The sequence below is a fragment of the Phasianus colchicus genome, chromosome 2 (assembly GCF_987193195.1).
Source record: "Phasianus colchicus chromosome 2, bPhaCol1.hap1.1, whole genome shotgun sequence".
In the NCBI taxonomy this organism is placed as follows: domain Eukaryota; kingdom Metazoa; phylum Chordata; class Aves; order Galliformes; family Phasianidae; genus Phasianus; species Phasianus colchicus.
The window spans coordinates 54,195,218-54,305,406 of record NC_143437.1 but is presented as its reverse complement, the minus strand read 5'-3'; the positions used below and the strand labels follow the sequence as shown (position 1 = coordinate 54,305,406).

The following is a 110,189-nucleotide window of genomic DNA, read 5'->3' as shown; positions in this document are numbered from 1 at the left end:
AATGAGAAGGTTGGTTTGATGAAGTAGTGGCTAGCACTGGGTTTGCAATCTGTATAAAGATAGAGGGAAAGTTCTTTGCTATCAGTATGTGTAGTACAGGGTTACTTATGGGCCATGCATAATGTGAGGTTAGAAATGAGAAGGTTTCTAGTTGCAAGAAAAGCTGCACCTCTCACTAAAAATACTAGGTGAGTATTTCATCTTTGTCTTCCTACTGACAGTCCTAGATCAATGTACAAAAGCTATTTGTCAGTTTTGGTTACAAAGAACAAGCTGACCACGTGTCATTTTTATTTTTTTCCCTTTTGCACCATAACATACTTAAAGCATTTGGTGTTCCTCCTGAAGCTTTTGGCTTAGCCAAGAGTTCTCTATGCCAGGTGTGTCTGATGAAAGCACACGTGCATTTTGCAGAGCATACTCAAGCTTATTTGACTGGGAAATGTTATTGTTGCCTCCTGGATAGATATGGTCTTTCAAAGCCAACAGTTCATAGGTTTTGGAGTTCACACTAAGAGAAGAAAAGAATGACTGTTTTCTTGAGTTCATGAGATGAATTCATGAAACAGAAACAACGCTGAGTTTTTACACCTATCAATTAAAGCAGTTTTAATTAAGCCACCACAGTTGAAAGGAATGGCACATACGTTAGTATCACTTTAGTTGCATCTGAATTGCACAATGTGCTTCCACCCACTATATTGAACCAAGTTTATTTTATGCTTGTGTTTTTTTTTTTTATGAGATATGACAATGCTCTTTAAAAAACATACAGAAAGCTGAAATTATGGTAAGCCATATTTCCATATAATTGTCCTTCTCATTAGGGTCCATTTCCTTACCTCTTTTCTACTTCTCAGCTTCAGCTGTGCAAGGACTTTCCAGATTTGAGATTCTCTCCAGTATTTTGGATTCACTGGAAAGGTGCTATTATTATTTGTAACACAGACATCTATCCAGTATACCCCCTCCTGTACTTACAGAAAGAGCAGGGGGAGGGAAGGTTGGAGAGAACAAAAAGACATATTTCTTACAGGTTGTCTTGTTCAGCAGGAATTGCTAACACAGTTGATCCTGTGTGCCATGCATGACTGAGCATTTGACATAGTTCTAAAGCCTAAAGAAATTTATGCTCTGTAAAATTATAAAATACAGGCATGCAGGGGACCTTAAGACATACACACATACAAAATGCAGAGTTATGAAATCAGAAAAGTGTTATGAAGTGGAATATTAAACAAAGTGTAATACCAAGACATACAGAGCATTGAAAAAGCTTAGTTCTAAATGCCTTAGTTTTACAGGATGCTGATTAGCACTTTGTAAGTTCTATTTTGTATGTGTGTATGAATACATATACCCATACACTTTCTCTGAAGTACTGGGGTCACAAAAAGGGGAAAGCAGCCTTTTAACATATTTACCTTCCAGCACGCCTACAGCCTTTTCAGAAACCTATCTCTGCCCCCACAGCTGGCAGAGAAACTGCCACCTTCCCCAGCCTAGGAAAGCCCTGACAGAGATGACAGATCTCAATTACTTATGCCATAAGCTGCTGCCAGTCCATGGCAGATGCAGCCATGGCTCTGTCTCACTGGAAAATTTACTTGGAGTCACTGGCTCCAAAAGGACAAGCTGGGAGTGCAGCAGGTTACTCTCCAAAACGTGTCTGTATGAAGTTTTTGTACAGATATTGCTCACAGGCTGCTTTTCTATTTATATCAGTTATCTCTAGTAACTCGCAAAGCATTCCCAGGCTTACAAGTCCCCAGGCCCCTCAGTCAATTTTAGAAACTTCTGGAGGTTTTCAACAGCACATGCTAAGATTTCCTTCCAAGCCATGTCTGATAACTAAAACTCTGCAGTTCTAAAAGGTCAGACATAAAGAACAGAGTATGTTTCTACTGAAAAGTTTTTTTTTTTTTAAACAAGCATCTCCCAGATACCATATAATAATGCACACAGTTTAACATCTGAAGATTTATTTGTTCTCTCTGTGACAACGTATATTTAATTACATGTCTTTGTAGCATGTCTTGCAATGGCCACAAAAACTTCAATAAGTGTTATGTTAGCCACCATTATACACGTTGGCTCCATTTAACTGCAACAGATGGTGGAAAAAATAAATTTTATTTTCCCCTTAGTTCATACACTTAATAGTCAACAATGGTCCAGTAACAGGAACAAGAAGTGATTCTTAGGCAGCATATGACTGTAAAAGACTCAGCAAAGTTCCTTCCTTTGGACTAATTTTTGGCAGAAAAAAAGCTTTCTTTGGAAGGATTTTATTTTTTCCTAATTCTATGCAAAGCCATTTTATCACAGGTGAAAAAATAAAATAATTTGCAGGTCCCCCTGGTGGGGGTTGTTTAAAATCTCTCCTCCTTTCCAGCTTGAAAAGCTACATCTTTATTTGTAAGGATATATTTGAATAAAATAAGGATGACTCAGTTGGGAGAGAAAGGAGTAAGTAAACCACCAAAACAGAACTGACATGAGAATATGTAAATAATACTTTAGGTAAAAGTTATTTGGTTACAGATGCCAATGTTTTTTAATTTATTATTTTTTTTTAACCAGTGCTTGTAAGAAATATACTGAAGACATAAGGTAGGGTTTGGGTTTTTGTTTTTTTTTCCAGTCTCTTATAATTGCACCAACATTTGCAGCAAAGGTGCTCTTCTATTGCTTTGACAGTTGACTGCTGTTGGATTTAACTTTTCAATTTAAGTATGGTGCTCTGTCTGGGGAGGAGTAGTAGTATGTCGGCTTGATGTTTCCCAGGACTTCATCTTCCCAATTGGGGAGGCAGCAGAAGAAGAAAGCACAACCTATCACAACAACAGTGCTGGCCCAACCGAAACCATAGGCCCAGCTGAACATATTAGCTCCAATCAGAGGAATTTCTTCTGTGAATTTCACTGGATAGATGACCAACCCTATGATTTGGAATGCAGCTAAAGAAAGAAAGCAAAGAAAGCCAAGAGTAAATGACAGTGAATGTTATTACGTTCCCCACTGAAAAAAGATATATTGAGATAATTGCATTGCCCCTTCACATACATAAGGATTAGCTCCAGTCCCATTCTTGCAGCAGTGCATGATTCCTGGTCTGGGCAGGTCCCCAGCTGCTATGGCAGCTGCAGCTGGCACTGCTACCTCACTGAGGTACTCACCTGTGCTCAGAACAGCCCTATCCCACAGCCAGGTGTCTGTCCTGGTGGGGCAGTCACCTCTGGCTTCTACCATACCCACAGCTCCTCCCACCCTTGGGAAAGTGGGAGCCTGGGGCTCCCGGCTTCAAAACCTTAATACGTGACTTGCAGGGTCAAAGTTGTTGGTTGTCCCCATGCACTGTTTTTGGGAACTTGTTGATTCCTCTTGTGGCCTTGGTTAAATTTTTCATTTTTCATGAAAATGAGTCATAAATCAAAGAAATTGTTTCACAAGGGAAGCTCCATCTAGCATGTTTTTCTGCTTGTGCCTGTTTTAAATCTAATACAAGCTTATCTTTGCACCCAGCCTTACCAACAACAAAAAGCAAGCCTCCGATTCCTCGCACAAAGTTGAAGCGAAGTATTTCAATTGAGAATGCGATGACTGCGAGGGCGAAACAGATGACCAGGATCACAAAGCCAACGAGGTATGTGGCAGCTGCTGCTCTCCCCCATCCTTGAAAAGAAAAGAGGAAAGGTGTCACAGGCAGCAGTGCACTGAGCTGTAGGTCACTGCAGGTCTTCTGTTTCTTTTAGTCATTCTTTGTTGAAATGCTTTACTGTAAAAAGCACACACTATGTCAAAGCAACACTGAATGTCTCCAAGGTGCACAGCTGCAGAGAAATGATCATCAGAGAAGCAGCACTGAACTCTCTGGCTGCTAATTTGTCCTGCTGAAAAGAGAGACATAGCATAGCATGGCAGTGGCAATAACACCTCCAAACTCAGTATGTGTGGGAGACCCATTGATCTCTGAGCAGAAAGTGCACGCAACCTGTCAGAATGTGCTTTATCATCTTCACTCCATTTTGACATGCAAATTTACAAAACCACTTCCATGCACAGGAAAGTATGAGAGCAGATGAGGGTACAACTGTAGAGAGAATTGCTAGGAAATAATGTTGTCACCATACAGCTTCCTGTCTGCTTGCTTCTGACAAGAACTCTGTATGTGAATTAACATTAGCGCGACCAAAAGCAGACGTGGAGTAGTCGAGCTGAGACACGACGACAAAGAGAATGCTCTTAAAGACAAATATCTATTCACAGCCAAAACAACTTAGTAATAGGTAAAATATCATGGGTGGAGAAGTAGTGGAGTAAGAGGTAAAGTGAAAGAGTCCTCTGAATCATTACTTTGAGATTTGGTGGGGCTGAGCACTGCACAGAGTCCTTGGGAAACAGCCAGAAATTTAGATTTCATGGTGACACAGGCTTGTGAAAGGTTCCCACTGTGGCAGACCTCATTCTCTTTAAAAATGAGCTAGGAGTTTGAGTGTGAATGCCAAACTACACAGGTGTTTCCTGCCCTAGAGGCAGGACACTTACCCACAGGGGTAACCATATCCACCTCAGTCCTTGGGTTCCACTGAGCTGTCACCACAGCTCCCTTTTCCAAGTCTACATAACGTGGGTTCTGACTTTCACACATTCAGACATATGTAGGGCCAGATCCTGAAATCCCTTTAACATACAAATAAAGGGAACAATGAGATCTAGGCCAGAATATTTTCCCCCCCAAAAAAAGAGCTGAAGTCCTCCACCTTAGCCCAATCCAGTTAGCCCATTTGTTCTGCTGTTACATAAAAGAAAAAATAGTAATCTGAGGCAGAGAATCACAGATACCTCTATTCCATACAGTGGTTTCCTATTTGAAAGCAAAGCATTATTTTGCAGCTTTTTATGAGATCACTGATTTTGTTTCTCTTGCCCCCATTCAAAAATCAGAAGTGAAACAGCCACTCCCTACCAAAGTTTTCAGCCCCAAGCCCTCAGCCACCACCTCCTCCTGAATGAAGTCAAGCTGGAATGGAAAGGGTAAACAAAAGGCCTTTCTTGGAGCTACTTAAGACAGTAAAATCTTTTCAAACCAGTTCTTGTTAGCCTCCTGCAGCCAGTCCTGCATGTTTTGTCTCCCTTCCCCAGGAGAGTGCCGCAGGAGGAGGAGGGAGGGAGGACACCCCACTGGCCTTTGGAGATGACAGTGGTGTCAGTGGTCCTCTAACAGCTTTTCCTTCAAAATATTATCTGACGTGCCTAATGCAGGGACTGGGTATCATCTCCACAGAAAGATTTATTTAGGGATAAGGAATGCAAAGGAATATTTAACCACTACACCCAGCCAGCCCGGGAAAAGTAATTCAAACTAAAACTAGGAATGCTATTTATTGATATCTCCTCTATTAGGAGAAAAACAATAACAAGGGCAACAAGGAACTCTTAGTTATCAAAGTACTTTCCCCTACAGATGCATTACGTATGCTGGCACAGAGCAGAGAGCCAGGCGTGGCATCTGTCTCATGGAGGTTCGATTGCAAACCCAAAACTGCCAGCAAGTTGGATGCCTTGATATTTGCTGCAGCACAAACAGGACTGCAAGAGATACAGGCTGCAAAGCCCCCAGTGCTATCTCTGCTCTTTCCAGGCTCTGTGTGCTTAGTTTACAAGTATAACAAGCTTTGGGATACATCAGCCCTGACCTCACTCACAGTGACTCATTTGCTCATCTCTGGCAGTATGAAAATAATAACCCACATAGCTACAGGAGATATCTGGTCAGGAATATTATTCTCAAACCCAGCTTTTTTCAGATCTTCAGGAACAGAGCAGCAGCGAGTACCATCAGTGAAAAATGTGCAGTAGTTTTTGCGCTCACGTGCAACAAAATTCAGTGCTGGCGAGCACATACCTTTCCCCCTCCCACTGGGTTATCTGCTCCAGCAGCACTTATCAGCACATAATACTGATAAGGCCTGATAAGGTGAGCCTTTGGCGCTGGCCCCTGTGACGGATTGATCTGCTCAGGGCAAGACAAGATAACAGCTGCAGAACAGCCAGCCCACCACATTAGCACTGAAGAGAAGGAATTCCAGGAAGAGAAGGAACGTGTGGCTATATACAGTGGAAGGGAAATCTCAAAAAAGTTAACCCCATCATTCCCATGCCTATTAAGATAGGCTTTCTGGCTCTGTGTCCTCCAAAGAGCTGCTGAGCTTCTTCACCTGTGACACCCAACTGCCACGGGCAGAGATAGGTATTGTGTCTCTGCCTTAATTGTGGGAGAGATCTGCTCACAGTCCAAGAAGGACAGATCAGCCCCAACATTTGGATGGCTTGTGCTCAGAAAATTTTGTAACCTCAAGAGAGTTAGCCGGAATTTATATATGCCATAGAAATTAAAAAAATCTCTGGTTCCTTTATTTAATACAATTTCTAACTCAAAACAGGTATAAACATGACATCTGTCCATGATATCAAACAACAATACCAAAGTAATTTGGGGCTGCATAACTGGAGAGTCAGAAAAATGGGAGAACAGTAAAGCTGAACAGTTTGAGGTATTTCTGTTACCCAGGTCAGCATTACTTCAAGAAGAGTTCTTTGCATCCAAGCAACAGTGAAGTATTTAAAGAACTTTTTTTTGGGGGGGAATGGGGGGAGAAAAAAAAAAAGCCTATATGAGAGCTATAGTTGATGGAAAGGATTAAGAGTTTTATTATACAGCTTAATTAATAACTATGCAAAAGAACTAAGCTGCAAATGTTAGCATGCAAATAACTAGGAGGGCTCAGGACTACTTGAAGTTAATGGTGAGCACCATTAATAGGATGAAATTTAAAAAAAAACACAATGACATACAAACACAAAAGTCTCAGTTTTAGCTGTACTTCCTGATTTTATTTGGCTCAGCTTGAGTTGGGAAGAAATGGGAACTCTACAGGACATTTACATTGAGATTTCCCTGCAGAAATGAATAAAAGGACTGAGAAAATAATCTAGCAGGAAGATAAAGCACTACAGGATATGAAGTAACAAACCCTTCTCATCTTGGTTCATTTATTTACCAAATTGGAAGCTGGTTTATCAGCTTGTGGATAACTAGAATCTTCAGGTAGAAGTTTCTACTATGACATGCTTAGTTGAGAGTTTCATGCTGTAGTTGTAGTAGTTTTCTGTATATAGATGACAGTGGCAATTTTTCTTTGGTGTTGAGAGCTCATAACATGGGAAGTCCAGAAAATGTGTCTTTGTTGACAAAACAAAGGAGTAGCGGACTGCCAGCAAGAAAGCACTGCCAGCAATATTTTCTTGCTTTCATAACATTCAAATTTCCATGACGCCATAAGCAGTGAGGGAAAAGTATGTGCACACCCTCACAAGCCTAGGGCAGCCCAGAACTGAGGGACTGCCTGAAGAGCCTGCTAGGAATTAACACTAGGCATCCCAGCTCTCCCTTGGTTTTAGCAGTCTGGAAATTCCAGTCGCTATACTACCAAAATGCTAAATGAAAATCTGGTTGCAGCCCTTTGACTGCAAGCCAGGAGAAGCAAAATCCTGTTCGTTTCCAACCTTCTTTGCCTCACTGCTACTTGCAGTAAAGGTGTGCCTGCTCACTGGCAGGAGACAAGCCAGTCATGCTGGCTGGGCTCTTGTGCTGGGGAGTTTCAAGACATCTGCTGGGTGTAGCTAGGCATGCCAACTGCTGCTTCTCTGTTAGTCTCTTCTGAGTGCCTTCACCCTGCACATTTGTTTGCTAGGACATATCCTGCCACCATAAATCTGACTAAACTATGCTTGAACAGAGGCGAGGGCATAGTGAATGTGCCTGTAATGTTCCTCCTTTATTTACCTGGCCCCTTGGTGAAGGCGGCACATGCACACAGTTCCACTAATGACCTGTGGTATCGAAGTCCACTTCTTTGAGCCATGGGCACAGTGGCACAGCAGCAGGGAAACATGATTCACAGAGGCAGGCTCCTACTCCTAAGTCCCACCTCTTTTTGTGTTTTTTTTTTTTTCTCCTCCTTTTGGCACTTACTGAGGATGCAGATGAATGCCTCCATTTTTCTGAGTCAGCTATTGTGTACTTAATGAATACTAACCAGCTGTTAGGAACGTAAGACATCGTTAACCACTTTTACTGCACATGTACACACCCATCCCTCACTGTTGAGGACTCAAACCAAAGTCACTGGGAGCAGATGTTGAGGTCTTGGAAGACGCTGTCGCCCTCTAATGCTGTCCCTAAACATATAGGGTCATCACTGCTTAGACAAAGGTAACCGCCCTCTCCACGCTGCAAACAATCTTCCTCATATCTGATGGCTTACTGATATGTTTCAAACACAGTCACCAGTTTTATACTGCACTGGGCCAAACAAAGTCATTTTGAGTCATACATTATGTAGTATGGCAGCTCTGTGTTGCAACATATTAATAAATACGCAGATACTGCCAGGCAGATACTTGCCAGATGCAAACCAGTAGAGATATCAAATCAAAATCCATTCTCCACCTCCCTACTAAAGGATATTCTATTCTTATTTTTCTCTTTTTATTTCTTCTATCTTATGTGGACTGTAAAATATTCACTAAGAAGCAATTCAGTGTAGGAGACATTCTTATTTGCAAAACATAGTTTGTCTGTTCCTTCCCCTCTTTCCTATTTAAAGTAAGTGACCAAACTGCTTTTTCTCTCCCTCTCTCAGCATACATGCCACAGCTCAATTAAGAAAATGTCTAATGCGGCTTTCTACTAATGGGGACCACTCTGAAATTTTGTTTTCATCCAGAGGAGCAAGATGGTTAGTCTGGAGTAGTTATCATATGCAAAACACAAGTTGTGCATCTCAATTAATTTACTTTCCTGCAGCAGTGCTGTGAAGGCCTCCTAGGCATTCCTTCCTTTGCAAATGCCCTCACCTACTTGGAGACTAATTGCATTAGCATAGAAAAATGGAAACAAACCCAAACTCATATTTTACATCCTGTCTCTAGATGCAAATAAACACTAAGCAGACAGTGGCCCTGATTTCCTCAAAGCTAGAGAAGAGGGAAAGCCAAGTTAATCAGACTAAGCCAAGGATTTGAATGAGCCTTGGCTTGGTTAAATAAGCAAAGTCAGGGATACCATTCTCCTTTGACAGAAGGGTTGAAAACTTCATAAAGTCACTCTTGCCCTAGAAGACACAAGGCTGAAACGAGGTACACACCCATCACCACTCATAGACGAGAGGAAGGGACACTACAGGAGAAAGCAAACCTCAGCAGCTCTACTGCACAGACACTTCATGCAAAGCAGAGATTTCAGCCGCTCTCCTGCACTAGGCTACACTCCTCTTTGGCTTTGGGTAGTGGGACAAGCAGATTTCTGCCACCTACAGTAAAGCCTACAGCAATCACCAGGCTAGTAAATGACAGCAATGCTTTTGCAAAACATTCCAGATTTCACTGAGTTGCAATGGCAAGCACTGTGCTGGGAGGAAGCCTCCCTGCTGCCCTTGTGCAAGCTGGAACCCTCCCTTCCAGCTTCCACGTGAAGTCCCCAAAGTACTCTCATCCAGGACTATAGGGCGGGTCTGTTTGTCCCGAAACATTCTGTCTGTGAGAAAAGCAGATGCAAAACAGACCACAGCTAGAAAAAAAGATAAAAACAGAAAGTCCCTGAGAAAAACAAACTGGGACTATGTGGTAAGAATATTACGCTTGCAATGCCAGATATAAAGAAGTAAAGTAAGATAAAGCCAAGGCAGTTACTCCCTGATTTATGACTTAGTGCAATAGGGAGATATATACAGGAAGCTGCATGTTTTCCATTTGCAAACCTAAGCTGCAGGTCGGGAGGCATTCTCTAGCCAGGTAGGGTTAAGGGTCCCCCTCCCCTAACAGGAGGGGAGGCAGCTTTGCTGTTGCCCAGGTGCAGGGAAGCCCAGTGTGAACTCTCCTGCAGTGGGTCAGCGAGGGAGCTGCGTGCTGCAGGGTGAGGCTGCCTGCACTGCAACACACATAGAACTGCTGAAAGCAGACTTGTGGCCAATGACTCTCTTACTTCAGTTATAAAAGAAAATAAAAAGCAAGCCTTGTTCCTTACTCCTGATAGGAAAGATGCCTAAAGCAGTCTGAGGTCCTGTCTCTGTTCATTAAGGCTCAAAACAGCACCAGTTCTGTCTTGGAAAACTCCATCCCAGCCAGCAGCTACACCACCACAAAGAGCTGACAGCCTTTGCTTTGCCAGTGCGTGCTGGACAAATTTTTCCAGCCTTATCTCCCCTGAGGTGCAGCCACCAGAGGACAGGGTCCCAGAGGGGCAGGGACAGGTGGGCTACTCGCTTACCATAGTCCATGAGAGATTCACAGTTCCAGTTGAGGTCCTGCTCGCCCCGCGTGCAGCTCTCCCACAGCGACGCTTGGTGCACGTAGGGCTCCGACTCAGACTCCAGCCAGCCCCGGCCTGCCAGTGCGATGATACCCATGATGATGGCCAGGCCCAGCAGCAGGGGCAGGAGCCAACGGCACCGCCAGCAAGCGAGGGTGCACGCCACCATCCTGCCGGGCTGTTGGGGCACCTGTGAGCCCGAGTTGCTCGGGGAGGGAAAGGCGGGTGCCGCAAGGACGCTCCTCCAAGCAGAGTCTGTCTGTCGGAACTGAGCTTTAAAGCGCGCTGGGAGGAGGGAGTCCCACCCACATTCCTGGGAGTGAGCGTGGCAGCAGCAACCTGTGGGGCTGGCGGAATGGAGAGGAGAGTGCGGGGCTGGGTCCTGCTCCTCACCATGACCCTGCTCCCTCTGTGCCAAGTAAGTTCCAGTTACGTTCCTGTCCCACACTTAACTCCTTACTAGCTGCTGTCCTCCCGTCAAACTCCACTTCTTGGTCATGGTCATGGTGTATCCGTGTGTCCTTGCTTGTGACAGCTCTGTCATAGAGAAAAAGCCACAGCTGCCATGAAACCCCCAAACCACCTTGATGGACACCATGGGTGTATCACCATGCCTGATCCAAATGTCTCTGTCCTAAAATATGCAGTGCTGCATGTTGGCTAGGGGCATCCTCACAGTTCTGCCTGCCAGGTCTTCAGTACACATGAGCCTTCTTTTAACCTTCATTTGTTACATGACCTCTGCATGATACCCCTACATTAAACCCACAGATGCTCTCGAGTCTGTCTGACTTTCTCCCCACCTTTGCAGATGTTCTGTCAGCAAGTGTAGGAAAACACAGCAAAAACTTCTGGCTCTCACTGTGCTTCACAAGCCCTGCCTTTTCTCCTGGTGTTTGGCTCATCTTTCTCCTCTCCGTTCACCAGATAAAGAATGATCATTACCTAAAGTCAATAACACTAATTATGGCAGCCACTTTAGGCACTAAACACTTATAATATTATACGTTGTTTCATGATTGAAATAGTCAGTTCCTTGCCCAGTTTTTGGACAATTTTAATGCAAATGAGAAGAAGAAAGAAAGGTGTTATTTGAGGATGGGAATATGACATTATTCACAAGGAAACTGCATCATGGCATGAAGGATAGCATTAAACAAATGTGTGGTTTTGAAATGTTTGATGGCTCTTGTGCTGTCATTCAACCAGGCTGTGCCAGACACAGTACAGGAGTGGTACTCAGGACCTCTATGCCCATTCTCCATTCCATGCCTGGAAGTGCACCCCAAAAGTGAGCAAAATTAAGGTTTCCCCATTATATGACACGAATGCTCACCGAATATCACAGTCACAGGAGAAACACTACTCTACAGAAAGATTGACACACATTCTATTGTGTTATCCCCACATTATCCCATTGTCTAGTAACAGTGCAAACTCTATTCATATGGGTAGATGTGCTGATCACATGGGATGCATGCATGTTGGGCTTATAACACACACATTTGGTCAAGTCTTAAGAGCAGCTTCAAGGTTTCAACAAAGAGGTTAGTAGGACAGCAAATGTTTGAGGTCTGAAGGGCTGAAAGCAATTATTGGGTATGGTGAAATACATGGGATTCAAGGAGGATGTGGGGCTGTAAGTTCATACTGGACTGCACCAAATGGGATTTTGTCGCACGCAGTCATGTGGAATGTGTTCAAGCTGACTGATGTCACAGAATTGCAGAATATTCTGTGTTGGAAGGGACTCATGAGGATCACTGAATCCATCCCCTGGCTCCATACAGGACCACCCAACAATCAAACCCTATGTCTGAGAGTGCTATCTAAATGCTCCTTGAACTCCAGCAGATTGGGCCTGTGCCCACTGCCCTGGGCAGCCTGTTCCATTCCCACTGCCCTCTGGCGAAGAATATTTTCCTAACACCCAGCCTGATCCTCCCCTGATGCAGCTCCATGCTGTTCTAGGGAGGAGGTACAGTGAAATTCATTTGAGTGTTGTGGTACTAAAAACAGAACTACAAGATGGTATCACCATGAAGAAGTTGCAAAAATCTCAGGCAGGTTACCTCAAACCAGGTGAAGTTTCACCAGACCTCTCAGCATTCTGCTCAAAGTTCCCACCAGAAAAATCTATGAAGAAGGTATGTGTATCTGGATATGATGTGTTCTTATGTGCTTGTTTGAGAGAAAAAATGGGACAGTGTGAAGTTTCTGTTCTGTCAGTGATGTTTAAAGTACATAATACATATTAAAAAGTAGCTTTAAAAGATTATTTGCATATATTTTGTATAGTGTGTAAATGAAAAGCTATAGCAATGGACTATAGTAATACTTAGTGGAAACTGCAGAAGGCATTTTTAAATTGATGATTTTAAGATTATCAATTTCTGAATAGTGTGGAGGGACTAGTTACCACTGTCTCAAGGGCTTTTGCCTATCAAGCTCATATTGGCTGGAAAAATAATGAAGGGCTAATTTTAAATCTAATCTGTCTTTAAGTCACCTATCTGGAAGATTTAATGGCCTTTTGATTCTGGCATAATGAGATTGCAATATATATATATATGCTTATACGTATATATACATATATACATATACTTATATGTATGTACACATGTCTCTGCCTTTTCCTTATCCTCAGTGATCTCATTCCCAGCCTCATGCAGGAGATTCTCCTTAATCCTCCTCTTACTGTTGATATATTTGTAAAAGAGTTTCTTGTTCCTTTTTACCCCAGTGGCCAGGTTGAGCCTTACAAGGAGCAGCTAAAGGAGCTGGGTGGGATTGTTCAGCCTGGAGGAGGCTCAGGGGAGACCTTACTGTTCTCTATAACTACCTGAAGGGAGGTTGTAGTGAGCTGGGGGTTGGCCTCTTCTCTCGTGTAACTGGTGATAGGACTACAGGGAATGGCTTCAAGCTGCGCCAGGGGAGATTCAGGCTGGTTGTTAGGAAATACTACTTCTCTGAAAGAGCAGTCAGGGAGTTGGTGGAGTCACCGACCCTGGAGGTGTTCAAGGAACGTTTGGACTTTGTGTTGAGGAACATAGTTTAGTGAGTACTATTGGTGATAGGTGGATGGTTGGACTGGATGGTCTTGTAGGTCTTTTCCAGCCTTGGTGATTCTATGATTCTGTGATGTCTGTGCACATGTATATGTCTGTGTGTATACTTCTTTCTAACTCCTCTTCCACCCTTCAGTTCCCCACCCTTCTTTTATGATACCAATTTAAATTGTTACCATTTTTTTTTTTTTTATCATTTTTGAAGCCTTAACTACCACAACTTAGTCCTTTTCACATCCTATCAGATCATTGGCACCACACTGCAACCAAAATTGTCTTCCTCATTCATTTCTTATTTCCATGCTCGCTGTTCAGATTTCATTCCAAATTGATAATTTTTTGCTTGAACTACTAGCTTGCATGCTTGATATGTCAACACGTAATTTTTGTATAGAGGAGAGGGAAAAATTAAGTTTTTTGGCTCTAGAGAGGACTTTGTGTGCTCAGTGCTGAGAGATGTTTTTCCAGCAGCTCATTGCCAGTACTGAAGTCACCTCAGAAGTAGGTATAGAAGCTGTTTGCTTTAGCAGAAAACATAGGAGCTGTTTTCTATTGCTGGAAGAGAACTGAGGTTAAATTTCATCGATTTTGTGAGAAATATAGCAAGGACACACAGCTCAGAAAATTGCTCTCTTTGTTAGAAGGTCAGACATTAGAGAGTTTCTCCTGTTCAGAAAGGCACATACGTCTGGTTGCTGTTTGTTAATTGCATTAATGGGTTTCCTAAAACAGGGCATGCCCTGCAGTGATATCCAGAGAGGCAAGAAGCCCACTGGGGTGCTGGGGCAGTATAACCCCACAGTGTCACACCATACCAAGCCCACCAAAGCCCTTCTTTGGCATCAACAGTCCTCATGGCATGCTGAGCACTCCCTGGTGACTGCATGAGGAGGGAGACGAGTCCCCTCTTAGTTGTAAACATGGGGCTTTGTCAGTGGAGATCCAAGGATGTCCTACATAACTCCCAGTGCTTCACGTCTTGCCTTCTAGTGGCACTACCCTCTGTACAGCAGCAATACCTGTGGTTAAGCACAGCATTACATTTACAGAGCAGGAATAGCTTGAGGTGAAATTTCCCCTTACAATTCCTTGCATTTCTGGGTACTATTGATGAAAATGTCACTACCTATGAGGAGGCTCTATACCAACGTGCTATACAGATGACATGCAAGAAAAAGAAAAACCAACTGGGAAATCCATCTGAAGTAAAAAAGTAACACACTGAAGACTTCTTTTCGTATGACCAAGGACCTAAAGCACAGAGAAGTCATCTGCATTCAGTTCCAATGTTACTTTGATTTAATAGTGAGAAAAGCTAGAAAACCAATAAACCAGTGCCTCCTGCAAGCAAAATAGGCAGCTCCAGCAGCATATGTAGTTTCTGTCACCTCCAGCTTGTGTAGCCAGCACAAACACAGGGACCAGATGGTAGTAGTCTGGGGGCTGCAAAAATACGTGCATGAAAAGCACGTAGTGCTATGATCATGAGGAAAAGATGCCCAGTATTTAATTACATGAAAACCCAATTGGAAAACCCAACTGAAGGTTTGCTTTACTACATGACTGGAAATGCCTGATTCTATCTGGGCATTTTGGATCATGCTCCTCTGTCAAATGGATGTTACTTTCATCTGTGAACATAGTTACTGTGATTATTATGAAAATCTAAACCACTGCTTCAAATTCTTCTTTTACCACAGGAAAAAAGGAATTGTATACCTCTTTCACCACCTCTATCCTTACTTTTAGTTATTTATTATGCCAATAATTAGATTATTTAATAATCTTTTGGGCTCCGTAGCTGTATTTTTCTCTTCAGTATAACAAGGGATGTGCTTCTCCTACAGACGGTGCTGTGCATAGAGTAAATCATTTACCACTGCCAGCAATTACTCACCAAGATATCAGAGAGAGCAAGGCAGTGCTGAGTGAAGGTCAGCCATCAGTCCCAGCCCAGATGGGCACAGCAGGATTCTCACAAGCACAGCTTTGCAGAGGATAAGGGTGGGAACCTGCAGGCTTTTTGTTCCCAAGGGTGCGTCTGGGGGGCATAGTGAGCATCAGAGAGCCAAGATCACAGCTCAGCCCCCACACTGGAGGCCATGGGGCAGGGCAGGGCAGGGTTCTCCTTGGGATCCCCTCGGGACTAGAGCTCTTCTCCTTTTCCCATTTTACCTGAAGCCATTTTTTTTCTGTCCTGTTTACATCTTGTTTAAAGCCTTGAGGAAAAAAGCAATGTTCGCAGACTAAAACCTGTTGTAAATCCAATTATTTTTTAATTCATGGGTGTTGTCCTTCTGCAGCGTCTTATGCTCACTTTTCTCAATGTTCAAGTGCCCTAATTCTGCTTAATCTTTCTTCAGGCATCAGGGTAGTAAGATCTCTATTTAGACACTAACGAGCATCACCAAAACAAGGTAGTCACTCAAGCCATAAAACAGAATTGGGATGGGAGATAGTGCAGCCCCCATCGAACACTCCAGCAGTTTCCAAATCAAATTTCTGCTTCCTTATCTGTGCTAAGACTTTGCCATTATCTGAATTTAAAAGCAATCTGTTTTTTTCCTGACTAGCTTTAGTTGAATTTATCTTATGTTAAAAACTCATCAACCTCTGGATGTGCTCTTTGCAATGTTGATGTGCTGCTGAGACTGCTTCAAGAGCCGTGCAAAAATGCCAGGTTGGATGAGCAACACAAGAGCATGAGCACGGCCTAAGAGGCTGACTAATTGTTTCTCATCCCAGCATATCCTTGTATAAATACAAAGAGGGTGAAAAGCTCTTCTTCTTCTGCACACAGTGTGCCTATGGTGGCTGTGAAGAGAGGCATCAAGGTGCATGTGAGGGCACTGACTCAGCTACTGAAGTTTTCTGCATTTGAGTTGTGGAGAAGTCTCTTTTCTATCTTGGAAGTGCACTGTATGAAATTCTGCCTCTAATGAAGAAAATGACAGAATCCCTGGTGGAAGAGATTTTAACCTAGAGCTCTTTAGACACCTCAAAATCACTTAGATCATGATTGTACCATATCCGTGCTATGACCATCTTCATGCATGATGCTAAACGGTAGTAACAGAGTCCTCAGTATTGCCCAACTGACCCTGAAACTGCTTCTTCAGAGATGGGAGCTGGGTGCAGCGTGTAAATCTTATTTTGTCAAACTGAGAATATTTCTTTTTGATCCCCCCCCTCCTCCCTCAAAGAAAACCCAAGGTATGGTGTATTCTTATGCGTGAGAGTTTGTAGGTTTTCATGGATTGTAGTTTGTGTATTTGTTTGCTTTCCATTTTCTAGTTATTCACAGAGATCCAGGGAAGAGTTACTAATTCTTAGAGAGCAGCATGATCACATTTGTTCTAAATTATGTGTTCACTTCAGATAAGTTGAGAGAATCTGTATTTTGGAAAACTAGAAATGGAAATACTGAAGCTTGGCATGATCTGTGGAGATATCGTCCACTTCGTGTGCCATTCTGAGAACTCTCCTCAGATGTGTATAAACTAGACCTGAGGCTCCTGCTGCGGTTCCAGCACTCTGATAAAAGAGGCGATGTACCCACTGATGGTTGCACTGCTTGAAACCTGGAGGAGCCAGCGTTCCTGCCTCCGGCTCCAGGCGGCTTTCACCCCATGGAGCAGCGTCCCGGGGACGGCTGCTACCAGCAGGGGGCAGGAAACACCTCAGAAACTGGGGACGTTTACAGAAGCTTTCTTTTATACTTTATTTGCATTTCCTTGCTTCAATCCGTATTTCCTGTCTCGGTTCCACTTTCCCCTCTGTAAAGCCACCCACATCTCAAATCTGTTCACACAGCATTGCAGAAGATTGTCAGCTTTTTGCTCTTTTTAGCCCTTTTAAAATGATGCCTTGGTTCCCAGCAGTGGCACCAGGGAGGAGCTTTTGGGATACATTTATTCTCCACGTGCATACACAGAACCAGACACGGTGCGTTTTGCTGCACAGCTCTACATTAAAGACCCTGATTAGCTTTTATAAATGACTCATGCAATAGCTCAGTCCACTGAAGCCTGATTTCCAAGTGACAATCTGGTCTTTTAAGTACATGCTCAAATGAGGGATCACAAAATCAAATTAATAGTGCATGTGAACGTGGTACTGAATTCACTCAGCGTGCATGAACATCAGGACACTGAGTCATTATTTGAGGAGCAAGCCAGGGGGTCTGACTCTTATGCACCCTCTCCCAAGCCTTGTTACAGCAGGAGCTGCTTCTGTGTTCCTCTCTGGCATTAACCCATTTTGCTGTTCTACTATGCAAAACAGTGGTTATAAATAATGCTGTTTTCTCTCCCACAGCACTGGACAGACAGAAATCTCTATTTGTTCTGCTGCCAAATCTTCTTCAATTCAGCTTGGCCACACTTCCAGGATCATCTTTCCCTCACAGAAACAGCACTGTGCCTCTGATTTTAAAAGTTTCTTTCTTGAGCATCTTGCTGTGATAGAAACAGAAATAGCTGAATGCAGGTGAACAAAAAGGGACTTTGCAGAAGATAGTATCTGTAAATTTCCAAAAACTTAGATGAAAAATAAATTTTAAATTACACAGATATGCAGTTAGAACAACCATGTGCAAGCAAGAGTAACAGTTCTCAGAAGAAGGCTGAGAGATGGAAAACAAGGAGAAAAGGGAAACACTGTGCTCAGGGGGAAGGTTTCTGTCTTGGTAAGGTTGCGTTTCATTAGATCATAGAGTGGGACACTGTCTGCATATTACTCTCAAGTGTTAGCAAGCATATTCTGTAAACACTTCTGCTCTTTCAAGTAGTAAACAGTGAGCGGGAAGCAACAGATTTGAGTAGAAAAGAGTGTAGATGAGGGATTTAGTTTAAACGCTGTCACCAATAATAAGTAAGCACTGACGATGTATGCTTATAAAGGAAGAGAGGAATGGTAGACAGGGGAAAAATACTCTCATCTTTCTGTTCCTCTCTGTCTAGTTTATACATCATATGGTAGTTAGCAATTAAATTGAAATATAACCTGCAGTGCAGTTTGATCAGTTGGAAAAGTGAGACCACGAGAGATTTCAAGTGATCACACAATAACAGATGGAGTAATAAAACCTGGGACAATAAAGGATATTTGCGGAACAAATGAAAGATCAACTTCCCTTCTGTTACAGAAGCAAGAAAATAGGCAAGTGTTAAAAAACAATCTAAAAGGCAAATTGATGAGAAGAGGAACATATGGCCAAAATGTAAAGTGTTAAATACACACAGAGGAAAATGTATGCCTTCAAACCATCATTGCAGAATGCTTGTTTCTAGTTTTTGCATGCTTTTCCTTGCCCCCATTTTTGAAGAAACAGTTCCTTGGATCTCAGTAGTACAAAGTAGGAACCTAGTTCCAAAGTAGAACCTAGTTCCAAAGATGGAACTAGGACCAAAATGTAGGCTCATCAAAAGCTTAGACAAAAAGAAAACAGGCAGAGGAAAGAGGCTTTATTACAGCTGATCTGAATAAAAATGCTACCAAGATCTTTTTTTCTCCACACATGCTGCTGTAAAGAGAGTGGTGCCATGTAGAGAAAGTGAATGCAATCAGAAACTGGAGGGGAACCAGCTCTGTTTTGGGCTCCGTGCTATAATTTTCAGTGGCACCCAAACAATGACATCCAATGAATTCCATCATTCACATGGCTGGGAAAAAAAAAAAAAAAAAAAAAAGAAGAAACAATAATCGTGAGAAGCATCGATGAACTTCACTACTTCACTACTTCAGCTACCCAGAGTCTGATTTCAGATTTCAGTCAGAACAGCAGGCACTCCTCTCACACTCTGAGCCAAGCTCTTAGCTAGCCAGGCCCCACTGAGCAATGGGACTGCTCTGTGTGTTAGACCTGTGAGTTATCTGCCAGCTGCAGGGTCTGCAGAGTGTGGTAGAGCACCACCCACCCATGTAACAGGCTCAGTAACACAGATGGATGAATGTTCTCTGGGCCTCAGATTGTGCAGTTCTTTGCAATATCCAAACTAGAAATGAACACTATTGAGGTGAAAATCCTAAATTTAACAATAACAACATCTTTTCTATATTCCTGTGTCTGTTTTAATAAGTACCTATTTCTCTTTATGCTTTATTTCTGCTTTCTTCTGTCAGTATGGAAAAGACAAAAATAAGAAAATGAAATGGAGATGTCCCTACTTACAGCCTCATTTGAATAAATCACAGTGAATCTTGTCATTCCTGGTGGTATGAGACTGACAACATGAAGGCAACAACAGCGTGATTGTGCTTATCACCTGGGCAATGCTGCAAAGCACTATAATCTGCATTCCTGGCAGAAATTTTTTCTGGGTTATGACTCACGCAGAGCCCTGCTTTTCCACTCCAGTGCAACCTGCTCTGACAAACAAGAGATTTACAGGTAAATAAATAAACCAGCTCTCATCATCAACCAGAATTTAATAAAGAAATTCAAGATACTAGTACATCTGCTGTGTGCAGATACACCTGGATCCTGAATCCAACACCTCACCTGTGCAATGACCTGGAGCCTTGTCCCCCTTCTGCTCTGAAGACCTAGGCAGAGTTCTTTTTCAGATCTTCTCATTTATAGTCACCTGCCTCTAGCGAGAAAGGAATGAAGGTTTCTGGGGAAGAGTAGGTGGAGAGTTGAGGGGAAGAAATGAAAAGACCAGGTGATGCAAGCAGCAGGGCAATGCAAAGACAAGTCTGGGCAGTGGATGAGAGCTTGCTAACAGTAGCTCTATCATTGCACTTTGATTAAGATCTTTTTATGATAAAGATAGGGTTTGGAGTTTGGAAAGGTTTCACTTTTCTCCATTTGAAGGGTGGTACATCTGTCTCTCAGCACAATTAAAAGTAACCAAATGGAAAGAACGAGAGTGGGTGGAAGTGTATCCAGGCGAGGTGAGACTGCTCTTCACCTTACCTCAGTAGCAAAGTAGATATGCAGAGCTGTCAGCAGCTGAACACTTGGTAGTGGAGCAAGTGTCCAATACCATCTAGGTAACTTGGGCAAAGAGAATTAATACAGGGCGCATTCTACAGCTGTGAGTCATGCACAGGTGCCCACTTTGTGCTGCATGTTGTCTTTTGGGCAGTTTAGTGAAGGAGCAAAATCTTGACATGATCCTAAAATCCTGACTATGAGAAAGTCAGAACTGCCTTTATGAGGCTCACGGGAAAAGGTCCTCAGTGTGCTTCAGAGAACTAGGCACACTGATCACTACATGAATGTTTCTGTATGACACGTTAGGATGCAAACAGCTTGACAACCAAGTGACTTAATCCTTTATGAATATATTTTTATCGGGAGCCCATTAAAAAGCTGCCATAAATTCATCACTTTGGCTGAACTGATGTATTAGCACCTCAGAACATAGCAACAGCATTCCATTTTCTTGAGCATTAAGCTTTTGTGTTCATCTTTTTGAAACACTTAACAGACTCCCCGCAGTCATTTCGTGTTTGTTTTTGTTTTTTTTTGCCTTTTTTTTTTTTTTTCTTTAGTAGGAAAGACTTGTTTGTGTTCTAATACTACAGAAGTGAAGGTCTTCCCTCAGGCTGGTTTATTCTGAGGACATTAGTAACGTTTGGGTCCAGATTACATACTAGCAAGTAGGACAATGGCACTGCCATAATGAACCCGAGGCTAATTTATAGGCTTTGCAGCTGTGAATGCATTAGCATGCAAATCATGAGCAGCCTCCACCTGTAAATAAAAGAACTTACCTTCACAAAGAGATGGCTGTCCCCAAAATATAATAAGTATTATAAATTATAGATGGGTCAGATTTCAGCTTCCTTTGTATTCTTGTACATTTCTCTAAAGGAGAATTTAGTAACACAGTGCACAGCACAGGCAGTTATAATGTTTTCTGCCCAATGCTGTTATTACCTTTGACACTCCTTCATTTATAGGGAAAAGAGCCATTCTGATTTGTCAGTAGCTTTGAATAATATGTTCCTACATGCTAGTACTCTCAAAAGCTCAGGAGATCTCTGCCCACAGCTTTGCCTCAGACACAGCACTTCCTCAAATTATGTGTGGCTTTAGGCGAGTAATTTAACCAATCTATTCCTTAATTTCTTTAGAGAAGAAATAAACAAAACTGAACTTTGTTTAACCCGTGTTCTCTCTTTAAATAGAATTTCGGGCAAAACTGTTTACTGTCTGTGTACAAAGGATTGTGTATGTTGGTACACTGGGCACTTCTGGTAGCAGAAATAAAAAATCTCCATCGTCCCTAGGCTTTAGTTACATTTTTGTAAGACATTTAAAAATTACCTCAGATCCCAAGGGAATGGAAATCTAAGGTGTTTTGTTTGTTTGTGGGTTTGTGTGTATGTATGTGCTCTTTAAAGTTCTGGGAGTTTTTTGAAACTTGATGAGAAGAACTTAACGAGGCAGCACTTACATCATTGGCTCTGGCAAGTCCCGAACACACACAGTGCTGATGTCTGTATGACAGCTTCCTGCCACTCCACACATCTCAAACGCATTTTTAATGATAAAAGAGCAAAAGCAGCAAAACTGAGGAACTCCTACAAGTGTTCTCAGAACACATTACCTGGGGGATGAGAGAATCCCAAAGTAGCACTTTCCTAAGGGAGAAGCTCTATAGGAAACTCAAAGAGAACTGTTATTTCCTGCTGCTCCTTTCTGCCTACAGTCACAATTTCTTGAAGTTCATTCCAGCTAAGGAAAAATCCTTCTAAAAGTGAAATGAGCTTCTGACAGAGAGAAGGCTCGCTGACAGCTCTGTTTATTTTATGGACATATTACACCAAGCCCCTGGTATCTGCTCTGTCCCCAGTCGTAAATGCATTTAAAAAACAAAACAAAACAAAAAAACCAAACAACCCCAAACCAAATCAGAAGTGCAACCAGGAAATAAAAGTGATTTATCTGCCTGTACATGCTCCCCTGACAATGCAGCTTGCACTGAAGATGGTTGTTCTCATGATTCAGAAACAAATCATAAGAGAAACAGTTCACACATGACATAGTAAATTTCCTTCAGAGCTGGAGTTTTCTTGAAGCAAACCTCCACAAGACTGTTCAACTATACGTATATGAAATTATGTGCGTTTTATGTAAAGACTGTCCTTAAAAATCTTTTATGCAGCTTTCATGCAAAAAATATCTTTTATGTTGTTTGCAGCTCAGGTGGTAAGGCACGATGGAGGGTGAATTATTTAAGGGGCAATGCCCATGGTAGAGGAATGCATGAGGTGATAAATGTTTTTCATACGTAACTGAATACCACAGCAAGGCTGTGAGATGTCTGAGGAGCACAGAAGGTATTCACTGAAAGTGTCCCAGTGCCATTTTCAGGAGAAAGTTAAACAAATAAAAATGTGGCTTTCTGGTCTTGTGAGGATTTGAGAAACCCTTGCAACTACTCTTCTAGAGAATTATCATCGGAAAGCATTGAGTGCTGAGGTGAATAGATTCAGGGGGAAAGTAATTGGGAGTGGAAAATAACTGATGAGACACATGGAGGTGATGCACCATCCATAGGAAGCATACATCTTGCAATTTGAGACAAATCCTCATCTAGATGTGCAGCTTTGTCACATGGTATTTTTGCTTCTTTCTAAACATAAAGATAAAGGACATGAACCATCCATGCAACATAACCTGAATCACTATAATGCCTATAGAAGGGCTTTCCCTCACTAAATGAAATTATAATCTAATGTCTCGCATTCACGTGTGGAATGCAAATTACTGTAGAACTGGTTTCATTGCTAACTTAATGGGCAAAGATCATTAATGAAAAGATTAACAAGCATTATGTCTATTCCTTGAATTTCTCTTCAAGTTAATTAAGTTAATAAAATATAATTAGCATCAAGACATTTTATTTTCTCTTTGGATTATGAGACTAGAGACTTTAAATTGTGGCTTGTATATACTGCAGTATAAAGCAGAATAGACCTAGTTCTTCTGTTGGTGTAACTCTACTGGATTATCTTCTGTAACTTTAAATACTCTGTGTCAGATCATAGCATCTGAGAAATTGATTCCTTACGGTACATTTCAGGGATGTGCATTGAATTTCCTTCTCAGAAGTGCATTTTGATCAATTATGAGACACATACAGAAAATATACAGCCTTGCAAATACAGACACCAGCTATCCACATTCTGTGTAAAACAGCAGTCTTTGGGAATGAAGGCAGAGAATATAGGAATTACTGTTGCCCTCCCAAGAGAGTACGTGAACTGCAGCATCCAGCAGCTGCATATGTGAAATATGTGAAGTATGTTAACTCATGTTGCTGGGGAAGACTGTGATAAATGCCTCCATTGCTGAAGAGAAATCCTGTAATGGTGGTTGGACTTTGTCCTGATTCGTTGGCCAACATTTTGCACAAAGCTGAACCAAAACAAGTTTCATGTTGAATATTAGGAAAAAATTCATCTCAGAAAGGGTGATAATGCATTGGAACGGGTTGCCAAGGAAGGTGGTAGAGTCACTGTCCCTGGAGGTGTTTGAGAAATAAGTAGATGTGGCACTGAGGGACGTGGTTAGTGGGCATGGTGGGGATGAACTGCCAGTTGGACTAGGTGACCTTAGAGGTCTTTTCCAATCTTAATGCTTCTATGTTCTGTGGTTCTATGAAATGGAACCTAGGAACTAAATTAAAAGGAACTAAATTAAAAGAGATAGAAAGGATTATTTCATATATTATTTCATATATGCTGCATTTGTGTATCTGTAAACAACATGACTAAATCCTTTTATTCTGATATCTGCATTGCTGTTTGTAATGAGAATGCTCTGCTCTTCTAAACAATAAAGACCAGCTTTTCCTCGATGTGGGCAACCACAGGACTAATTTGTTCTTGAATGAAGAAATCATTGAAGTTAGGCACTTGGTATTTGTTATCATTCTACAAACAGGTCATAAATGCACCAGTAAATGAAATGAACGATATTGTTGTGGCTGTACGAAACAAAGATTGTGTTTGTAAAACATATGCGTGTCTCCAGCTGGCTGGTGTTCAGATGGGACAGTTTGAAGTTTACCTGGTAGCTGCCACAGTACGATCTCATTTTTATTAGCTTTGCCAAACACTAACCAGGGCTGAAGTCTTCCATCTGGATAGGAGTGAGGGTGACTACTCAAATTAGTTTCACTAGACAAAAGAAAGAAGGTGTTTTGCCAATGTCAACACAATGTGATAATCTGTCTATGAGAAGATGTGCTGCCACTGTTAGTTGGCATGAAAAATTAAAATAAAATTTACATGCAGCTTGTGCATTAGAGTTATGCTTCTTGCTGCATGTTTGAAATCTTGCCAAATTTTGTAGTATATGTCTACGCAAGTTTTTATCAGCTGAAACTCTGGAGAGTCTTTTTATGTTTAAATACATTGTAAGGGACTAAATACAAATTTCCTTGTATTTGTAAGCCTGCACACCTGTGGGCTGTCATGAGTATGTGATGAGCTGAGAGCAATCAGATTTGATTCTCTTGTACCCTAGTGGTGTCCAGGTCAAGACCGAAGACATAAATTGTCCCAAAAGGAGACTACTGAAGAAACATGCAATTCTGCCCAAGTTAATCTAACCTAATTCAGAGTAGAACTGTCCCAGTTACTGGAATATGTCATCTAACTTTAAGGATATATGAAGGTATAGATTTTTTTTTTTTCCCCTGAAAAAAGACAGAAGGGCTGTCTGAGATTAGGCATTGGCAAGGGGCAAGGCAGAGTGGTATTTATACAGGGTGAACTTTATCTGTTGTGGAGAGAAGCATGGGAAAGGAAGGCAATGAGGATAGCTGAAAGCATTTGCACATAGAGAGGAAGAAGAAGCCATGGCAAAAGTGGGAAGAAAGAACAAAGAGGCTGGAACTGTGTGGAGGTGTAAAACTGGATGAGTATCTAGACTTCATCAGGATGCACAAGATGTACCTAATGTTTTTTCAATAATTGTACTTTTGGATCTATATTCTAACTAAATACTAATACTAGACCATGAAGTAGTTGGACAGAATTGAAAAGAGATGAAAAAGAAAAGAGGGCAGACTCATCATTACCTTTTGTTTTACCAGTTGTCAAGAAATCATAGTGTTATTAATTGAGAATATCATGAACTCAAACTAGAACTCAAATATTATTGTACATAACCATACATTCATTGTTTTTTTAAATTTTAGACAGAATTTCCATGTTAATATCTAATATCTTCTCTTAAAATATGCCCTATACACAAAATTATTCTGAGGAATTCAACACTGAAAAGGCAAAAAGATGCCTTATCCTCAATTACAAGAGCAGTCCTCCTCAGTCCAATGTCTGACTTCTTTGTCTTTCCTATCTCTCTATTCCCAGGTGTCCAGGAGACAAAAAGGGCAAATCAGTAAGGCTTCTTTGTAGCAATCTAAGCTCTTACAGATCAAATGACAGAGAACATATTACAGAAGTAAAGGGCTAAGCCAGAAAAGGTCCTGTTTTTTTTGGTTTTTTTTTTTTTTTTTTTTTTTGTATCAGCAAGACTTTAAATCAGACAGTTCTGCTGGCTGCAATTGTGGCAGTAACCTGAGGTAAAAGAGTTACATAGGTCCAATCACATAACATTGCAATCAGAGAGACTTACAACAGTAGTGAAGCCAGGCTTCTGCTGTGTACAAATAATTTTAAGATCAAGCCAATTAAATAAATTCTGACTGTATCCCTTTAATTGTTCTTTAAAGGGCCATCATTCTAATAATGTCCCAGTCATCTGTTTTTATGTCTGGTTACCCTCAAGTACACCACAGATAGGAAAGAATCCAATTTGGCTTCTATAAACTGGAAACATCAGTAGCCTTGTTTATTAGATCCCTATTTCCTCAAGTTTTTTTCATTTGTATCTTGAGTGTAGCTGAGCTGTAAGCTACAGAAATTGCAGCACAGAAGTCTGCAATGACATTCTTTGAAATCCCCTTTCAAACTACATGTTAGTAAACTCTTTCTGCTACATTTTCCATTTAAATTAAGACCAATTTTCAAAAGCTTGTAGAAATGCACATTTGGATATCAGTAGTCTCCCTCAACCCTAAAAGACTGTGTGCTTACGTGCCTGTTGTTGTAACAAGAGATCTTGTCAATAGCCACTTAACATTGGATTTTCAGATCATGACTTCAAGGCAATTACTGTCTATTCTAGGGAAACTGGAAGCTAAATGCTATATTGCCTCGATTACAGTTCCAGAAAGGATATGCCAATAGTAATCAGAGCATTGACTTCATATTGGTTAATAGAAGTAGTGAAATATAAAAGGGCATCACTCAGTGTGCAAGATCATGGGTCAGTTTACAGCAGCCTGCTCTCCTGACTGTCCTACAAGAACCTCCAAGCCAGTCACTATACTACAGGTCTACTTAGAGATCAACCTTTCTGCTATCTGCAGATTTAAATGTCAAATTCAAGAATTCAGTCCTGAGCCCAGTCACACAGCAGAGACAGATGTATAAACAATTGATAGTCTTCTGATGTATGTTGGAAATATTGAACATGCTTTACTTTGAGATAACAAGAAATAATGTCTGTGAGGATGAAAGCATATGGGCTATAACAGATCATTTGGAAGAGATTTTGGAGCCCAAGGTTTACCTTCCTCGAGATAAATTTCTGTGAAGAAAGAAAGTATACTAAATAGGAACCAAAGATGTTCAGGAGCTAATCTATTCTTTTAAATCAGAACATTTTTGCTTTTAAATCTGCTAAGTTGGTCTTTAAAATTGGGCAAATAAGCACTGTTAAATAACAGAGCCAAACCACATCTCTGAGCTTTCTAGGATCAGCAAAGAGAAATAATGAACAAAATTATCATGTTTAATCTTTATATGTGAATAATAGATGAATGCATAAATAGAAGACTGATTTAAATTTTGTCACTGCTGCATTGTAAAACTGGCGACATTCCACTGAAAGTGGAGGATTCATTTCGAACCAATCTGTCTGTGGCAGAAGAGAATCAGTAAATCAACACTATCAAATAAATTTCTATTTAATCTATCTCTTTGTACTTCTGTTTACTTGTTTCTAAACGTAACAAACATGGGGATCTGTCTCAGAGGAGCCATATGTTAAAATTAAAAATAGTGACGTGAGAATCTACTTATCTATTTTTTAAAATCACATTAGATAGAGTCCTAACACAACTTGAGTTTTTCTGGGAATATTTCTACTACTTCAACACATTTATTTATAAGTTTAACACCAAGCAGAGTATGTAAATAACAACCCATTTCTGGCCTGGGAGATATACTTAGGTCTTACTGATCTTTCTCGACTGTGCTTCATAAGAAGAATGTAGATGTAGATGCTACAAAGTCCTTTTTTTCTTGGAGTGAGAGAGATCTTTCTCAATCAAATGCCTCAAATGTATATGACCCCAAATATGTTTAATGCATCTGTAATTTTCAGTGACTTACATTTCATACAACATCATGACAAATTATCAATTCAGTGTCCTTCTAGACACAGCTTCAGACAGTGGTTTTTTAACATTTTGAATATACCAAATATATGATGGTCAGATGGTACAATCCTTGCTTTTACATTCAACCAAAGAATGTACTGTTCTTACCATTTAGAATAGAATCATAGAGTATCCCAAGTTGGAAGGGACCTATAAGTATCATTGACTCCCATTTTTATTTCTCTTTCCATAGATGAAGACTATGGGAACCCTCTGGATTAAAGCAAGAATAGTGGGACACAGCAAGTCCTCTGAAAAGTATCCTTATGGCCACTTTTCTGGAACTTTTGTGATATTAAGTTTAACTCTATAGTTGCTTCCAATTTCCTTTCCTCTTGAAGCCTTTTAGTTTCCTTTCCCCTTTTCAGCAGAGTCTGACAAAGAAAGAGCTTTAGTTCAAATCTCCACGCTACCTTTTCCCTGTGTATTTACTCTTTTCTCCAAGCTCTTTCAGGGTTGAACAGAACTGGATATGGTACAGAGAAGGGCAATTATTATGACCAAAGATAATATATGAAACAATTAACAACAGTCTCCTGTGGATTGGAAAGAAAACGGCCAAGAAAGTATATGATCAATGCATAAGGAATAATAAATGGCATGGAGAAAGTGAATAGAGAATGCTAACACAGTATTTCTTACAGTACAAAAGTTTGGCAGCATTAGCAGAAAAAAGGAAAAAGCTAAAACTGTACAAAAATATTTCTTTTGCTTGTGTGCCACTCATCTACAGAACTGGCTGCCAAAAAATGGCTGTGAAGGTCAAAAGGTTCAAAAGGATTAGATACATTCACAAAGAAAAATCTGCCAGGTACTGCTGAATACATAAAGATAAAACCCCATCTCAGAAACTGCTTAGTCTGCAAATGAACAGAAACTGTGGGAGTTTACCAGAGGAAGAGGCAGTCTTTCCACCCTCTTCAATAATACTCAACAAAATCTGTCACAAATAAGTCTGTGGATAGTAAGGACATTGATCTGACCCAGAATGGCTGTTTTGCATTTCTGATACCTTGTTGATTGCCTTTGTAATTCTGTGGGGAGATGAGAAGATTATGGTAGATTGAAGGCAGTTAGGAGGATTTTTGCTTTTCATTTGTCTTTGCAGAAAGTACATCAGCAGGGCCAGAGTCTTGTCTCACATTTCCATCCTGATATGGGTCTCATGACTTTACTTTTGTTTCACGTGTTCTTTACAGAATAAACAGTGTATGGTTATATTGAACAGGCATTGCTGAATATATGCTAGCTTTGTTCACTCCCAATCCCTGCTCTCGGCAGCACCCTTTGTCACTGCACTTCACAGTGCTTTCCTTTGCTCTGCAAGGTCATGCTGTGGAGGGTGCAGGAAGCAGCACCTGCTCAGGAACAACTTGATTGAGCATTCAGACAGCCTCTAGTAACTCTGTGTAATCAAGCAAAAAATGATAGATGCCATCCTGTCATCAGTGACATAGTTACAATCTCTACAAGCAAAACTAAAAGCATATCCCTGCAAAGGTTTTGTTTGTCAAAGTCTTGCTGTCTTTCAGGAGAAGTAAGGAAGGATATCTTCGTCTGATGTCAGCTGTCTGGTATCTAGCTGGTGCTAGCAAGCCCATGTTGCAGCTACACCCATTTTACTGATAATTTTGAGCAATATGTTCAGCAAAAGTAAAGTTACATGTACAGAGAGTTTGCAGAGGAAAACTGAGCCCAAGGATTTTTTGCAAGTCTGGTCACTCCAGTCAGTGGAGGAGAGAGTAAGGCAGGACCTCTAGAAAAGTAATTTTGAGAAATTTGGTTCTATATCTTTTCAAAGCTATGGAACTAGGTGTTATTTTCATGTCATTGGAGGGTATTTCTTTGTATTTTCTAATCAGACTGGATTTTTAAGGGACACAGCCCACCTTGTTGGCCCACACTGCCCGATGTCTGTAGAGTGCAATGAGATCCTGACCAACGTTGTTGACCCTGACATTGTTAAAAAGGAAAGAACAGGTAATATGTGAATGATAATGACTAATAGCAAAAATATTACTATTTCACTGCTGTTTATCTTTCTCCACAGCTTCTGCTCTGAACAGTTTTTCTTGTATTCCCACATTTCACAGTCTAACAAACCTTTTATCCTGCTTTTCAACTGTATATTCTATTCATTTTTAGAATCTCAAACACTACAGTGACCGATCAGGTGTGTGCATGGACAATATGGACATATGCTATAGATTTAAACCAGCACCACATATCCTTCCTTGTCTACTGGAAGCAGCAGAGCTGTAGTAGCATCAAGGCAAGCATACGCTGTTCCATAATTCTGCTTACAAGCCTAACGGAGTTGTTCTAATATGATTCTAGTGCTTTGAATATGTTGAGTAGGTTGGTTTTGTTCACACACTTCTAAGCTTTTTTCTTCATTAATAAAAGGACATCTTCATTTTAACAGCACCCCATTCTTTTAATAGAGACCCAGTCACCTGGACTCACTGGGTGCTATGTAGGGCATGCAGAGGTCCAGGCTGGATGTGGCTCTGGGCATCCTGGTCTAGTGGTTGGTGACCCCGCGACCCAGGGGGGTTGAAACTAGGTGATCATTGTGGTCCTCTTCAACCTAGGCCATTCTATGATTCTATGATAATCTGCATTCACATATTGCAGTAAATCAGCAGCATCACCAAATGAGTCTCAGAAATGTCCTGCATATCTGTCAGTGTTAGTAATATAACCACAGCATCCTGCAGTTATGAGATCTACATAGATTCTTCTGGCTTCCAACTCAACAATGCTGGAACCGTGCAAGGAGTCAAAGACAACTCTGTAGCTTCTACCATTGCAGAAGGTTGCTGGTTTTTGAGAGCCAGGCCATGGCAAAGGAAGACTTAGAGCTGTAAGAGTGACCATACTTTTCCATTCTCCCTACTCTGTAGCTAGACTTACATATCTTGTATCTTCCAGACCACCTTCCTTAGAGGGGAGCCCAAAGCACATAAATAAACATGACATCCTGTCTGCACAAAATGCATTCAGTAAAAGAGTTCTAGCAGGACATGGTTACTCAGTATTTATGTGTTTTCTGTAGATAAGAGACAAGGACTGACAAATTGCTATTCATGGAGATGGCAAACCTTACATGAACAGTGTCAGCAAACAGACTCACGGTATTCTGAAATGAATCTGATTGAGAAGAGTCATCATGGCTTACTTGTTTTTCCATCTGCATAATCCTATAGACATATCTTAAAATGCTCTAAAGAGCACCTTATTCCTCTCACTCTTTTGACAACTGTGAAGAAAAATGTTTAAGAGCAGCATGGATAGAATAAGGGGAAATGGCTTCAAGCTTAAAGAGGGTAGACTTAGGTTAGATATAAGGAAAAAGCCTTTTACAGTGAGAGTGGTGAGGCACTGGAACAGATTGCTGGGAGATGTGGCACCGTCCCTGGAGACTTTCAAGGTGAGGCTGGATCAAGCCTGGGCAAGCTAATTTTGCTGTCCATGTCCCTGTTCACTGCAGGGGAGTTGGACTAGATGACCTTTAAGTGTCCCTTCCAGCTCTAAGGATTCTATGATTCTAAGTGCAAGACTTGATTCAGCGACATTAGCATCCTCTCATGTGGATTTCAACTGCAAAGGGTTTCCTGTACAGACCTTGGTGAAATTAACTACTGAATTTGTGTTGCATATATCTAGAAAATAATCTAGAATTCAAAATTAACTTAATCAATTGCTTCCTGAAAATAAGCAACTAGTTATTTACAATGAATAGACACATACATATTTATTAGTGTTCTATGGGTCTCAATGATCTCTGGCATATCTTAGTTACATTAAAAATACCTTAAGCACTATTGCAGTCTTTCCAACGCCTCCTCCCCCTCCTCCCCCCCGCCCCAGGAAAAAAAAAATGAAAGATCTAAAAAGGTAGAAATTGACTCCCATGCTTATTCCACTAAGTGCATCACAGAATAAAGAAGACAGACAAGTAAGGAGGGAATAATTCATCCCCACTTCAGCCAGATCTTTGACTTAGAGACCATGGTACATGGACAGTGCTGGTCACTAGCTATTGCCAGTAGCTCCTGCAGGTTGCTCATTCCAAGGGAGGTGGTGCATGGCCAGAGATAAGGAACTCTGGAAAACTACTTCCAGTTGCTTAGAGGCTGGTTTGCACCCTAGAATCTGACATGTAATTGTTTTTCTGCCAGAGCATGGTTTTTTAATCCTTAGGTGCTGTAATTCTAGATGTTCCCTGTCCACCTACAGAGCTTGCTGGCATCATTTTTAATCCTTTTCTTCAGACATAAGTTTTACACTTTGGCTTTAAAACGCAACTATGGATTATTCATTCATTTTACTTCCTGACACAAGTGGGATCAGCCCTTGTAAGAATTTGGATAAGGGACAGCCTTTGAAAGCTCAGTCCCCTACGGGAAACGCTATGGCTGATTCACCACGTGCCAATATTCTGTCTGGTGATTTACAATTGGTACTCTTCCAATTAGTGGTAGGAGACAACCACTAACACAGCCAGCTGCTGCACGGGCTGCCTCTCTGATCTGTTGTCTTTTTCTTTTCTTATCTTGTTTGTCCTCTTGCACCTTTTGAGGGAGTTTATTCTCCAACAAGACAAAGGCAATAAAACAGTCAATTAACGTGATGTAGTCACAGAAAGGGCGAGTTGCTTTTCCTAGAGGTACGGCAGGGAACAAGATACTGAAAAAGTGTTTTGCTGGGCAGAAAGCGTTCTGGGGCACAAGGAGGCAGATCTGAGCTAGCAGTGCAAGGCTTGGTTGGCTGGCTGGGGACAGGGAAGTGCATGCTCAGGGCACAGGTGAAGGCAAGCAGACTGTGCTGCCTGCCCCTCAGCACACTCCAGATGGGAAAAGTAGTGCAGATCCCGCCGTGCACGCGGCCATTTATTTCATTTCAGAGGTTGATAAGCCCTGAGCACACGCCGCTAGGCGCGCCTGGCTGCCTCACTCCGCGGCTCCGCGCTCTCGGCTGCCTCCCGGGGCAGGGCCGACGGCGAGACCCGTGTTTCAGCTCAGCAAAACCGACGCGGAGCCGCAGGCAGGCTGCGGGCACACCTGCGTCCTGCGGGCAGGGGCCGCCGGTCGTCATGGCGACCGGCCGGGGGCTGCAGCCTCCCCGGCCCCGCTGCGCTGCCCGGCCGGGGGCAGCCGCCGCCGCCGCCTCTCACCCCCCGGTGCCAGAGGAACCCCCCGCGCCGCCGCGAGCAGCGAGGCCGCAGCCGCCGGGTTCTGACTGCGGCGGGCGGGGCCAGGCGCGGCCCCAGCCCGGCTGCGCCACAGGAGCCTGCCCGGGGTGGGAGGAGGAGGAGGAGGAGGAGGGACTCCGCCGCGGCAACAACTGACGTGTCCCCGCCATGGAGCTCGGCGTGATTCATCAGCGACGGCAGGCAGGCTGCGGGGTGCCGCGCACCGTCCCCGCATAGGCACGGCCGCTTCGGGGACAGCCCCAGTGCCGCATCGCGCTGCTCTGCCGTCTCCTCCATCGCTGCCTGCACCTGTGCCCCCGCGGCGACGCGACGGGGAAGCAAGATGGAAGAAATCCTACGGAAGCTGCAGAAGGAGGCGTCGGGGAGCAAGCACAGGGCCATCAAGGAGAGCTGCACCTGGGCCATCGGTAAGGGCGGGGGGCGCGGGGCGCCGGGGGCTCGGGTGGGGGCAGCGGAGGTGCGGGGCAGTGCGGGCCGGGTTCTGCACCGCCGACGGCAGCGAGACCTCGGCACAACTTGCTGTGCCGCCGACGGCACCGGGGCGCCTCCAGCGGCTCGAGGGGCCGGGCGGCTCGGTGCTGTGATACCGGTTCGGCGGTCCGATAAGCAGCCGTGTGCCGCCTCCGCTCTCGGTGTTGGCTTCGAGGGTCTTCCGAGGCAGATACGGGTGTCAGCGGCTGTGGTGTGGGGGCTGTGGTACCTCAACCCCTTCCCTCCTCTCCATTTCATCAATCACGGCAAACGAACGCCCTTGTGCAGTTTTTTCTCCTAACTTATGTTCAGATTTCTATTTCCAAAGCTGGGTTATTATTATTATTATTATATATGTATTTTTCTGGATTCCGTGAGCTCTGTGATCCTTGCTGTATAATGGAATGCATAGTTGCTAAAATGTGTTCTTTTATGTGGATATGAGGTTAGATAAATTTCAGGGTTGGCTGTGATTTGAGGTTCTTTTGGCATTAACTGCTTGGAGCTCTGGTCAGTGTGACCCAAAACATATATCAAGATAACTGTGTACCTAGCACTGCTTTAGGTTTTGAGAGATGGCAATCTTTGTTTTTAACAGTACACTGTTACAGCAGAGTCTGTGATAGTCCATACCTGTTGCTGTCTCATTACTGGCCTTTCAGTTTGGTATTCTGTATGCTTCATGAATTGATGCTGTGCTTGTGCAGCAGCCATGCTGATATCCTCTGTACTGTTCCAGTTTTGTGCTGCTGAAATGCTTGTATGTAAAAGGGAATTTACTAAGGAAAGGCTATTATTTCATAGAATCAGAGAATCACAGAATTGTTGGTGCCTTCTCATTGATACCCAGTGTGCTGGTTGAGCCATGTCAGACTATAGAGAATTGGAGCACTTGTGACAGTTATTCTGTCAGCTGGAGTAGGTATAAGCTTTGGGGATCATTGGTTCAGAGATTCTATTACTAATGTGGAACTCAGAGCTTATTTTAAAAGTCTTACTGTTTCCTTTTGCTATACAGAAACCTTGGATTCACCTGATGCTGCTACCAAGATACCTCCTTATCAGCTAAGGTAAGAATACGTGATGTTGACACTGGTAGAACTGTGAGCATTTGTTAAATTCAAGTAAAAATTCAACAACAAAAAGAAGTGAAGTAGATAGGAAGAGGCTGAATCTGTGTTTTCATTAGTTCATGTATGCACGCATCTCTAAGTTAACCCTAATGAATAATTTGTTGATATACCCTTGGCCTTCATACATGAATAAAATGTAAGAAAAATTGTAATAATGGGAAGAAGTATGTATAGCTGTGTCTTTTCACTCAGAAAATAGAGCTGTTTTATGGTCTGATACAGTTTGCTTTCAGTATCGTGATGCTTCTCAATTCCCTTTGTGCTATATTTTCTTTTAAATCTAGATCTGTTCCTATTTATTGAAAATAAATATTCTAGAAACATAATTGTATAGCTAGGACGCTGTCTAGGAACTTAAATAACACAGTTCCTATGCCTGCTTCCTCTAGCCTGCTGAATTATCTTGAGTAAGCCTCATCCTTTTTTCTTGTCTTCACTTGGCCACACCTCACAATGGAAGTGCTGGTTAAGATCTCCTTTTAGAAATCGAAGCTGTGGAGGAAATAAACAGGCAAAATTATTTGCTACCATAGAATGACTTGGACTGGGAGGGACCTTAAAGATCGTCCAGTTCCAACCCCCTTGTCATAGGCAGGTTTACCACCCAGTAGACAAGGCTGCCCAGGACTCCATCCAGCCTGGCCCTGAACACTTCCAAGGATAGAACATCCACAGCTGTCCCTTCCAACAGAACAACTAGAAAGCATCAGATGAGAATGTTGAAAACCTTAGGGAATATACTATGTCATGTAGCTTATAATTAAGATGTGAGATATTTCCATATTAGAAAACATTATGAATGCTTAAAAAAAAAGTTTGCATTAGTTCAAAAAACCTCTCAACAGATCCATGGAAGAAGTCATTTGAAACCTTTGATAATGCAGAAGTACCCTTTCTTATTCAGAAGTATTTGGCAGTACATAATTGAGCTTATAAGAGAGTATGTAGAAGCGTTGCTATGAATTTATCCTGTCCTGGATATCTTTCTGGACAGCAACCACTAATAACTGCAGACAAAAATGACCTTTTTTTTTCCTTTTTTTTTTTTTTTTTTTTAAACCACAATGATAATACTCTCCTGGGAGTATTTTTCTTGCCTAATTTCTCTCCACTCATCTTGGTATGGCTTTGCACAAGGAAATTATGGAATTGGAGAGCTTATTTTTGCTACTCTTGGATGCCTGTCAGCTGCAGTCCATAAGTGGCCTCCTGTCAATAAGGAATGGATGTAGCACAGGTCTGATACAACCAATTCCGGATACATGCACGTCCAACACAGTTAGATGAGTAATTCCCAGGAGATCCATTAGGTTGTTTACTGTGCAGTGTGGTTGGAGAAAATTTAGTTTTTTACCCTCCAATTTGACAGCCTTTGTCTTCTGTAAAGGGTATGGTCTCTTTATTTTAAGTACTGTTTTCATTCTGTATGATTTAGCTGGCTGTTAGCTCATTTTTCACTTGCCTAATGCTTCTTTACAGATCTGCCTATTTTCTTCTTCTTTCAAAGTTTTTGTTGTTGCATTTGTTTTACTGTAGAATCTTTGTTGGTTTTTGTTGTTGTTTTTTTATTTTTTAATTAAAAAAGTATCTTGACAAGTGTCAATGTGGAGGCAGTGTGTGGGTTTTTTCTTGCTGTTTATCGTTTCTTAAAAAATGAAAGGTATGTTAGAGAATTGGAATCAGCTTTGGTAGTGGGACCTTCAGTATGGCACTGCTACACAACCTGAGACTGTCCCTGAGAAATACTAATTTCACCAGCACTCTGATATTTCTCTTGTATTCTCTGCTAACAAGTTCCTATTAGACCCCAGGTAAATCATCTTGGGCTGGAGTTTCCTTTGTGATGTACCAATGAAACTATGATGAAAGCTCATTTTTGCTAGTTATTTGTTAAAGAACAGCCTTGTGACAAGTTGATTCCTAACACTGTAAAAAGATAGCCTTGAAAATGAGGCAATGGCCAGAAATACAACTAAGGCTGGTGCATCATGGAGAGATCCTGACTGTACTCCTTAACTTTTTTTTCATCTTGAACAGCAGTGGATTGCATCATCTGCTTCAACACATATCAGCCTTTGGCTGCTTATCCACTTTGAACCTTCTGTTCACCCTTTTTACTATAACACTACTGGATATAGCAGCAAAGAGGCTGGGATGTAGTCTGGAATATTCTCTGATATTAGAGTTGGTGGAAAAATGGTATGCATCTTCAATCTAAGTGACCCTAGTTCATAATTTGGATCTGAAATCCTTAGTTGCAACATATTGGCAGTGCTAGGCGCAGATTGGAAAACAGTTCAGGAGAAAAATATATATATTTTTGAGTTCTATTCCAAAACCAGCAGATAAATGAGTAATTTGAGTACTCTCTGTGCAGAGGGAATGTTTAAGCTTGTTTAGTAGGAGATTTTTGAGTCACTAGAATATACTGAATACAAGAAAAATACATCAGTACTTCCCTCTGCTATATTCTGGCAAGTTCACAATTTAGAGCGTATCTATACTGTAGGAGAATGTGGGATAGAGATTCATCAGCTATCATGCCCATTTGAGGTAGATACTGGCTCAGTTCCAGAAACAGCAGATCTAGTAAGTGCCCCAGTCAGTGTTGTTTCTCTTTCTTCACAACACAGTATTTGGCTTCTGCTGGTGTTAGTGCTTTTAAACAGAGAGGCTGTGCTGTTACTTAAATCCTTGTTTTTCTGTTGGAACTGAGCAATGATTTCTGCTCGTAAGGAGGAGAAGGTAAAACTGTTACTCTTTCCTACCTCCCTCCCCCCTTTTTTTTTCCTTAAGGTATAAAAGGCCATTGGCTGCTTTTGAAACCACAGCTCTGGAGTAGAGATTATTTGAATTTATCTTTTGAGACAGTGGTCCTAGTGTGAGAAAGGGGAAGATGAGAAACTGAGTTCAGATGTTTTGTATATGTTAAACTAGCCACGTACTTGTCTACACCACGATGCTGAATTTTCCATTGTCCTGGTTTGCTTGTGACTTGTCCCTACATTTTGCTTTAGTGCTTAGTCCCTGTTACTGAGCCATAGGGCGGGCTGTGCAATTCTGTTTCCTGAAGTGCAGGTAGGTAGCTGGCTCAGCTGTAATGTTTGTATCAGAGCTGTTTCCAGCACCAGCAGTTTAGACAGCACGTAACCTGCTGTGTTTGGGAGCACCTGGGATGCTTTTTCTCCAAGGAAGTGCAATGATTGGACATTCAGTCTGGAATGTCATCCTTTAATTAGCTTAATAGAGATCTATTGGGCATATTTTCAGACGGCTAAATGAGACTATTTTGCTGTTCAGCTTCCTTTGGTGTTAATTGAACTTATGAACTCAGTTGATGACCCTGAATATTAATTCTATGAAGGGCATGATTTAAGTGATTCATTTCCTAAAGAGATTCAAATCTCCAACAAATATAGTCTTCCCCACTGAGTCCTGCCAGCTCTGCCTTGAGGTAGAAATATGCATGTGTTTTTCAGCACTTCAACTTGTGATCAGAGTGTTGAACAAAATGTTAAAGATTAGAGAAAAAAATGGGATGAAAATGAGTTTGTCAGTTCAAGGCTTTGCCACTGATGCCTACTGAATTTTTGGGAAAGGAGCATCATGTAACCCTACCCTGGCCTGAATAGAATCGTAAAATAGAATGAGTACCATAGAATGGCCTGGATTGAAACGAACCACAATAATCATCTAGTTCCAACTCCCCTGCCATGTGCAGGGTCACCAACCACCAGACCAGGCTGCCCAGAGCCACATCCAGCCTGGCCTTGAATGCCTCCAGGGATGGGGCATCCACAGCCTCCTTGGGCAAATGTGGTGTTTATGTCTCTGATGAACAGGTGTTGTGAAAATTAAATATGCACTAAATGCTTGAGAAGACTGGATGAATGACTTATAAATAATGAATTAGATAAAAGGAATTGATCACGTGGATGTTAGCTTAAGAGAGAATTCAGTGCTGTCTGCCAACTGACAATTATTTGCTATTTAGTTGGGCCACGTTTGTTTCACTGTTTTTCAACTGACAAGTTCTGCCCTAAAGGCCAACCACCTACACTGAGCTAACCTCTCGTCTTGGCTAACTCCTGGCAAGGTTGTCCATTGCAGTTTTAGAGGCTGAAGTGTGTTTGGTGAAAGGTAATTCTACAGACATGAAAAAATGAGCCTTTAGGAAGAACTAATGAAGGCAGATTAATATTCATGAAATTGGGATGTATATTTTTTTCTTCCAACCAAAATAATGGCCAAATGCATAGTGTGCCTGTTAGCTGGTTGTAGTGGAAGCATTGCCAGAAACCTGAGTTTGATCCTGGAGGAGTGTGATTGAGTGCAGAAATGCATAGGCAAGACTCTTGATAGTATTGGTTACTGTCTGTGCCAGCTCAGACTTTCCCTTGTGGATTTTAAAGTAATGGTCGTGAGACATGATGAGTGAAGCATTTTTGCACTGTAAGTAACATAGCTTGCATTTCTTCTTCAAAGAAGATGCAGAAAAGTCTTCCAAATGCTTACTTTTCCCTTCAACGTATTGATTGCAGGAAATAATTAAATGAAATGAAGGTACAGGCTCAGGCCTTCAAGACGCCTATTTTGTGTGCCTAATCAGGGAGATCCAGACCGTGGCTTTCACAGGTGCTGAGTGTTTATAAGCCTGTTTCTGTCAGAAGCTGTTTCTACATTTATTTCTGCAAAAGCTTGCATCCCTCTGGTATTTCACATCTGTCTCTCAAAACTAGCGAGTGTTTCTGGGGATTAGAGCTGGAAAGATGAAAGGTTGGTGATGAGTAAGTTCTCCTGTAATAGCCAGCTTATTTCCAGTTCTGTCTCTCCTGTTTGTGTCCATGTGCTCATCTTGGTGCTAGTTTTTAAGGGCTATTGTGAAGTCTGGGAAGCCAGTGCAGTAAGAGCAGTCAGGAACGGAAGTCAGTCTTATTTTTAGGTAACCTCTGAAATACCTACTCTACTTGTGATTTTTTTGTAGTCATGGGAATTTGGGGATGCAATCAGAGGTTCTACTCTGCCATTTAGTTTTACATGTGGCAAGCTGAGAAGTAGCTGTGGCTTATGAACTCTTAAATAAAACAGCATACCAATTCTATCATGTATTTGCTCAACAAATAATAAAAACTATAAATGTGGTGTGATCATGACCAAACGTGAAATACCGGGGAGACTTCCATTCACTTAACTTTGCAGGCAGTTCATCCATGTAAAGAATACCAAGGCTTGGATCCATTTTGGCTTCTATATTTTGAAGAAATATTTGTCATTTCATCGTTTCATTTCTCTCTTAACTGCTTTATCTTGTGCATTGTTTCTCATAGTTTCTGCTGGATGAGGATGGATAGGGAAGATGATTAGTTGTTACAGTTATTTTCTAAGTCTGATTTAAAAAAAAAACAGATTTTTTTTTTTTTTAAATACATCATAGAAGGTCTTCTTTCCTTCCAGCACCCCTAACTTTCTTTTTCCTAACTACAAGGAGACTTTTAACTTATCTGTGAGCTGTTGAAAATTCTTACTTAAGAATTCTTAATCAAACCTTAAATGGATGGTGAACAGTGAACAGACAGAGTTACCACTTATTTGATGAGAACAGTGCTGCTAAAATGTGAAGGTTTACATGTGCTTATTATGGGAATATATAAAAAGAGGGGAGGATCTATCAGGAATACAAGCAGATGTCATTTCTCATTTGAGAAGTATGTCATCTATCATCTCTTGTGGCTGGTAGGGAAGTGTGATAATCTGCTGATTGTTCTGTTTTGTTATCCATTGTGTGCTGTCCCATCTGATAAGTGGACATTTCTGATAATGGTTTTGTGAGTTACAAAGCAGATTATCGAAATTATATTTGTATATAAACTTAGCTGCAATTTGTGATATCCTATTAACGTTTGTAGTTCAAGAGTTGGTCCACAGCATCACCTAAGACTGTGATCTTTGAGTGCCATAGGCCAAGATAATAATGTAGAGCATGCGTCTTTCTGTAGGAATTTGAAAACAACAAAATAAATACTTGAAGTTTGTAAAGTAGTGTATCAGCATGCTGGTTGGTAAAACATTGGCGTTCATGATTTATTTCATTGTACATCTATTTTTAGTCATGTAGAACCTTTTGGATAACTAAATTGAGAAAAAATTAATGGATACATAAATGAACAACTTAATTAGTATTCATTTAGCCATCTTTCCCCTTCTGTATGCTGGTTTTACTTTGGTATCTTGTTAAAATCTATGCTTAGCAGTACACTGAATTTTTTTGCTTTGTTTGGGAGTGTTTTGTGAGTGTAGCAGTTTCTCTGGCTAGGAGAAACGAGTAGAGAGGGAGTAATGACTGTCACTGAGGTTGGTTTTCATAGTTTTTTTGGAGGGGATGGGAATGGGTTGTTTTGAACATACATCTGTCTTATTCTTTATTAAAACACTGCTTCCTGTTCTTACTGCCACAACAACCTGGCATTTACTGTTCCGAGGTTTTCCTCTTGAACCTGACTGCTAAGTACATGACTCATGCTGCTCAGCCGCTACAGAGTTGCTTCCTGGCATTCACCAACTGTGCGATGAGTTGCCTGGATGGCCTCTGGACAAGAAGTTCTAGTGGCAGCGTGGATTGCTGAGCTGCATCTCCTTGTGCTTTCAGTTTACATGCTGGTTCCAGAGTTTGGGGGCATTTATGTAACTCACACTGTGTATATAAATGATGTATACGCTCTGATCTCGATTAAAAAGTTGCATTCCTAATGCATGTATGACCAAGTGTTGAATAAGGCAGTGCAGTGCTGTGCAATACAAGATTTTGGTCAGTCTGTATGTTTATTCAGAGATCTGTAACTTGCCCTACTTCTTGTGCAGTGAGCATGTATTTCTGTCTCAGCAGAGCTTTGTGTCTGTCCTGGGATCACAAAAATGACATAACAACACTGGGGAGGGAAGGAGTGTACAGGGTCAGTTTCTATTTTGCAAATCTATTTTTGCTGTCAAGACATGATTCCAGGAACGCTGTAAGGCCCCTTGATCTAGCAGTCCCTGAACACCTGTCGGCCAGGGTTATGGCTCTTGAAGGTAATAAACTTGGTAATGTGGGGAAAAGTACATGGGTTTTGAAAGATTATTTCTGTTACTCTTAGAAATAACGCAGTAGTTTGAAGTGAAAGGGGCCTTACAAGGTCATCTAGTCCAACTCCCCTGCAGTAAACAGGGATATCTGCAGCTCTTCTTTGTGTGTGGTGATATCCGTCTGTTTGTTTTGGTGTTTTTAAAGATACATGCTGTTTAAAAGTTTTTGCTATTTCATGAACCAGCTTTTTCCCCTTCTTGACATTCTTTGTAGCAGTGAAACTTTATATTCACCACTGCTTTGGCTCTTTGTTCCTTTTATGGATTTTCTTGAACGTCTGTTCTGGATTTGCGGCCAAAGCCTGCAGTTACTGTGGGATTTACGTAATCTATTCAGTATAGAATAGCACCAATAAAAGATTAGAGCTGTCATAGTTTTGAGCATTTGTCCAATTTGTAACAACTGAAACATTGCCCTCGGGATGATAATGGGATAGCAGCATGTGTGTGTTTAAACATCTGATTGCTCTGAGTACTTGCAAAGGAGAAGAAAGTGAGAAAATCAGGAGTCTGTTGGTAATTGCCCTAGATAATGAAACATGGCTGGGGTTGTGGAAGAAGAGTTGTGGCACTGAAACTGTGTGAACTGTTTTCCTTGGTAAGCTTTCAGAATTGCAGGCTCAGGTAGTTCAGAGAGTGCTCTCTCTTGGGCAAGGAGGTATTCTCTGAGAATGAGTATCTGACACTCACCTCATCCGTATGCTTATTCAAATGCTAATAAATAAGATCGGCTAAAGGATACAGATTATTTTATAATGAAGATGTGTGTCATCAGAGTTAAGAACAGTATCTCCCATACTTCATGCACAAAGAGCAATAATCTTTTTTTTTAGGGAGAGTGGTGCTGGATCACAGAGATTACATGATATTTTTGGAGACTGGAAGCACCCTGCTTATTATTTCAGCCTTGTCCACTCCAATATTGTGTACAATCTGGTTGTCTCTCTTCTCCTTTCATGGAAGGTACACAGTGTGCCTGTATTTGTTGGTTGTTTTTTTTTTTTTTCTTTTCCTATTGAGAATGGTATCGAGCTACTATCTGGGAACATTGTGTTGAAATCAAAATGTTATTAGCAAGTACAGCAAGGAAGCGAATGACCTTAAAACCTTAAAAGCACCATCTAGCTGAATAACAGTTCTGAGCTATTTAATTACTACAGCTGGTATGAGTTCTGTTGTCTCAGCTGAACGGGAGATCTAATTGTTTATGTTTGCCTTTTCCATGAATAGACCTGTACTTCTGCTGTTTGGGCAAATCCATTAATCTTGGAAAATATGTAGATAATAAAAACTAACCTTTCTAATACCAATATGTCTTCACTTATAATCTCATTCAGCATTTCAAATGGAATAATTGTTGAAGTTCTAACTAATGAACTATACGAAGTCAAGTTTAGACTTTTTCCCTCCTTTCTTTTCCCCTCCATCGTAGTTTTCTTTAATATGCAACATGCTTCAATCCAGAGATGTGTTCACTTCATCACGGGGTGGTTATGCTGTGCCTTGGTTTGTAAAGCAAAAGTAGGGTTCTCATCAGAAGGCTTCAGCTTTGTCTTTTATCCTATTGCTCTAAGATTTCTACAAATACTGTCAGAAACATTGTACCTGAGTAGAAGTGTCTGTTGCAGTCATCTGATCTGCCTTCCTGCCGTGGAGGCTTGTGAACCCCTGTACTTGTATGCTGCAAGCTCCGAATCTCTCTAAGCTTGATTATTATTCTCTTTGTGAATGGGATATCCATATTTCTTCAGTAGAAAAAAACAAATACCTTGAGTGCAAGCAAGGATTTAGAATCTGTTTTCTTCACTAAAAGTTGCTGCTTGAAAAGATGTGTTAATTTTCCATTCCTCCTCCAGGTTTCTAGTACTTCTGTTATGAATAGTGGAGTTGTTCTTGGAGTCTTTTGTCAAGGTTCTTCAAGTAATCACAGGGAGAGAAGCTTTACAGATGTTTCTACATCTATATGCACATCTGTTCATATTGACACGCTGGAGCTTTATACAAAATCACGGTTTTTCTATGGGGATAACATTTGTTTCTCTTTACTGTACTTAATGGTAACAGCTGGGAGTATGTCTAGAATTTTGAGAATTTATATTTACCATTTATTTTCTCATGGTGGACCAGATTTTCTGCTTGAGTAAGTGAGGTTAATGGTGTTGCACGCTGTGGCTGTTCATTTTAAGCAGTCAGGACTGAGAAGCTCTTCTCGACTGTCAGTGTTACTCTGACTAAAAACTGTCAGACTCTGGCTATGATTGTTCTGCTGCTTAGCAAACAGCTTATCAGAAAACAGCAACGGCAGTGAATCAAGTCATTATCTGTTCTTTGACGGGGTTGTGAATTATTCTATGGAATGCAAATTGCATGCTGATAACTAGGGTTATCGGCCCCGAGGTTCTGAATTTTTCTTCTCCTATGTAATTTTCAGGGGGGAGATAATGCAGAGCGATGTTTTATTTTTAATCTCCTTTTAATCCATTTTCCAAAAGCTAATATGATTACACCATTTGAATGAAAGGAAATAACTTCTATGGTGGTAACAAATACTTGATTTGAAGTGTCCATGCCCCTCAGTCAGTATGGTGGAGGTTAGGTAGCTCTGGGACTAATTCTGGCCCTCACAAGAAAGAGTTAAGCGTGCCTTTTCCTATTTTCATTACAATTTTCATCATGAGATTGAATTAATGAGCCATTATTCTCTTCTAACTGAAGGCTTTTTCCACTACAATGAGGATAAAAAGATTTTTATGATCTCTTATTTAAAACAGTCATCTGTTTTGTTCTGACCTTTTTGGCAGTCTGTTTTGACTGGCCTGTTGTATCATCCCTTGTGACAGACCTGCAGGGAAAGAAGTGGGTTGATGAGCCATGGCAAACTCCGACTGTTAGAAAGGTCGTTTTAACCCAGCATGCTGAATGTAAAGGCTATTTATGTTCTCATGACTCATTCTGCAGTTTGTGAAGCTGACAGTGGAGGAGTGGGATAGCTCAAGCAGAACACACCTGTGCTTCTCCAGATACTGGTTGTGTGGATTACGCACCTGTTCTTGTCACAGCCTTCCTGCTTGACTGTGGACAGGCCTCTTGAGATTCAGTCCCACACCATGGAGGTCTAGTGGCAAAACTCTGGACAGCCAAAGTAGGAGCAGGACTGAATCTTCATCCTTGGATCTCTCTGCTTATTCTGTTCTGTGTGTTGCAAGCTCCACACTTAAAAATGCTGCTGTCTCTCATGAAGGAGCGTCTGTTAGTGCAAATAGTGTTTGAAGCTCTTATTTATTTATTGGGCTTCAGAGTCAGGGAAAGAGAGTGGGTGGCACTCTTTGTTTTCAAGGGAGGAGGCTGGCTTCATGCTATAGTCATTTATATTTATGTGCTATACCAGATTATAATGGGAACATTGGGGTTAGGAAAGCTTTGTTTCTTTGCAACTACTTTGTCTTGAAAAATCATTATTCCAAACCCTTCTTCTGGAGTAACTCTTGCCACATCCTTTACATGTGTAACCTAAGAGGTAAAGAATGATCAAAAGTGCCCCTTTGTGTTTGTATCCCCCTCTGTGTTGTACCTGACTCACCTCATTCAGATTTAATATGGTGTATGCATCTGTATGTATATACACACTTGTGTGTATCAGTAAGTAAATTTGGGCATTCCAATGTGAAACTAGTTTCCCCACGGTAACATAAACAGAAAACATTTATACGTTTTAAAGTTTGAAGTCCATCAGTGTGCAGTAGTTTATTCTGAGAACTTCATGTAAATGAAGTGTCTTACATGTGTAGCACTATGCAAGCTGAATGTATCATCAACTTGATGCAGCATTGCAGACAGTGGAGTAAGCAATGTGATCCAAACAGGATACCATGGGACCACTCAAAACAGGCTGCAATTATAAGACAGTTACAAGGTGTAAGGGGAAGCCTCAATCCCTTTCTTAATTGCATTCTGAGACTGAATTATGGCTTACGTTATCCCTTGCACAACCTTATTGGAACTAGTTCTTAAAGGATACACTTTAATGATGAGCAACTGTGTTTATTTACGTCATCATCTCCTGTTCTAAGGATTGTCTTCCTTGTCCTTCCGTGTTCTCATACTGGCAGGTGATGCATTTAAAGAGCAGATCAAACTGAAGTGTGGGAGATAGTCAAGCTAATCAAACACTATGAGATATCTCTGCAGGTTTTTTGTCGCTATAGCATGGAAATGCTGAAGGTTTTATAGACAGAGTGTATAACAAGAACAGGAAATGACAGTGCAGTTTGTTTTCTCAAAGAATACAATGGGAACGGAGGCTGCAGCTACCTTAATTAGATTTTTTTCAATTAAACATTTTTAGCAAGGATGAGAAGTTCTGCTAATTGAATCTGTTCTAATTTCCATCCCCCTGTTTGTCATGTTTTGCTCTTCAGTTTGGGAAATATCTCAAGAAACAGCTCTTGTTGTTCTCTGCTGATTACAGTATGTGGTGACAGATGGCAGGCAACATGCTGATGTGCAGAGTAGCTACACATAAGCCATAGGAACTCCCACCTGTCTTCATTATAATGAAACTAAACTGGATCCAGTCCAGTGACTTAGGACTGCATTGACTTTCTTCTCTACTACCAATCTCATCCACTTTAATACAAGAAGAAGTTTGTTGTCCATTAGTAATGCCCACAAATATTTATATACTGTTGCAGTGAACTGTAGAAAGTCTAAAAGAAATGTGATATTTAGACCTGCACCTCTTCAGGACAAGAGCAACTGTTAAGTTTTAGCATTTCTGCAGTTGGTACTATACATTATTGAGATTTCTTTTTGTATGTTTCTGGCTCTTTGAATACCACTTAATGCATTTAATGTTTTGGCACCTGTCGATCTACTAATTTCAAATGTGAGTTTGCCCAGAGGGTGATATTGATGACTTTAAAAGTAGGCTTGAATGTGCTTTGTGTTGGAGATGACTTTCTGGTTTAGAGACATGCCACAGCGGGATTTCTCACAATTTACCTCTGTGCTACATGTGTTCCCAAGTCTGGGCAAAACAGACAATAGATGTGTAGGCGATACTCAGTTCTATACTGGCTGAAGGATTGCTGTCTGAACCCTGGACCAGATGTTTTGACAGTTTCTGTATATCTCAGTGACTGAACTCTTGAGGAAATATTTCCCACTGGAAAGATAGTTTTAGCTGTTTTAGATGTGAAACTTATGGTTTTTTAAATGGTCTTTCTAGCTAAAGTTCTTCAGGAAGGATTCAAGAGAGGATTTTGTGAGAAAATTGGGCTTTGTGCCTACCCATTTCTCAGAGTGTTCTGAGTGAAGCAAATTGACTACCTTTTTGTTATAAGCCTCTTTTGAGATGCACACGGAGTCTACTCTAGAGTTCTTTAGTAATCTGTGCCATTCAGGATTATTTTAAAAGCTGCTTTTGGTGTTACGCCAGATGGTCTTTTACAAGTTCCCATAACTGGGAAGAACTTACAAACACAGAAAAACTGCAGATTTGTCTCAAGAGATCTTTGTCAAGTACAGAAGCTTACTAGATTGCTTAACAGAGCCATGCCTGTGACTCTAATCTTTAATTTGTCATTAAAGAGGGTGGAGCTGCATTTCAAGGAGCGTACAGCAGTTCTGTGCTCTTTAAGGGTAGCTTTAGTGATTTGTGTCCCTTTTGGGACAAGGTGGAGGAAAAGAAAGGAATACCAACTGAATCCACCCAATACAAAGTTGATTTTAAGAGTGGATATTCAGTCTCTGCTGTAAACAGGATTTGCTGAAGGAGTTTCAAAGCTGAAATAGCCAGTGTTTGGTAACCCCATCTTTATTTAATCAAAACAAAACAAAAAGGCAAGCTCAGGTTCTAGACTGCCAGTTCTGTAGGGAGATTAGTAGGTTATGGGCAGACAGTGGCAAAACATGATTTTTAGGTAGCTTTGGCAGTTGTCTGAAACTGTAGCGATTACTGCTCTAACCTAGAACTTCTTAGTTAGTTATGAAGGGAGAACTTGCAAAAGAAGCAGATTATACACCATGGCATAGTGTGTTTTAATTTATCAGAATTTGTTCCTTAAGAATTCTAAAAGAGTTGATCAATTTTATTTTTATATACTTCTTGACAGATAACTCAACTTTTGGTCAACTGAAACTAAGTGAATTCAGGTCAAAGGCAGCTCACAGAAAAGAAGAGTAAAAGAGAGAAAACTTCATTTTGGTATTCTTAGAGATCAAACATTCTGATTTTGTTTTGAGAATACCAGGGTGGGTGAGTTTGAATACATTGAGATTTTAACACAGAAGCATGCGCCAGATGGTCAGGACTATTTAGTTTGCATTTAGGCAAGAAAATAGGTAACTAGATATCTTCTTTTCCTTCTTGCCCTCCATACACTTGTCTCTAACAGTGGAAAACTCACGCAGGTGATTCCAAAGGGGCTCTTTGGGGTATGATGCTGACATTTGGAGAGCTAAGAGTCTCAAGGGCTGGCACAGGATGGTTTGCCATATGCAAACCTTGTTTATAGAAGTGCAAAACTAGACTCTGTGGGTAAAGATAAGTGCCTTTATGATATATGACCTAATGAAGTGTTGTAGATCTTCAGGAAGACTGCAGTCAGACATGGGCTAAGTATCTCTAATTGGGAATGTATTTCCTGCCAGTGAGCAAGATTGGCTTAAAAGGGCTTACGGTTGCTAAGTGTTCTCCAGATGCTGCAAACCCTCACTGATGTAGAACAAGGAATAAAGAGAGAAGTCGCAGCAGCCACAGCTCCAGGCAACATTGATTTGGTCTCCAAACAGGAAAAATCCAGGGTCTGAGTACTGAGTCAAGAGCATCTAAACTACTACCTGAGCCAGAGGTTTATTTTAACATGCAAAAGTTTGTGTTATTCTATAATCAAAGTGCAGTTTAATCATAGTTCTTGCACATGCTATTTCACGTGTAAACATTTGTGTACACATTTCATAGAATCGTAGAATCACCAAGGTTGGAAAAGATCTCTAAGATCATACAGTCCAACCATCCACCTATCACCAATATTTCCCACCAGTATTTCCTAAACCATGTCCATCAGTAGAACATCTAAATGTTTATTGAGCACCTCTAGGCATGGTGACACCATCACCTTCCTTGGCAGCCCATTCCAGTGCCTGACCACAGTCTTGGAGAAGTAGCATTTCCTAACGTCCAACCTGAATCCCCCATTATTTATTTTTTTTCCTCCATTTCCTTGTGTCTACACTAGTTATGGTTGTGGGCTGCTAATATGGCAGGACACACTGTACTGTGAAGGAGGCCATAGACCAAAACATGACCAATAAGAAGTTGGGTCTGAAACAACTTTTCTGGCAGTCTGAATACGAAATAAAAATCAAGTGACTGAAGTACTTATGTTTATAATGCTGAGATGAAGAATCAGTAGTGATCTGTGAATCTCCTTTTTGTGCTTTGCACATTCATTTATGCACACAGAAAGCTAACAATTGAGAAGTATTTTGTGGAATTTCACTTTAAAAGGCCATTCTTAAAAATACATGAGGACATATGCCAGCTTTCTTTAGAGGGGAAAAGTGCCTCATGGAGTTGTTTTGAAGCTCTCCTTGTTTACTGTATGCAATTACTATCTTATGGACAGTGATACAGACCTTCTGGAACATTGTTTGGGATTTTTTGAATACTATTTTTAATTCCATTGTTCCCATTCACATTTATTTGCTTATTTATTTTTACTTCAGGGAGAAGTGTCTCCTTCCTCTCCAACTGGCTCTGGAATCGAAGAGCATGAAGTTGGCCCAGCAGGCTCTTGCAGGGATGCAGGTATGGCTTAAGAGTGGGGTGTGTTTATGTTAGTAGGTAGTGGGCGTCAAGGAAATTTAGGCTTTTCTTTTGAAAAAATACTACAGAAGATGTGTCTGTCTTCTGGTGGATGTAACAATGATGTTCATTTTTCTGTAACAGTGTTCAGAATTTAGGGTGCAAGTGAAGGCTGCTGATTCTGTAGAAGCTTGGAATGTTCTACACATAGGTGGAGTTCCTGACTTTCAACGTGAGATGGAGACGTAGTCTTCCAAATGTGGCCCTGTGCCCTCTGTGTGGTCCTCAGAAAGCCTTACCTTACAGATGCTTAGTTGCTCAGAAACTAGAGTGAAGTGGTGAAGAAGTTAATAAAAGATCCTGAAGCTGTATTATCTATTTGCAGGGTTTTTTTCCACGTTTTTTTCAGTATCACTGGATGTGAATGTTTTTGAAATTGTGAAAGAAAACAGCAGCATAGCATGAGAAACAAAAAGGCACTATAGTATTTGACAGTATAAAATTAAAAGAGTTTACCTTTCTTTTAATTGGACAAATAGCTATATGCATCAGTAAATTCTTACCACTTGAGAGATGCTAGCTGTGGAAGAAACTGGTACACTGCTGAATTGTGAAATGCCTGCTAATGTTTTTTAATAAGAAGCTTCTCTCTCAAAGAGTAAGGATAGATTTGTTTGGGAAGTGTAAGGATGTAACTTCAAATTTACTTAGCTCTGCATATGAGATATTGGGCATACTGTTAAAGGAAGTGATCCATATGGAGGCACAACGTGGTGGTGTGAGGCTTTATCTAGGAAAAAAAATATATATTTTCTTTAAGGTTAATGTAATTGAGCTTTGCCTTAAGAGTACTTGGGAAGATAAGTGCCATAGTTCTTTCCTCTGCTCCCTTTCTCCTTCTTTCCCCTCAGCTTTTCCTGCGTAGCACAACACCATATGGTAGGGGATATTGCTTTGGTCAGCTGCGATCAACTGTATTGGCTGTGTTCCCTCCTAACTTCTTCTGAAATCCTAGCCTACCCACTGGCAGCATGAGAAACAGAAAAGACCTTGGTGCTGTTCAAGCACTGTTCATTAATTGCTAAAACAGTGGTTTACATATTATTTATATATATATATTAAAACATATTATCAATGCTGTTTTCCTCACAAACCCCAAAAACAACACCATGTGGTCTACTATGAAGGAAATTAACTCTATCCCAGAAAAAAAGCCAGTATAAGCATAGAAAATAGCACTACTTCATTCCTACTTCTACAGACTTGAAGCTGGGAGGGAGCTTTAGGACAGAAGTCATGCAGAAAGTACAGGGTAAAGTGGACTATTCAAAGAGTGTCCTGGGACAGAGCAAGGTTTTTTTCCTGGAAGATAAGGTAGTTTTGCTCTGCAGTTGGAGCGTCTAGGAGAGCCAGTTCTGGAAAAAATATTTGCCTGAGTGCATTTATTGCAAGAAGCTGTCACTAATAGGAGGTACCAGTGAAGATGGTTCTAGACTATGTAGAAGTTTACAGTAGAATCCTGAGGAAATAGTTTCAATGGCCATGTCCCCTTGAAGTGTCACCTAACATGATTCTGATTTAATTTTTTGTTCTTCATGAGAGTGCATTAAAAATAGTTTGGAGCTGTTACGGTCTTTGAAATATTTTCAGTTTTGTTGTAGAATTCTGATAGAGCCTGGTTTGTTCAGGTTCAGTAAACAAAAGCAGAAGCGTTTGATTTTTGTTTCTTTGTTTTTAAACAAAACAACAACAACAAAAACCCACAAACCTTTAGGGAAAACAGCAAGAATAAACAGTGTTTTATTTGGGTAGAAAAAGAATTTATGGGTATGAACTGGTTGTGAATAAATTGAGGCCAGAGTGTGAGAGGAAGTTATTTTTAGAAACTTGTTGATTTTTATGGGAAAAGTGTGAAATAACTGAAATCTTGAACTGGGACATGGTTAGCTCAGGAAAGTGAGAATGTAACATGAAGAGCTCAGTTAAGTGTTGCTGTCTATCAGTCCCACTTTCAAGCATGAAAACAGACTCTCACAAAATCCTAGTGATAATCTTTCATGTTCCACTAATATTTTTCATGTTGATTCCCTCAGTCTCGCACATCTCCAGTTGTTGGAAGATGCTGGCTCTGATGCAGCTTTTTCAAGACAAAGCCTGTCTGATTGGTCTGAAATATTTAGCCTGAAGCTCAATCAGTCTGAATTGAATGCATTCCTGGGTACCATATTTGTGGTTCCTATGCCACTCATTTGGTAGCAGTTCTCTCTTTCTGAGGATTTGATAGCATTTGTGATAAGTCAGCTTTTGAATGACACTAAATGTGTCTTGTCAGTGGTCAGAAATTCTATATTCACTGTGCTTGTGTTCCGTGTCTTTCAGAATTAGAAGACAGCTGAATCTTTTGTCTCCCATCAAGTAGGGTATCTGTTAGCATTAGTTTGAGGTCAGGGCACTAACCTCTATTTGGGAATTTTTTATTTTTTGTTCCCACTTTGTTTTGAGGGCATTGGAAGGCATTACTTTGAATGGTTTGTGATCTCACATCAGTTGCTGATAACTGCTTTCTTCTGGATGCTCCAGAGGCAAGGTGGGAAAGACATTCATGGAATGGCAGCAGGTTCAAAAGATACAAACTTTTCCTTCATTGTGGCTTGGGTTTCTCAGTTTTTGCTGTACTTCCTTATATTACTGGATCACTTTGAATTTTGTATATAGAACATAGCCACTGTAGTACCAACATTAGTAGGCTTGGTATAGTAGTTAATGACAGCATTAGTCAGAGGCAGTATTATGTTCAATCTGTGCACTGCCATTTTCTCTCTACAGAAGCTGCTGTCTGATGAGAGGTTTGTATCCGTGGAAACAGACTCGGATGAGAAACAGTTGCTTAATCAGATGCTGAATGCCGTCAAAGTGACTCCTTCACTCAACGAAGATCTGCAGGTTGAAGTGATGAAGGTTAGTGTTTCCCACGTGTCAGTTCTTGCAGCAGGGGCTGCATAACTGCTGGGATTAGCAAACAAATTAGATGTTGTCTTGGAAATCTTCACCATAAGGACAGTATTTGATTCCTTCCTTCTTGTTGGCATATGTCAGTTGCTTTCATTTCTGCTAGGTTTGTGTTTTCTTGGGTAAACAGGAGATAATTTGAAGGAACTGTGACCGCTACTGTTAATACAACATGAAACAGACCAAAAATTCACTCCGTGGTAATTCACAGGTAAATGACTTGCAGATTTGCAAGTTTGTATTTGGTATTAGTGCTCATGAGTTGGACTGTACAGTTTTGTAATTTTGAAACACGTGGATAGGTCCTTACTAGTTTCTGTTCCCTTTGTAAAATGCTGATGATGGAGCATGATGTGTCTAGGCACCAAAATGTTCCTGGACTAATTCATAAGAGAGGTTATGTTCTCTATACTCAGTGAACATTTTCTACTCTAGAAATGCTTTAGCATTCTCCTGCTTGTGTGTTAGGAAGCCTAGATGCCAGGAAATATGGTTTTGGAAGGGAGGTGCTGTGAATTTTCCTTGCCCTGTTGGAGTTAGTATATTATAACCTGCTAGTACTGCCATGAAAATAGTGATTTCCAATACCTGCATAGTTCACAGTGCATTGCAATATGGTGGTGGCAGGTTGCCATGTGTTTGGATGTAAAGTTTGTACTTCAAGATTTTATGTGCAATTACTGTTCTCTTGTAGAAAAAATACTCTTCTGGTGGTCTTTTTGTGTCTTCTCTACACCTAGTACTGATTTATATGTTTGAATGTAGATATTTGACTGTCGCTTGCTTCCTAGTGCATAGACTAAGTGTCTTTATTTTTTTAGTATGTTTGACATCCTTGTACTAAAGAATATGTGTTACTTTCTCTGAAACTTCTCTGTACTAGCTGTACTCTGCCAATGAGGCTGGTTGCTTGCCTGCAGCATGCACTCTGTGCCAGAACATGCATAAGGTTGAGCCTAGCAAGAGAGAAAGAGGATCACAGAATCATAGAATGGCCTGGGTTGAAAAGAACCACAATAATCATCTAATTTCAATCCTCCCTGCTATGTGCAGGGTCTCGAGCCACTAGACCAGGCTGCCCAGAGCCACATCCAGCCTGGCCTTGAATACCTTCAAGGATGGGGCATTCACAACCTCCTTGGGCAACCTGTTCCAGTGTGTTACTACATTTTATGGAAGCAAGATTTTGCCTATAAACAGGCTTAACTTGAGGCATTCAGATCTGCAGCTCTAACCCAGCATGCTTCTTTCCTGCCTGTGATGAGAAAGGTGAAAGTTTACCTGGCAGCACTCCTGAACTGGCACCTTCTTACTTTTTGGGTTTTTTTGTTTGTTTGTTTTTATCCTCCTGAGTATTGCAGATTCAGGATCTTTGTGTACATTGTTTCTCTGAAACAATGGTGCAATAAGCAAAATAAATAAAATATTTACATCCTGTTTTTAAAACAACCAACCACCACCACTAAAAGCAATGCTCACCTCCCATTTTGTGCTAAAGAGAAAGGAAAACATTGTCTTCATTCTACTGAGTGAAATTTTAATGTATAAATCCTTTCCTAAAGTTCTGGATAAATGAAAAGTAAAAAATCAGATTTCATATATACATCCGAAGAATAATGCAAAACTTTTATTTTTATTATTCGAGGAAGAGCAGTGGGCCAAAAGATTTAAACAGAGCATGTAATGCTCAAGAAACTTTGTATCTGAGACTTACCTAAAAGCCAATTCAAACAGTAGATCCTTTTACATTGTAGCCTGAAGGTTGCAGATGCAGTTGCTACTGTCTCTGGGAGTTGAGGTCTGGGAATGTGGCAAAGCCCTCAGGATTTCCAGCAGCTTGTCTCAACGATGCATTTTTATCCCTAGATCTGCTAAAAAGTGTCATAAAGTCAGCATCCAACCATGCATTAGACTGTCTTACTCCATCCAGAGGAGCTCAGATACATTTTTATGCATTGCAGATATTAGATGCTCCTGAATGTGAGGTCTGTATGAAACTGGGTCAGCAGTTTTTGCAGCCTGGTTCTTTGTGGCTTGCTGCACGGCTGCAGTAGTCTCATAGGTATTGACAATGCAACCAAAAGCTTTTAGTCATGTAAAATAGATTCTACAATGGAAGTACAGGAGTCTAAAATCTCACTGTAAGTTGCTGGCACCTAAGCTCCTGAATCACTTCAAAGCTTATTTGGGAAATCATATCCAAAATATATTCCATCACTTCCAGCAAGTGTCCATCAGAAATTCACACTTTGCTAATTATCCATAGAAATACTTTGAATATTTATCTATATGGTTCTTCGTCATTCATCTGTTTTGTAAATGTGTGTGAAGGGATTTGATGAACTTAGGAAACAGTGTAAAGTTTTTACATTCAGGTGTCTGCAAATTGGGATTGGTAGTAGAAGAAGGAACACAAGAGAGAGGCACAAGTGCAGGTAGTTGCTCTGATACACTTTTTGAAATTATTATTATTATTACTCAAATATTATATATTGTTTTTGTATAAGTAATCAAATATTATTTCAAAGGGACAGCGCTAGGCATAAATGGAATAGGAGAACTGTAGTGGTTGCTGTAAGTGAATGAAAAGGAACACTAGCTGGATGTCTTCCAGCACTGAGGAAACTGAACAGAAGAGGCCACTGCTGTAGAAGTGGAACAGCACTCAGCAATTTATGGCTAGGTAACCAGATCCCCCTTATTTTTAAGAGTGAGTGTCATGGCATGCTCCACAGATTCCTGTATTGGAGGATCACAGAAACAGTACAGTAGCAGTGTTGAGGGCAAGGCTGGAGACTGGCTGAATTACATCTTGGGCAGCCAGAGGAGATTAATACTGCCAAAATACAGCTGTCAAGTAATGCTCAAAGCCTTCAAAGACACTGTAACAGGTTGCCCAGAGAGGTTATGAATGCATTCAAGGCCAGGCTGGATGGGGCTTTGAGCAACCTGGTTTAGAGGGAGGTGTCCCCCCCCTGTAGCAGGGGGTTGGAAGTAGATGATCTTAAATGTCCCTTCCAACGCAAACAGTTCCGTGATTCTATGATTCATCTCTCACGATATCTCTTCCGTGATAGGTGAAGGTGATTCTGTCCTTTCTGTAAACTGTTTAGAAGTGGAATCTTACTTTGTGTAATAAGCAAGTACCAAATTGAACTGCAGATTAGAGATTGCTGGCAATATCATCAGTTCTTCTGGATATCAGCCATGGATTGCATCTCTCCCTTAAGTCTTTCATTCAGAGCAATTCTGTGGGAGAAAGTTCCAGAGTAGTTACTCTTGCTCATCTTTTTGCAGAACACTGTTAGTTTTAGTAAGTACTGGGCAATTTCTATGTGAACAGAAGTAGTGTGCCCAAAAGAAGTTGCTGGTCTTCTCTGTGAGGAAGGGGAAAAGGCTAAAACTTCCTGGCATGAATGTGCACTAGTAACAAACAGAGGCACACTGTCTGCATTGGATTTCCCATATACTAATGAAAGGTGTCAATGGTGTATGAGACTTGCATGCTGTTTAAGTGCCAAGCATTGTGTGTCTTCAGAGTATCTCAGTGACTATGCTGTATGCATATTCTCTGTACCTCTAATGTATTTTGACAGCGATTTATTAGTATTCTCACACTGAGAACTAAATTGAGCTTATTTATGTGTTTTAAATCATGTTTAAAGATGCTAAGAAACCAAGTGATCAGCAGAAACAATGGACCTGATGCAAGGCCACTTTAACATTTACCTTGTTGCCACGATATACTTCATTATCATGCTGAAAAACCTCATATATGCTGAACCTGTTTGTGCTTTTCCTACACTCAGCTGACTGTGTCAGGGGAATGGAAAATCACACAGTTGTACAGTACCTTGTTGATCTTCCTGTAATCCATCAGTAAGTTGATTGCAGTTAAAAATGGAATATTATGAGTATTTTTGCTTGCATATCTACGTTATAGTATTTGTGTAAGCTGGGAGGGAGAGCTCTGTTATCACTAATCAAATGTTATCAGTTTTATTAGTGATGCACCGAAGTGACTCAGTGATCTATTGATATGTTTGCAGTTTTATAGGCAAAACTGGGGGGTGGGAGGGAAAAGGGAGTAACTCACCCTTCACAATAGACCAACAATATGGCTGGCTCAGGTGTGGGAATAATTTGATTTTGTGACATAGGGCTACATTATAACTGAGTGAAACACAAGGCTGTGTCTTGTGTTGAAGAATAGGGACATTTTGCTGGCCTTAGCACTAGATGAGCAAGCAAGTAATCTACAGCAGAAAGAATTTCTGGAAAAATTCTTGTCTGAAGATAAATATGGGTTTGGGTATGGAAGATCTTGGTTTCTTTTTTGGTTAGCTGCTTTTAAATTCTGGCTTCAGGTGCTTTAAAGTGGCTGAAGTACTTCTGCTTTGTTCAATTAGACCTTTGTTTCCAGAGCACATGCAATATTGACAAAAGCGCTACTGGACGTGGCCAGATCAGCAGAGGAAAATGAAACTAACATATAGCTGAGCATTTTTCTTTTCTCTCTTTGATTTTTTTGGTAATTCATCAGCTAGAGGAGCGAGTATTTAGCTTTGAACACAACTCTGGTGCCAAAGCAGGGGAAACATAGCATGAAGGAAGAGGCTAGGGTGGAAAGAATCTAAAGCCACGATGTTGTTTTTTTTTTTCTTTCCCTTTTCACTGAAGTTACAGTGACTTCCACTAACAATTTGACAGCTGCCTTAACAATGCAGTGCCTTTTTCTGTCTATTTATCTGTCCGTGATAGTATTTTTCTAAAATAACAAAAAGATATTAAAAAAAAGCAGCTCAATGAGTAATTGCAAGATAGTGGTTGAGTCCTCACTCAGAAATAAGCCCTCCAGATAAGATGCATATACCACAAAATAACAGGCATTGGCAGAAAACAAGAAAAGGCATAACTCAGCTTTGAAAATTCCTGAGAAGATTCATTTATGTGGTATTTCTGCTACTCTACTTGTGGTGTTTTTTGAAATAGACTTGTGGATTTCCTGGAACAAGAATCTGTTCTTCCATATTTGCTTGAGGGAAGACTCTTCTAATCCCTGTATTTACCTATTACCCACAGCAATTTCATTTAGGAAAGGTTAGTTTGTTCCCAGTGACCCTTACTTGCATTTGTTAGTGGCTTAAGTGTACTATTTGCTGATGAGCATAATTTTTCTGTTTTTATTCTCTAGACTTTCAGTGAACGCTCAGCCAAAACTCTTTCTAAGCTTTGAATGAGATTTAATGAACACTTGCTAAATATGCTGTGTTATAGCAATCTTTTCTCTGTACCTCTTCACTGCATTAATACAGCATTTGGGAGCTCTCCAGCAACAATATTAGGCAGCTCTTTCTGGGACTTCAGTTCTTGGTTTTGGCTACAGTCAGGAGTGAAATCTGAATTAGAGTTCTGTGATGAAAATTAGCTACTGTAAGGGCAGGTGGAATGGAAAATAGCTCTGCCTCTGAAATGCTGGTTTTAGATTGAATGTTTGTAACCATTTTTTCCAGGACAGGAAGGAAGAATAGGAGCTGTTTGGCTGGTTTTTGCTTTGGCCATTTGTGATAGAGAAAAATTTACTATGCATTTGAAAAGTAGTTCTAAAGTGTTTGATCTGAAATGTTGACTGAGCATAAGTCTAAAATCTTGGTCTCTCTTGATGGTTATATTTACTTTGGATGCTGGTAAATGAGCTGATCAACATAATAAGCTCTCACAAACATGGATATCTTCCCACTGTTTTAAGCTTAAATGTTTATGAAATATATCTCTCCAAATACACCTTGATTTTTGCTTAGTAGAATATTATTTGCAACTGTTTTGCTTTTTCTTGGCACGTGCAATCAAATGGACAGGATAGGTGGACTGAAACAACTTGGATTTAAGAATACATATAAACACTAAGTTCTCTATACTGCCTCTTTGTGACATGGCATGTATAATGGTTTTATTTAGGAATAAAGAGAGTGATTCCAGAGCACATTTAAAAATAAGCATTCATTGGTGCAGCAGTAAAATTATGACTGGTGAATGTGAATCAGCAACCTAATTACTAATAGTTGCTGTTAATTAATACATTTTAATAAATAACTCTGTGATTACAGGTAATTTTTTCCTTCTCGATACATTTTGTGCACTACATTACTGGGAACATTTTTCAACATCACTTGCAATACAAATTGCATTCTACTCTCTTTATGAGCAGGGAAGGCCCTGTTTCATATGCAGTAAAAAAATTAATGTCCATCTTTATTCTCATGCTTTAATGCAGAACTGGCTTAGAATGCATATTAAAAGAACAGCAACAACAAAAAAAAAAAAAAAGAAAAAGAAAAAGAAAATGCTGAAAATTTGCAGATGAAAGTTTCACCAGAATGTGTTCATTATTTCTTGTAACAGTAGTGCCTGATATGAGCAATATACAATAACTGTTTTTTTGTCCAGTCTGTAATTCAGAGATGTGTTAAGTCTGCATCCCTAAGGAGAGGAGTCTGCAAAAACCTGCATAACAGTGTGCACACAGGATTCTTGTCTGCAGTCAGTCCCATCTTGCTATGCTAGGGTTTTTATTGGCTCCCCTGCTCAACCTTTCCATAATATTAATTGTTGCAATGTAGGCCAACTGCAAATCTAGACACTCTTGGGTTCACTTCTCTCTCTCTCTCTTTTTTTTTTTTTTAATTCTTAATTTTAGGTAACCAGGTTAATTCCAATGAACTGGGTAACCTACCGTGTGTATTTCGAGATAAGCTCATTCTTCCCTGAATTAATTAGGACTGTAGTGAATGCCTAGTACTCATAATTAAGATTGTGATATTCCTATAAAGTCATAGCATCCCTTCCCCCAATTTTTAGGTGCCCGACCATCATAGCTAAATCCACAGTCTTGAGTTAAATACCTGAGCTTTCTCCATAAAGGTTGCAAAAGAGTGAAAGGATAAGAGGGCAGGGTTTTTGGCCCTCTGTGGTCACTCTTCATGGTTAAGACAGAAGGGGCAAAATTTGATCAAAAATGCTTTTGATCAAATATTGCATAGGTTTTGCTGTCTGTGCAGGTCTTTTTGTTATTTTGGAGTGCTCATGACTGGCATCTTTTGCATGAGTGCTGATTTCGAAGAAAAACTGTCTCAGAAAGGAGAAATGGTGGAAGTTCAACTGTGCTGGATTCTTATCAGTGAGCTGTTCTGTGCCAGGCCACATATGCAAGCAGTGTGTCTCTGAGTCATACCTGCAGATTTCCCTGTGCTATATGGAAAGCAGCAAGTCTCCAGCACTGGAAACTAACAGCTGTTCAACATGGAGGGGAAGCACAAGTTCCTACAGTCTTTAGTCTTAGATATATACCAGGAACTTGGGGATCACTTAGCTGTTAAGGGAGTAAACCACAGTGACACTGCCTGATCACAAAGCCAAGTACAGAAACCCTTTAACTTTCATATTCTGCCTTTTCACCTTTCCCCTGCAGCCAGCCATTATTGTTTAATGAAGATTACAGTGCCAAGCAACAACAAAGACAGCTTATCTGGCTTTTTAATTATTTCTTTCCTGGATGCAGATCAGGAGATGGCTTGGGTCATGGTGAGGTGCTCTGAAAGGCTAGACAACCTTGTGTTTTTTAGGTTGTCTTCAGGCTATCTTCTTATTAAAAAAAAAATAAAAATAAAAAAATCTACTGACTTGAAACAGTGAGCTCAAATTGGCTGTCCTGAAATACATTGTCACACAAAAGTTCTCTTGGCGTAATTTTGCTGAAACCTTGCATGTATCCCATGTATCTGTGCATCTGAGTGTAAGGAAATTCACAACTCTCTTTCCTACCAAAAGAATTAATAGATGGCAAAATCTTTCAGCCAGGGAATACACTAGTTCTTGGGTTTTTTTCCTTTTTTTTTTTTTTTTTTTTCCTCTCTCTCTTAATGGTGATAGTCTTTCTCATCCTTCTACACTTTCCCCTTACTTTTTTTCCATTTTTTGCCTCATATATTATACTACTTCTTCTATTTTAAGGGAGTTTCCCAGCCCCATGAGCAAGCAGATCAAAAAGCACTTATTTCATAACTGAACTACCTGAATCTCTCTTTAAAATGTCATTCTTCATGAGAAAAGGAACATAAGAACTTTGACATCTTTCAATTCTTTTTTTTTCTTTTTTTTTTTCTCAGTTGAACTGTCTTCTAGTTTGTGAAGTAGTGCAGTATACCTAAATACATTGTAATCTCTGAAGCACAAAATGCATGCCTTGCAATGCTGCTCAGCCTTTTCGTTATTTTTTTTTCAAAAACCTTCCCTTCTCTTAAGTGTTACAGTTCTAAAGACAAAGTCACTGTCAGAGCTATTAAGAAAGCGAGTTAAATATCTTTTAAGCAATTGCTTTAAATCACTTCTTTTCTTCCTACCACTGTACTACGTATGCAGAAGTTTCAGTTGGTTTCATACCACCGTAAATAGTGCTCAGCAGTGTTCTGTTCTAGTCTAGCAAACTAATGAGCACGGTCATCTGGGAGCATTCGGCGTGTCACCACTGATAATTTGTGAGGTTCTTCTATTGCAGATACAACCCTTTTGTTTGAAGCCCTAATGCTGAGCACCAGTTGCTGGTGATAGCAAGGCCTTTCATGGGTTTACTGATTCATGGAAGACACTGCCTCCTTTCTCTTCATAATTAAAAACTCACTGTGTTTTGCATGGTGATACATGATGACACTGTGTGCACAAGTTCATTAATGCACTTCATTTCTTCAGCCCTTGTTTTCCTTCAGAGTGAAAGAATGTAACATGGCCAGGTTAGTAGTTATTGTGCCAAATACGAAGACATCTGCTGTTCTATTTTGCAGAAATACTGTTTTAAATGTCAAATTATTAAACAAGACAAGTAGTCCTACTTTGTTTTCTGGCTTTTTTTTTACTCTTTAGGGGAGAAAGTTTTGCGAATCATTCAAGCGTATAATGCATAGTATTTTACTAGACTACATGTAAAATAAGTCAGGAAAGACTTATTTTACGAATCCCATAAAGAGATTAGAAATGGCTGCTCTTCAGGTCTAAAGTGACTGCATGCATCCCAGATATAAGAAACACAGATGTTCAAATGGGACTTTGCTGGAAGAGTAAAATGGTGTCACTGGTGTCAGTATTGGAGTTGCTCACTTAAATGCAGTGAATTGATGAAGCATCCTTTTGTCATCGTAGATTACCATTATTTTTAAGATTTGTACCTTTGCCTTCCTTCACTGTCTTTGGAGTATTGCTTGCTTGCTTTCACACCATGTTGAGTTCATAGGATTCCACCATAGGCTCTTCAGTGTTACAGTTCCCTTTCACTACAAATATGTACTAAGCACTTGGGGAACTTGGCTGGCAGCACTTAGCACTCTTATAACCTAAAATGTTCCCTCTGTAAGAGATCTCCTTAAAATAGACATTGTAACATAAGTTAAATTCCATCTCAGTTCGAATACTGTAAGTCGTTTTGTAGTCTACTGACTTTCAGTGTACCATTAGAAGCACTTTTTCTTCATTCTTACCTATTGTGAAAACTGCCTGTGTGTGCAATCTTATACACATTGGTATCCTGGGACTCCAGGGAGTGGGAATCATATTTCTTGTTCTATGACAGGCAGAGCTTCAACAGTAATTAAAATTAATGTTTTCATTATGGGTAGGCCATTTACGGAAATCTGATCTCATCCAGGCATTTGCAAGATAATACAAGCCAGTTATAACATCCTAGAGGTTGTGTGATTTTGAAACTATCTCTACAGTTATCTAAGCTCCTCTAAAAACAAAAGGTTGTTTTAAAGTCCACACCAATTAAGATTTCACCACAGTAATGCAAAGCAGAAGCTGATTTTCAACTTTGTTTTATAGTGAAAGTGGTACTAGGAAACACTTCATAATATATATATTTTCTTCCTCTCCAGTACAAGTGGTTGTGAAAACAAAATGTCACTGCATAAGAAAGTCTCTTTTCTTAACTTTTTAAATATAGACGGCTTGAATTAGTATCGTGAGCAGTTAAGCAGCCTCTGGGATTGCATTGGATTTGCATTGGTAGTTGGGTAATGCAGTGGTGGTCTCTGTGTGAAGGACCCGATAGCCCCATGTCACATAGGAGCCAGTTCTAAAACAAGCCAGCTGCTGCCCTGAGCTGAGCTAGTGGGTAATGCTGGTTGTGCCTCATTGATAACATATTTATAGAAAGGGCAAAAAATGCTGCACAGCAACTGTGAAAGGGAAGAATGAGAAGATGTGAGGAAATGGCCCTGCAGCCCCCAAGGTCAGCACAGAGGAGGGTAGAAGGTGCTCCAGGAGTGGAGCAGAAGCTCCTTGCAGCCCAGGAAAGGCCCATGGAGAAGCAGGCTGTCCCTCTGCAGCCCACAGGCACCGTGTGGAGATCTCCCCATGCAGCCATGGAGGAGTCTGCAGTGCAGCAGTGGATGTGTCCTGAAGGAGATACAGCCCAGGGAGAGCCCCGCAGGAGCAGCCTGGGCCCAAGCTGCAGGCTGTGGAACAGAGCCATGGTGGGGAAGGGCTGAGGGAGCTCTGCCCTTGGGGATTCGTGCTGGAACAGTGCCTGAAGGGTAGGCCCCGTAGTACGGAGCTGTGTTGGAGCGGTGCATGGAGAGCTGCAGACTGTGGGAAACCCACACAGGATTGGTTCAAGAAGGACAACATCCTATGGGAAGGACCCCACTTGGAGCAGAGGCAGAGGGTGACCATGATGGAGCTGTAGAGATAAAGCATTATGGGCTGACGGCAGCCTCCATTCCTTGGTCCCCTGAACTGCTTGGGGGAGTTGAGTCTGGAAGGAAAGGAGAGAAAGTAGTTTGAATTTTGTGTTGTTTTCTTATTTTTCCACTATCCTACTCTGTTACTAATTTGTAATCAATTAAATTACTTGACTGTAATTGGTGAGCAAACTCCCTGTCTTTATCCTGGCCATGAGTTTTTCATTACATATTCTTTCCATCGTGATGAGGAAGGAGAATGAGAGCAGCACGGTAGGCACCTGGGGGCCAGCCAAGGTTAACCCACCACAGGGATATACTGTCTGGAGAAGCAGTGTCTGTAGTGCATCTGAATGATTAAGGGCTGTTTGTTTGTTTAATACTATCTTTCATCCAGTAATCTCAGAAAAAACTGCTGTCATCCTGTTCCATTGAAATGGGAAAACATGAGTTAAGTGCCTGGAACGTTGCCAGGACTGTAAATGAGCTTTGCAGCAGTGCTGATGGCAATCATAGCTGAGGGCAGTCTTGTGCATGGTCAGAGACCGTCTTCCAGATCTTAGAAACAATTTGTAAGGGAAGATGGGAACAAGTGAAGTAAGCCAAGAATATGCAAAGAGTCTGGCAGATAACTTTGTATGTTTCTGTGATTTTGGAAACTGTGAAGGAAGTTGGCTTAGAAACTGTTTATATTTAAAGCTAAATGCTAAGTATGTAAAAAAATGATGATAGGACACAAACGTTGTACTTCACAAGAGTAGCTTGTCCTTTTCATTTCTCATTACCTCTAGCGTTTGTCCCAATCTGTCAGCATCTACTTACAAAGGACTGAGTGTGAATCAGGGCTAGATACCATATATAAACTATATAAAGCTGCTGTTACATAATGGTGTTCTTGGAACACTTCTGGTTGTATAATCATCTCTCCTAAGAATAGGAACAAGGCCCTGGCTGGTATTTTCTTTATATTATAAAAATGCAATCAAATAAATTGTGGATAAGGTGTGATAACCTGTAGTGAAATACAGTTCTTCTGCTGGAAAAAGTGAAGAATTAAAAAAAGAAAAGTAAAGATACCATGTATTTCATTGGGTAGAAGCTGTTCATACTGACTGTCAAAATGTGAAGGAGGTTATTTATGTTTTACAGAAAAATGATGCACTCATCTATGGGCAGGCACTTTGTCTGTACGTGTAAGAGCAAACGGGTAATGCTCAGAGCTTCTCTTGTATGTAGTGTTCAAATTACCCTAAAATTATTAAATGCTTGTTTCCTAGTAACGGATTTTTCTCCTATGGTGCAAAATAACTGCGCAGAGGAAAACTCTCCCAGAGATTAAGTAGTACTGATGAGGGTTCAGGGCCTTCAGCCTGCTTAAGCAGTACTAGAGTTGTCTGTGGTTCTTTTGTTGTTCTTTTTGAAGACTTTGAGATGGTTGTAGAGATCATGATGATCTACAGAGGTGATACGACTTGCAAATGAGAGGTGATCCAGCTTGCTCCTTCAAACTGTTACAGTAATTTTCTATTGTTCCAACTTACTGTGGAAAGGGCAACACGGTGAAGTCAGAAAAATGATGCTCTGCAAGGACCTGGAGGCAATAATCTTCCCAAATATGCTACTTTGCTTCCTTTTTTTGGTTTGTTCAATTCATCAGATCTGATCAGATGTACTGTGGTGAAGTTTGTTTTGCATTCTAGGCTAAGGAGATTACCCTAGGATATTGTGTCAGTAGCTGTCGAGGAACCAAACCTAAGAAAAGAAAACCTAGTTCCACTGAGAAGCGTATAATAGATGAGAGAAACGATTAATAGTAATGCTAACTTGTCTGATGTCCTAAGTTTCCTTTTGAAACAGAGAACAGTAGTACCTAGGGCTGAGGAAGTTCTAGGGACCAACGTATTGCTGTTAGTGTGATTGATGTTTTTCTGGTATGCTTATCCTAAGAAACTCAGGCTGTTTCAGGCCAAGCAAAGCATAACTTCTGACACTGGGGAAATCTTAAATTTGGAAGGAAAGAGGACAGTAGATCAGACTCTATCAGCCTTCCATAGTGCTGGAGGGATTGGAAAGGGAGATGAGGGATAGAGGAAGGTGGAGGGAAGGACATTGCCAGATGGTGAAAACATTGTACAACCCTATCCCGTAGTGGATCGCATCACATTTTTACTCCCCTTCCCTTCAAAGTAAGATGCAGGACTTTTCATTCCTATTCCCTTGTGAACTGGAGTCTGAGAATTACTTTTTATTGCGCATTATCAAGTGACTACAGTATACCAACTGGAAATATCCTAAGGCTTGGAAGTCCTTTCCATGCCAAGTGGCAATTAATGGCTTGTTTCACATAATACGTGTGTCTGTGTCATCTGATAATAATTTGCATATTATACATTTTTTCCTCCCTCATTTGTCACATTAACAGTAATAAATGAATGGACTGATTATAAATCGTGGAAAGCTTGTGGGTGAAGTATAAATGGATTTTGGCTATCAACTGGTTTTCAAGGCTGGGATTGATCACAGATTCCTTGGTCAGATGTGGGAGAACTGATAAACAGTCCATTAGGCTACACCTCTCGTGCCAATAGTTGCAACTTTTCAGGAGGAAGCAACTAAGTTCCTTGATATTACCAACCCCTTTATTCCAGTATCATGGTGCTAAGAAGCTTCTGATATCAACTCTAAAAATGAAAAGAGAGGTAGCTGAAAATGCATGAATGGGGAAGAGAAGCGATTACAGATGAGATTTAAATTTTCTTTCTCTCTTCCCTCTCTTTTGATTCAAGGTCTTGCTCTGCATAACATATACCTCCACATTTGAGCTGAATGGGAGCTCAGTGTTGAAGATTGCTGAGGTAAGTGCCTCAGTTGTACCACTGTTGGAGCCATTTAATGTTTCCCCTCCAGCTAGACTGTGTCTTCTTTGTGTATCCTGCCTGAATCTGACATAGTGCAAATCATAGCTGCCATCTTAAGGGCTATTACATGTCTAGTATGAAAATATAACTGCAAATTGTACAGAGCTGGTGGGCTTGCATGAGAAGGCACACTTTTTGAAATTGACTGATGATAATGAACTTGCAATGCTATAGCATACAAGTCCTCATATTTATTTTGCTTTGCATTTTGCAATAGGAAAACATCTTGTGTTCTTAATAATATAGTATTGTGCTAATTCTGGTGCAATCCTAATACTACTGAGTTTCAATAAAGAGTGATGTGTAGATTGTAACATGCCTTCCCAGCAGAAGTGCCACAATATGCCCTGTTAGTTTTGTGTTTATTTTTCCTAATACTTCCAAGTAAAGGATTTATTATGCCACTGGAAATGTGGAATTATCTAGGTGCTACTAGACACATCTCCCCTTTTTTCTGATCAGATTTTAGTCTGAAAGTCTTAAGTTGTAGAGGAGCTTGGGCTGTAGAAAAACATACAGGCAGTTCTACTAAGCAAGCATTTCTGTATGAGTTGTGTAGCAAACCACTAGACTGTAGACTCAAGTTAGAGAAGGGACACAGAAATACTTCATTCTCCAGCACAGCACACACAGTTATGTACAGAATATTTTCTGAAATTATACGGTTAATGTAGGGGAGAGCTAATGCCCATGAAGCAATATAAGGATGACGTACATGTCCTTGCAGTTTTTACATACCATCTATTTCCTCCCAATGTATATGCTAGCTGTTCTTTTTGAAAATAAAGACTTATTAGTTCTTAATATTGCCATATTTCTGCCCCTACCATGGCAAGAGGGTTTTTTAAATGTTCCTTGCTAGACTCTCAGTGAAATTTGTGCATGTAAAGCCTTAGAGATGAGTTCCTTCTCAGTTTTTACCATTTGTGGGGAAAGTTGTTTTTGTTTAAATGGATGTTCTGCCCAACTCATCCCTTGGTTTCTTTTTGCTATTTGAGGTTTCCATTTCCATGAAGTGTGGCTGTTTTTGGAAGTCTTTGTAAGCCCACCTGTCAAGGTTGCATCAAGATTGAGCTGAACTGGCATTTAGAGCTATTCAAAGTGTTTTAAGTTTTACTGAACCCTCCCTCAGTTAACATCCCAAACAGAAGAAAACAGATTGTTTCCTTGCTGCAGTTTTTCTCAGCAAACTTTCCAACATGCTGGGCATGAAATGATTAATTCAGCTTAGTCCACCTCTGCTGCAAGTAAAGAGCTCTGACTCAGACAAAATACATGCTGGGAAAAGCATTTAATGGCTCTGAAACCCTTCTGATTTCAGCACTAGACTAGAGGAAAATGGTCAATCAGTCATGATCTGTGTGCTATGAACTGTATCAGAAATCATATTTTTTGTTCTCTCTGTAAATCTGGACAACAATAGACCTGCTGTTCATTTAAAACATCCTGAAAATATTTTTTCGTATACTGAAGTTGAACCCTGCTGTTATTAGATACTTGCCAAAAGTCCATCCCAGCTCTTAAAAATCCTTGCTAGGATAGTGGTATGAGTTACAACAATGACAGTTTTCTTTTTCTTTTAAAATGGGTCAGATCCATGATGAGTGCTGATAAGAACCGCCATCAAAACAAACAAAATTTTTGCATCCTCTAGGGAATTAGAATGAACCATAATAGAGAACACAAATATTTTTATTTGGTATGTTTGGAGGTACAGGTATTTTCCCTACAATCCCTGAGAAAATATTGTTTCACTGAATACTTACCTCTTTCTAATTAGCAAATTCCTTCAAGCACATACATGCTTCCTCAGGTTCTGTTCAGCCAGGTTTTAGGTAAGGCAAAGACTTTATCAGTTGGACTCAGTATTCCTTTGTACCTGAATTCTAAGGTGTATAAGCAGTAGATAATGATTTCTGAGTTCAGCATTTGCTTAGCCCCAGCATTTATTGTTCTGACTTGCTCCAATGGAAAGATGGCAGAGAGGAACTATGCACTTCACTATGCCTGCTACTTGGCATTTCTTTTCAGGTCCCTTACTTTTCCTAGCCTGCCCTCTGTAGCAAAGCAGGAGCTACTACAGGATTGGAAAGATGCTGCCTGTGTTACTAGTGGATCTCTATCTGGGGATTCACTGTGACAAACAGGCTACCACCTGGTTGTTTTGCATTGTCTAGTCATTCTCAATTAATATGTACAAATCAATAGCGCCATGAATCTTACTGAATATTTTCAGCCTAAAATTAATGAAGCATCCAACAAGAAGAGTACTACATTTTATGGTTTCAGAATTACTGGTTATGAAAACAGTTTAAATCTTGCTGTGTGCAACTTCTCATGCTTGCCTGGACCATTACAAGAAAGTGTAATTTGTGCTTTGTTGTTTGTCATGAGTGTATTTGTTACTGCCATCTACATTTTGAAAGTTTGTTTTGTTTGATTCTCTTGTTTCATTAGCTAACCCTTCTGTGTTTTGCTCTTAGTTGTGTTTTGCATGCAATAGAGCTGGAAGTCCCCGAATGCATGAAATGATCAAAATGTCCATTGCATACCTCCTTGGGGCCCTGAGCTCTCGAATTTTTACTGGCAATCCTTCATCAGTGGCTTTTCAAAAGGTACCTTGCCCAGCCATTTTAGAACACACACCTTCCATATGATCAGAGCTCACATGGACAGTACTGCTGCTCTTTAGCAGGCATGGGGAGGGGGGAGAAAAAGATGATATCAACCATGCTCTTACCAGAAAGTCAGCCTACCTCTGAGAATGGCATTCCATCAATTAATTCAGGAACTCTAGAAAAAGAGACGGAGAACAATTGTTCCTCTGTGTCCAGCAGCTCAGCAGCATTTGGAATGGTATGGCCTCTCTGACTCTTTGTGGTTAATAGACTTTAGGATTCTTTGTTCACTGGAGTTTGGGTGGTAACTGAATGATGGGAATAGTTGGTCCTTTCTTTTAACTTACAAAATCACCTTCACATGCAAATTGATCTCAAGATCAATAAAACCCTTTGTTTTGGGAGGAGAATCTTGAGAAAGGGCAATAAGAACTGAGAGACTGCCATTTGTGATGTCCTATCCCCTGGATCCCAGCTGTTTATTCTTTGGTAGCTATTTGTGTAATATCTTGAGACAAGAATCCAGCAGAATTTTGGCCACAATGCAGTGTCAAAAAACTGCGAACAGCTGAGCATGGAGCTGGGAACTAGATGATACACTGATGTTCTTTCATTGTAGGTTTCTCACTGGGGTTCTCCCAGCTAAGGAAACTTTAGGCTGATTGCCAGTATTTAAAAGGCAACTATTTATGTAATTTATGGTATATCACAATAGTATCTTCTGCAGTAAGAAAAGTCATTTAGAGGCTTTCAGATGTAAATGTATGTGCCATATTGAATAATAACTGCATATGTATATACATATATGCTTCACTATAACAGAATATAGGATGGTATGGGTTGGAAGGGACCTTAAATATCATCTAGTTGCAACCCACGTGATCAGGCTGCCCAGGGCCCCATCCAAGCTGGCCTTGAATGCCTCTAGGGATGGAGGATCCTCAACTTCTCTGTCAGCCTGTTCCAGTGCCTCACCACCATCCTGAGTAAAGAATGTCCTCCTAATATCTAATATCCCTCTTTTAGTTTAAAACATTCCCCTTGTCCTATCTCTATCAGATTGTGTGAAAAGTCAGTCTCTTTTCTTTATAAGCTCCAATTAAGTACTGAAATGTCTCCCCAGGACCTTCTCTTCTCCAGGTTGAAGAAGCCCACCTGTCTCAACCTTTCCTTATAGGAGAGGTGCTCCAGACCAATGATCATCTTTGTGGCCCTTCTCTGGACCAACTATAATGCTCTACATCTGTCTTGTGCTGGGGGCCTCAGATCTGGACACAATATTCCAGGTAGGGCCTCATGAGGACAGAGCAGATGGGGACAATCACCTCCCTGTCCCTGCTTTCCATTCCTCTTCTGATGTAGGTCAGAATAGTTGGCCCTCTGGGCTGCAAATGTGCACGACTGGCTCTCATCAAGTTTTTCTTTTACCAGAATCCCCAAGTCCTTCTCAGCAGGGCTAAACCCAATGGGTTCTTCTCTCAGTCTTTACTCATTACAGGGATTGCCCTGGGTGAGGTGCAGCTTATTGTACTTTAGCCTTGTTGAACCTTGTTGGGTTCACGTGGGCGCACTTTTCAAGCTTGTTGAAGTCCCTTTAGATGGCATCCCTTCCTTCTGTCATATCAACTGCACCCCTCAGCTTGGTGTCATCTGCAAACTTGTTGAAGGTACACTCAATCCCACTGTCTGTGTCATTGATTAAGATGTTGAAGAACACTGGTCTGAAGATGAACCCCTGGGGGGGCATCATTCATGGCCAGACTCCACTTAGGCCCAAAGCTGCGGACCGCAATCCTGCAGCTGTGATTGTCCAGCCAATTCTAGAGCCAAAGTCTCTAGAAAAGATCAATCTAACTAACATTTAAAGATATATATATTTTTTAAGCGCAAAGCAAGTGCCAAACTCAGTTGGACTTGACAGAAGGGGAAGATTTTTTGCCAATTTTGCCTTACCATTCCTGCAGCTGTGAGACTTATTGACTAATGAGCTGCATATTACTTCTTGGTGCTGTTTACTCAGTTACTCATATTGCTGAAAGCTTTTCATGTGCTAATAAAGCAATATGGAATAACAAGGAAGGCTGACTATCTGCATGCAAGAGACCTTGGTATCCTCTTGAAGTGTGTTACTGGTAAGTTACAGTTAATATCTACGTATTGCTATCTTGTCTCCTCATCAGGTTTGCATTGAGACATATGTATCTAGCTGTCACCAGCGGAGCATTAACACCGCTGTGCGGGCAACCCTCAGCCAAATGTTGAGTGACTTGACTTTACAGTTACGACAAAAGCAAGAAAATATGGTGAGCCTTCTGGCATCAACAAATGGTTCCATATCTGTAGCTGCGTACCGTTTAGTTTCTCTGAATGCAGTGCAATGTACTGGCTTATTGTCCCTTATGGATTTTGTTTCAGCCTTCCACAACTAATCCCATTTGGAAGCTTTGTTGGGCTCTGACTCTGTGCCTGTCTTAGAGCAGTCTATCAGGAAGGCAACTCTCACATTGGCAGCCCTACTTGGCTGCATTTTGTTCTCATTCTGTTAAGTAAAAGCGGCTTTGTTCTGATATCAGACTGCTTTGACCTTTTCCTTTTGTATTTTTTATTTTGTTTGCTTGTTTACCTGAGATTTGTGGAAATCCTTTCACCAAAATATCCTACGTTACAGATATTTACATCAACCGAACAAATTCTCAGCTGTTGAAACTGTAATTGAGTTTTTTATTACTACTCTTTTATAATGAAGGTAATTTAATAGAATCCTTTGTCTGCTTGGTTGTTAGCAAAAATATTTCTTCTGTTTATTGCATTATTAAAATCCATGAGAGCTGCTTGAGTGAAATCCCAACACACTGTCAGCAAAACTGTAAATGTTCTGGGCATATATGAAATGTCATTGGCTTCTTACATCCGTTTATGTGTGCTTATATATAAAGAAAGAGGTACTATTTGTAAAGGTCAATAACTGTTTATTAGAAAACTTTGAGGTCTGTATTTGTGCAGATTATTTTCCCTGTGCCTGTTTTGAGTTAAGGTGACCACTTCTGTTTTGGACTGCTGGACTAGATTATTTTTGTCCTAGTAAGTACCTGCAGGACTGAATTCATAGGTTTACTTAGTTATCTTCTCTGTGTGCTAAGTAGGTTCATTTTACTAGCCATAATACTTAGAGGGGAAAAAAAAAAAAAAAAAAGGAAAATTATTGTTTTAGAGGTTGAATTTGGATTTGAAATTTGAGTTTTGTTAGTTCTGCTCTAAATGCAGAGTAGGTGAAGAACTGCATTGGTAAGAGGAATCCTATACTGCAGCTGAGCCAAATGATGTAAGAGGTCATTTCCAATTCCTGACTGTCATTAATTTGTGTATTGGCACTGCAGTATTAATGATGATGGTGTGATAAGCTCTCCAATACTCAGAGGATTTGGGTTTCTAAGTATCTTGTGAAGTCTAAACTGTGCTTTTTTCTCAGTTATTTTTGTTGAGACCTACATGCCTAGTTATTACTGTGTTTTTGTAGATGTGGGAAATCCCTTAAGAATTTACAAATCCCAGTTCAGCTAAATGAGATATGAATTTCTTAAATCTAAGTGATTGTTTAAACGTTTCTTAAGGTATTAAGCTTCACTTAAACAACAAAAAAAAAAATAGAGGACATGGATTTGTTAAGAAAGCCCTGCTGTTAAAGCATTGTTTGTACATTGGCTTATCTGCTACATGCACTGATTATACCACATCTGTCTTATCTCAACAGACAATTGAAAATAATGAGGCCCTGCAGAAATTCAAAAGTCAAGGTATCTGTACAACTTTTTTAGTGACTCCTTCCAATCCAGCTTATTAATTCTTCACTTTCTATTCATAAGCACATGGCTGTTGGAATCACAGAAATTCCATCTTCAGAACCTTTTACCTTCTTCATAGCTTGTTACTGTTTGTGTTACTTGTGGTAAGAACTGAAACAGCCCTGTTAGCTCCTGATATTGCCAGTAGTATCTTCATTTGAGCCATGTTAACAGTATTGCTCTCCACATAGTTATAAATGGTTGTTTCACAGTGCTAACTTCTGTAATTAAGGTGTTTCGGTGCTCTGGAGAAAGAGTTAATAAGTGGATTCCCAAATTGAAGCAGACTCACAGAGCAGGATGGTAGAATCTGGAAATAAAAATGTTTACTGTATTGTGGTCCAGGGATAGCATTTGTATAATGGCAGCTTTTGAAAGCACATTACTATCAAAGTTCACACTTGCCAAATTATAACCTTACAAGAGAGTTTTTCTGCTCTCATTCTGGCTTACCACCCACCATCTTCCCTGAGAGTTCAAAATATTCCCTGCTTTTGAATTTTCTTACTGGATTTCTGCAGGAGAACGTGTGTGGATGGAGGCTAAAATATTGAAAGTGAACAATAATCCCCTTTTAAGATCTCTGTGGATGAGAGAGAAACTGTACGGAGAGCTGCAGAGATGTTTAGCTCCCCAGAGAAGTACTGGAGCTAGTCTCTTTTTTATTGTTATTATTTGCTTATTCTATTACCTGAATTGAATTTCAGCTAACCTTTTCTAAATGCACATAAGCATCAATGCTCTCTCTGGATTTAATGCTTCTGCTTAGTCAGCGTATGGAGATCAGTTTCCAATCTAGGACTTTTTCTTCTGCGTCCTGTCTGAATTTTGGCTGCCTTGCCTATTGTTTATATGCTTTGACCAACTCTGAAAGTCCATGTGGTGATATGAGGTTGTAGTCCCACTGCAAATATGTAATGCCTCTGATCTTTGTCCTTTTTGGAGGTACTTCAGCTGAGTCTCTTTGTGATGATGTTGTATCTGTCCTCACTGTGCTCTGTGAGAAGCTCCAGGCTGTCATAAAGTGAGTTATTTCAGTTTATAATTTGAACTTGTTACCTGGAGATTGGGAGTTTCACTGATACATGTGATCGTATTGTCATAGTTCTGAGATTATGGAATAAAACTGTGATTAAATTGTTTGTGATAAGAGGTATTGTTCATAACGCATTAATTTAATTCTCACTTGAGATGAGAAGCTCATTTCACAGTTCAGCGCTGTTTAGCTTTAAAGAGCTTCCAACAAATCTAATCTGCAGATAACTTCCATGCAGTAGTGAAGAGCTTGTCAAAGGACAAGTTTTCTTTTTTTGGCTTGCTGAATGTCATGAAAGCAATCATTGTAAAGAGAACAATTACAGCGCACATGGTGAAATGTAGTAGAAATTGTAATATCTAGGTGAACAAAATACATTGAGACAGACAGTAACAGAAAATTTTATTTCATTTAAAATACATACATTCTTCACAGATTTCTTTACGTACTGTCAAGCATAAATTGCTCTGAAAATAATGCCTTCTATTTATTTCCATGGAAACTGCAACAGATGCACAAAGAGCACAATAACACTATTTGACAGAGAAAATCCTCAGCTACAGAAAACTTTTTCAGCATGGTCACTGCCATTAGCTATGCATTTTTGCCAGTGATGGACAAGAGCATATATGCTGTGCTTCTAAAAATCTGCACCAGCAGAGGTGACTCACTGTTTCACAGCTGCTGTGATGGCATTGTTGCTAGGAACATTGTTGCCCACACAGTCCATCTTTCATCAACTTGAGTGGATGGAAGTCAGAGGGTGCTAAGTCTGGGCTATACAGTAGGTGTGATAGAATTAGCAGTCCACAGTTTTCAAACAGGTATGGGACCTGGCATTATCGTGTTGCAAGAGAAAGGCTGTCTTCTTCTCTGGCCTGACTCTGGAAATTCAAGCCTTCATCAGCTTGATCAGCATCTTGATATAATGGTCAATTGGTTGTTTGTCCAGGTTCTGGGAATACAGAAGGATCACCCCTTTGCTTTTCCAAAAGACAGTTCGCATTACCTTTACCTGCTGAAGGCTGCATCTTGTATTTTCTCTTCCATGGGGAATTTACACTGCCACTCCATGGACAGCCCTTTTGACTCTGTCTCATAGTGGTAACATCACATCTCGTCACCAGTAATGATGTGATCCAGGAAACTGTCACCTTCTATCTCACATTGGTTCAGTAGGTCCTGATAAACTCACATGTTGTGTTCTTTCTATTCCTGTTTGAGCATTTGTAGGACCCACTTGGTGCAAACCTTTAGAAGTTCCAATGTTGCCAATCGTTTCCAATACAATGAAGCTGATATTCAGCTCTGTACATAGTTCCCTGATCATAATCTGCCAGTTCATTTGGATGAGCTGATTAAGGTGCTCTTCATTTTGTGGTGTGACAGCAGTGCATGGCTGTCTGGAATGTGGCTTGTCTTATAACTTGCTGTTGCCACTGCTGAAATGCACTACCCACTACCTCCACTGTTCTCCAAAAACATTCAGCAAGTATTAATGAATGTTAGTGGGTGCCATTTTTGCCACACAGAGAAATGCAATGCCAACCTTTGCTTCCGATGCCATTTCGCCAGATTGCTACAGTCTGTCACGCAGAAAAAAAAATAATGGAATGGAATGTTGCAGGGAAGTTTACACCTCTGCTGCCATGCCACCAACATTCACCTCTGATGTCGTAGCCAGTGTAATAAAATAGGAGGCATTACTTTCAGAGCTGCCCTCACACATCACGAGATACATTCCTCCAGTTCTCATTTTGGGCCAAAAAAGCACAGCAAAAAGCATTTAGTTTATGAAATGTAAACCAGAATGCGAGTGTTGTGGGAAGCTACCTTCTCTTGGCAGACTCAATTCTCTTGTCTGCTGAATCCTGCAGCTAATTCTGAGAATAGGTACAAGTACATTGTACATTACAAGCACATGGATACCAAGTGACTACAGGATCTTTCACATTCTTCCTCTTTAAGCTCACTTTGCGTTTGATTTATAGAGTATAACTGACAAGGCTCTGAAAGGGGGCTGTGTGATCATGTAAGTTTTTGCATATAGACATTGACTTGCGACTGTTGCGGTTTTCATCAAGGAAACAGTAAAGGTAACCAGAAGAAAGTAGTCTAAATGCCCTTCAGATTGCCCGAAAAATTGTTGATAATTCCAACATCTTCTGGTTGTTCCTTTTTCCTCTTTTTAAGAGTTTCTTCAACTTCAAGTTTTCAGATTAAATTTGAAAAATTATTGCTATTTTCCTTCTTGTCATCCTTTGCATCAATTTCTTATTCCTTACTGTGAAATTTGATGAATTAAATCTATTTTCCTTACATTACCTACAAGAAGTTGTAATAGATTGCTGCACATGAGCTGTACAAATTAAATGGGGTGATAAAAGTAATCATACCACTGTAAATCCATAGGAAGTAGCAAAATAAGTCACTGCTGTAAATTGTGATATGGTTTTCAAGAAAACTAATGTAGTTACTTGAAAATAAGTAAATAATCTTTGTTTCAATGTGACATGATTGGCATCTTTTCTTTTTGCCAGTGACAATCGACAACTTCAGCTTCTTTATTTGGAGTGCATCCTTTCCATGTTAAACAGCTCCTCTCCAAGCATGCACCAGCACAAAGGATTCACTGATCTAATATGGTGAGTAGATCTGAAGACTAATGCAAATAGTCAATTTATAAGTAACTGTAGAAGGGCCTTTCCCCACCACCACCCATGCAAACAAGCCTGCAGGAAGTCATCAGATAAGAGCAGAGCTCTCTATTAACCCTCTGCCGGTTTGTTTTGTACTTCATACAGGATTTCCCAGGACCTCATGCTCAACTTTTACCCTGTGATTTTGAAGTTGAATTGTATAATTCTGGCCCAGTTCTAAAGTTGCAGTGTGCAGGAGAACTCAGAGCTTCTTTTGCTGTCCCAGAAAAAAATTGCATAACGTGGTGCTCAGTGACTGCAAGAAAGGAAGGTCTTCCAGGCTGATAACACTTGGCAGCATTGCATGCAGACTCTGTACTGAAGCCTCTGGGAGCTTCAGCGTAAAATCATCGTTCTCTCTTTCATGGCATTTTGGAAGTTTCTTCCCTTGTATTTCAAACAGCTCTTTATGCTCCTGCGTCTGTTTTTGGGGTCATCCCGTAAGCAAGGTCACTGAAATGATCACAGTTAAAAGAAAACACTTCCTGTTTTATTTAAGTTTATATTATTTTGATGATCCAGTTTACACATCTACAGAGATTTGTGTTTGTGCATGTATATCGTGAGGGCAAGCCACAAGGGGCAGGACTTTTTAAACCTGCTTTGCTGCCAAGTAGTATGTATCCTCCAGGTACATGCTTAAGCTGAATAAAATTAACACAAGGAAGACATGAAACGGTTTATAGTTAGGGTGATGTCTGCAGTTTTTAGCAGCATAAGCATTCCCTAATCCATTAACTGTCTAGTGAAGTTGTGAGCCAGACTGATAATCGCCTTTGTTCTTCAGAAGATAAAGAAGATTTAGTGCTCTGTTCATCTGTCAGTGTTCTCCATAGTTTGATACAGAAACACTTTGATGGAATTAGCGTGGGGAATACGTTGCTGTTGTTACCTGTACTTGTGCCTGCTCTGAGGCAGTGAATTAATACATTTTGAAATGTCCCTAACTGTTTACATTTTAAATAAATGGAATTAAGCAGACCCAATATCATTATCTGATATCTGTTTTTAAAAAATGATTTTTATACTGTGACTTTGGGGGGCTGAACAGTTTTAGCAAAGACTTTTAAGAGAGGCATTGAAAATTCTGGACAGCATGAAAAGCTTGGGAAATAAGATGTATGCACCTGTTTACTTTTGATGCTGAAGCATTACTTGTCACTGGGTGTTTGCACAAGGTGCCAGCTGAGCCTCTGAGGCACATGGTTGAAAATTGGGTTTGGGATTGCTTTCTCATGTAGCATTTAAGTTTTATAAGTTATGGTATTGCAAGCTAGAGTAAAATGGCAAGTGTCTGAAGGCAAGGCTGACATAACAGCTAAATGAACAGAGAGCAGAGTTGGTTTTGACTCTGATTCCATCATGTTGAGGCGGAGGACGAAGAGGAAGAGAAGGGATTGGCTGATGTGGAATCATTTGAACTTTTCTGCAAAAAGACAGTTTAAGGAAGGATGGTGTGTTTACTGTCATGTGAGAGTTTACACTGCATACTTGGAGTTACTGTAGAGGACGTTAATTGCATTCTCAAAAGCTCACAACTGGGGATGCTTAGTGACATACGTGCATGTTCAGAGCATGAGTGATGGAACATCAAGCCATGCAGTTAGCAGAGATTGTTTTCCATTTGGTCAGGCTTTTTTAAGTTCCCAAGTTGGACAGAAGAAACACTTGTCAGCAGAAACCTGGTGTGCCTACCTTGAGGTATGTTGTAGCTAATTAAAGAAGGAGGTATGCTATTCTGTGAAGGACACAGCATGGTGCAGTAATATGAACTTGCAAAATCAGTATCATCTTTATAAAACCCCCAGAAGTATTTGTGTATGTGCTAGCATGCTGATGCCTGGGAGTTTAGAAGAGCCTCGTGTAGTTTGTTATTCAATCTAACCACTGCTGTTCACTGATTATTAAAACAAGAGTATGTGCTATAGGCTATTTTCATTCCGTTCCTGTGAGATTTTTCTGGTTACCATCTGCTGCTTTTTCTCTTTTTCTCAGGAAGCAACTGTGTCCAGCCCTAGTAGTAATTCTGGGAAATCCAATCCATGACAAAACTATCACCTCTGCCCACAGCAGCATCTGTCTAGAAGCTGATTCACCTTCCTCAGGGGTCTCTGATCATGGCCGGGGTTCAGGCTGTTCATCCACAGCACCTGCCCTTAGTGGGCCTGTTGCACGGACCATATACTATATTGCTGCAGAGCTGGTTCGGCTGGTGGGGACAGTGGAATCCATGAAGCCTGTGCTGCAGTCTCTCTATCACCGGATATTGCTTTACCCACCACCTCAGCACCGAGTAGAAGCCATCAAAATTATGAAGGAGGTAAGATGTAAAGTCTAGATGCAAAACCATGCAAATAAAGCAAAATGTTAATTTATCAGTAAATATTGCTGAGATATTCATACTTGTCCGTTCCATACTTTAGCACTAGAGGTGCTGTAGTTGCCCCTTTCTGGGTATAATTTTTACATCAAAGCTACTCTGATAAATATTTTTAGTTTTACAAAATTGTAATAGATGTATTTGTCTCCATAATACAAGCTGCTATGGCAACTCTGTGTTCACGCTTGGAGTGGGTCTTATCACTGAGTCATGACTGCTCTTTTGGATGAGATGCAGTGTAGTGATTCTGTTCTCAGCTCCTTTGGCATCTTTCCCCACTCTCTGCTCTTGTTAGAAGGCATTCATCCTCACACTGCAGTGTTCCTGACATTAAGGCGAATGTATGCTTTGATTATGTGCCAGATTTTTGAAATATGGTTTCCTTGAGCTGTATTAGAGTAGCCAAAAGGAAGCTGTCAGTGTCACAAGTGTCTGTCAAGGCCAGTCCTTTATGGCCTGTCACCCTGTACCCGTGACAGTTCTTGTGAGACTTCTTTGAACAGCACATTTACATCAGCTGCATTCTTCTCATATTGTGGACTGCAAAGCAGCTTCCATAATTTGTCTGAACAATAGTTTCTTTAGTGGATTTTTGTTCTAGCTTGTGTGTAGAGAGGCTGTCTGAAGATTCCTCCTAACACCACACAACCATTCACAGGGTTGCTGTCAGAACGCCCAGTTGTTCTGGCACTTACCTTCCTATAATTTTAAATAATAGCAAGATGACAATCTTCATTTCATTTTTAAGATATTTTAGGAAAATATTACTTCAATATTTTTACTTTCAGGATCTCTCTGTTACCTCTTTCTGCTCGTTAACACACTTTCTCCCTGAATCACTTCACAGAAGAAATCACTCTGTGTTTTTGCATGACTACCTTTTTGCAACTGGGCGACTGAAGAGCAAAACTCCCTTTAGTGTATAATATACTACAATATACTTGTATATTTAGGCATTTGAGATTGTTTTGGTTGCAGTTCAGTTAAAACATATTCAGTCAGTAATGTAAAGCACTAGAGAACAACCTGTATGTGATGCATGTTGTATATGTCTTTTTTCTTTATAAGCATTTCTCGTGTTAAAAAGAGGAAAGATAGCTTTAATAAATCGAACTTTAGTGTGCTGTTTTAGTTTGCTGAGAGAATTTAAGTACAGCTGCTTCAGGTTCTAGCATTTGACCAAACTATGACTCATTTATTATATTTAAATAACGCTTAAATTACCCTCTAGCAACTTATGTTTCCTTTCCTTTCAGATACTTGGCAGTCCTCGGAGGCTTTGTGATTTGGCAGGGCCCTGCTCTTCTGAGTCAGAATCTAGGAAGAGGTCTATTTCTAAAAGGAAATCCCATCTGGATCTTCTCAAGCTGTATGCTTTGTTTCCTCCTTTATTCTCTTAAACCTGTGTGCACAAAACACTTAAATAGTTTCACCTTCAGAAGCATACCCATGTATGAGCAAGCCAGTGTATCTCCCAAGTGAAATAAGCTGTGAAACAATATGATGGGTAAAAGCTTTTACTGATTTTTAGTAAGTCTGGGCTTGTTTGTAAAAGTAACCGCCTTGAGGAGTTTACAAAAATACCCATATAAATTGTTTTACAGCTGGAAATTCTTGGGTTTGGGTCCTAACATTGCAATGAATTGATCGTGCTTATTTGGAAGTACATTTCCAAGATGAAGTCAAAGGAGGTAATCCAGAATTGAAACATTGTCAGATTGAGCACAAAGCATTCTTCATTCTCATAAAGAGCGTATCTTGCTGATTATTTTCAGGACACGTAACTTAACTTCAGTTGGGAGAGGGGAGCATTGTTTGTTTGTTTCGTTTTTCAGTGTAAGTGCTTGTCTTTAAGGGAAAATGCATTGTGCATGCTGGTAAAAATGCACAGTAACTATTTCCTTGGTTGGCACTCCCTTTTCAGATTGGCCATGTCCACATGGGAGATGTAATTATTTGTTGTAGTTCTAGTTGTCTTTTCCAGAAGTAGTATTACAGGACAATTTCACTTCTGTTTTTCCTAGTTCTGGAAGGGTAGTGTTGGATGATAATGACAGGCTTGCTACATATGCTGCATCACTTAGATATACTCTGTTTTAATTGTAGTATCATGGATGGGATGACAGAAGCGTGCATCAAGGGTGGTATTGAAGCATGTTATGCTTCAGTATCCTGCGTATTCGCCCTTCTTGGCGCACTGGATGAGCTAAGCCATGGCAGGGGTCTTAGTGAGGAACAGGTCCATCTGCTCCTCCGGCGCCAGGAAGAATTGAAGGATGGAACTGAGACAAGCAGGGACTCCATGGAGATCAATGATGCTGACTTTAGGTGGCAGAGGCGCATTCTTTCTTCAGAAAATCCTGCCTGGGAATCAGGAAATGAGAAAAGTCCTGATATTAGCATTAGTGTTACTACAGACACTGGTCAGACCACTTTGGAAGGAGATATGGGACAGACAACTCCAGAGGATAATCTGGAAAGTCAAAAAAACTCACTGCCATCTCCAGCTGGACATGAAAGCAAAGAAATTCATTATAGAGAACCAGAGTCAGAAACCATCGACCAGCCAGACGTTGTTCAAAGAAGCCACACCATAGTCTATCCAGATATAACTAACTTCTTATCAGTTGATTGCAAGACCCGGTCTTATGGATCCAGGTACAGTGAAAGTAACTTCAGTGTAGATGACCAGGATCTTTCTAGAACTGAGTTTGATTCGTGTGACCAGTATTCCATGGCAGCAGAGAAGGACTCTGGCCGATCAGATGTTTCGGACATAGGCTCTGACAATTGCTCCCTGGCTGATGAGGAGCAGACACCACGGGATTGTCCAGGTACCAGGTCCTTACGTACTGCTGCTCTCTCTCTGAAGTTGCTGAAAAACCAGGAAGCAGACCAGCACAGCGCACAGCTCTTCATCCAATCACTTGAAGCTCTTCTTCCTCGGCTCATAGCTCTCCCCAGCATAGAGGAGGTGGATGCAGCACTGCAGAACTTCTCTTCAGCTTTTTGCTCAGGTTTGCAAGCAAATATTTACTGTCCAACCAACATGCACGCTGTAAGATTCTCTTGTAGGAGCTCATCTTCAGAGAATGTGTCCAGAATAAGAAGGTTTGTGCTCTACAAAGCACATTCCTCTGCAACAGCATGTTTCCTTTAGAGTGGGACAAATTGAATATGCAGGTTAATCCACGAGCACTTAACAGACTCTGGATTATGTCCTCAATCAATATTAAGATCAAATTTTCTGTAGTACGATAACTCTTCAAAGGCTTGTGAAGATCTGTTGAGAAAATTTGCGTGTGCTGATGTTAAGGAGAGGCTGCCCATTAGCATGATAACTGTGGATGTGGGGAGAACTGTCACCTGTTTTGAAAGGGATTTGAGTAGCTTAATATGTTACCTCAGTACTATTAATAATGCCAAGCCTTGCAGAGAAGATAATAGAAATCTCACTACAGTAAGCTATTGAAAAGATAAGAAAAGAGGATCGACTCCTCTTTCTCACTCTTTTTTTTTATATTGCAATTTATCATGACAGGAAATTCAAAGCTCAAGTTCAGACCAACTGAAAAATAGTTAAAAGATCTTACCTTGTAAGAGGTAGAATGCTTACTTTTCTCTCAGGGTTAGATTTGGGATTTTGACTTGGTCAATCAAACAAAAAAAAAGACTATGCAAAGGCAAGTTTGTCCTGTTGATAGTATAACTAAGATATGCACATATTGTTAGAGAGGTTTCTTTTTCCTGGCAGAAGCAGAGGTGGAAATGTTCATGAAAATATATTTCTCTGTTTCTTAAATTTAATTCACAATTGCCTTTTCCATTACTTCTCTCCTAATCATTGCTTCATTCACTTGTGCTCTCATACACATTATTCATACAGAGTCAGAAGGGATGCCTCTGCTGTCATACAGCAAAATTTTTATATGAAGCTGGGTGAATGTGTTAACACCACACAAATAAGCTGATATTCCCGATTTTCTGTTTAAATGCTGCCCAAATAAGCCTGATTCAGGAAGATAGTAATAAGGCATTCGTAAGAAAGGAATTGTCTTTAAAAGGGCATTGATTTTATTCTGAATCGAGGTGCTTTAAAGCATTCTTCCTGTACAAAGAATTCATTTTCCTGTAAAATAATGAAATTGTAGCATAAGTCCAGGGTTAGAACTCTAACTCTTGTGTGCCTTGTTAGCTTATATGTAGATGAGCATACGACATCTTTCTCTTAACCTTTTGTCCATCAGATCCTTGTAGAAGGTTCTGAAGTGTTGAAAGAGGTATACCTAGCCAAATTCCAGATTTTAAAGCTAAATATGACTTTTGTCGTCATTCAGTATGACTAATACAGTGAAAAAGATAGAAGGATAATAGTCTGTTTTTGCATTAAGTCTATATTTCCTGGTTTGTGCATTTCTCTTAGAAAGATAGCCGCTCTTAGACTCAGACTGTTGAGTTAAGGAAGACCCTTCACATTTCTAAGAAAGCTAGCCTCATGATGTGATGTATCTTAGTGTTTTCATAGGGCATTCCCCTTACTTTTGTGCACACGGTCTGTGCAGTTCATGTTTCAGTAGGACATCTGGAATGGGGATCACTTGAACTGAAATAGTCCTTTAATGTGTACCTCTGATCTTAAACAAAAGTCCATCAATATTTCTGAGGTGAAGATGCGTATAGATGAGAGGCGTGAGTCTGAAGGCCTATTTAAAATGTGTCAATGGGTAGAAACTCTCTCCTAGAGAGCTTCTGAGACACCAATTCTGTCTCTGAAGGGAATATTAAATTATTATTTCAGAACTCCTTCATTAGTGCCAGAAATTCAAGGCACAAAGTAAGTTATGAAGTTAAAGGAACTGATATGACTCCTTGGATGTATAGCATCTGTGCATGTATAATTCCTGAGGACTACATTAGGAAATTTGAATATCAGTTAAGATTCAAGTTGAGAAGAAGAGACAGATGCAGTTCTGAGACCAACCCATGCAGAAATAGTATTTTTGTTTCTGAGTCTTTATTTACGTGCTTTGGTTCATTCATCAGTTTTTCTTACACTAGGGAGCAGTGAAATACGTTAGTATAGAGTTTAGCAGTCTTTCCTACCAGCTAGATCCTTAAATAGCACTGTAACATTGTTTTGTTTTTGTAGGACCGAAAACAATGAAAGGATGTAGGAATTTGAGGTGTTGACACAAGAATTTAAGCATGGAATCAGCAAAGAAACCTAGGCAGAATTTAAAGGAAAGTAAGATTTGAAAGTCAGTTGGTTAAAAGCTGGTTGTAATGTTCCTTCAGAAGGCTCTCCCTTGCTTGCTGCTAGATAAAATCAGTGCTAAAAAGATCCTAGTGACATCGGAGTGTGATGTCTATCTAAAAAGTACTAAATCGTCTAGAAATGGTCAAAATTATCTTGGCTTGAACAAAACATTGTTTGCATTTTATGTGGGCTCTCTTTGACCTTGCCAATTTAAATGAACTGTCTCTTTTAGGGCAATGCACTAAGCTTGCTGTTTGCTATGGCTGGCAGATTTTTATAACTAAAATTAATGATCAATATTCTCTTAATTCAGACATCACTATTCTCATGAATAACTGTTTCAAGGAACTAATTCTAAGAATTGTGTTCTATTGTGGTAATAATCATAGCAAGCATTTTTAGCACCAGATTTTGGTTGCACAGCTTTTAGTGGCAAGGTTTTTGTTTTGTTAAGCATCAGTGCAAGTTGTTTATCTATCAGTTCATCCTCTCCTTTTGAGAGGATGAGCTTCTGTCAAATGCAGTTAGATGTTTTCTGATATTTTAGAAGGAGTTAGGGATCAGATTTTTTCCAAACACTCAAACACATGCCCTGTTTGTTACTAGCCTCTTTAATGTGCAGCTATACACAAGTGTGCTTTTATAAGCAGTTTAGCCCACGTTTTCATTTACATAACACTTGACATTGAGTTGTTATTACTCTAGCTTATTCTAGGCCCAGAAGTACTTATTTAAGATACCACACATCAAATTAGTATGTACTAACTACATCAAGATCCAACACTCAGCAAAGTGTGAAGATCCATCTTTAACTTTAGTGATGGAGTCATTGGAGCTACTTATAGGCCTACCGCTAAGCACAGGGTATGATTTTGGGACTAGCTAAAGATTCTTTGTTAACATTCACCATAAGAAACCTACCACAAACACGTGGAAATCCGTGTTGGTATAATGTGTGGCCAGCCCTATCACCCCTCTTCCACAAAGGTTGCTCCCTTGAAAGAGTTGTTCATTTTTTAGACCCACCCTGGAACAGTTACTCTCTCTCTAAATCCGCCCTCAAACAGTTATTCACCTTATCCACGCCCCCAAAGTGACGTCAGTGGAAAGTCCGAGAAGGCAGCAGCACAGAACTTTCAAACCCTCACGAGGCAAGAAAAACATTTGCTTCTTTTCTGTGTGTGGATTTTTTTTTTTTTAATTTTTTATTTTTTAATGTTGATGATTTGTTGTATTTTGTCTAAGAACAGGCATGAGATTTGTGGTGGGAGGAAAATGTTCACAGTCAACCACTTCAGCAGTTAATGAAGTGACACAGCTGTGCTTCTTCATGTAACAAACCTTGGAAGCTCTCTCTTTCGTTTCATTACAAATGTTCCTCTAGGAGAAAACTTACTCCTTAATTTCCCCTAATTAATGTTATATGAATGGATTTCACAGTTGATGTGAAAACCGTGAAATATTGTGGTTCGTGGTGGGAGGGAGTCAAACATTTCTGGATTTTTCATGGCTCAGACGATAGCTCAGAGGAGTTTGATTAAGTATTGATCATACTTGATTAATTATTTTCTACCAGTAGGCCAGCTAACTCAGAATAAAATGTATGTACTGCCCACCCTACCTAGGAAGAAGAGATTACAAGCTACAGTCATGCCCAGAGGTACAGCTTCATACAGATAATGTTTTCAGGAGTACTGAGTGCTTACAGATAATGGCTTATGGGACTGACAAGTGCTCAGCTGTCTAAAAACCAGGTGTTGTATGAACTAAACAGGGCAAGTCCCAGCCAGCTTGACTCCAAATATTTGTACACATACCTCTAGGCCATGGAAAGAATGATGCCTTGACAGCCTGATCCTAGCGGGTGGCAACCCTGCACATGGCAGGGGGTTTGGAACTGGGTAGGCTTTAAGGTCCCTTCCAACCTAGGCCATTCTTTGTTTACAGCCTGACCCTGCAAGGTGCTGAACACTCCAGTCCTCATCCAGCAACTCAGCTGGAACAAGTTTACTAGGATGTTAAAAGGTCTGTGTCCCTCATTAGCACCATTTGTGCCAAGTATGCTCAATGTCCTGTAAGTACACAGGCTTTGCCTCTGCCCCTACCCGCATCTGATTAGCACTGCAAATGTATCCTGCCCTTTGCTTTGAACCTGGCAGACATCCTAATGAATACTGGTGCTCCTTATGCACTTCAAATTAAGCATATTTCTTTGCTGGACAGTGACTGGACTGTTCGGTGTGCTGCAGCACTGCATTATGGATGGACTGTTTAGTTCTCTACTCCCTACTCTAGTACATTAAATAGAGCAACTTCTGCTGATGATTCATTAACTATTCTAGCAATCTGTTGCTGCTGGAATGCTAGGGTTAGTTTCTGATCTTTTTTTCCAGGCAAAATCTGTGTAAAATGTGAGAGCTCACATGGTGTTTTTGTTAGGTATGATGCACTCACCAGGATTTGAAGGAAACCCAAATTTCAGCTTCCAAACTCTGATGAATGCAGACAGTCTCTACATGGTCTCTCATTATACTCTGCTGCTAAACCTAAAATTGGCCAACTCAGATTACTACAGAAAGAAGCCTCCCCAAGCCCCTGTGTTGCTGGTGAGTTGGTGAATACAGAGAAAATGTTTGAAAAGAGATTGTTTCATTTCCTTTCACAGCCTGCTTGTAAGTGTCCTTCATGATACTTGCTAAGTGGAGAAATAATAATTGCAAATGAAGCAAACTACTTATAAATTTTGCATGATAAACGTCATGCATCTGAACTACACAGCTTCTCTGTAATTTGGGGAGGAATGAATGCTGCCAACTGTTATCATTAAAGAAGCAGTCATTTTGATGGATGCTGCATCTTTGTAACAAATCTTCACTACCAATGTGTCATATATTAAGTATTTTTAGTCCCTACTATAAAGGTGTCTGCCTTCATCTTGCAGATACTTCTGAGCGTATTAACAAATACCAGTCTTGCTTAATACCAGCTTTGCATTTATACAGATGAAAGCATCAGTGAAAGATAATTAGGTTTTAATACCTAAGTATTACTGAAAATAGTTCAGATATATCTAATTGGACCCCAATTTGTCTGTGACAATGCAAGAGGGCCTGACTGCTGGACAAGCAGCATTAGGTGTCACAAATTTGTTTTTAATGGAGTTGAGATTCTGTCCCCACCCTGTGAAAATGGTAAGAGATCAGCTTGTGCCTTTGTTGCTGTATGAGAACTGTCATTATTGTTTGTATCTTGCATGATTTACAATAAGAGAAGGGAAGCTCTTTATTTGTGTCATTCTCCAACAAGAATTACGTTCATGTCATTTTCACCATAGAGACACGCTGTGATTCTCTGTTAGTTTTTAGTTTTGTATAACTTCATTTCTACTTCTGCATCACCTTATGCTCAGGAATGGATCTAGTGCTAGAAACTCGTGCTGTAGAACTTACTGTTGTCTTACTTCTGGCTTTTCTGGTTGTCTGCAGAAAGAGTTCATGAAGCAGGTACAGTCCAGCGGAGTGTTGATGATATTTTCCCAAGCCTGGGTTGAAGAACTGTACCACCAAGTACTGGAAAGGAACATGCTAGGGGAAGCTGGATACTGGGGAAGCCCTGAAGAACACAGCCTTCCACTTATCACCATGCTGACTGGTTAGTACAATGTTATGATGGCAGGAACTAACATCCAGTCGTGTCTAAAACGACTGCTACAAAGCTACAATAACACTCTGCTTTGGTCCATTACATACCAAACTGTGTAATCAAGCAATGAATGGTGTTTCACTAATGTGCACCACTCAGTGGTGGCAGATACTGAAGTGCTCGTTCTGGGTCAGACAGGAAACTTTAAAACCTGGGTTTAAAAACAAACAAATCCACTGAAACTTAGTAGTAGTCTTGACTCTCTGTGGTCAGTGTGACCCAAAGCTAAATAGACTGGAATGACTTGTTTGCTCAACTTGTGGGTTATCATCTGTGTGGTGGCAGTGTCCCAAAGTCACAGTTATTATCAGGATCCAGATGAACAGAGACTCCTCCTCCTTATTGCCTCCAGAGGAATGCTTGCTAATTAAGATAAATGATGAGGATATGGAATTAAAAAAATAAAAATAAAAAAAAAGACACTGTTATTTTCTCTGAAAGGTGGCTGCCTTTTGCTTCAGGAGGTACTGATAGACTTCAGGAGTTGTAAGGAAGAAATACACTTCTTTAAATGCTACTGGACCCAGTATCCTACTGATATTCCTAATAACCTATGTGTAAAATCATGTGAATTTTGGTTACCTTTAGATGCCTATGATACTGTAGTGGTATAAAATACACTGTCTTTCTGAATGTACATACTGTATGATTGCAAAAAAGTAATTAGAACAATGTATGGAGAACACTGTTTCAGCTGAGCCATTAACTGGTAATCAGAGAGCAATGTTCTGAGAGGTTTTTGCTGACTGTGTTGAGACCAGTGTTTCCTTTAAATATTGTATGATGAGTGGTCAGTTGGGAAGCTGAAATAAACACTTTTGGAAAAAGAATAGCCACGTGGAAGAGAGACAGACAGGCTTCTAGGAAGTCAGTCAGTCCAGTGTCCTTAATATTTATGTTGCAAGCTAGTCCAGTGTTGCAGTAAATGTTGCATTTCTTTTGTTGACATTGAACCCACGTAGGTCTAACCCACTAACAATTCTATTTAGAAAATATGATCCCAGTGTGTTGGGGGGACTGTGAGATATGGGATCACATGGTTACAGGTTTTAGCAAGATTTGAAAGGAAATACTCAGAAATGCAGAGATTGTGCATAAGTGTGCAGGAGGTCCAAAACTATAAGAAATACCATGTAATCTTTACCAGAATTTCCACTGACTGTGTAATTTCAGGGAGCTCTTGGGAGTGGGGTTATTTCCACTCTATGAGAAAAAGCTGATAATACCAGACAAAGCATATAAAGTGCCACAGCTTATGTTTATACCAAGGCTTCACCAGGCTGCCAGAAAAGAGAATCTAAAAAGCATACGTGAGAAATCAGGGACACTAAAACCTGCTTGAACATGGAGCCAATAAGAGATACTTTCTTTTTGCCATCTGTTTGTTGAGTAGTAAGTAATCTGTTTTCTTTAATATTCTGTCAGACATCGATGGCTTGGGAAGCAGTACGGTTGGTGGCCAGTTGATGGCATCTGCTTCAACTCAATCTCCTCTTTCCCAGAATCAGAAGACAGATGATTCTGTTGTTGCAGGTACTGAGAATATATTGTAAGCACAAGTGTATCTACCAATGGTGAATTGTTCTATACCATAAACACACTTGGGCTTAAGAACAGCAGATTAAGATTTGAAGGAAGTGTATCAGTGTATCCTGTATATGAATCAGTTGGACAGTCCAGCATGCAGGGGACATTTATGACTTCTTTTTCTGCATTTTTTAACTGTTGATAATAGAGATGCTTTTATGTCATTTTCCAGTAGTGGTAGTAACACATTTCTCACTCCAGGAGTTGCTTTTGCCCGATACCTCTTAATTGGCTGTTGGAAGAACTTGATTGACACTTTGTCCACACCACTGACTGGTCGTATGGCAGGCAGCTCCAAGGGGCTGGCATTTATCTTGGGAGCAGAAGGAGCCAAAGAGCAGAACCAAAAGGAGAAGGACTCTATATGTGTGAGCCTGGATGGACTGAGGAGGGCAGCCCGCCTGAGCTGTGCCCTAGGTACTGCTGTGTTTTGTGTTGTCTGGCACACTCACAAAATAGGACGATAACTTTCCCTAAATGAATTTGGAAGAGAAAACAGTATTCTTTTATAGTCCAGGATGATCAAGGAACCTGTAGAACTTCCCATAGAATCCACCTTACCTACAACATAGATATATACATCCATTTTGATTTGACTCAACCTGTCATTCAGATTGTTTGGAGTTAAGGAGGAAATGCGAGTTAAACATTCTGCTGTTTGTTTACAGGAGTTGCTGCCAACTGTGCATCTGCTCTTGCCCAAATGGCTGCTGCATCCTGCGTCCAAGAAGAGAAAGAGGAAAAAGAAATCCAAGAGCCCAGTGATGCTATAACTCAAGGTAACAATGTGATGAAATGATCTACCTTATCTCATATTGTTTGCAGAGATGCAGCTGGATGGTACTTTGCTATACACAAAAGAACAACAGAAGGGGATGTCACCATTATTTTTTATAGGCATACGGGAAGTAAGTCTAGAGGTTTCAATAAATGTCTTGGTGTCGTAGGTTCCTAACAACATGTCATGTTAATTGTAATTTATATGGAGCTGAAATCAGCTAATGGCAAGAAACCCATAACAAAGTATGCACTGATGACCCTACTTGGCACTGGATTTCAGTGTCTCAGTAGAGAAAACAAACTGGAGGTCTGAGGGCAAACTATCTTTTGACCGCTCTGTTCAATATAACTGAATTGAGTTGGCCAAGCTGCATAAAAGGAGGTAGTAGCAGTGGCCAGAGGCCAACAGACTTGTTTTATGGACACTGGAAAGTTTCAGAATTTGTTTTCATTCCAGGGCAGCATGAAAATTAAGCTTTTTGGAGATTTTCATGAAAAAGAAAATCCAAATGCTTGTAGTTCAGAATAGGATTGGTTCTGCTTTGACAAGAGCATCCATTATCAAATGCTCTTTGTTGGAACTTTTATATGGAAATAATGTGAAATCCATAAACCCTTTTTTCTATTGCAAAAAAGATGTTAGTAAAAAATAAATAAATAAAAATCCAGCACAGAATAGAAACATGTAGTATTGCTGGCAATGCTACATATGTTCTGTGGGCAATAAGATGTGAATTTGAGGCTAGAGGGTGTCAATCTCAGACTTATTTTTCATAAAATCAATCCAAAGGGATTTTCATTGTAAAACTGCCTTATGTTTATGTGGAAAAAATGAGATTCTGTAGTCTGTTTTTTATGTAAATTCAAACTTCTTCTGTAGCTTTCAGGCTGTATACCTTTATTACCACCATACAAAGAAGCAAATGTTTGTTTAAAAGCTGGAGATGGCAATGTTCTTTTTGTTTTTTGTGCTGCAGTGAAACAGAAAGTGGAGCAGAAACTGGAGCAGATGGGGAAAATGCAGGGTGTCTGCCTACACACTGCTCATGTTTTGTGTATGGATGCAGTCCTAAATGTGGGCCTGGAGATGGGAAGCCACAATCAAGACTGCTGGCCTCATGTGTTCAGGTACTTAGCAGCTTTCCCAAAAGAAACATAATTTACAATATCTTGCCACAAAGTACCAGTCTGAGAAAAAGGACTTTACATACTCTGGGAGTCTTCTCCATAGCCAGTAACAGACTGAATTAACTGTAATTAAGCTGAATTAAATATCTGTAAGAGAAAAATCACTTATTTCCGCATCTGTTTGGAGACAAAATCAATGCTTCAAAAATTCAGCATTGTCAGAAGACTGTGTCAGATCCTGAAATCTAAATGGCCGTTCAAGTTCCTCAGCTAGGCTGTTTGCTATATGAGGACATGGGAGGCCAAGGGACGTAAGACAACAGACTATCTGTGATGTGTCTGAGAGTTTTGTTTACACTGTACTTCTGACTTAAGTAGAGATTCAAGCATTTCTTCAGTTAGTCCTCTGATTTAGGGACACAAGAGCTGTTGCTCTGTGGCATTAATCCATCTTTTCTTTCTGTTCTCAGGGTGTGTGAGTACATCAGCACTCTGGAGCACAACCACTTCAGTGATGGCACATCCCAGCCCTGCCTTACCATCACCCAGTCACAGCAGGCACCTGGAGGCCCACACTCAGACACTGAGCTGGGAGAGACTCCACAGGAACAAACCCCTGAGCAGGAGACCAGCCTCAGCAGTAATCCTGTCATTCAGCCAGTTTCCATCCAGGAACTTGTCAAGGAGAGCAGTAAGGGCAGAGCTTTTGACTTCCGTGGAGGCAGCCTGCTGTGTGGGACCAGTGCTGCCAAGGCCGTTCTCACACTCTCCACACAAGCAGACAGGTAAAAGCACCACTAGATTCTCTGCTCCTAAAACAAGACCAACATGGACCTTTCTGCGATACAGTGAGTCCTGATCTGTACGCCTATTGCAGCCACTTGCTTCAGTTGAGTTTCACAAGGGAGCTACATATCACAGCCAGCAGCACTTAAAAGACTTGGTTTTCTGCACCTTTGCTGTACTTGCCCTGCTTCTTGGAAGCACTGGGCTGGGTATGTCTGAATCCGCCAGTAAATCACATGCATCCTAGGAGTGGTTGTTTTATTGCTTGCATGTAAATTAATCTATTTTGTTTGCTCATTAAAGCAGACCAAAAAAAAATAGGTGTTGTGCCTTGACAGGAAGGGACTGAGTTACAAGACCAGTGTCAGTTGGAAAGCAGTTCCTACTGTCAGAACAACAGAAAGTTTTTCATGAAAAGCAGAACCAGGAAATCATGGCTGTGTTAACTTCTGGCTGTACCATGTGAAATTTCTTTGTGATTCTATGGAAACTTGCCTCCAATCTGTTCAAAATTTTAAGGGTACAGGTTTATCTCTTAAATCTTAAGAGCTCATTGCAGTTGAAAATAATGGCTCTTGTTTATATTCCTACATAGCAATTCAGATGCAGCAGCTTTAGATCTAAGACTTAAATTCATTTCTTTGTCATATTAAAGGACTTTTCAGATGGAGCAAACTGCTATGGTCAGTGAAGCTCTGATGATGTAAGTTGGGAGGGCTGAGCATATTTTTGTAATTATTGTTTATGAGCTGTTTATGCAATTAAGATACTTAAGGGACAGTGGTGATTCCTTGAAAAAGTAACTTTTTGTTGTAGTGCTGCATTTGTATGTTGGAAGGGTTCTGTTTGGTCCTACAACATTCTACCACTCTCCAATTAATAATATTTCTGGATCAAGGTCTTCCTGTGTGTTGCCAGAAGCAACGCACAGCAGTTATGTACATGTAAAGGTTTTCCTCTTGCAAACACATTTAAGTCTCCATATCATGAATTTTTCCAGTTGATTTGTATTCTTTTATTCACAGGCTCTTTGAAGATGCTGCTGATAAGTTAAATTTGATGGCACTGGCAGGCTTCCTTTACCAGCTCAAGAAGGCTTCTCAGGCCCAACTTTTCCATTCTGTCACAGATACTGTTGATTACTCCCTAGCAATGCCAGGTAGAAAAAAAAAACAACAGAAACACAGACTTCTTTGTCTCACATACAACTGTACTGCTTGCAAGATTAGCTTTGTATTATTAAGGTTTTAATTTTTCCACTTGGAATTTTGGAGTATAAAGAAAACAATATTTATTCTAATAAGATCTTTCTGTAGGAGTACTGCAAAGTCTTTAGAAAAGATGGAGAACTTTTTTTAGACAAGGACCACATCTACCCCTGCTGTGAGACGCTTCAAAGGACATTTGCTTAGAAGTGTTCATAAAATGAGTGATAGCAAATGAAGCATGCACTTGAGAAATGAAAAATTCAGCAGTGGGAGTTGTCTGCTTACTCTTCCCCAGCAAAGTGAAGCACATACCTTACAGTAGAAAACCTGTAAAAAGTTGTCTGTCCTGTGGCAGACGTGAAAACCAACTTAATTGGTTTCTCCTTTCCCTGAGATGCTACTTAATATTATCTCAGTATAAAAATTAGTTCTTTTTTGGTTCCTCCTTGTCTCTAATTGCTTTTTTTTTAATATAAAAAAAAAAGGATAGCGTTATATGTAGCAGTAAGTCAACAGTAGCTAGTAATGACATTCACATTAAGGTAGGGCAATTAACTGGATATATATTTTTACATTGAAAGTGGCATATCCATATTTTAAAATAGCATATTCTAGTGAGACAATGAAGTGTATTTTCAAATATTGTAAGAGGAAAGGAAGATGAGTTGTTTTCAGTAGGAAGTGAAAGTATTAGTGGCTGTAGAACACATGATCCTTTTCTCAAATTCTCTGCTTCTCACCAATTGTGTGGTAATAAGTACAAAAGACAAAGCAAAGCAAAATAATCTGCAGTCTATATTCTTTCCTGTAGATGTCACCAAAGGTTTTTACAACTGTTATTTTGGTTCTCAGTATCAATTGTTTACATCCTGCTTTTATCCATACTGGTTATCATAATTGAATTATAATGCATTATTTTCCAAGTCCTTATGTCTTAAAAACATTCCCAAAAAATCTTCACTCAAAGGAAAATGAAATGTTTTTACTGCATTGTTCATAAAGCTTGGGTCTATCTCCTGTTCTTTTACCTACCCAGGTATAAGCTGTGTTTTGCACTGATTTCTTTCTGGCTGTGTATTATAAGTTTCGAACCTGATTTACATTTCTCTTTAGACATCCAGAGATGAAGGAGCAGCTTTTTGTTTACGCTTCTGTTTATTTTGTTTTACTCCCTTGTAGGAGAAGTAAAATCCACCCAGGACAGGAGAAGTGCACTTCACTTGTTCCGACTTGGTGATGCCATGCTCAGAATTGTGAGGAGTAAATCCCGCCCACTGCTCCACCTCATGCGCTGCTGGAGCCTGGTGGCCCCTCACCTGGTGGAGGTAGGATTGGGGAGAAAATGGGAATGTGTGCAAGGGATGGCAATGCTGAAACAGCTGAAGAAGGCATAATGGTCTTCTTGAAATATGTAACAGCCCTTAACATTATGTCCTATTTGATCTGTTCTCTTCACTTTTAAGTCCCATTAATGGCCAAGTATAAGCATGATCAAATGCCACTTTTTATCAAATATGATGGATATACATAGGAAAAATGGCCACCTCATAGCAACAAAAGGTAGTACTTAACATGAGATCTGTTCGTGAGGTTTATTCTTTATTTTTAGCTGTCTGCTCCTTCAATTTTCATCAAATCTTTATGCATCTGTGAGACCCTAAGCAGCTCATAGTCTTAGTCACCCAGTTCCATACCAGTACTTTCCTATTTTCTTGGCAGTGGGCTCCCTAGTTACAGTCATGATGAAGCTCTCATTAGGATTCAGCATCATTAAGTGCTTTTGTGGTTGGGCGAAGTCTTACACTCTTCCTCTCCCTGCAGGCTGCCTGTCACAAGGAGAGGCATGTGTCTCGGAAGGCTGTCTCCTTCATCCATGACATCCTTACCGAAGTGCTGACGGACTGGAATGAGCCTTCTCATTTTCATTTTAATGAGTCACTTTTCCGCCCCTTTGAGCGTATCATGCAGCTGGAGCTGTGTGATGAGGATGTGCAAGACCAGGCAAGTCAGCCCTGATAGGGGTGTCTGTATCTGACCTACCATGCCCATAAGAAGGATGGTCAGCAGAATGCCCTTGGTCCACTTGAATATTTCCCAAATGCCCTTCAAATGGTGTCCCTCAATTATCTTCTGGAATTCAGGAGGGCCCTGCCTACCTAAATCAGCATTATGATAGCATACAGATATCCTTCTGTACTTCAAAAGAGCCTTGACATGTTGCTGTTCAGTGTAGCTTACTGTTCTTCTTTTGTAAAGCTGTTGTGAAATAATATATGTGTGGCCCTATTCCACAGTCAGGTCTTCCCTCAGAAGCAGACCCAAATGTGATGTTTAAACCTACCAAATTATTGTTGTGTTTCCCAAGATTCTAGCACACCAGGTATTAGAACAGTACCTTTAGAGAATAACTTTGTACAATGCAGAAGCACTGTGTTTTCAGAACTCTGCCCCTGTGCACTTACCTGTTTATTGCTTAGACTAGTTCTTTAGTAGAAATGCATCTGGCTTTAAAGCGATTTAATTAAATTATCTAACCAGAAAAAAATCTGGATTTCAAAATCTAGACAAAAGAGTATATCCAGCAATGTGTTTAAAGCCTTCCTCATTCCTTCTGCAGGTCCAGCTTTGTATCAGTTCTGGTTTTATTCTTTGAGCCTTTCCTACACTGTTTGCAGGTGGTCACCTCCATAGGAGAGTTGGTGGAAATGTGTTCTACCCAGATCCAGTCAGGATGGAGACCCCTGTTCAGTGCCCTGGAAACAGTTCACAGCGGCAATAAGTCAGAGGTTAAAGAGTACCTTGTAGGAGAATACTCTATGGGTAAGGACTTAAGCACTGACTGTTATGTGTGTGCTTTTGTTTTCCAGTTTAATTCCTTGGGGCCCCAAGAAATAACTCAGTACATTTTAAATGCCTGACCTGAATAGATGCTCTGAAACAGTATAGCTCACAATGGCAGTGTAATACTCTAAGACTGTACTGACATATCTGATTTATTAGGCTGGGAGTGAAAGCAGAGAAAATTTCCTTTTTATCCTTTCAGTTCTGGCAGATGAGTAGAATAAGAAAAAAAATGCTTCAAACCTACTTGAATATTTTTGAGCAAAATGATCGTGTGTGAGTGCTGAGCATAGTTGCGTTCTTGTCACTGCCCTGCTGCAGTGACTGCATACAGTCACCGCCTCTCGTGTCGACTGTCTTTCTTACCATGTGAAACCTCCTGCTCTTACATCAAAGTCAACTGGTGTGATACTGCAGGCATGTAGTTGTCCAAGCACTCAATCACAGGGATTCTAATTACTAGTGCTGATTACAAATCATATTTGCTTTACAATTGATCCTACGTCTCTCTTAGAGATGATTGCTAGTATAAAAGCTGGCTAGTAAGGATAAAATAATTTTAATCTGTCCTTTTGCCGCATTTACAGGTTAATAAATGTTACAAGCCATGCATGAGGCATATGGCTTGCCTCCTAAATTTTGTCTTTCAGATCTGTTATGATCAGTGGCAAAATGTGAATGTATACAGCTTTTGAAGACTGATTAGCTGCTTAGGAAAAACAAAGCTGTTTTGTCACTGTATCAGAAGAGTCAGAATAGTTTTCAGTGTGACTGCTGTGTTGTTTTGACAGTTAGGACTAAGGCTCCACCAAACAAAAATGTTACTCAACTGCTGAGTGCATGTACCTGCTCTCACAGTGTAGACACTGGTAAGCTGATATTTTTTATAGATGTTGTGAAGAAAGGAGTCAGCATTACCTTGGGAGCAAAAGAGGAGAAAGCATGTTAGTTTTTACTTCTAAGATGACTGGAGCATTTCTGTCTCTTTCCAGAACAGAATTGATCCTACAGATTCAGTTAAATTGTTGAGAAACTGTTGAAATTCTTCTTATGGGGGATGGGGAAAAGTCCTCATCTTGTTATTTCCACAGGGAAACGCCAGGCCCCAGTGTTTGATGTCTTTGAAGCATTTCTAAACACTGACAGCATCCAGGTCTTTGCCAATGCCGCCACCAGTTATATTATGTGCCTTATGAAGTTTGTGAAAGGACTGGGTAAATACTTCTATTTTCCTTATATTTTATTAATCTACAGTATGTCAAACTTGATTCTGCCAAAAATGAGAATCCTGCTTTGTAATACAGAGTATGGTAGGGAAAGGAGAGGCAGTGTCTCAATTTCTCAACCTTGGTTGAGATCATAAGCATTAATTTTTCTGTTGCGTTACTGAGGACAGCAGAGACTAGACGTGTCAAGTCACAGTGTAATCGTGGTGTTTCACCAAACTTCAGAACAGAGGAAAGGTGATGCTGGGTCATGCAACCCACAAGTTCCTTCGCTTGCCTTGATTGTTGCAGTTAAACAGTTCTCATTGAACTGTGAAATTGGTATATTTTTTCCTGTATATGAATTGCAAAATTTCTAGTAAACAGTAAAGGAGAACTGTTTTTTTCTTTATATATATGAATACAACTTAGGCCAAAGGATCCACAGAGGTATTAAGGTTTAGTAGGTAAGTAAGTTTAGTAGGTAGGTAAGTACCTAACTGCAATTATTCCTTTCCTATTAAGTTATTTCGCCATTTATATCAATGGGGGGCAAAATTCAGCTTGTGATGACAGACTGAAACTGTAATTATTGTTACAAAAGAGGAATAAACTTGCTTGTCCAGTACAGAAAGGAGAACTTGCATCCCTGCTGTGGAAATGCTGTTGTATTTCTTTTAGGTTTCTTACTTTCATGAGGTAAGTTTGTCCCACTTGTGGTTTCACATCAAAAAGCAAGGTATGAGAATTATTCAGTTGTCATCTGATAAGATCAGACGAAGGATGATTTCTGCGTTCTATTCAGACTTTAGAATACAACTGCATGAAAAACAAGGCTAATACCGTTTGTTTCTCTTCTGTCCCTCCCAATGCTGCCTTTCCCATCCCTAGGGGAAATAGATTGTAAGGAGATGGGTGACTGTGTGCCAGGATCAGGATCAGCATCTGCAGACTTGTGCCTTCCCGCGCTTGATTACCTCAGGAGATGTTCTCAGGTATAGTGAACAATCTTGCACAGGTACTAACGTGGCCTAGGAGACAGTCCTGACCTTGAGGCTTTGCATCACTGGTTAGGTAATATGCATGAATACAATAGAATTTGCTACAGGGCTGTTGGTAAGAGGACGCACTGCCAGATAGATAGAGACTGGAAATCTGAAGGATCCTGATGTGTTCTGAGCCAGCTAACAGCAGTCAAAACCGCGAGGTAACAGCACTCAGAACTGAAGTGCATGTGGGGAAAAAACATTCAAAACCTAACAGTAGCACATCCAGAGTGACATAAATTCTTATTTACGGAGTTACTGTAAAACAGAGCTAAAAGTAATGACATTTCTCTTATGTATTTTTTTTCTCTCTTTTTATTGTTATTTTTTAGTTGTTAGCCAAAATCTACAAAATGCCCTTGAAACCTATTTTCCTCAGTGGCCGGCTGGTTAATATGCCCCGAAGAGTGCAGGAGCAGTCAGCCAGCAGTGAGGATGGTATTGAGTGCATCCTTTCTGACTTTGATGATGACACTGGTAAGTGCATTGAAAGCAGGAAATGTAAGATTAATCGTTTCTTTTACATGTTACTGTAAGTTTTGCCAACTGCTGAAAGCAAAGAGGAGGGGAAAAACTTCACAGTGTTTATTGTGTCTGTTGTCTGTATACGCATACAACTTAGAGTTCAGATCCTGTCCATTTCTGTATGTTAAAAGCTACAGCTCATATATGAGAAAAATGCAACCAGTTTCATGGGAGAAGGCAATAATATTGTAATTAAATGAATAAATATCAGAGTACTTAACATGTTATAATACAGCGAATATATGTCTGAAAGCAAATAGAAAAGTACTTTCTGGAACCACAGCTAAACTAAAGGAATGAAAGCCTTTTGAGGTTGATGCTGACAGCCCTTCCTTTCACAGAAAAAATTGTCAGTGTTAATTAAAGTTTACAAAGATAAAGAATACTTGCTTAAATATGTTTCCAAACTTAAGTGCCATGGTCTGTTGAACCAAATGAACTAAAATCCATAGAAAGTGGTATGACCTCCAGAAAAATGAGGAACATTATTCTCCTGGTTATCTGTGTTGCTTGTGTGGGTTGTGGATTAACCAGGTGTTTGAAGAACACAGGAACTAGATGTGCATGGAGCCATGTTCATTACTGGACTTTGCATTTTATATGCTTTTTAAGAAAGAAGATTCAATTTTCTTTGGCTAACTTGTCAATCAAGACTTGAAAATGCATTAAAAAAAAAAAACAAAAGCAAGAACTGGACTAGTGGGAATAGCAAACTTAGACCAGAAAAAGGTGTGTGGAGGAGGAAGAGTGAGACAAAACATGAAACTTAAATAAAGGGAAAGAAAAGAAGACAATATCTTGAAAAACTGATATTGCCCTCTGCAATTATACCACAGTAGTGAAATGAGAAAGTACTTATGATCTTTCTTTTTCTTTTAAGTTATTTAATTGCTTAGTCTCCATCACTTCTGAGGGCACGTTCCACCTGTGGTCAGTGCAGTGTCACACTACTTTTTAAAGTTTGTTTTCTTACTTGTAGGCCTTATCAATGTCTGGATTATTCTGCTGGAAGAATTAACAACTGCCATATCCAACTGTCCCCGTCAGCACCAACCTCCAACTCTGGATCTGCTCTTTGAGTTGCTGCGGGATGTTGCCAAGACACCTGGTAATTAAAGGATAAACTGTGAGCCACTGGAGCCATGGCCTGTCCCTTCTATTATGCTAACTCACATCTATGAACTGCGATACTCTTCATGCTAGAGCTGCACAGACATGCTCAAATACAATGGAATTTTCTGAGAATGGGATCTCTGGTTCCAGTTAGTTAGCCTATTGTTCTATGGTGACAGAAGGCATGTTGTAGGAGTGTGTTGAAGTCCTGCATGCACAAATAAAGAGGTGCAGTATTCTGGCAGTGTCCCGGCTACAGAAAACATTTGCTTGAAGTCCAGGAAACTGATAAAGTTATACGGTCCTGTAGACCCCCTGAGCAGCACAGGAGATTCACAGTTGAGTAAACATTCATGTACTCAGAACTAAAACTAATCTCATAATGAAATCTACAACTGCACCCTTCTCTTAACCTATAAAAAAGAGTTTCAGAAACTGCCTTCTCTAGAATCACCCCTGGCTTCAAGCTTGGAATGAATTAAGAAATGTATCTTGAATGTAGGCTGTGTAAGCAAAAAAAATACAACCATCATTGTGTTTATTTTAAGGCCCAGGATTTGGCATTTATGCAGTTGTACATCTTCTTCTTCCTACGATGTCCCTTTGGCTCCATCGCAGCCATGGTGACCATTCTTACTGGGATGTGGCATCTGCTAATTTCAAGCATGCCATTGGCCTTTCTTGTGAACTCGTTGTGGAGCACATTCAAAACTTCATACACTCAGGTATGTCCTAACACTATCAAATCTCCTGACAGTCGTTTGATGGCATGTTACTGAATAGCTACCTGGGGAGGTGATTTCTTTGCTTTTTTGGTTGCTCAAGTGTAGAACAAGAGGAGGAGGGTTAAGAATTTGTTTTCTTTTTTAATAACAAATAGAAAAAATATAACTTGAAAAGAGACTTGTGGAGGTTATTTAGTCCAGGCTGTTGCTCATACAAGGGCTAACTTCAAAATTAAATAATCACAGCGTCCATTACGCTTTCCAAAAGAAGACAACAAGACTTCAGTCTTAAGGAACTATAACATTCAGAAACAGAAGCTAACAGAATTTCTCTAGTACATCTGAAGCCTACACATTTGAAATCATTATCCTCAAAAGGACTGTTCTCATTTCAATAGGACGTGATGCTTGTTTCAAAACTGAACTCTACTGATATCTACATAAAAAGAATTGGTTTTGAAAAGTTTCTGAATTGCAGTAAGCATATCAAGACTCTCTTTAATTGCAGTGCAAAGGCAATGATGCTAAATAAAACCAATTTGTGTCTTTTCCTTACAGATATTGGTTATGAAAATATGATCAATACTATGCTAAAAGATCTTTTCAAGTTGCTGGTCGCCTGTGTAGCAGAACCAACAGAAATTATTTCCAGAGTTGGCTGCTCTTGTATCAGGTAACAATCTCTTCACTCTGTTAGCATATTTAAAAAAAAAAAAAAAAAAAAAAGCCTTTGAAGTATTTGTGGACAGACTAAGTTGGCTAGCATCTCAGAAGTCTGCAATATATCTCTATTTTAGACTTATCAGCCTTTTTTTTTTTTTTTTTTTTAACTGTTTTCTGTCTGCTTCAGAACCTGTAGTTTTGGACATTGCTATGTGTGTCATTCCTGTAAAAATACTTGTACAATACATGTATACACTTAGTCAATAATTAATACTTAGGAAAAATAATTAAGGGGCTTTCTGTGGCAATTCGCAGGTCTTTGAGTGTGGATATCTTTACAGTCTTCAGTTTATTGCAATCACAGTCAAAATAAGCACTCCCTTAAATACTTACAGAACATATAGTTCTATATATGTTCTGTAGGTGATTGTTTGTTTAAGGAGGAAAATTGAAGAAAAAGCAGTCAAAAATTCAGTGTTATATAAAAAAAATGGGTCAGGATAACAACTATTAATTCTTAGGAGACTGAATATAATTAGCTAGTTACTAAATGGACCATTTCTTTAGTTTTCCACCTTCTCCCATTACAGGTGAGAATTGTTCAGTTATTTCTTATGGTAATGTTTTCCTGTGTGCTTACCTTTTAGGTATGTATTAGTGACAGCAGGACCTGTTTTTACTGAAGAGATGTGGAGGCTTGCATGTTGTGCCTTGCAGGATGCATTCTCTGCCACTCTGGAGCCAGTAAAGGTAAACTGACTTTTTGCTGACAGTCAAAACTAATTATACCCTAACTTTTGACAAGTTGTCTCACACATACGCATATGTGCCCACACACACACAAAAGGTTTTGGATACAGAGGCTGGAAAATAAGATTATGTTTTCTTTGTTAATTATTTTAATCACAATGAAAGGCATTGGATCAACAATAGAGACTGAAATCTTTTTTTTTTTTTTTTTGAAGCACATTACAGACAACAGTGGTCACTAACTTTAAATTGCCCCACCAGCAAGAAATCAGAAGATCCTTACCTTTTGTTCCAGTTCTTCTGAATTGGTTAAAAGTAGACAGAAAACAAAGTTGCTTACTTGATCCAATTGCTGCATGCTCCATACAGATTATTTTTTAAACCACCACTATGTGACAAAAAAATTCCCTTTAATTCACTACTATGTAAGTTGTTGTAATGCATTTGCATCAAATACACTGAACACTGAATAGCAGGTGGTCCACTGATAGTACTGGGAAAGATCCCTCCCACTCTGAATTTTGTATTAAAGATGAACAAGTTCAACAGTTCTACAATCACTGATTTAATTTAACGCACAGTGAAAGTCTGATGTTGTGTTTCTCTATAGAACCTATTGGGCTATTTCCACAGTGGTTCTGAAAGCTTTAGTGGAGACGCCTGTGAAGTGAAGGTGGCAGCCCCCTCCCTCTCGCCGAGTGCTGAGGCTGAATATTGGAGAATCAGAGCCATGGCACAACAGGTAGAGACTGATATTTCAGTGAAAGCTGGAGAAGCCTTGGGGCTTTTCTTTGAGTACATTTTTAGCACAGCTGTCCTCAAATCCTATGAGCAAATCGAATGAGACTTTCTATCACTAGGCTATCGTGTATCATATATCTAACAGTAGCAGTGAGAAAAAGTAATAAAAACTAGAAACAAAAACATTAAAAGTTACCCTGTAAGTGGGCATTAGGGAGAATGCTTGGCTGGAGGTAGATGCATAGGCATTTGATCAGGACTACAAGCCTGTTATGTAGTATAGCTTTAAAAAAGGCAATTTTAACATAAATCAGTGGAAACCTTTCTGACAGAGAAAGGGGAACAGCATCACAATGAATACTCATCTAGAACATCATATGCATTTCTGACAATTTTGTTAATGAGTGATAAATTCAAATGGCAAGAAAAGTAAATTAGAACAGAGACTATAATATTACACTAGAAAAATGGTTTGTTCAACTCCTCAAATCAGAGTTTGAAGAGGAATATACATTTTTTGTGTGTTTATAAGTACATGAGTATAGACTGGAAAGAAGAAGGTTATTAAGAATTAGAAGGTAATGTTGACATTGAACTAATGATTTAAAAATCATCACTAACTCCTAATCAACAAAGTAATCTGGGAGAAAACTTCTCAGGGTTCTTTTGTCTACAGTGAATGTTGTTCATTTTGAGAAAGTGTTTGTATGAAACAAGTTCCTTGAAATATAGCAAACTGGACTTAATGACCTACAGTCATTATATGGCAGTTTCTGCATGGGTGAGCAGCTAGATCAAAAGAGCCAACAGATGTTTGGTGTCAATTTCTGACTTAATCATGTCCTTAATCATATCCTGATGCTGCTTGAAAATCTGAGATCTCTCAGATGTTCAGGATTTGTGATCACAAACAACATGGCAGTGGCAGATTTTGTTTGAACAAAAGAAGTGTTTTAAAACTAAATTTCTAGAGAGGCAAAGCTCATAAAGTAGGAAATGGAACAGTTAGGCTTCTCTAAGAGACACCCCTCAGAGGCACTGCCTGAGTTCTTCTCAGCGAGGATTTGACACATCAACTAAGCTATGAAACAAAGCTGCAGCAATGAGTTGTTTCCCTACTTTCCTCCCAAGTAACTACAAATTCTGTGTCCATTGTCTCCTTGCAGCTGAAAACCATCCTTCCAGTAACAAACCTTTCTAGGAGGAATGGGCTAACTGTGTAAGCAGGTCTTTGCTATACATGGTACTTAGAGGTAGTAGCTTCCTTTCATCACTTTAAAAAAAAAAGTTGTCATAGATCTTTCACAATGAAGTTCTGCTGTCAGGCCCTCCATGGACCCATTAGACATGCTAAACCTAATTGTTTTATGTAATTTGTCATTTTCTAGGTCTTCATGCTGGAGACTCAGTGCTCCCCAAAGACCCCTAGCAACAAGGAGGGGTTTGAACATGCCCAGTCGTGTGTGCTCGTCATTGACCTGCCCCCAGATAAGAAACCAAATGGGCATACCCAGAGAAGGTAAAATATCTTCTCAGGAGAACATTATGTTGTTAAAAACAAGGCAAAATTATTGTCAGGCTGGCAGAGATGGGAATAAGGCTGTGCCTTTTTACAAGTCTCTTAAAAAAAAAAAAAAAGGTTTCTAATAGATAGTAAGACTTGGTAGGTTGCAAATACCTGAAGGAGGTGACACAAAGCTTTAAAGGAAAGTAGATGGAAAAGAATTCTCATGGGAAATATTAGGAAAACCTTTCTCACACTGAGATGTTTTTTCTCAGAGGTGTAAAAATACCAGTTTGAAGAAGGCTTTCAAAGTGCTTTTATATTTGTAATGATACCTAGCAAACGAAATAATTTCTGCTACGCTTACTGGTCTTTTAAATTCAGTATTATTGGATTAAGAAGGTTGAAATAGGTTAATGGGTAATCTGGAGCAGTATAAAGAGGCTACATGAAAATCTGTAAAGCTGTCAACATACTAATCTAGGCAACTTTTGTTTTTGCTTGGCATTTTTTATTTTTAAAGAAAACCTTTTATATTTTACCACCTCAGAAAACCATGTGTCTGCATGACTCTTAGTCTTATCCTGCTAAAGAAAATTTCTCTTCGCTTGCACTTGGTTGTTTGAACAACCACGATGGTATCACAGGGCCAAGAATTAGTGCTGCATTCAGGGTTTGTGTTTATATTGCAAGGTTTTTAATACATTATATTAAACAGTCTCATACCAGATACCAAACCTGCTTCTGGACCACTTCAGGCATTCTCATTCAAAACTGAACTATTGCATGTAACCAGGAGTCAGAATGTGATGGCCCTTCTGTGGTTGGTCAGAAGGAAGGACCATGCAAGCAAGAAGTTAGTCTTTAAATAAATACAGCTTGCAATTAATACAAACTCTGAATGATCTCATACTGCTCTTTGTCTGACTGCAAATGCATATTCCCTAATGGGGAAATATTACCCAGCAATACTCATTCTTTGCCAAAACAAGGCTGAAAAGTTGACTGTGTCACCGCTTTTCATATTACTTGCTAGCAGCACAGTAATATGCCAGTCTTGCACGCTAGTTAACTGTGGCCTTTGAAGTTTTACTTTAACCTTAGTGGAGTTTTCTCTTTTCCCTTTTGCTTTTGTTTCCCCGATGCTGCATCGTTTCACAGGAAGCTGGGGTAAGGGAGCTTTTCCTCCTAAAAAGTAGTCAGAATAAGCAAATAGTGTCCTTAACCAGCTTTGGCATCATGTTTGCACCTATAGTTCTGTTCTAGTTTTTTGGTTTTTGTTGTTGTTTTGTTGATAATTTTTTTAATTGAGTAGTACTTTGAATTTTCCTTGTAAGTAAGTTGCCTTAATGGCTGTTATAAAAAAAAAAGCAGATCTCCTTCATACTGCTCCTGCTTTTGGAATGGGGTTAGTCTCTCGAAATCAAGTACACATTTAATTCTATATGCACTCTTAAGAGCTTTTCTGAGTCAGAGCCTTTAATGATTTTTTTACAGCAGAAAACTACTTCCCCACAAGGAGCTCCAGTGTATGTATTAATCATCAAGATTGTACTGCTGTCAGATAATGACTTAATTTTAACCACCATATCAGCACTGACAGCTACAGCTATAGTAAGTAGGCAAGCTGACATACATAAGCTAAACCTAGAAGCACTGTTCTTTCTGACCTATAGCTTCTATATATGTCAGGCCCTCAAAAGTCCCAGGACTGTCTTTTTTAGTTTGGGGTGGTTTTTTTTTTGGTTTTTTTTTTAACATCAGGACCATTTGTTTGGCTTTACCAATCAATTAACATAAGGAAAAAGATTTTTAGAGGTCTCAAATTGAGCATCTTACAAAGTGAAAAGTCTTTTCCTCACCTGGTAATAATGCTGCTTACTTAAACTGTGATCCCTCACAGTTTCCTAAATCTAAACAAATACGTACAACGCATCAACTCTATTTGAAATATCACAGCTTTAATCTGATGCAGACTTGTTTACAATTACTAATTTAAGTTGGGCTTCACAGTTTATAATTTTTAACTTGCAAGCTGCCAATGTTTTGCTTTAACTGTAATCCACCCCTTCTTCTTAACCTCCCCTGCCTGTAAGCCTGCCAACATTATTTGTGAATTACCTGAAAACTTTGTCTGAGAGAGACTGCCATTCATATGTTCCCTGAGCAAATAAAATAAGTGAGATCTAGAACAGCTCACAATATCCAGCAGGAGAGAATCACCCAGTATTGCATTTAAGAAACAGGGCTAGGACCTCAATATTCAAATTGAAATCTTAAGTAAGTGCAAACATTCACCAGGACTTAAGCTTCTTTGCATGTTCCATTGCACTGCTGATGATTTTGAAGATTTTTTTTATTAGTTGGTTCTCTGCATTTTATTTTTGAGATATACCACTGACGTTATTGGAAATGGAAAGCAAATGGCAAACTAGCTTACGCCTCAATTTGTCATGGCAAAGTTAAGGTTTGCTGAAATGCCAGCAGAGCAGTTTTAAGAACAATTCTTAGCTTTCAGTTCAGTAACAAAATAGAAAATGTTCTCAGGGCCCAAGGGCAAAAGTGCTGCATAATTTGTGTTAAAAAAATTCCTTAATTATAGCAGTCTGAAAATATTAAGGGTACCTGTAGCTATAGTATTTTATATATCTATGTATAAAATACATAATAGAGCTTTTTTTAATACTGCCTCTGCAAAGTTCCATTAATGCTTTTGCTGTGGTCAGTTATTTTATTTAACGCATGGAAGCATCATCCCTTCCAGGAAGGCTGAAAGACCATTCTTGATAACTTCACCTTCGTTCAATTCATTGTAACAAGGCTCTAAGATTTTGGCCTTTAACACACATCTTTCATGTTAGATTCTAAAACATGAAATACTCCCATACTTCTAGTAAAAATATAACATACAATTATGTTTTTTTTTTTTCCTTCCTATACTTGGTTTACCAAGTATTCCTTTTAGGACAATAGTGGTGAGCTTGCTGTCACACCAAGTACTGCTCCAGAATTTATATGACATCTTACTGGAAGAATTTGTTAAAGGCCCTTCTAACTTAGAGGAGAAAATGACAATACAAGTACCAGAAAACAAGTTGGCTGGTTTTCTCAGGTACATCTCCATGCAAAACTTGGCTGTCATCTTTGACTTACTGCTGGACTCCTATAGAACAGCCAGAGAGTTTGACACCAGGCCTGGGTTGAAGTGCTTGCTAAAAAAAGTGTCTGGCATTAGTGGAGCTGCCAACCTGTATCGCCAGTCAGCAATGAGCTTCAACATTTACTTCCATGCTTTGATCTGTGCTATCCTGACAAACCAGGAGAACATCACTGCAGAGCAAGTGAAGAAGATCCTCTTTGAGGACGATGAGAGAAGCACTGACTCATCACAACAGTGCTCTTCAGAAGATGAAGACATTTTTGAAGAAACTGCCCAGGTCAGTCCTCCTCGGGGAAAAGAGAAGAGACAGTGGAGGGCTCGAATACCATCTCTGAGTGTACAGCCTGTCAGCAATGCAGACTGGGGATGGCTGATCAAGCGGCTTCATAAGCTCTGCATGGAACTGTGCAACAACTACATCCAGATGCACCTAGACCTGGAGAATAACGTAGAGGAGCCTCCAGTGTTCAAAGGTGACCCGTTCTTCATTTTACCATCCTTTCATTCAGAAACCTCCACCCCATCAACTGGAGGGCAGTCTGGGAAGGACACTCCATCAGAAGATGACCGGAGTCAAATAAGGGACCAAGTGGGAGACAGCCTAACACCACGAAGTGGAGAAATGCTGCTACTACCCCCACTCTCAAGTCCTAAACCAGAGAAAAAAGAACAAAACAGGAAAAAAGAATGGTGGGAGAGTGCTGGTAACAAGATCTACACCATAGCCACTGACAAAACCATCTCTAAGTTCATGACAGAATACAAAAAAAGAAAGCAGCAGCAGCAGACCATGACATCCTTCACCAAAGAGGTCAAAGTGGAAAAGAAAGGGGAGCTCCTGGGCTCCAGAGGGCAGGACTCACCCATACTCCAGAGGCCACAACATCTTATAGACCAAGGTCAAATGAGGCATTCATTCAGTGCTGGCCCAGAGATTCTAAGACAAGAGAAGAGACCACGCTCAGGATCCACAGTCAGCTCCCTGAATATATCTGTTAGGGATGCAGAGGCCCAGATACAGGTAGGACACTTAAAAAATGCTAATAATGGCAATAATTTAAAATATACCTAAAATATTTTTCTGTTGCTTTTATCACAATAATAGTAGTCTCTTCGTCTTCCTTACCTAAAGAAATCATCATGATAAGGACTGAATATTTCAGCAGCTAGCACTGGTAAAAACCTTGTTCTGTTCCATCAAAAGAAAATCAGTCTTCTGGGGAGGTTTTATCAGGTATATACCAGTACAGCTTCCATGAGTTTTTTTTTATGACTGTGGCCAAAACTGCACTTTTCTAAAAACAGCCAACAATGAACTCTGCTTACTGCTATGGGCTCCAGCCTACTTAGGGCTTTTGAAAATGTGAGAGTACTTGTAATGCTTTTTTATTTAATAAGCTTTTTGTTAATTCCAAAGCAGAAATACTGGGCTCTGTTGCTAAATAGGAACTTATTTGCACATCTGAGTAAGCAAATCAGTAAAAGCGTTAAATCTTTGTTCACTATGGGATGAAATAATAGGTGATGAAGAATGATCATGATTCATGAAATACAAAGTCAAAAAGCAGCATACAGTACTGAATTGTGCAGACAGTCAACAGTAAATTAATATGCTGGTATTGCTGAGGCCTCTTCATGAAGCTGCAGCGATAAGATGCCTTTTCTGTCTAATCTAAGAGACTTCTCTATATAGAAAGGTATTCTAAAGAGTCTTTTTTTTTTTTTTGTATCCAATTTGTTTGTAGGCATGGACGAACATGGTGCTGACAGTTCTCAACCAGATTCAGGCCCTACCAGACCAAACTTTCACAGCCCTCCAGCCAGCAGTGTTCCCATGCATCAGCCAGCTGACTTGCCACGTGACTGATATCCGTGTTCGTCAGGCGGTACGGGAATGGCTGGGAAGAGTGGGCCGTGTGTACGATATCATCATTTAAACTAGCTGTGCTCTGTTGCAAAGGGGAGAAGACAGCCAGGATATATAGCAAAGAGGTATTTGAGGTTCATTAACTGCCTATTTGTTGGTGATAAATTAAGAAACAACGAGCTTGTTGATATATTTCCCCTATCCACTTGAGACTGTGTGTTCCTCACTCATACTAGCAGAGGAGGTGAAGCATGAATGTGTCCGGGGGGTATGGGATGACCCCAGAATCTGCCAGTAAATCAGACTGGTACCTAAAGTCAAAATACATTTCAGTAACCTTCATTTAAATTAAAATTTACAACAGCGGGAGCCACATCAAACTCTAGGTAAACATCCACACTTGTAATTAGCTACAAATGGAACCATCAAACCAGGCAAGCAAGACCTAGATAACAAAACATAAATAAAAAGGTGGCACTTGTTCAGAGAAACTTTTTCCATTCAGAAATTGGCATGAGAGAGGAAAGCCAAATAAACATTACTACAATACTATATGCCTTGCTAACTGAAGAAAGTTGAAATTTATTTTGCTCTGAGAAGAGCCTTTGAAATCTGGTGATATTCAGAGTAGCTAGTGAGTGATTATTAAAGTATCCCAGGTCTTAAACTGGTGAACCAAGCACAGGCTATTCATCCTTTCA

At 40.1% G+C, this 110,189-nt stretch overlaps 2 protein-coding genes across 6 annotated transcripts; one reads left to right on the top strand and one right to left on the bottom strand.

The window, feature by feature from the left end:
- Positions 1 to 2,486: 2,486 nt before the first annotated feature.
- LOC116240658 (p53 apoptosis effector related to PMP-22-like) lies at positions 2,487 to 10,754 on the bottom strand. The gene is made up of 3 exons (XM_031611105.2): positions 10,334 to 10,754; positions 3,532 to 3,675; positions 2,487 to 2,960 (listed from the first exon to the last, which is right to left on the bottom strand). The coding sequence occupies exons 1-3, from the start codon at positions 10,542 to 10,544 to the stop codon at positions 2,725 to 2,727; spliced, it is 591 nt and encodes a 196-aa protein (XP_031466965.1). The 5' UTR covers positions 10,545 to 10,754; the 3' UTR covers positions 2,487 to 2,724.
- Positions 10,755 to 33,204: 22,450 nt separating this feature from the next.
- ARFGEF3 (ARFGEF family member 3) lies at positions 33,205 to 109,616 on the top strand. 5 transcript variants are annotated; one of them, XM_090135717.1, is made up of 36 exons: positions 33,205 to 33,542; positions 34,625 to 34,676; positions 49,590 to 49,671; positions 52,495 to 52,626; positions 66,194 to 66,262; positions 68,809 to 68,940; positions 71,124 to 71,246; positions 72,695 to 72,737; positions 73,731 to 73,809; positions 76,362 to 76,466; positions 78,516 to 78,840; positions 80,157 to 80,269; positions 81,007 to 81,917; positions 85,225 to 85,308; positions 86,597 to 86,763; positions 87,643 to 87,808; positions 89,285 to 89,392; positions 89,648 to 89,863; positions 90,115 to 90,225; positions 91,204 to 91,354; positions 91,825 to 92,139; positions 93,166 to 93,299; positions 94,528 to 94,673; positions 95,170 to 95,349; positions 96,024 to 96,168; positions 97,281 to 97,403; positions 98,286 to 98,389; positions 98,773 to 98,917; positions 99,945 to 100,073; positions 100,627 to 100,803; positions 101,362 to 101,476; positions 102,114 to 102,216; positions 102,827 to 102,958; positions 104,346 to 104,476; positions 107,415 to 108,642; positions 109,367 to 109,616. In XM_090135717.1, exons 1-36 carry the CDS (start codon positions 33,458 to 33,460, stop codon positions 109,556 to 109,558), a joined length of 6,753 nt encoding a protein of 2,250 aa, XP_089991843.1. In that variant the 5' UTR covers positions 33,205 to 33,457; the 3' UTR covers positions 109,559 to 109,616. The 5 variants fall into 5 exon arrangements, with proteins under 5 accessions (XP_089991843.1, XP_089991845.1, XP_089991844.1 ...); XM_090135719.1 differs by lacking the exon at positions 68,809 to 68,940; XM_090135718.1 differs by lacking the exon at positions 71,124 to 71,246.
- Positions 109,617 to 110,189: the final 573 nt, after the last annotated feature.

What these genes read in the sequence shown, in the direction of transcription:
- LOC116240658 (XM_031611105.2), bottom strand. Translation starts at nt 10,544, where the DNA reads ATGGTGGCGTGCACCCTCGCTTGCTGGCGGTGCCGTTGGCTCCTGCCC. An exon ending in TGAATCTCTCATGGACTATG is followed by an intron (nt 3,676 to 10,333) that starts GTAAGCGAGTAG and finishes TTTCTTTTCAAG; the next exon opens with GATGGGGGAGAGCAGCAGCT. An exon ending in AGGCTTGCTTTTTGTTGTTG is followed by an intron (nt 2,961 to 3,531) that starts GTAAGGCTGGGT and finishes TTCTTTCTTTAG; the next exon opens with CTGCATTCCAAATCATAGGG.
- ARFGEF3 (XM_090135717.1), top strand. Translation starts at nt 33,458, where the DNA reads ATGGAAGAAATCCTACGGAAGCTGCAGAAGGAGGCGTCGGGGAGCAAG. An exon ending in CATCAGTGGCTTTTCAAAAG is followed by an intron (nt 68,941 to 71,123) that starts GTACCTTGCCCA and finishes TCTCCTCATCAG; the next exon opens with GTTTGCATTGAGACATATGT. An exon ending in CAGTGATGCTATAACTCAAG is followed by an intron (nt 90,226 to 91,203) that starts GTAACAATGTGA and finishes TTTGTGCTGCAG; the next exon opens with TGAAACAGAAAGTGGAGCAG.